At 42.3% G+C, this 121896-nt stretch overlaps 2 protein-coding genes and 1 long non-coding RNA gene across 10 annotated transcripts in view; 2 read left to right on the top strand and 1 right to left on the bottom strand.

The window, feature by feature from the left end:
- The first annotated feature begins 529 nt into the window (after positions 1-529).
- On the top strand, positions 530-29069 carry LANCL2 (LanC like glutathione S-transferase 2). 2 transcript variants are annotated; one of them, XM_052699010.1, is made up of 9 exons: positions 530-781; positions 10564-10681; positions 15398-15605; positions 18544-18691; positions 19529-19675; positions 23151-23333; positions 25292-25468; positions 27207-27279; positions 28273-29069. In XM_052699010.1, exons 1-9 carry the CDS (start codon positions 581-583, stop codon positions 28386-28388), a joined length of 1371 nt encoding a protein of 456 aa, XP_052554970.1. In that variant the 5' UTR covers positions 530-580; the 3' UTR covers positions 28389-29069. The 2 variants fall into 2 exon arrangements, with proteins under 2 accessions (XP_052554970.1, XP_052554971.1); XM_052699011.1 differs by lacking the exon at positions 530-781 and adding an exon at positions 1197-1366.
- Positions 29070-37374: 8305 nt separating this feature from the next.
- VOPP1 (VOPP1 WW domain binding protein) lies at positions 37375-101217 on the bottom strand. 7 transcript variants are annotated; one of them, XM_052699022.1, is made up of 7 exons: positions 100798-101217; positions 78481-78538; positions 76091-76242; positions 61254-61312; positions 44565-44642; positions 42176-42312; positions 37375-37812 (listed from the first exon to the last, which is right to left on the bottom strand). In XM_052699022.1, exons 1-7 carry the CDS (start codon positions 100846-100848, stop codon positions 37631-37633), a joined length of 717 nt encoding a protein of 238 aa, XP_052554982.1. In that variant the 5' UTR covers positions 100849-101217; the 3' UTR covers positions 37375-37630. The 7 variants fall into 7 exon arrangements, with proteins under 7 accessions (XP_052554982.1, XP_052554985.1, XP_052554983.1 ...); XM_052699025.1 differs by lacking the exon at positions 76091-76242 and having other exon boundaries at positions 44603-44642; positions 100798-101195; XM_052699023.1 differs by lacking the exons at positions 76091-76242; positions 78481-78538.
- Positions 101218-120712: 19495 nt separating this feature from the next.
- The window catches only part of LOC128088464 (uncharacterized), a 1594-nt gene continuing 410 nt past the window's right edge, over positions 120713-121896 (top strand). The window contains exons 1-2 of the long non-coding RNA XR_008210262.1: positions 120713-120846; positions 121595-121896. The exon at positions 121595-121896 is cut by the window's right edge and continues 410 nt beyond it. This is a non-coding gene — a long non-coding RNA (uncharacterized LOC128088464). The remainder of the gene's footprint in view (positions 120847-121594) is intronic.

Below are 121896 nucleotides of genomic sequence, written 5' to 3'. Positions count from 1 at the left end.
GTACTGCTTGTTCCTGGGGCTGTCCTTACCCCTCGCGCTGCTGCTGCTGCTTTGACGCGCGGAGCCGGCGGGAGCCCCGCTTCGCGGCCCGGCGGCAGCGAGCCGAGGGCCGGACGCCTCGGCAGAGGAGGATGAGGAGCTCGGGCGGGCTCCGCGGAGCAGCACCGCGGGCCGGCGGGCCGCTTCTCCCCGCGGGGGGGCACGGCCGCGACCCCGGCCGCGTTCTGCCCCCGCAGCCGTGATGCTGCCGCGCTCGCCGCCCCCTCGCCCCGACTGACGGGGAGGCGAGGCGGCGCCCGCGGTAACGGCGGCCCCCGCTCGCCGCGCCGAGTCGCCGCTGCTCGGGGGCGGCGGCTCTTCCGCCCTGAGGCGGCTCGATGTATTGGTGGCCGCTCCTCGCGCCCCCGCCAGTGCCTCGGGGCCGCCGCGGCCCGTCCGACCCCGCGCCTGTCGGGCGGCGGCCGTAGCCGGGAGCCGGCGCCGGCCGCGGAGCCGGCACCGCCGCGATTCGCCGCTCCGCCAGGCGGAGCGCGTCCCCGCCGGCTTGCCGCGCGGGGAGGCGGGCCGGGGGCCGGCCGAGATGGGAGAGAGCGTGTCCAAGAGGCTGAAGCTGCAACTGGGCGGCGAGGCGGAGATGGAGGAGCGGGCTTTCGCCAACCCCTACCCCGACTACCAGCCCCAGGGAGCCGCGGCAGCCCACGGAGCGGCGGAGGCCCAGCGGGATCGCGCGCTGCTGCCGCCGGCGTCGGAGGACGCTCTCCCCTTTGGCGCGGACGGGAAGGTGAGGGCCGGCAGGGAGCTGCTCTGCGCGCCTCCGGGCCTGCTGCCCGTCCGGGCCGCCCGCGGCCTGCGTGCAGGGCGGGCCGGGCTCCGTGCCCGGACTCGGGGCTGCTTGCCCCGAAATGGGTGCCGCTCTCCTGCGGTACCGCCTGCGGCCCTCCCAAGTTCGGCTCAGGGAGTGTGTGGACGGGAGAGGAGATGCGGAGCGGCTCCCCGCCGGCCTCTCGCGGCCCGGCGGCGTCGCAGCCGCCCTGCGTTGAGCAAGGAGGGGCTGCGCACAGGTGGGCGGCAGCGGTGCTCGCTGGGCCCTTCCCTTCAGTGGTGACTCTTAAGGCATGTGGTTACGTTCCCGAAAACGCTTTATTTTGGGTGGCCTGCAGGAGGCCTGTGCGGTAACGCTGAGGGCAGTTCTACTCTGCTTGTTTTCTTGACACCGTGTGCTGCTGGTGAGCTGCTCTCCCACATGCATCTCAGGCAAAAAATGCTTGGGCTGTTTGCACACGAGTTGGTGTAAGCTACGGAAGGAATGTCATCTTTCCAATGAAGATACTGCGTGGTGACGCTGCTGGAAGTACAAATGCGTAAGGTGCAGAAGTAACTTTTCTCACTCACCTGTGCTTGGGTGAAGTGCAGTGCATGTGAGCGTGATAAAACTTAGCAAGGCACATGCTAGCTCTTGGTCAGGGTGAGTTAGAGCTTTTACTAATTGTTGGGAGTGGAGTGAATGAAGCTGTGTGGGTGCACAGAAAGGAGTGCTCTTGGGGTTTGGTTTCTTACTGTTTGAGCTCGTTGCAGCTGTCAAAAGCAGATCATGGAGCTTGAAAAAGTTTAAAAAGCAAAGGTAGATTTGTGAGTAAAATCTTGTTTTTGCAGAAATCCTAGACAGTAATACCCAGCATTAATTTTTTTTTTTTTCTTTTCCTTTTTTCCTTTTTTCTTTTTTTCTTTTTCCTGGAAAGAACTGTGATTTCTTTTGTATTTGGCTTAAAGTATGAAAAAACCTATCCGCATGTTTTGAGTTGGAGTATGAAGACAAAGAGGGGGCTTTGCAGTGTTCAAAAGCATGGAACTCCTCTGGAAAAAAAACAAGTCATCTTCTGTGTTGCATTGAAGCAGTGTAGTTACAGCAACTTTCAGCAGGCCTACTAGGAGTTTTTTCAGCTCTGTGTTTTGCTGGAGAGAGTAGATCTGTGCCTACATTTTGTTTCTGCGTCTGCAATTTCTGAGTAATGATTCTGTGTATTTCTGGGTTAGAGCATGGCTTGGACTCCAAGTTTGTGTGTATTTATACTGTTGGCAACATTTGCCTCTAATCAGTCCTTATTCCATACTGCCTTTTTGAGACTTCCTGGTGGGTATTTTAGGGTAGTCATTTTGATTTGCTTTGATTTTTTGTGTGTGTGTGCTTATTTTTGTTTGTTTGCTTGTTTGCTGCATTGAACAGACTCTAGTCCTGTCAGAGGAACATCTAAGGCGTCTGTGAGGGTGAAAGGACTTTACGCAGGTTGAGAGACTTACTGTTCTGTAAACTGTTTTGTGCACTAGCACAAATTTCCGAAAAATGAAATTAGCCTTCAGAAGCTCTATGTGCATTGTGTCTTTTTTTTTTTTCCTGCCATCTGCTGATGTGTGCAATGGTGAGAATTGACTGACTCACATAATGACAGCGAGAACTGTATGGGGTTCTGTTGTTGTCACAGAAGGCACTGCATTATTATGCCCTCCGTTTGATTTCATAAGCTGCCATATTTGCTATGTAAAGTTAATCCAGTTGATAAAAGGACAAGGAGCTCTTCAAGTCATTGTCCAGAATGTGAGACAACTGGGGCAAAGTGCTGCATGTGGATGTGTGTGCTTATATGCATAGGGTATATGTAAAGAAGTTAGAGTGTGGGAGGAAGAGAGGAGCAAACAGGATTTTGGCCTGCTGATTTACTTTTTTAAAAATAGTAGCACTAAAAAAATGACTATTTTGATTAAATATGTATATATTCCATAGCCTTTTTCATTTCTATTTGAACTCTATAGTGATACTTTTCCCTGGAAATGTACCGATAGATGTCATCTTAGGGTGGTCCAAATGCTTTCAAACTGGAAATGTAAATAGCTAGGGGCAAAGAAATAAATAGATAGCTATAAATTGAAAGCAAAGCATACTTTGTAGTTCATGGGGGTAAAAACAGTTTATCTGTTTAGTTTAATTTAATTTTTAATTTGGTTTAGTTGCTTTTTTGGGGAAAGTATTAGTAGTTGAAAAGCAGACATTTTGGTATTTTCCTTTGCATCGTAGAGAGTTCTATTATGAGTTCTTCTGTTTTTAATGGTGGCTGTAGAAGTGTATGGGCCCCTGCGGTTGGGAGCCAAAACATAACTGTCTCGAGCAGTACAGTGCTTTGCTTTCTCCTTCCACTTGAACTGGAGCAGAAGCAGCCTTTAGCTGGGAGAAGTTATCACTTTGCAGGGATAAAGAATATTTACTTAACTTTTGGGTGGTTAATTTAGTATCCCATTCTGAGAATTTAATGGCTTTTCAGTCTTCTTCCTCTTGTGCAATAAAGAGGGGGAATAAGGCCTAAATTTTTTTCCATTGCCTCACTCTTGGTCCCCCTCCTTGCAGTTCTTCCTGTGTTGGTTGAGTTGTCTCACTGAGAATTTCATTTGTTGTGCTGGGAACAGCAAGGTCCACCTGTTGTGGGACTGACTCTGCAACCACTTGCACTAATGTGGATCACACCACTTGTGCAGTGAAGGCCAAACTGAACCTCTAGTGCCAAAAAATGTTTTTTTTTTTCCCATCTTTTTGTCTGAGTTGTGGGATATTCCCAAGTTGTGGCATCTGCATTTCTTTCAGACTGCTGCTTTGTTTGGCCATTTTCTGGTGCTCCAGAAAATGCCAGGTGTGTGATATTGTAATATTTTAATAGGCTTCTGAATATGACAAGTCGTTTTCTTGTTGAAGGAAAGTTTATTTTAATTCTTGTGAATCTTGGTCAAAATTCAGGCTGAGAATCATTTTTATTGCCCCTCACTGTGCATTACTCAGGACAGTGTCAGTAGTCTGAGAAGAGAAGCTGCTACTTCTTTCTCACACTGCATATTGGCATCAAATACCATTTAGCACTTCTATGATGCTTTTTGAAGATCTTTCCCAATTTTCAGGACTGGCTTTCATACTTTAATTGGCTTTTAAAACCTGTTTGGCTTTAGCCAGCCAATTCTGAATAAGTACACACTTTCTTAGACTAAAACCAAAGTTCTGATCAAACTTTCTTGTATCTGTCTTGTCTTTGCCATTTTCTAGTTTCATTTTGCAGACATGTTTGGTGGTATTATTCTCTGACTAGTCACATGAGCAAGTGCAATAGGAGGTAGTAGTGTTTTTTGAAAATGAAAATAAAAATGAAATAAATGGTGAAAATAAAAGAAATTGTAATATATATGGTAATTGAGTCTGACTACAGGACATTTATGTACTGTCGAATTCACTATGTGGATGTTCCTGTGCTCTGTGCACCAAAATAATTTAGACAGTACTGGGAGAAATTTTAGCTTTTTTTACAGCTTGTGGAACACTGGAAAATGTTCGAGCTGAGGTGGAGACTTCTGTGTAGTGAGTAAATTTAAATCCCACTCACAGTAGTTTTTTTTATCTTCCTGCCTGTCAAGAAGTAGCACACTGGTATTAGGCTACCTGGAGTACCAGTGGTGTTAGTAGCACTCCTTTGCTTTATCATCCTCCGTTTCCCAGAACATGGGATAGTGTTCTTCAGCATCTGTCAATCATGTTAAATTGCATTTGTTTTTGCTATCAGTAAATAGAAGCTTTTTTATGATGATCTAAAATCTTACTCTTTTTTTCCTCGCTCAGTCACCAGTGAGACATATTTTGCTTATTTTACATGTAAATGCATTAGATACAGCCTCATTTCTGTCTTGCTTTAAATAATTTGTTGTGTAACAGAAGTGGACTGCTGGCTTTCCCTCTGTTCTCTGAGGTAGGGTGTTATGTGCATTTAAGGTTTATTCTGAAGTTGACATTTGTAATAGTTTGCCTATAGCTAATGATTCTCTCTTCCTCCTCCTAGCCCGCCACCCTCTTTTTTTTCTCACTGTCACTTACATGAAACTAGAGATGGCACTGAAAAATAGGGCAATATGTTCTAAGACAGCAGTGTTTCAAGTAATTTGGTTTTGCAGAAATGGAAGAACGTAATTGAGCAGTAGCAGAGACCCATGTTTAACTGTTTAATGGGCTGAGTTATGAGAAATTGTTACCTGATATTTTCAGAGGTGAAAAAATGTTACTGTTGGAGATGTAAAGGTGTTTTGACTTAGGTAGAAACAAAGTAAATCTCGTTTTTATCTACAAAAAGTGGGTTGCTTCCCAGCTCAACCCTTTGGATTCTGCTCTTGGGCTCCTTGTTTCCGCCCTTGTTTCTGCTCTGCTGTTGCAGGAGCTCTGTGGAGTGAGCACAGGATCTCATTCCACTGCAGTAAGCGTATGCTGCAGCGCATGGATTGTAAGACCTGGCTACCTTAGGCTACCTTGCCTGGCTACTGGCAGAGTTCCCAATGACTTCACAAGTGCCAGGGTTTCATCTTTCAGTGGAATGCTGCCTTTTGGTTTTTTTTCTCCTGCTCTTCTTTACCAGTGTCATGTCTTTTATTATGAAACCTAGGAAATGTGGGATAGATGAGTGGATGGTGAGGTAGATTGACAATAGGCTGATTGGCAAAGCTCAAAGGGTTGTCATCAGCGGATGACCTGGATGAAAGGATTGAGTCCACCCTCAGCAAGTTAACTGATGATACAAAGCTAGGAGGAGTGGGTGACACAGCCCTGTCCGCTCAACAGCACCTGGACAGACTGGAAAGTTGGACAGGGAGGAACCTGATGAGGTTTAACAAGAGCAAGTGTGGAGTCTTGCACTTGTGTGGAGTTTCCTTCTATGGAGATATTCAAGACCCATCTGGAGAACTATCTGTGTGACCTATCTAGGGTACTTTATTGGGGGAGTTAGACTCAATGTCTTGAGGTCCCTTCCAACCCCTGTGATTCTGTGATTCTCAGCAGGCTGATTTTTGAATGAATCCCTGCTATGGTGCCAGCTTGAGGTTTATTTTCTTCTTTGTGAAATACTCTTTGCCCTCCCTCCCAAAAAAACCCCCAGCACTGTAGTCTCCTTCAGTGACTTCAGCACTTCAGTCTCCTTCACTTCTCCTTCTCCTTCACCAATATTGAAGTCACTTCTCTCTGAAATGCCTCTGTTCCTTAATCTGATTTGAGCTGAGATGAAATAGAGGAGTTTTGCTTGTTTGATGGATAGTATTCTGCATGTAGGCCATCTCTTTGCTACTTCTGCATAATCATTTGCTTCCTTTTTCAGTCCTCCAAAAGAACTCACCATGATAGAGAAGAATTAACAGAAAGACAGTTGTTTTGGGAACAGATGGTGACAAGAAAGACTGGGATGTTGGCAGCTATTCAGGAAGCTGAGCTCAGTTCTCTGTTGTCTTGCCATCAGGCTATACAGGTTACTTAGATGCATCGTGATGCAATTAGATGATGAGAGGTGTTCTTGAAAAGCACCCTGATATCTAAATATCTTTGAAAAAATTAAATGAAATAACTCATCCTGTGGCTTTCAAATCAGACTATTACTATCCACAGAAGGAGTGCCATGGGCTGCCAATTGCTCTGTCAGGTTTACATAAGCAGTGTGGTATGCTTATGTGAATCGTTTGAAGCACAAGGTGTGCAAATATGTGTACCTTATTTTAAAGCTTGGAAGACTTCTAAGCTATGTGCTTCACTTCATTTCCTGAAATCGTAATATAAAGCACGTATATTGCAACTGCATGTTCCTTCATCAGTGATTGGTGCTGCTTTGTTGTAAAGCCACAGCTGTACAGCTGAATGTAGTGAAGAAGTTATTCATTAAGAATTGGTGTGTCAGTGCAAGTGATAATTTTTTAGGAGATTATTATTTGCATCGAGATGTATTTGTGCAACTAAAGTGCCAGGTTTACCAAAAAAAATCACTGAAGTTCTTTTTAAGAGTTTTGCAAAATAAAAGAATGCAAATAGAGGAAGGAAGTAATGCGGAGAACAGCGTAATTTGTTCAACATGTCATTAGTGCCAAAGCTGAATGGTGGTATGCTTACATTCCTTAAGTTCGTAGTAGCTTTCAGAAGACTTTTTATTGGAGTGTAGCTTTGCATTCTGGATCCTGACTCAGTGCAGGAGGAAAGGTACTGTGGTTCAAATAAGTCAAAAAACAGTTAATTTGCAAAACAAACATAGCTGTATTTTTCTGCACTAGTTTTGTTTCATGAGCCTTTCTTGTTAGACAGTATAGTTCTGGGTTCTTATGGGTGTTTCTGGCGACTAGCACTCATCATTTGCATTTTGCTGGTCTAAACGTTGAGCAGTGGTTGGTGATATGTTATTCCTTCAGCAGCAGGGGGAGTAATTCAGCAGTTGCATTCCTGGAGTGAAGCATTTCTTGTGAGAGATACTCTTCAGCCTGTGTTATCACTGTGTCTTGTGAACGTGGAGTAAATGTGATATTGGTTAGCGAAGAGCAGGTATCCTGATTTTTGTTTTTTTCCCAACAGGAATGAGAATAGTGAGTTGCTGGCAGAACAGGCAGAATGCCAGCTGGAATCATCCTCACAAAATGAATGTGCTTCTCCTGAAATGAGCTCAGTGCCAATTAGTGTGCCTTATGTGTGACTGTAATGCTTCCATAAGATTCCTTGAAGGAGGTTTATAAACCTTAAAAACCCACCTTTCAACATTAATTTCTTTATGTAATTAATCTCTTGTATGTAGTCATTTCTTATGAGCTTATAGTGGAATCCTATCAAATGAACAGTAACAGTGCTCTGTTGTTAGAGCAGCAGCAAGAAAGAAAGTGGTGGAGGAGTAGTTATCTGGGGAAAACTGCTGTCCTTAACCTGTCCACACTGGCATAAACTTGTTATTAGCTTTGTTTATGTTGATAAATGATTATAACCATAATTTAAAAAATCCTTTCATTTTTGCTTTTCCTAGCACTGAATCAAGATAAATGAGTTACAGTTCACATTCTGGAGAGAGGGAAATGCCAGCCTTAGCTAAACTACTTCTGTGGAACTGGTGTTTCAAAAGAGAACCTAGCTGTCCTGATGTCCTAATTCTTTCCTCCTGCCTCTTAAGTAATTTGATCTGGTGTTTGATTAATAAATAACTCATTTTGGTAACAGCAGGCGTATTGTCAGAACAAGAAGGTAACCAGCCTACTTGTGATGGTGCAGTAGGTAAATAAACTTTGTAAAACCTTTGTTCACTCTTGTGAGATAAACGGAACTGTGCCTGCATGCATCAGCTCCTGCTGCTATGCCATATGCCTAAGCTTTGGCACAGCTAGCTTTGGAAGGAGAGAAGCCCTGCCTTTGTGTTTTGTTCGCTGGGCTGGCTGAAAGGGCTAGGGGTGGGGTTTTTTTGTATGGACAGTATAGTTTCCTAACAGAAAGATGTTTAATGCCATATCAAAGCTGAAAAGCAGATGCCAGCTTCTTACTGTATTTGGTTCTACTTCTCAAGTTATTGGAGAATGCTAAAGAGCTCTTGCTGTTTCCTAGGATAGTCTGGAGTGATATTTGTGCAACATGCTGTGTATAATGGCACAGTTTCCCTCCCCTGTCTCATCACTGTAAAATGGATTTGAACTGTTGACCCTAGACATTTCTGAGTGTGTCAGAGGACTTGAGTGATTCCTGCTATCTTTCTGATTTCTTTATCAAGTGAATGTCAAGAGGACAGGCTGAGAGAACTGGGGCTGTTCAGCTTGGAGAGGAGAAGGCTCCAGGGGGACCAGATAGGAAACCTTTCAGTATCTAAAGGGGCACTATAAGAAGGAGGGGGACAGACTCTTTAACAGGGTCTGTTGTGATAGGACAGGGGGAAGTGGTTTCAAACTAAGGGGAGATTTAGTTTGAGTAGAAGGAAGGAGGTGTTTTGTTTTGTTTTTTAACAGTAAGGCTGGTGAGGCTCTGGAACAGGTTGCCTGGAGAGGTGGTGGATGCCCCATCCTTGGAAATATTCAAGATCAGGCTGGACTGGGCTCTGAGTGGGCTGATCTAGCTGCAGATGGCTGTTCATTGCAGGGGGGTTGGACTAAATGACTTTTAAACTTCAGAGATTCTGTGATTCTGTGTTTGCATTCATTGCTTGAAGCTTCACTCTGAACAGGATGCAAAATGCGTATTCTGAGTGATCAGTTGCACAGCAGCACTTGGGATTTGCCTTTTAACTGAACTCCTCTCCTTTTGGAATGTGTTGTAATGGAACAAGAGCTTGCCTTCCTAAATGAGCTAAACTTCACTTTCTATAGTGAGAAATCATAGATGTAGACATGTTTAAATCAAGCAAACCTTCACCAATCTGACTTGTTCTAGCTGTTACTAGGGAGTGTGCTGGGAAGCAAGTGTAGAAGCATGATTCAAGTGTATCAAGCACAATTCAGAATGGAGTGGCTAATTCTGTCTGTGACAAGTAGCAAAACTGTATAATGCTCTTTTTCTGGATGCTGATGACCACTTTGTTGTAGCACCTGGGTTTGGGGGATGAGAGAGCGCTGCTGGCTTTCTTATTCCTAGAGAGGTTCTATTCTTATTGTTCCTGCCTGGGTAACTAAGACAGGGAAGACAAGTGACACATGATTGGATGTTTCTATAGATGGTGAAAAATTAACATTCACGAAATATTTTTTTGCCCTGTGAAATTAGCATAGATCACTATCTTGTCAGAGTGGTGTAGCTATGTGATACTGATAAAGCTTTTCTTACAGCCCAATTAGCAAGGAAATTTTTTATTTCTTCTTCTCAGGTTCTACTTAAATATAATAAATAGTTTTAATAAATGTATTAATAGCAAAAGTTAATTAGCAAGTCATATTGTGTATAATAAAACATTTTTGAGTATTCTTCCTGATGTCTTCACTGCACATGTAAATCTATCCTGTGATGGGACTTCATGAATGCACTTTTTCATGGAGGTTAGTAGGGAGAACAATTATTTGTTAACTATTTCCATGCTCCATAGTCTTAAGGGAATAATCAGTAATGCATTGAACCCACACATTATGTTTAACAAGAGGTGGCAAGATAAAGTGTTCTGTGTAGTATTTAGTATATAATTATCTGTAAACTTTTCTTGCCTGAAAGTAAAAGCAAGGAACGGATAAAATCAAGGGTTTGTTTCTTCAACTTTGTGCCAAAGGGTAAAAAGTATGAGCTAGAGCTGCCAAGCTGCTTTTACATATCTTCGTGCCTAGCTTATTTTTTCAAGTGGTTATTCTTTTATAGTTTGCTGCATTTAACAACCTTCTCTCATGATAGAATGTGCCAATCCTAATGGTATTTGGTGGAGGAGAGGAGAGCAGGAAGTAAGAGGGAGGGCATTTTATGGCTAGATCACTTGCCTTTTGTATGGTGATCACAGATTGAGCAATCAGTTAGATTTAAAAATAAGATATGAATAAATTATGAATTATATCATTTAAAGTAATGGCTTTGATTTTGACTTGGTCTTAAACACAAATATTTATTTTCCTTTAGCTATTTCTTTGACATTGCTGATTGCTGTATATAATATTTATTCTGCAGTATTTTTTTTTTGTTGTTGTTGTTTAGTGGTTGGGGTTTTTTTTGTTTGTTTGTTTTTCCAAACAGAGAAGTGGAACACCTGGCTTCTTTCCTTTTTGCCTCACTCCTTTTCTCCTTTTTCCTTTTCACAGGTCAGTGCTCAGTTCACAAAACGGATCCAGACAAAAATCAAGGACCTTCTGCAGCAAATGGAGGAAGGGCTGAAGACAGCAGATCCCCACGACTGCTCTGCCTATACCGGCTGGACTGGTGAGAGAGCTAGACAGTGAATGAAGAATGTTTGTTGAATGGTGTGAGTGAGTCTTTTCGCAAAAGGACCTTTAGGAATCCTCATAGGAGCAGTAGCAGAACTCTGATACAGTATGAGTTGCTTTCTTTTAACTCTATAACGTTGGTCATTGTTGTCTGCAGTGACTTCCATTGACTTCAGTGGACCAACAGTCTCATTATAGAGAGTTCATAGGCTTTTGTATATTGAGATATTCATTTTGCAAAATGAATGGATTTTTTAAGGCTACTTCTTTTAAATTACCTGTCATTTTTTTAAGGTTTTATTAAAATTAGTCATTTTCACTTTTTTTGCTCAACTGACTTAGAGCTAGTTAAAACTAAACCTCCCCTGTCTCACTTTAAAACCATTCCCCTTGTCCCATCACCATCCACCCTCACAAACAGCCGTTCCCCCTCCTATTTATCTGCTCCCTCCAAGCACTGAAGGCCGCCATGAGGTCTCCCCTCAACTCTTCTCCAAGCTGAACAAGCCCAGTTCCCTCAACCTTTCCTCACAGCAGAGCTGCTCCAGCCCTCTGCTCATCTCAGTGCCTCCTCTGGACCCGCTCCCGGAGCTCCACGTCCTTCCTGTGCTGGGGGCCCCAGGCCTGGACGCAGTGCTGCAGATGGGGCCTCACAAGAGCCGAGCAGAGGGGGACGATCACCTCCCTCTCCTGCTGGCCGCCCCTTTTTCATGCAGCCCAGAACACAGCTGGCCTTGCGGGCTGCAGGCGCACACTGCTGCCTCATGGCCAGCTTCTCGTCCACCAGGACCCCAAGTCCTTCTGCGCAGGGCTGCTCTCAAGGACATCTTCCCCCAGTCGGTATCAATACCTGGGATTGCCCTGACCCAAGTGCAGCACCTTGCTTGTTCTTATTGAACCTCAAGCACACTTGTTCTTATTGAACCTCACTGGGTTCACACAGGCCCACTTCTCCAGCCTGTCCAGGTCCCTCTGGATGCTTCCCTTCCTTCCAATGTATCGAGTGCACCACTCAGCTTGGTGTCATCTGCAAACTTGCTGAGGCTGCACCGGAGGGTAGTTTGGCTCTGCTGTTTTGTCTGTACAAAAATGTTAAAATGAGCATGTGGGAAGGAGCGGAATGGAGTAAGATTGCAAAATTGTGAATTATATGAAGAGAAATATGTGTGTGCAAGTGCTGTTTATCCCTAAACACCACTGTTCTTTTACTTTGCAGTACTAATGCTGTCAAAATATGAGTGAACCCTACTGATCCTTTAGGCAGAGCCTGCAGATGTCAAGCCTGACACAGCCACTGCTCTTCAAGCTGCCAAAACACTTTTCCATCTTGGCCTCTAAAGTGCTGCTTTGCAATTACAATGGCAAATTGTATTCCTGCTCTATCTTATGCTTTAGACATTCTTCTGATTTTAGCATAGCATGTTTGATGTGTGCCATGAGGAGATCTGTTCTGTTGTCTCTGTCAGAGAGGGGGAAGCAGCCTGAAAAAGCTTTCCAGGCTTTGCCCATGCTTAGTCTTAATTTTGGCAGTGGAAATGCAAAATTTCTTCACTTTCTTCTTGATATTTCAGCACAGACAGTACTGTGGGTGGATGAGTGGGGATGTTTTAGACAATTTATGTGTAAACGATAGATATGTTTCAAGGTCTAAGACTGGCTGGTAAGTGAGTGCAGCAGATGTCAAGTAGCCAAGAAGGCCCATGATATCTTGGGTACATGAAAAAGATCATGGCCAGCAGGTTGAGGGAGCTTATCATCCCCTTCTACTCCAGGTTAGTGAAGCCTCATATAGGATACTTAGTCCACAACTGGGCTCCTCAGTTCAAGCGAGACAGGGAACTACTGAAGGGTCACCTGCAGAGGGCCGCAAAGATGGGGCCTGGAACATCTCCCTTTTGAGGAAAGGCTGAGAGATCTGAGGCTTGTTCAGCCTGGAGGAGGGAAGACTGAGAAAGGATCTGACAAATGCTTATAAGTATCTAATGGGGGGAATCAAGATGATTTAGACAGACTCTTTCCAGTGGTGCCTAGCAGCAGGACAAAGAGCAGTATGCACAAGCTGGGACATAGGAAGTTCCACCTGAACGTGAGGAAAAATTTTTTTTACTGTGAGGGCAACAGAGCATTGGAACTGCTCAGAGAGGTTGTGGAGTTTCCTTGTCTGGAGATATTCAAAACCTGCTGTCTCGCTCCAATTTATAGGAGGAAAAGGAGGTTCTTTTAATGTATGTATAGCTGACAGTGAGATTAAGACACAGCAGGTCAAATGTTAGCCCAACCAGTTTATTACAAATCCTAGTCATTTAGAGAGATGGGGAAGGGAAGATGGGCAATAGAAAAGATAGGAAATAAAAGCAAGGAGTCTTTGTAGGAAGCAAGAGGAAGATAGTCACCACCATGGATTCCAGCTTTGCTTGTAGGTTGATCTTCAGTAGAGGTGGGTCATTGGGCATTGTTGTTCAGTTGACGACGATGATGGCGATGACAGAGACAATGGAGAAACTTTCCAATTGCTGTACAAGCTTATAAATAAGTCCAAAGTGGTTGAATCAGCTCCTTTTGGAGAGACAGCTTCTGGCTTTTGGATCTCTGCAGGAACTCCTTTTGTTCCCATCTTCTGGGCCTTGCCAGCAGATAAGAGGGAGTATGGAGGTGCCCACTTGTATCTTGCCTTCACAGCATACAATGGTATTATCCCCCAGTCTCCCATAGCAAGCTGGAGTTATTTGGTCACAGGCCAGGTCTTCCACCTGTAAATAGTCCTGAGCACTCTCTTCTGAAGGCAAACAGCTCCGAAGAAATGCTTTTAAATGTAAAATTGTCCACACAGTGATGCTGACTGCCACACAGCAACATCCACCTCTCATCTCCTAGATAAGTCAGTCTTACTGCAAGAAATGCCTTAGAAAGCATACTTTGAGCCAAAAACAAAGAAGGGTTCAAACACTTGCCTGAACACTTTCCTGTGTTCCTACAGTATGGAGCCTGCTTTAGCCAGGCGGCTTGGATGAGAGATAGCTTTGAACCCCAGCAATTGTGTGATTCTAACACCATGACTGACAGCAGACATTACTGAGCATGTTGAAAGTTAGTTATAAGCTAAAACTAACACAACCATCGTTAGCTGAACAAGTAATGCACTCTAATGAGAATTTTTTTTTCTGTTATATAGAAGGATTGCTAATTACATTTGCTTCAAGCTGTAAAATTCTTGCAAGGTTTCTGTGGAATTGCCTCAATAAAAATACTAAAATGGTCTGGATTTTGAAAAACTTAATGAAAATACTTTCTCCCCAAGCTTGCTTCTTGCAACATTTTCTTGAATGTGAAAATCAGAAAGTAAAAGAAAAGAAAAGAACTGCCCTGCTTGCTATGTACCAAGTCTTGGCAAATCTTAGTGGAGGTGAGCAGTACTGAATATTGGCTGAACATGTACTTTGGAAGCATCCTCAAAATCTTGGAGTGCTTATTGTCACATACCAATATTAAAACCCATGGTAGAGTCCATTGTGCTTATATCCTAAAACAAATACTGTTTGTATGTGGCAAATGTCTTGGAGCATTTTGCACAAGAAAGGGTTGAATAATCTTGACCTCATGGCTAATTTCCGAACACAGCCTTGATCTGCATATTTGGTGCAATCTGTGAAAGAATTGTAGAAATGCCAGTCAGGCCAACAGCCTCAGAGGCAGTGTTTTCCTGCCATTGCTTTGATGAAGGTGATAGTAAATAGGCCACAATCTCCTGTGCCACTGAGTTGGCCTAACCAAGCTCTGTAGCAGCCTTCTCAGAGTCATCTGTAAATGCCTTTTCAAGGCTGACCCAGAGAACATCTGAGCATGTACCACTGCTCTTATGATTCCATTCTTGTACTCCTCAAAAAGCCTCTCTATGGAATTAAGTGTGTCTAGTTTGTGCTCCACTTTATTCATGGCACAGAAGAATCTCCTCCCTGCTCAAAAAAGAGGAGTTTGAGTTGCAGCATGGTCGGAAGATACATTTATTGCTTCTATGCATGTATACTTCTAGTTCGCCAAGAAACATCTGCTTAGAGTTGTTTCACTTCGTTAAAAGCTGCAATGATATAGATTTAAGGTTGGGTTTTGTTTTGTTTTAAATGAAAACTATATAATCATTGTAATGGAGTAAAGCTTGATTTAACCTTCCAGCATTCTCTTAGGACTTGTTTGCTTTCTGGCTTTTACAAGCTAGCTTAAATCTTAAGGTGTTATCATGCCATTGTGAAATTCATTCAGGCGTTATAAACAACTTGGCAACTTGAATCCAAGAACTGCTTAAAATATCCTTTTAAAAATCAAATGGGAAATAGGTCATTTTTTGCCTATAGCAGATGAGTATTGTAAAGTGAGTGTGCTTGGTTGTAGGTATACTTGTTACCCTAAGATTTTGAGTTTTAAGTGATTTCTTCTCCAAGCTTTAGTACCTGAGTCATGAATTGTCTTAATTCTGTGCTAATAGTGGATGTTCTGTTGGGCTTCAGTCTAACAAATTTAGATGTTTGTCATGATCCAAATAGAAATGTAATAAAGACAGACTGATGTGTTCCTATTGCAAAGCTAGGACCCTTAGCTGAAGTGCTTTAACTGACCAAATATCTCTTCGATTTACTGTTCAGTGGCTCTAAAGATGGTAACATGATGTATTCAGAAGGGAAAATTAATTAATCTCTTTCTCATGTGTTTTTTTCAGGCATTGCCCTCTTGTATCTCCAACTGTACCGTGTCACAAAGAACCAAAGCCATTTGCAGCGATCTCTAGATTACGTGAAGAGAATCCTTCGCAATCTGAATGGCAGACGAGTTACTTTTCTCTGTGGTGATGCTGGGCCGCTGGCAGTGGGTGCAGTAGTTTATCACATGCTGAAAAATGAAAGTGAATCTAAGGAATGTGTTGCTAGGTAAGTGGTAGAAGGTGGGAAAGGCTATGACGCTCTTTTGTGGAGTTCAGTAAAATTAGCAATTTCAGTCATGGAGGACAAGATTAAAACCTGGAGGTACTTTCTGTACTTTCTGTACTGATGTATTTTCAGTAGAATACAGGATTGACTTTTAGCATTATTAAATCTTGCTTACACTTGTATTTATTTTGTATTTTATTTTCACTGAGTCTTCTAAGTTGCTCTAAGAACAAGATGTCCTGGACATATCTGTAGTGCATGCACATCTTCATTTTTGTTACAGTAATAGAAGTTGCACACCTTTCATTGACAGAATGTAGTGCTTGTGCAGTATGTGATGCTTTCTGTAAAGCACGTGTTAGCAGTTTTGCAGCATGCCTTGCCCCATCAGAATTTGCATACTAGCTTCATGTCATCATCTCTGGTTTATGTTTGAGCATATAATCCATTTTTTTGTAATCTTTTTGTAATCTAGAATCCTAGTTTGAATAGTATCAGTTACTGTTCCTGAATGAATATTTAAGTTTTGAAGTGAATGAAAGGTTTGTTCCTTGCTTTTAGCATTGATAGTTAGCTTAGACATGTCATTTTAGATGCAGCTAGGAAGGCAGTGTTTCTGTAAGGCATGAAGTATGACTAGAGCAAAATGAGATCAGCAGTGAATCTTTTAATCTTACCTGCGCTTGGGAACTCCTTTTCAGAGGACTGAGAAGGAGGTTAGTTAGAGAATTTGCTCCTTTACATCCTTCCGTTTCCCCCCCCCCCCCCAACTCCCCTTTGTTTGTTTGTTTTGTTTAGAAATGCCAGGGATGCTCTGAAAGCAATAGCTTCTATTTTATTATGTTGGCTCACAACATAAGAGGCAGATGTTGGTGGCATGGCAATAGAAGATGAACCTTCCTGCCAGTATTCCATTACATTTTGTTGCCACATGACATGCTCACACGGGAACAGAAAGAAAAGCCTGTGCAAGTTTGTCATGATCCACTCAACCACTACTAGCTTGAAAGTGGCAGTTTCTTGAATTGCATCATGACAAGACATAGCTACAGTTACATAGTTATGTAGACACCATTACAGGCTGGAATCAAAGTGTCACTCCATGGGGTGATGACATATGAATTCCCCATAGAGTAAAAAGTTGAAGATGCAGTCCTTAGTGGCTAAAGTGATGCATCTTGTCTTTTAGGATAGAAAAGGGGCGATCCTTTTGGACTCCCTGGAACCTGGACAGACCATCAACTCTTGACTGCTACATTTTAATGCTGACTAAGCTAAAGGCTGGACTTTTACAGTCAGGCCAGAGAAGATAGCTTTTGTCTTGCAGCATTATAATACCAGCCCCCATACCAATTTGAAGACAATGGAGTGTATTGCCAGTCTTGACTGGACTGTCCAACCCACCCACTGCATAGTCTGAATGTGGCACCTTCTGACTTCCATTTGTTTGGGTCAATGAACGATGAACTATGAGGGCAGTGTTTTCCTAGAACAAAACAGTTGTGAAACAGTGGATTTCTCTGCTGGTGAGGATTTTTACAAGCATGGCATGCAGGCTCTTGTTCATCACTGGCAAAAATGTATAGCTAGTGGTGGTGACAATGTTGAAAAATAGTGTTTTGTAGTTGAGAACTTACTCTATCAGTTTTTTTGTGCTTTTGGTATGTGTTGTAGTTACATGGAAATCAATAGGAGGTGTTACTTTTGGAGTGACCTACATCTATTCAGGATATCAGCAGTGAGAGTTGCATTGTAGATGTCAAAGTGTATATATGATTGCACTTACAGCTTTTTACCTTGAAGCTGTCTAGCTACAGTATGACTTGAAAAATAAAACCTAACAGTGGGCATTTAAAAGAAAGTAATTTAATTGCAAGTCCAAAGAGTAGTTCCATGAAAGGAATAATAACAGAAAGCTCTTTTTTTGTGGGTAGCTTTTCACAGATATTAAGCAGTGACAGTGTGAAGAAACCACTGAGGTCTGTGTTTTTGCTCCAGCATGATGCTAACATTTCTGCCAAGTAATTGCTATTAAGGATATCTGGGAATAGATCTTCTTCTTAATCCAGATTATTTTTTCCCCTCCCCAAATTTAAAATGTGATTATCTCCATGGTTTAATCTAATAGCTAGTTTTAGTTAGTGAAAAATAAGAACAGAGAGAGAAAGAATGGGAAGGATAACAATTTCTCTGCTTCTCAGTTTGAAAGCAGACTGGTAGAGTAATAGCAGGAATGCTCAGTGGAGCATGTGAGAGTTGCAGTGCCCAGCCCAAGGTGTTTTTCTGCTACTATAGGCAACCAAACACTTCTGCATAATAGCAACACTCTTTCTAAACTGTATTATTAATCATTTGAAAAATTGCATATCTAGGGAAGGGGAGTGCAGAGTGTTTTTTTTCTCCCCTCTGAAGCATCTATAATTAAGAGTCCTTGCTCAGGTGAAATTACTAGAGGTTCCAGGAGTTTTCATCATTCTTCCCATTCATTTATAGCTACTTTTACAATTTAACTGACATTTCTTTTGATTGATCTCTGAGATCAGAAGTGATGTAACTGGCATCTGTGAATCTTTTTGCTTCAGTGCAAATTAGTTGTCAGATAGCATCTCCAGGTTGGTGTTCCTGGTCTCTCTTGGAATCAGTGTTAGCTCTAGATTGGAGTAGGTTTCCAGCCCATTACCTGTATATGTGTTTCTCTCTGCCTGGAAGCCACTTATTTCACTATACTCACTGGCTCCAAGTTGCCTGTCTGTCAGGGACAGCACATATGTATTACTCTGGTGTGTAGAGCTGGCGGCCAGCTGAGGAGATGATGAAAGGAAGTTATGGGACTTAAGTACTGTAGCTGCTTCTGTTTTGATGGTTTGTGCAATGTATAGGCCAGTATAGTGTCTAGAGAAGATGCTTTATCTCACCCTACTGTTCTTGTCTGATGCAGGCTGTTGCAGCTGCAAAGGACAGTCATAAGCATGGATGCTGAACTTCCAGATGAGCTGCTTTATGGCAGAGCTGGTTACCTGTATGCCTTGCTCTACCTGAATACAGAAATTGCTTCAGACACTGTTCCGCAGTCCATTATCAAAGAGGTAGGACTTTTTTTCTCTCCTCAATGCCACAGTGTATGGCAGAAGAAGGTGATGACAGTTACTTCAAGTGGGATACAGGTACTACAGAGCATTAATGGGTAATAAAGAAGGAATATTGGCTCACCCCTTCCAACAACCTGTGACTGCTCAAGAGAAGTATGGTCTCTATCTGAAAGATGCTACTTCTTCAGCTGTTAACCCATAAATGAGGGTGAGGAGGAGTGGATCCAGGCTCCACCCCTTTAGCCCTGCCTTCTCACCTGATGCTCAGCCATTGCTTCAGGCTGTGACCTGGCAGTTCCACTGCACAGAATACTTGTGCAATTGGACTGGAATCATTCCTCATGTAATTCAAGGGATTAGGAGCATGAGGCTGGAGGCAACTACAAACTCAGTCTCTTTCCCTGCTGCCTGGCTGGGATTGAAACGGAAGCTAACGTGGCAGGTCTGCAGGTAGCTATGGAAATGGATCTGCTGTGAAACTGGGCTTGGAGCAGTTGAGGGTGAGAAATCGTTATGGAAAACCTGGAAAACCTTAGGAAAGAAGTGTGATGATGGAGAATTCAGTGGGGAACGTGCATGTCTTCTTCAGATACCAGAACCAGAGAAGGCAGGCCTGGAAAAAACTGACGAGAAGTTTTTAAGATTCAGTTTCTCTTATAAATCTAAGTGATTCTGTCACTGAGGCAGAAACTTCCTTCTTACCTCAATAGTCAGGTCCAAAGGAATATCATGGTCATTCTGTTTATTGTGGCATATATTCAGTGTGATTCTAGTCACGACAAAACTCTCTGAATCAAAGCAAATGAGATGGAAGAGATGTGTTTTCTTTCTTAGGTAACAGATGCCATTATTGAATCAGGGAAAAACTTCTCGAAGGAGGAACGTAAAACAGAGCGTTGTCCTCTGTTATATCAGTGGCACAGGAAGCAGTACGTTGGAGCGGCCCACGGCGTGGCTGGGATCTATTACATGCTAATGCAGGTAAGAGTGTCTTCCGTGGGCTGGGATGAAACGCCAGTGATGTCTTGTTTTGCATCAGAAGATCTCCATTTCAGGTTTCAAGCATGCACAGTGCAGTGTTGTGGTAGGTCAGGGATTCAGAATTAGGAGTTAGACCCTGCAGCAAAGAACAGCACTAAAAAAGGCCCCAGTGGCAGAAGAAAACTGTGGCTCGTCTATCCTTGCATTGGTGTGAATTAAGCCTTGCCTCTCAGCATCAAGGCTTCTCTAATGCTCCTGTTAGACCTCCGTCTGGGGGACTCATTTATTCTGCAGTTTACTCCAGGATGTCAACATTGTGTTGTGCTTGCATGGCAAGACCTATGTCCTTGCCCCGGAGTACACGAGGTATTTGTGAGTGTGTGTGGGTTGCAGTTGAGAGCATCAACATTCTGAAATTTTCTATCCTCAAGAAAGAGAGTCAGGTACTCATCCTCATGTTTACTTTTTCTGATACTTGCAGTTAGGCAAGCTAAATATTCATTTAGCTCAGCATCCATCACTCTTCAGTTTTTGCTATTTTTCAGTGAGTGATCACTGTCTCCTGTCCTTCATGTCCTTTTTTTCTTCTGTGACTTATTTTTTTCCTACTGTATTGAAGTTTAAGGAAAATTGTCCTTAATCACATATTCAGTATGTTTTTATTAATTTATGCTCTTCCTTTTCTGCCTCTCTTCTCTCTCTGCCCCCCAAAAATCTGATGTTCCTGATTGTGTTTCTGACCCCTGCTCTTCTCTTCATGTTTTACTGAGATACCTCTCTTTTGTATACCTGTATATCGTACTTAAATCCCTTCTTCCCCCTGCTTTTATATCCTCAAATAGTATTATGTTTTTCAAGACAGACCTGTATGTCTGTTCTTTTGTTGTACAGTCTGGAAGTAGATCCTGTATGTTTCATTACAGAAGTTGGCCATAAAGCTGCAGAATCTGTATCATACAATTTTCTGGTTTTGAAAGATGCTGCCTGTCTATGCATCATCGTAAATGGTAATTTTCTGATCGGCTTATGGAAAATGACTGTCCTTCAGGCAAGTGGAAGGAATGTACATCCTCACCTCTCAGCCTAAAGATCTGTACAGATGCTCTTCGCAAAAGTGACTGAGGTAGCATTAACTGTTGCTACTGCTCAGCCATTCCTCTTTTGCAAAAGATGCTGTGACTTTTCTGCGCCTGCTTCAGATCAGCTCACGCCACTTCTACCAGTAGTTCATGCTAAAGCAGCAGACTTTGATGTGGAAGTGGCTGATGCTCTGCTGCCTGGGGTCTTTTGTACAGTGGACATCTGCTGATGCCTCGGGATGCTCTAATTTACTGTGTCCTTATCTTCACTTCCTGCTGTCCTTGATGGTTTCTTGGTGGTTCACCCTTTCCAGCTATCTCATCTTACCTGACTTCCCTTTTTTTTCACTAGGTTTTCTGAGAAACATCCATTTCTTTAAAGAAGTCTTTTTAAAGACTCCGTCCTTTATTTGCTATTCAAAGTCTGATACCACAAATGCAGTGTGTTCTTGTTTAAGTTCTACTCTATCTACATGGTAAAATCATAAATGTCTTTTCCTTTACATCTAATTGCTGTTTTTAAGAATTACCACAAAGCCATTGTTTATGCAGCATTAGATTACTGCCTTTTCACTGTACATTAAACATTGTGAGTCATACAGAGTTGAGTCATCTGCTGCAGATGAAGATGACGTGTCAAAGTCCGTCCTTCCCCCCATCCCTCCTACTCCATGTGAGGAAAATTTGTCTGTATATTCAGCAAAAAAGTCATTATATGATTTGCTGGGTGGTTGTTTGGTAACAGAGAAAGCATCCAAATTAGCACCTGAGATACAAAGACTACCAATTACTGCTTCTGTGTAATATCTTTGTGAGGGAATGTGTCTAGGATCTTCTTATAGACAACTACAGTGAGCGTAAGGGCTCAGCAGTGGTAAGTAATCCAGGAGGCAGAGGAGGTGATTCTATAGCTGGGAAATCTCCAGCTCCTTCACTGATGCTGAGACAAAAATATCTATTTGAGTATCTGTCCTCTTGGCTAGATAATGAGGACACATATCAGTAGGTTACTTTTTTGCTATTGGCAGTTAGGTGCCAGGAACCTCAGCAGTTCAGGAGAAAGGGACTTGCTTGTGCATAGATCTTCGTAGAAGCATAAGGTGAGAAGGTATGTAAAGAATTCTGTTCTTGTGACAGTCATAAGCTCACTTAAACCCTGCTCTGTGCTTGCCTTGAACAGCTCAAAACTGAATAGCACTTATTGCTGGTGCCTGTCTTACCTTTTGCTGCAGGATTCCAATATGAAATCAGAATCCTGAAACAAAGATTTTATGAGACCTTCCATACTCTGGGCTTATTAACTCCACGGTGTTCTTAATGAGTAGCTGATCTATATTCAGGTGTCCTTGCACTCAGAAAAGGACAGAAGAGGAATTTGCTCTAGTGATATGGTGGGCAGGAGTCCAGCATAGCTTTCCTAACTGAGGTTAAGTAGAGATTATTTCAGGTTACTAAGAATATAGATACTTAAAGTCATGTAGCTGTAGGACTGTGAATGATAGCAGCATTCTTAGCCCTTGAATGCGAATGTGCTGGTAGGAAACAGTAAAATTATATGACATAATCAGCAAAGACAAGTCATTTATAACCAAAATAGACCAGTTATTAGCTTCTGTAGACTCCCACAGTTGTTCCACCAGTTGCTAGAACTCATTAAATTATCCAGGCTGTGTAAAAATAGAGAGCTTTGTTATGAAAATACTGTGAAGTGGGCCGGTAGAGGAAGGAATATCAACTAAGAACAGCTACAGACCAACAGACACTGAGGAAGTGCAGTTTGATGGATACATTTGCCTTTTGGGAAGGATGTAAACTAAATGAAAGAAATAGATTATTCTGAATCCTTCTTTCCTAAGGATGAATGCGTAGAAAAAAGATACTTAATTGCTTTGAGAAGTAGCTGTTGCTTCTGACATTAGAGATGCAGTTTTATAATCCATAGCTTCATGGAGTTCTGTTTGCAATGGAAAACTTCAACCTTAATAAATGTTTGTCAGGTTTGTCCACGTTAGTTATTTTTAAAATGGATAACCCACTGTGTTTTAAGTAAGCATTATAAGCAACTAATCTATAAAACTGTCTTCTTCCTGTGAGCACTCTTTCAGTAATAAGATATAAATAGAAGCATCTTGCGTTCTGTTCTCAGTTCTTCTGTAGTCTTTCTGTGTCACCTCAAGTAAGACAGGTAACAACTTGGTGTCCCAGTTTCTTTATGTTTGTTGTAACACTCTCTTTGTAAGGATATTGTGAACAGACACTAATTAAATCTGCCTGAAGTGACAAAAGATTTTGGATCAAGGGCGTATATGTAGAGTAATGGAAAATAGGGCACATAATTGTTGATACCCAATTTATTACTACTTTGATTTTGGTTTTTTTTTCTGTGTTGTCTTTAGCCAATTGCAAATGTGGATCAGGAGACCTTGACAGAGTTGGTGAAGCCAAGCATTGACTATGTGCGCCATAAAAAATTCAGATCTGGGAATTACCCATCGTCATTGAGCAATGAGACTGACAGATTGGTTCACTGGTGCCATGGTGCCCCTGGAGTCATCCACATGCTCATGCAAGCTTATAAGGTGAATCATTCTGTGTTTGTATAAACCCTTTTTTTTCCTTTTTTTTTTTTTTTTTTCAGAAGGACCTGTACGTAGGCCTGTTGGATTCTAAGCCTTGTGTTTTAAGTCTTTCTGGATCTAGGCTTTCAAATGAGAACCCTGGGCTAGGCACCTAAATATCTCAAAATTCTATGTACGAATGTTTGTAAAGAAGTAATAAATAAAATTGCTTCTTGGGATGTGAGTTGTTAATAGACTTGAGGCTTTCTTGAAAAAGTGCCAACGTAGTTCAGCAGCTTGATATCAGAATCCTGGTTCTGAGCAGTTCTGGCCTAAGTTATTTTAATCTTCATCCCAAGCATTTTAAGAATTATGTTGGTTTTTAAAAATGTAGGTTCATGTGTTTTGCTAAAGAATGTCTTTCTGAATTACTCCATTATTTTGTGACGGTACTTCAGAACTTAATGTCAGAACAAAGATGCCAGGCCCATTCTAGGGCATAAATATAACTCCCTAGGTATCATGAGTCTCCTACTTGCTCCTTTCCATCCTTAACTAGATTGGCTATCTTGCTTGTGTTGTGCGCTTCTGATCTGCATGACTTTTGAAAGTGTGCCATTCAATTAAATTTATGCAAATTTATTTCTGCATTTGACAGCCCTCTTTGGCAGATTCCTTGGTTGGCTTTTGGGTAAGCTGATAAAAAGCAGGTTTTGTTTATGGAATAATTACTTCCGCTGCTACCTGTGAAATGTGAACTCTTACAGCACTGCTAAATGCAGCAGCAGTCACATTTGCTTTTGCTCTGGACTGTAGTAGGAGGCTGGCTTATCACTGCAGACCTTTCCAAGATGAGAGAGGAATAGGACCAAGTTCTGCTTAGCAGTTTTCCTTTGTCCTCTTTTTCTGTGACAAAGTGATGCTTTTTCTCTTTTATCTGCTCTTTGAAAGATTAAGAAAAATTGGAGTATGTTGTGCTGGCTGTGCTTTCACATCAAGCACTGGGACTTCTGATAACAGACAGCAGCATTAATCCTGGAAATCAAATGCTTTTGCCAGACCTTCATTTGAAATGTTACTACTGAGTAGCTGACAGACCTGATCAGAAAGGGAGATCTTCTTTATCAAGGTTATGGATTTACTAGAAACACTTAACATTCAAGATCTTACATTAATAAATAGCATCTTTGCAGAGGATGCCATCTGCAAAAAAACATCTGCAGCAGTGTATAAATTATTCTTCTTTCTTTGTCTTGTTAATCTATTGTGTGACTCAGGCACAGGAGAAGAGAGTGTTATGTAGATGGAAGTCTGTGGTGCTGTTCAGCTAAGCTGCTGAACAAAGAAATGCACTTCAGTATATTTTGTAAATCTGATCCTTTGCCCAAATTGGCTTTACCTCTTGATTCATGCAGGTACTAACCAAGGTAATGGAGTGCTTCTACTTCTGCTTGAGATAGAGAAGAGAGCCCTGTTCTTTGCAAAGTGATACTCTTGCATTTTTTGGTATGGAGTTGAAAGCAGGCAGTGAATAACCAGTGAGAATTACTCAGAAGCATGAGAACCTAGCTATTCAGGACCAAATTTGATGCCCAGTGTAGTTGCATTTCTTGGAGACAAGAATTATGTTTCTCTACTTCAAATCAGATAATGTAGTGATTTGGGACTGGGGGAGGGGAGTATAAGAGGATCATGTACCCTTCAAATTGATTTCAGCCTGTGGAACCAATGGCCATGAACTTGTGAGTTTTTTCTTTGGGATCCTCATTTCAGATACGAAAGCATTAACACTTTCCTTTTTCCATGCAGGAAAAAAGAAGCGACTTAGAAGAAAGGCAAGTCTGTGATGGATGGAGTCTTAAAATTCAAAAATAAACTGTATATGAAAAACTCCACCCCTACAGCAAAGCATTTTCCAGGTGCATCATCCTTTTGTTTTTGTTAATAGTGCTATTTATATGTTTGTTTTTGTTCCACAGACTTTTAAAGAGGACAAGTACTTGAAAGATGCTATGGAGTGTAGTGATGTCATCTGGCAAAGAGGTTTATTGAGAAAAGGCTACGGGATCTGCCATGGTACTGCTGGCAATGGCTACTCCTTCTTGTCTCTCTATAACCTAACTCAGGACAAAAAGTACCTCTACCGAGCTTGCAAGGTGAGCTTTCTACATCCCAACAAAATTACTGTTCCTTTTCCTGCATTTCATTTCATGTAATTTTCCTTTCATTTCTATGTGGTAAATAGAGTGATCAAACTAAGTTACTGACTGTTGCCTTTGAAGCTAACTCAGTGGGACAAGAGCATAGCATCACGTATTCCTCTTAACTAATGCCTTGACTAGACAATTTCAACTCTGCTTATGTGGACACTTATGTCTTAATATGTAGACTGAAAAAAATACCCTAAATTTTTTACACCACTTTGCTGTGGTGTAAATGTCTGAAAATTAGCTTGCCTGAACAATAAGAGATGAATGTTATGTGGCGCTAATTATTCCCTTGAGAGCTCTACTGTCATCCTCAGCTCCTCAAGCGATGCTGTTTGTAGTCTTTTGTAATTATTTGTTTTCAGACTAGTGTCTGGGGCTTTCAGAGCTCTGAATTGCAGTTATTTAACTGCTCATTTAGATTTTTTTCATTAATACAAATTGTAGAGAAAGACATGCTCAGAATTTTTCTGCCAATCTAGTTTCTGCTGTCAACTGCTATGAGCTCTGATTATGCTAGCAATTCTCAAAGAAGAAAGCTTTTTTTGCCCCTATTTCTTGATCTCAGAAGAGCTTTTTGTTTCGTTTTCTACTTAATTTACTGATACTGAATTTCATATTGCATATATAGCTATTTAATAGAGGTTTATTTAAAGGTAGTACAATGGGGAGATTTGATGAGTTGCATCTTGGGCTCTTATAGGTGAGCCACATTGAAAGCTACTGCTTTCATTTCTACTGTCAGCCTGTCCTCCACCAGCAGAGCTTTAATAAGTTGATATTTGTGTCATCTTATATTCACCTATGTACCAGCCATGAGGTCACCTGTACACATCCTAGAAAACACAATAAACCCCTAACACTGCCATGGTAAATATGTGACAGTATTTGTGGACTCATCCACTGCTGAAGTGTGAGCTACACTACTGAGCATGCATGGCTCTCAGCACAGTTTCTGTGTCTTCCTGTCATTCACTGCTGTATATTTTCAGGGAGCTCTGTGCAGTGCTGCCAGTATCTGTTGCTCTGCATTTCTTGACCAGGGGAGCCCTGTAGTTCTATGATGCTTTGTTTTGTTGGGGTTCTGGGTTTTTGTTTTGTTTGTTGGGTTTTTTTAGATTCAGGACAGAGCTTCCAAGGTCTGAATAGCTCTTTCTTGATGACTGTATTTATGATGATTTTTTTCCTAAGACTTGGGAGAAAATAAATAAAGCTATTAATGGCAGTTGGAGATTTAGTATTCTAAGTCAGTGTATGGAAGTGGAAGAAAACAAAAATGCAGTTAACAGCTCTTTAAGTCCTTAGGAACTGGATGAGCACTGAGACAGATAAGAACTGGTGTTATATTAGAAAATTTCTGACTTAGAAACTGTTTGTATCTGTTCTTGCAGTATTTCTTCACTGGTTTGTTGCACAGTTTATTTAAAAACTGGGAATTAAGTACAGCCCATCTAATTATGTTGTTGCAAAGTTGAAACTCCCACTGTGGAAATACATGTCTTAAAGAATAATTGCATCCTTGTCACGAATGAAGTGGGATTAATTAGTCTTGTACCGTGTTGTGTCTCTGCTTACACTATTTTACATTTAGTACCTGTGAAAATGTCTTCCCATGCAGGTTTCAAACTTGCATTTAACGATCTTAAATTCAAAATTAATCAATAAATACATTTTATGTTTCCCACAGTTTGCTGAATGGTGTTTGGAATATGGTGCACATGGATGTCGTATTCCTGACCGTCCTTATTCTCTTTTTGAAGGTAAAGTGGTTGTATTGCAAATAGTATTGTATTGTACAGGATAGAAGGGCTACCTTGCAGTTTTGGGACATGCTTGGGAGTTCGGAAATATTTTCCTAGAGCTTTATATGTTTTCTTTATTTGTAACTTTTTTTCTACACTGTATCTCATCGCTAAGTTTTAAAACACAGTAGCAAGAAATCACAGATAAAGTAGGATATAAAACAGTGCTGCTGTTCTGAGAGCAGTGAGCCTAATGTGCCACCTATCACAAGTAAGTGAAATTACAGCACACAAAGCAGGTTTATTTTACAAGTAAACCAACCCCAGGCATAAACACAAGAGAGCAGTAGTTGTATGCATCTCTTACAAATACAGAGTTATTGTGTCGATGTTTATGGGGAAGAAAGGACAGCGTTCTTATCCCTGGGGGATCCCTTGTAGGCATTTGTAGAAGGAAGAGGCAGACAGACAGTATGTAGTAAAAGAGCTTTGATACTTGATGTGGAGCAATGCCAACAGTAGTCAGGATGATTTCTGCTTCAGTGTTGATGCACATTTTATTGCATTTTTTTAATGTGATTTTTTTTTAAAGACCTCCTTGTGTCAAATTTTAGGAAAAAAAAATACTAATTTTCCTGCTGCCACCTTCATGAACAAAGAATGAAGGGGTGTATCACGGGAGCAATAAAATTGCACCTTTGCTTTTGGACTCAGGAAGTGATCAATGAGAGTTGCTCAAAATGTGAGAGATGGTCCAAACTGGGATTTACTTTTTCTTAACTGAAGTAGCACTGAGATTGTGCTGCTAAGAACAGTAGCAGAGATAAGTCTGTTTCTGCCTTTGAGCTTTTCAAGCGGAAGTTAGTTTCCTAGGCAGATACAATAAACTTGCCTTTCTAGAAGTTGTATGTTTACTCAAAAAAGATTTAGCGAGGTGCTAGATTGCTTTTGCTGTCAACAGTGATATTTCGATGTCCCAAGATGCAAAAAATCTGTCTCCTTGCTTTGTAGGTATGGCTGGAGCTATTCACTTCCTCTCAGATATTTCAGTACCAGAAACTTCCCGGTTTCCAGCGTTTGAACTTGGACCTCAGAGGAGAGAAGACAAAATGGAACAGGACAGCTAAAGGGTTCTTTGGAAAGTAAACACATGCCAAAAGAGATGAGACTGTTTAGTGCCTCTGATATAGAGCCAACATAACCCTAAGCTGATTGATGGATAAACCGTTTCTCACTTCTCCTGCCCCAAGGGACATGAAGTCCTTAGAGCATGAATTGAGAGAAGCTACATTTAAGTTCTGTTAAAGTGACACCTTCACATGCAGAACGAGAGAAGTCAAATTTGAACTTTCTCTCTTTCATTGTATTTGTCTTCTTCAGGTCTTTGACATGACCTGCATGTTTATTGGTGTTGTCTGTTGATTCGAGTCTGTTGTTGTTAGCAAAGAGCTGTTCTCTGTGTGAAGCTCTGTCCTGTACCTTCATGCATGACCTGTAACAACAGTGTTGCTTTCTGCAGTGTGGTTAGCCTGAGAGCTCCACTTTATGCCAGAGAGTTCACTGTAAGCGAGTACTCAGCTTCACTAGTGAGCTGACAACTTCAAAAAGAGATGGAAAACATGCTTTTCTTCATTGCTTTCTACATTTTTCTCCTCTACAGTCCCTAGGTCATGGAGATCAGCCTTGCCTGATGAATTGGTATGAGGCCTTCTCAGTTTTCAGGAGTGTATCAGGTTAGATGTGGCCTGTGGCCTGACTTTTCTTTTGCTGTTTTAGGAGCTTTTTTTTTTTTGAGAGAGAAAGAAAGAGAGAGAGAGAGAGAGAGAGAGAGAAGCCTCCTGTTTCCAACAAGAGGGACAGTGTAACTACGCTTTTCCACTGTGGTTCATGGATTTGTAGTAAATCTCTCTTCAACAGCACATAGCATACAGTTGAAGTCAGCACTGTATCTCATGCTGGAAAATCAGGATGACTATTACTACTGACTCAAGAAGGTGGATTGTTCCAGGCCCTTCCCTCCCTCTCCTTACCCCATTGCATTTATCCCATGCTGTGTGACAGAAGTGATAAATACCAGCTGCTTGTGGAGGCTGCAGAAGATCAGTAAGCAATATATATGCCATTGCTAAGAGCTGTAATATTTTGTCTTAAAATCAAGACAGAAAAAGCATTTTCTCCTTAGTTTTTGACTGAGTTGTTAGTGCTTTGCTTCCCCCTGCTGTGCGGTGGAGTTGTGGAGTATTGAGTCTTCTCTCAGCTGTCAAAGTGTAAGTTCTGCCTCTGTGTGCTCATACAGGGTTGTTTGTCTGGGAGAAGTGGAACATACTCTTAAGTAGGTACATCTACAACGTATTCCTGTTTTCCAGATAAAGAAGTATGCATGCTATTTGAGAAGGGTAAGAGTGGCATTCTCTCATTTGCTCAAATTCTGTTGTCATCCTCACCTTCCTCACAGGCCTTGTTGTGTTCTGCCATCTCAGGTGCTTATTTTAACCAGTACCTTACATCAGGTGAAAGTGTGACAGGTGGCTGGGACTCTGACCTTTCAGGTGCCCATTGGGATATCTGCAACCATGGGCAACTGCTGAATCCTCAGCGTTTGTGGTCAGACTTGGAAATGCATGCCTGTACCTGCGTAAAACAGGCAGCAAGAGGCTTCCCTGAACATTGACCTGTCTGTTGCCAAATCCATTGGGGTGCTAATGTTTTCTGGATTCAGTTCTGCTAGGCAATAGCAGCAGTGCCAGTGCTGAGAGAGCTTAATGTCTGCTGATTTGTCAGTTAAGACTGGGAGCAGTGAGAGAGACTTTTACGCTTCTCTGAGAGTAGATCTGCTCGGGGCACTGGGCCCAGATGCAACTGTGCAGCCAGGCAAGAGGGAAGATTCTGAAAAGCAGCAGGGAGGAGGGTACTGCGTGGCAAACAGCTGTGGTGAAGTGACCCTGGTCAAAGAGGCGGAAAGCAGTGGGGTCAGTGAGGGATGGGGAGCTGCTCGCAGGAGGCAGTGTGCAGAATGTACCAGCTCAAGTGAAATGCTTTGCTGCAGCGTTCATGCTGAAGTAGAACTCTGTATTTTTTCTGTCATTGTATGGTTTACTGCCTGTAATCCAGGGAGAAAACTAGCTCACAGTGAAGCCTGACAGAAAGCCTAGCAAAAGAAGACGTGGAGGTTAAAAAAAAAAAAAAAAAAGAAGAAAAACACTACCTGATCCTCTGTTTCACATCCATTCCCACCCCTTCCTTCTCCTTCGTGTCCTCTACGCCTGTAAAGTGCATGAGGTGGGCTAATGGGTGGGATGCATTCCTCTGCCAGGTCTGCAGGAGCTCCTGCAAACGCAGCACAGAAGCCACCCACCTTCCTGGCAGATCCAGGCCTGTCTTTCATGACCAACAAGCTGGGGGCGACAGGGAAAGGCTTTTTCATTCATTTGTTGGGAGCCTTCTTGGCTGCTCTGCTTGGGATGGCACCTGTGGAATATGGTGATTTTGGCTGGCTGGTATTCAGGGAGAATTGAAATTACTGGCTTGTTTAAAAAATGTGGGTGCACACGCATGAACTGCTTAACAGTGAGTAGAGACCAGAGGTGCATGATTGCCACAGTCAATGGAGTGAGCACGTCCTCTGTGTGCTCCTGCACTGCAGCTCTGCTGTGGGGTTAGGCCCAGCACCAGGTTCTCTGCAGAATGATCTTGGAATTGAGCAAGGCTGGAAATGTGGTATATCACAGAAGGTCTGCGAGTGTCTGTGCTTTGTCTTCCTCACATGGCTCTCACTGCAGCTCCTCCTTTTGTATGTTACACTGTGTGATATCCAGGCAGCTGTTACAAAGTGTATTGTGGGAAGGGGTGGAAAAAATACATTTTAACAAGACACCATTTTCAGAAATCTCATTGAACTACAATGTGGGAAATCGCTAAATATTCCCTGTTTTGCTTTGTCCATGTGTAGTCGTCCATCTGTTGCAAAAAGCCGTAGTGTTAAAAATGGAGATGTTCTTTGGGCAGAAAAAAGAGGAAAAAATGCTGATGTGTTGTTCTTTGGCTTTATTAGTAAAGATCAAGTTATGTGGTGGTAATCTGTGTGCAGTTCTTTTGTGTGTTGTATGATTTCCTTCCCTTCCACAGTGGTCACTGGGAGCGGTTCTCTGCTCAGATTGCTGAGCTGCTTCCAATTTCAGAGTCCTGCAGGATGAAACAGTGGCCGAAGTATGGGCAGATCTCTTCTTAACCTTCACTTTTTTCTTCTTCTTTACTCAGTTTTACTGAGCTTTTCCCTTTGGTCAGGTCCTCTTGGTCAGTTTGCAGCTCGAACTGTATTTAGGACTGGGTGGTTTTTAAGAACAAATATATGAAATATCTGTCTTGCTGACAGCTTTAAGAAAGCTTGACATTTTCCCTTAGCAAGGACTTAACAGAATTAAACTAAGTATTCTGCAAGTATTTCTACTTTCACAAAGCCAATTCACGACCCTCTGCTACCGAGAGCAGCTACTGCTGCTTCCTCCCCCTCCTTATTTAATAGGCTCTAGGTACAAACCTGAAGACAATCTAAAAACACTTTCATCCATCTTATGGCAGCTGTTGCCAGGTAAATGTGGTGGGACTTCCTAATGCAGCGAGTCATGGGTTCAAAGTGCTGTTTTCAGGCAGGAAGAACTGAGGTGTGTGAGGGCAGAAGCAGGAGGGCTGCCTGCTGCAGCACAGGCTATGGCTGAGCAGCACTGCCTGAGCCCTGTGCTGGTGCGGTGCTCAACAAAGCAGCCACTTTCTCCTAGTGGCATTGCATTGGCATTTTCCTATTTGTTTCACGTTATTTACAGGGGCAGGAGTTCTGTCTGCACCCAGTAGAGCAGCTGCAGTTTGCCAGGAGCATCAGTGACCTGTGTTCAACCACTGCTGCTCCTCCACAGATGTAAATGTGAAAGTAAAAAGAAGTACTTAGCGCTGCTCACCAGTTCTATAAACCATATGTAACATTTCAGTTCGGAAGTCCCTGTGATGCTCTTTCCTCAAGCTTTTATTATCACCTAATCGTAAGAGAGACGTGTCAGGAAAATGAATACCACATTCCAGGTTCTAAGAATTTTTTTGTTTGACTTCCAAAAATTCCGTTATTCCAAAGAGATGTAAAAATGTCCCCTATCTTTTTTCAGAGGTTCTGCTCCACTAAATTGTTTAGTATTTTAAAGAGATTATTTATAATTTCTTCATTTATCATTGGTGCTGTTAGAAAAATAAATTCAAAGCTATTTAAAGAGGAAGAAGTTAAGATTTCTACTCTGTTTTCATAGAATTACAGAACGTTTTAGGTTGAAAGCATCCATACAGTTCCAACCCCTGTGCTCCGGACGGGGTGCCAACCACCAAATCAGACACTAGAACCAACTGGGCCTTCAACGCCTCCAGGGAGGGGACATCCACAATTCCTTTGGGCAGCCTATTCCTGCACATCACCACCCTCTTAGTGAACCATTTCCCCTGACATCTAACATAAATCTCCCTTCTTTTAGTGTAAAACCATTTCCTCTGGCCTCATCACTTCTACTAGTGTGGAAGGTTTATTTCTCCTCCTGTTTATAAGCTTTTAAATATTGAAAGGCCACAGTGAGGTCTCCCTGCAGGCTTCTTCAGGATTTTCCTTCTCTTCCTCTCCTCCTCCCTTTTTCCTTTTAACTTCAGCAACATATGTTTCTTTCCCATTTAAAATGTATTTTTTCTTATACGAGTGTTTTGGCTTGATTTATAACCAAAGTAGTTAAAGGAAACAGGTTACCAGTTTCATTAAAGAAGAACTGTTAGGAACACTTCTTCCAAGATATATATACTATTGCATCTGTAAAACCTTGATCCTTATACAGCCGTTAGCTGATTTTTCTCAGTAAAAGTCCTTTGATCCTGCTCTTTTTCTATTAAGTAATAATGCTACCTGCTACTGGAAGTTTAGTTTCGGACATGCAGAATGTAATTAAGAAACTTCACATAATCTCTTTGGAAAAAAAAAAAAGGTAGATTAGCATTTCACATATTTTCCTTTTAAGAATATATTTTAACAGACAGTAGCAGGATTCCGAAAGAATGTCTTTCTACATTTTGAAGACTTGTGAATGTCAGCAGGAAATTAAGCTGGATTCTGAGTAACACTAGCAAGCTGCTAATGTGCAGGATGTGTGTCTGGAACTACCTGGGCATACTGTAAGGAAAAAGATGGGAATAAAGGAAAGGTTCATCTGGAATCTGTGGGATTCCAGCCTTTACACTTTTTCTTTCATAGAACTTACTGCAAAAAAAAAAAAAAAAAGAGCTGCAGGATCAGGCTCCCATGGCCTCTTCTTCCCTCAGAATGTTCGTGTTCTGGGAGAGGATGAAGTAGTTTTAGAACACTAGTATAATGTACGTAAGTATGGTGTGTATCTGATGTGTTCATAACATCCTCTTGTTGCACTAACTCTTTGTAGAGAACTAGGTACAATCTGATGTTAGGCAATTCACTGTTTCTTTTTCCCACTTGGGCTCTTGCAGGGCCCAACTGACAACACCTGGGTTGGAGAGGGATAAAAAAATAGAATACCACTCATGGTTACAGGGGGTACAGGCAGAGGTCTGACGAGTAAAAAATCTACTGAAAACCCAGGCGTTACAGTGGATGCCATACTAAATGAGAGCCAGCACCATGCTCACCTCATGAATAAGGCAGACCATACCATTGGTGCTGGTGAGTCTGCCCCTGGATTTCTGTGTCCAAATTTGGGGCCTCTCATTTCAGAATGGTTGCTGATAAACTAGTGTGGATCCAAAGAGCTGCCAGGATAACAGCGTGTAAGGGAGAAGGAAGGAGCTGGGCTGGTTCAGTCCAGCAGAGGCGGCTGAGGGGAAGTTTCACAGCATCACACCTGCTGGTGGGAAGCTCATCAGCAGCAATGCACGGTCGTGTAAGATGGTCTAGCCCAAGGCTATACCAAGCAAATACCAAGCAAGCTTTTTGTTTGTTTGCTAAAACATTAAAAAGAGAGAGCAACAAAGCCATAAAACCAGCAGGACGTCCGACCTTGTTGTGAAACTAATGCACTGTCTGGTTCAGTGGCAGTGGCTGCCACTCTTAGTGAGTTCTCAAGGTGTTCATCAGAGATTTTTGATGAAATTTTACTTTCCCCGTGCTTCATTCTTAGGAAAAATTGCTAAGAAATGTATGTACTGCCAAAAGCAATTATATTAATAAAACATGACTTGAAGCAGAGGTTGTTTCTTTCTTGTCCGAGAGGGTTTATGAAGGTCTGGAAAAGAGACACAATCAGATCAGTGAGTGGAGTATCTGATTGTAACTCTATACATTCCATTTGAAAACTTGCAGGTGTATTTATGTCAGCAGAAAGCGGAGGTCACAACTGCAGCAAAATGGCACGGTGCAGGGTGAGCACAGGCTGAGCTAGGGGCCTCGTGTGTTCCTGTCCAAAGTCAGCTCTTAGTGCCATGAGGTGGTGCATTTAGCAACCCAAAACAGAGCTCAAGCTGCCTGCACACCTATCTTTGGATAAAGATTGGACCAAGAAATGACTGGGATGATACTCAAGAAATGTGCTAACTCCCATCCTGGGAGCAGCACCTACATGCAACACAACCCACTTCTCCAGTCAAGCAGCACTGATGAGCAAGATGAGCAAGTTTGTGGCATTGCTCCCTCCATACTCCAAGTAACAGAGCTTCACAGCTCAACACTGATGTGCTGTGGTTCTACAGGAAGCACTTCTGCTATGTGATGTGGAGGCTCCTACCAGTTAACTCATGGAAGTTAAAAATAACACCAACAAGCAGGGATTGTCCAGGTGATGCAGAGCACGAGCCAGCAACCTGGAAACTCAAATGAAAACAGTACCAAAAATGAGACCAGGCCTGTGGCCATGTCTAAGAAATTGTGTTTGCTCATCCTTCAGGAGGAAATGTGGTGACTGCGTACCTGGAGGCACGAGCTCTTGCCACTGCTTATGCCCTGGTGCAGTCCCACAGGAGGAAGGCTAGCAGAGCCCAGCCACCATTCAAATCCTTTGCAGTACTTCACTGAGGCAGACTGCTACAGCAGTCCAGACTTCACCAACAAGCCTCAGGATGGGCATACTCCCTGCTCAGCCTTCAGCACACCCAGGGCTCTCCTCACTTGAAGCGCTTCCCACACCAGCACAACATGCCAGGTGTAATGAGTTAACTACCAGCGACACCTATTCTCTGGGAGATGTTTCACTGGAGGTTTTCCTGCCAACAGGGACTAGGACCCTCCCACAAGGGCCAAAGCAACACACCTGCCACCCAGCCTCTGTTGGCAGAGGGAGAAGAAACCAGAGAATGCCACAGAAAAACGAGTGTATAAAGCTGCCTGCCACAAAGAATTTCACAGCTGTGAAGAATGAACATTGGCTCTGTCCTCCTTTGTGCACAGGAGATCACAATTTTAACTCCACTCATTAACAAAAAGAACTTCAAACAAACGCCTCAGTAAAGAGCGAAGAAGATGATCAGAGGTACAGCACCATCCAAACTTACTTTAATAAAATCACAGAATCATAGAATCACAAGGTTGGAAAGGACCTACAAGATCATCTAGTCCAAGCGTCCTTCCATCACCATTATTACCACAAGCTACTAAACCATATCTGCATCTTCTACAAAGAATCCTCTCCTACGAAGAAAGGCTGAGGGAGCTCAGTTTGTTCAGTCTGGAGAAGGCTCTGAGGAGATCTCACTGCAGCCTTCCAGTAACGAAAGGGAGCTTATATGCAGGAGGGAGAGAGATTGACTTTTTACATGAGCCATTGTGACTGGACAAGTGGTTTTGAACTAAAAGGGGGGAAATTTCGGTTTGATGTTAGGAAGAAGTTTTTTACTCGGAGAGTGGTGAGGCACTAGAACCGGTTGCCTGGAGATGTTGTGAGTACACCATCCCTGGAGGTTCAAGGCCAGGTTGGATGAGATCTTGGGCAACCTAATCTAGTGGCTGGCAACCCTGCCCACAGCAGAGAGGATGGAAGTGGGTTGTCTTTAAGCTCCCTTCCAATTCAAACCATTTTGTGATTCTATGAAAAAAAAAAAAAAAAAAAAAAAAAAAAGAAAACCTGTCCAAGTTTTACAAGCAATAAAAGCCTGAGACTGTAGAAATACCAAGAAAGCCCATCCTCTAGTCCACCAACCCAGCTTTGAAAAACGTGAATACTTGAATACTTTCATACTGGTGATAAGACCTCGACCAAATTTAGAGGACATCTCTTTTCTTTTTTCCTCACACTTTTTTTTTTTTGCACATCAGATTAAGGAATTTCTTAAGCACAAGTTCCAAAGAGTTATCTATTTGTCCTAGAGAGGAGAGCATTTCACAGATGTGTCACCCAGAGGCGACAGCTCTACTTTGTACTCTTTGTGGCAGCAGCAAGACCGTAATCAAAAGTATTATTTATCAGTGACAAAATTACCATCAATTTCAAAGGGAGCAAACTTGGAAATGTGCTCCCACTCCCTCTTAGTGTAGCTGCTCTCTAATTTAATGAAGAAAACTCTATGTATTTCAGTATTTCTAACCATTTAGTCTAGAGGCACGAGCACAAGTCATTCTGAGATTATAGCACTTGCCTCTCACCACTGATATTTAGGTCATCATCCGTTTCATTCAATCTCACTGCTGGCAAAGCAAGCGTAGCCAGGATGAAGCTCACATAGGCAGAGTCCAGCTTCTGGCCAAGAAACACTCAGCTCACGGTCCTCCACTTTCAAGTGCACCATTTAAAGCACTGAATCCCCATTCCTAGGGGCACTTGGCAAAGCTTCTTCCATGATCCAGTGAACATCGGTGTCCCAGCCACTCAGCGACTTCTATCACAGAGCCTCTGTGGTGTGCATCAGAACTGAGTTTTACAAGAAAACCGTAAGCAAAAAAGATAGGGCTACCATTTCTGGTAAAAGACCTTTTCTATTTTTACCCTCTTTCTCTGTAATTTTCCCTAAGTGAAGACATTTCCTCCATTTTAGGAGAATGCACATCAATCTGGGGTGGCACAAGGAACTGCTACCGGTTGTCTGCCACAATGTAATTACAACTGTGCGTCAAACAAACAATAAATAAAGAGAAAGACATACAGGTTTTAAATATAGATTTCCATTAAAAGCATTACAAAGACAACTTATTTCATTTTAAAGACAAAGAAAAAATCCACTTCTACTGCAAAAAAATCACCCCTTTGCAAGGAAATTTAATGAGGAAAGGTGCAAGATAGGAAGGGAGAGAGGACATGGAAAGCTAGCAAATGTTCAAAGGGGCAGATGCCCACCATCCTGGTTGTTTTGCAATGGCACCTTCTTCTCCCAGAGTCAGGTCAGAGCCACAAAGTCCTCATGTGGAGGATTTCACCACCTGCTCATATGGAGGAGGTGGTGTGTTGCAGTAGGAAGGTGGAGGAGGGTAAACCGGGTTTCCTTGGGGGGAATTGGGCTGGACATGGAAAGCCATCGCCATGGGATTCATCACAGGTCCGCCTGGGTCTGTGTAATATGGCACTCCAGGTTGCTGTGACCCTGAAATAACAAGAGAGAAAAGGCATCAACAACAGCAGCAGGTAGAAGCCACATTCCTAGAGGGCTGAAGAAAGTGTGCCTGTGCTCTGCACACTCAGAGAACTCTTCTCCACATGTTCATAGGAGTAAGGACAGGTAACTAAATTCCTCCCATCCCAGTGCAGGACCACCTTCACTTACTGAGATTTCACCAAAACGTTTCAGTTTTGCATGCTGTAGAAATAACTTAGCGAAACAACAACCAAATACCAGTTGAAAAAAACCAAATACCCTGCTCTGCTCTCCAGACAGAAGAACTGCTGCAATACAGAAAGGAGAGGCTTGAGATCCCAGATGGACTGCAGCTCCTGACTGAGGTGGAAAGTCTTCTCAGACAAAAAGGACATCACAAAGTGTTCTGTAGCATACTGTTCCTGTACATCAGAATACATCTCAAACAGAACATTTCCCTTTAAGGAGGAATATGGCCACAGAGTAAACTGTACTGAATGAGTTCTTTGCTTCAGTCTTCACTGGTGGCCAGGATTACAGTATTTCTCATGTCCCTGAGCCCTGCATCCCTAAATCTCCAGGTGGGGACCAGGGTGGTAAATCCCTCCCTACTGTGAGGGCAGAGGAAGTCCAAGACCCCCTGATGAGACTGAATGTGTACAAGTCTATGGGCTGAATGGCTGCATCCCAGGGCTCTGAAGGAGCTGGCTGAGGTGTTTCCTGAGCCGCTCTCCATCATATCTGAAAAGTCGCGGTTGTCAGGTGAGGACCTGGATGACTGCAGGAAGGGTCACGTCACTCCCATTTACAAGAAATGGAGCAAGGAGGACCCGGGGAACTACAGGCCAGTGAGTCTCACCTCTGTGCCTAGGAAGATCATGGAACAGATCCTCCTGGATGACATGCTCGATCACATGAGGAATGAGCGTGTGATCCAAGATAGCCAGCACGGCTTCACCAGGGGAAGATCATGCTTGACCAATCTGGTGGCCTTCTGTGATGGAGTGACAGCAGTGGTGGACAAGGGAAAGGCAACCGATGTCATTTAGCTGGACTTGAGCAAGGCCTTTGACATGGTCCCTCACCACATCCTTATCTCCAAATTGGAGGGGTGTGGATTTGATGGCTGGACCACCTGATGGATAAGGAATTGGATAAAAGGCCGCAGACAGAGAGTGGTCATCAACGGCTCTGTGTCCAGGTGCAGGCCGGTAACGAGCGGCGTCCCCCAGGGCTCTGTGTTGGGACCGGTGCTCTTCAGCATCTTCATCAGTGACAGCAATGGTGGAATTGGGTGCACCCTCAGCAATTTGCTGACAACACCAAGCTGAGTGGAAGGAAGGGATGCCATGCAGAGGGACCTCCACAAGCTATAAAGGTGGGCAGGGTGAACCTGATGAGGTTCAGCACAGCAAAGTACAGAGTTTTGCATTTGGGCTGGAGGAATCTCAGGCATCCATACAGACTGGAAGGAGCGGTCCTTGAGAGCAGCCCTGCAGAGAAGGACCTGGGGGTCCTGATGGATGAAAAGCTTAACATAAGCCAGCAGTGTGCATTGCAGCTCAGAAAGCAAATGGGATCCTGGGGCTCCATCAGAAGAGGAGTGGCAGCAGGGACAGGGAGGTGATCGTCCCCCTCTGCTCTGCCTTGTGAGGCCCCATCTGCAGCGCTGTGTCCAGGCCTGGAGCCCCCAGAACAAGAAAGACAGGGAGCTGTTGGAGAGGGTCCAGAGGAGAGCCACAGAGATGATCAGGGTGCTGGAGCACCTCCTCTACGAGGACAGGCTGAGGGAGCTGGGCTTGTTCAGCCTGGAGAAGAGAAGGCTGAGGGGTGACCTCATGGCAGCCTTCAGTCCCTAAAGGGAGCCTACAAACAGGAGGGGAGTCAATTCTTGGAAAGAGCAGGACAAGGGAAAATGGTTTTAAGTTGAGGGAGGGAAGATTTAGGTTGGATATCAGGGAGAAGTTCTTCACAGAGAGAGTGGTGAGGTGCTGGAACAGCTGCCCAGAGAGGCTGTGGATGCCCTGTCCATCCCTGGAGGTGTTCAAGGCCAGGTTGGATGGGGCCCTGGGGGCTGCTGTGAAATGTGGAGGTTGGTGGCCCTGCCTATGGCAGAGGGTTGGAGATTCGTGATCCTTGAGGCCCCTTCCAACCTGGGCCATTCTGTGATTCTGTAAACAAAGCAAAAATCTAAGTTGAAATCAATTATTGCTGGCTAACAAAGTGGGACAAGATTGCTCAGCACAGATTAAATGTTTTTAAGTTAAAAGAAGGGAAATTTAAGTTTGATGTCAGAAAGAAGTGGTAAGGCAGAGGGTGGTAAGGCACTGGGACAGATTGCCCAGAGAAGCTCTGGATGCCCCATCCTTGAAGGTGTTCAAAGCCAGGTTGGATCAGATCTTGGGCAACTTAAACTAGTGGCTGACAGCCCTGCCCACGGCAAAGGGGCTGGAAGTGGGTGTGAGGTCCCTTCCAAATCAAACCATTCTGTGATTCCACGAATGTGGAAAACATCCAGGATTGCTGTGAGACTGATAAAATTTCAGCTAAACAAAGTAGAAGAAAAATTGGTAGGCTCAGCTCAGGTGCCAGTAATAACAGTTCAGCAGTAATAACAGCTTGGAAATAGGTGGAGCATGCAGTTTACCTAAGTGTTATATTGTGCTTATTTTATACTTGTCCACAAATTATATTCTGCGAGGTGTTATGAAAAACTAAAATGATGTCCTGAAATTAAATCTGCTTCACCAATTCACCAAACCAGCCAATGACACTCCTTGTTTACTTAATCTTGGAGCTATTTTTCAGGCTTAGGAATATCCTCCAGTTAGTTCAGCTCTCTCCCATCCCTCCACTGCTGAAAACTCTCACTCTATGGAGAAATGTGTGAAATGAGAAAAAAAAAGCTGAATGGATGCTGCAGGATCCTTAGGAAAAAAAAAAACAACAAAAAACAACTTGGGATTTTTTTTTTATATAAAAGAGTGAGTGGAGTCTTAGTTTGTAACATTTTTATTCACTTAGAGCTGTGACAGAGAGGGAGAAATGCATGTCTATGAGCACATGCTTAAGAATGTGCTCTTAAGAAAAGAGCATGTTATAAACAGCATTCCAAAGTCTGCACTCTGCATGCAGGTGTCCAACTGCAGGCATGATGGAGGAAAGAGCCTGAATGCTCCAGTCTCTGTACCATGCTTGTCACAGCTCACCGGAATGGCTTTTACGATAGTTTTCTGTGCAGGTTGTCTAGTATGGCATGGAGATATAATGGTTTAGAAAACAATTCTTTCAAGAGAAGTCTGAAGCACCACATTTTCAGCGGGATCTCCTCTTCAAAGAAAAATATTGCCTTTTACTTACACTTCCAAAGCAGTGTAAAACTAGAACAAATCACCAGTTCATAAAAACTTGTCAGAAAAGGTAGTTACCCTCTGGCTTCAGCACTCTTTAATCCGTCTTGTGACGAAAGGACAGCCCAGGGGGAGAAATGTCAGTATACCAACTTTGCCTGCCTATGTGTGTTTTCATGGATGAGCACTAGCAGAGGCGTGTGCCATCAGCAGCGTGGTGATAAGCATCTCATTTTGGCCTTCCTGGGATGGGGAAGAGACAAATACCCAATTGCCCACTCAGATATGATCCCAATGCCTCACGTATTTCAACTAGAGACAGATGGATTTTAAGTGCTCCCCCAAGGTGCCAACATCTCCTTACAGGTGAGTCTTATTTTGCAGGATTCTCCCAAGTGGGACTCTAACACCTAAGTCTAAGAAATAAGAAACTTAAAACAGTATTGCCAGAGGAATCATCACTATGTGGATCCTCCTGATGCTCGCAGCCATGATGGACCAGCAATCAGACTAACAAAGGGTGAAGGGCAACTATATCTCAGAAAAAACAGCACAGAATATGAAAGACAAATGGAAGAACAGTGTTTGGCTTTCCTTCCCCTCTGTCAAATTTCACCAACTATATTTAATGATACTTAGAGCTCTCTTTTCCAAATTCCTCACATGGAGGAGATATCACTGTTGATTTTGGGTATTCATCATTTCATCTGCACTGCAAAGTGAGCGTTCACTATCCTCCTTCCATTTACGGGGACACTATTGTGAAGATACTAGGAACCACAACAGAAGTCCTGCTATTCTGGGTCTCATACATACTGTTGTGCACTGCTGCTGTACGGTACCATTTGGAAGGCAGAACTTCACTCATCACAGGAGGTGACTGAGTGGGTCAGTGCAGGGCAATTCCTATTCAAAATCCCCCAGTTCTCAAATACAAACACTCTCCCCCCAAAAACATGCTTTTTCAATACCTTGGCAAATGTAAGAAATTGGTGAAATTTGTTTGATGAACATTTTCTGACCTGATGCAGTGTTGACTGGTTGTCTGGTGTAAGACACATTAAAAGTAGGTTCTTCTACAAGTGGAGGAGGGTACATCCGTCTTCGGATAAAGAAACCAGCTCCACAACAGAACAAAACTCCCATCATCAAAAGGAACCTAGGCAAGGAGAAGAAGGAGATCAAAACCCACCTGCATTCAGGGAGCTCTCAAACTGAGACTGTTCAACAACAGAGTACCATCTATCAGCCAACAATCTATAACTCTTATCAGGGTTTCTTAAATCACAGAATCACAGAATCATTAAGGTTGGATGGGTTGTCTATGTCATTTGAGATAGCTATAACTTGAGTTGCTTATGTACATACTGTGGACATTTCTTGTGATTTGTATTATTGTTGAATATTTTCTGGCATATAAAACACAAATCCGAAATGAAGTGCCTTGAACTTTTGGAAAGTTCAGATTCTTATCTGACTTATGACACTGGATTGTGAAACTGAAATGCTAGGCCCATACAGTTTCAAGCTGCATACCCTAGACCCAAGTCTAGCTCTTAGAGCATCTAAGCTAGTCAGTAGATTTTAGGGGGACTGGCTGTACAAAGAGGAATGCTAATTCTGCTCTTCAAAGAAGAGTGCGTTAGACTTAGGTGTAAGTGTGGCACTGAAACAGGCTGCCCAGAGATGTGGTGGATGCCTCATCCCTGGAGACATCCAAGGCCCGGCTGGAAGATGCTCTGAGCGGCCTGATCCAGTTGTAGATGTCCCTGTTCGCTGCAGGGGAGCAGGATTAGATTACCTTTAAGAGTCCCTTCCAACTCTAAGGATTCTATGATTCTATGCTCTTAAATGAGTAAAACTGTAATTTTGACTCCCATGGAAAATATGGCAGCTAACACTCAAGCTCAAGCAGAAGCATTCAACAGTGAAAATGACAGAATCACAGCCATGTCATATTTTGCTTTGTACTTCCTAGCCAAGATATATATTTTTAAGGAAAAGGCCATCATTTTGCTTCTGTTCTTGTCTGCTTCTTTTCCAACCTGACTAACCCCTCCTGATGATTGCCCAGCTCAGATGCCCTGCCTCAGGAGATCTTCATCTTTGAATAGAGACTTTTTCTGAATCTGAGTACTTATCAGACATCATAGTGACTGTGGCCTTGAAGCTAGGGAGGCTATGATAACTGTGCACTTTTGGAAGGGTTGGATGCAAGAAATGGATTTTATTATTCTTTTTTCCTCCTTAAGTTGGCCAGAGGCAAGCCTACACACCATGCTTATCTCCTCCAGAGCACTCCCAGGTGCCTGAGAGGAGCCATGGCGCTGAACAACACTAAGATACATTTTATAACAGGATCAAATTTTGTTCTTCTTTCTGCAGTGGACACAAGAGCAGAATGAGGAACTATTTCCCTGAGCCAAAATTAATACATTTCTTTTTGGCAGTGTTCCTGCAAAGGATTTGTTCTGAATAGGAAAGCGAATTCACAATTTTACTCTACGGATGCAGATGCAGAACTCCTCAGTTACATCCATAAGGATTGTACTCTGAAATCCCACTGCCAGCTTTCGGAGATCTCTACATTATATAAGGCTCCTATTTTTCAGTAGTTACTCACTTCAATTTTTAAGGATTTTTTTAAAGCAGTCTTCAAATTCTACATAAAAAAATGCCTAAAATCAGGTTTTCAAGGAGAGCTTTTGCTTCCTCTCTACTGTAATGAGAAGGTTTTATTCAAGCGCTTTAAAAAGTTCCTCTCTAAAAGAATTTACCTTATTTTTTTGTTATGCATATAGAAGTTATTAGTTTAAGGTTTATCCACATTACTGAGCTGCTGGTTTCACAAGCTTAAACTTTTCTGCCTTCTTCTCCCTTGTCACCTCCAGTGACATTCTCATTTTAACTGAAGCCTCAATACAGAGAACTGTCATGACATGTTCAAGACATGAAGCACGGAGACTGTCTTAAACCCTGTATGAATGCACAACTCTCCTTATGCAATCTTCTTAAAAAATTTTTAAATTTAGTGCCCAACAAAAATGGACAAATGCTGCCATCTGGAAGTAGCTGGGATGGGTGTAAGGATAAATGTGAGACCACTGGCTGTGTAGACCAACGGGATGCAGAAATGAGAACAGCCAACCTGAAACAAGTATCCTCCTTTTCCAGTGTTTCCTCTACTCATCAGAAAATTTTTTTTTACTGCTTAAGGTATTACAAAATCATGATATAACTGATTATAACTGAAAAAAAGGAGCCCTTTCATTTATGCGTGCACATTACTGCACACTTGTACCTTTTTTACTTTACATCACTAGGGCTGGCGATACCCTGATTCTGAGCCTACAAGCAAGACAAGAACAGGACACTGGAAACATTACAATCCGGAATTTAGTTGCGGCCTACCAAAAATACCATAGTCGCTGGATAGAGAGGGCTCTTACACAGCATCTCGAACCACAGCAGTCCTCATAGGAGCGACATCTGCACAGGAATAGAAAGAAGGTGGTTGTTGTTCACAGTAGAATAAACAGCATCAGAGTAGGGAAGGGAATATAAACTCAACATTTCCAGCAAATTCAGTTGTTTTAAATTGACGCTACAGAGCCTGAACTTGCACAGCAGTCAACAACACAGATGCTGCTAGCCCAGCCCCAGAGGCTTTATTTACAACCCTACCCTGAGCCTAGGAGGCAAAATCTGCAGCTTCTGCCTGCTGGCACAGAGCACAGCTGCACTCTTCCTATGTCAGGCACCGCTGTCTATTTCGGGCTGTGAAGGAGCCAGCCCCAGCCTGATCTACTCTGACACACACAAACTGCACCCTGACAATGTCCCCAGAGCTGCTGCTGGTCTAGGAAGTTGCAGAACAAGAAAGAATCAGACTCAGCTATCACTTTGCACTTAAACCTGTACCGTGCTCCTCACATCTCTATTCTCACACACTCACTTGCTGAGTCTGTCAACCTGTGTCAGATCTCGGAGCTACCACTAGGAACAAGGTCAAACTGAACTGAGTAGCAGCAAACTATGTTTGGCCAGCTGGATGAAGGTTGGGATTCACATGTGGACAACTATGGCCACAATTCAGAAGCTTCGTACCTTACTGAAACTGCCTGTTATTGAAACTGCCTTTCCACACACTTCTTTTAAAGCCAACTCAAAACAATTGAATTTAGTATTTAATGACACGTAACAGGACAAACTACAAGGATAAGTGCTGCAGACATCAAGCATGAACAATTTTGGGTTTTGTTCACTGCAAAAGACAAGAGTTGCAAGGTAAAAACTGCCAGATCCTTCATTCTCCACAAAGTGGCAGCTTCCCAGCACAGAAAACTCCAAATGCAGTAACACTTCAAGTGCACCATTACAGACAATTTTAAAGGCCATTGTTACTTTCCAGAAGTTGCAGCACACAGCAACTGTCAGCAACCCCATTACTTCAGTAGGCTTTCCTACAAGGCTAGTAGGCATTCCCCATTTCATGGGAATGAAACAGCTTTAAAAACATTGTAGCACTGATCTGATAGCAAGCACAAGGTACAGCTTCTTCCCGACCAAAGCCAACACATGGGTTAATTGCAACCTCTGAACAATTTCTACAGAAAGTGCCATTTCTACAAGGAAACATGCCACATGTGCAGCAGTATAAAGGACAGAGGTGAGGCAGAAACCACGTGACAGCCTTAGGTGAAAATATTCAGATTTAGCAAATCACACACCAAAAGGAAAGAGGTGGGTACCACAAGTAGATCTATCTTTTTAACAACGTTTACTTCTGTATGTTTTGTATGTTAATTAAGTTTCTGGCTTCAGATAAGTTGCTCAACTAAATAACTGTGCTCCCATATTTGTAAGCAAAGCTGAAAAAAGAAGAAATCAATTGGCTAATTGTATGGATAATTACATGTTTGTGTGCTCAATTAATGTGCCTCCACTCACAATATTCATCAAGTTACAAAGGCTTCAGCCTGCAGTGGGGGCAGGAGAAGATGCACTATGAACACACAATCACCATTTTGCAAGGGAAAGAAGTGTGCGCTCTTCCAGTGACAAGCAGACAGGATTTCTTGTAATAAGCCTAAGGATCTGATACTCTGATCGGCCCACCAAGGTCTGCTTGCGTACTCAGACACACTGTTTGGGAACTGAGCACAACTAGCTGCCAAAGCCAGAAGAGAAAATACCCACTTTCCTGAATCTGAACTCTCCAGTCTCCAACATCTCTTCTTTAAAGCTTGCCTTGATCCTAACGGCGGCTGAAATATCACAGAACTACCAGTAAGACTTAGCAAGTCAGCATTAACCTTGGGTCTTATCAGAGCCAAGAAATTAAGCATTGCTCTACACTTCCCCCTAAGGGGATCAACCCAAGAGGAGCTTTCAAGACCAGTCTTAAATACATTAACGAAACCAGGCTGCCCACCAAATTGCCATGCTGATGCAGCATGCGTCAGAAAAGCAGAAAGGAAATAGGAGGCTGTAAATCTGGCAGGAAGGAGCTGGAGGTCTATTCTGTGGGCCAAGTGTGCTAGTAAATAAAAACACTTCTCACCAATTCTTGTTGCTATGCATTTTAAAAGAGCAATTTGTGCTCAGATTTGTGAGAGACAGGGAGTGAGTTTCCCTGCATCACCAGGGGAGAACCTTCTTGCAACCTTTCTTGAGGCAACTGAGGCCAGAAAACAGAAGGATCTGAAGATTCTGTAGCTGTGCCTCCATGTGCAGGGTGCACGCAACTGGAACTGGGAGCAAGTGGATGCTGCACTGTGTAACTTGAAAGCCCCAGCATAATTTCCCAGACTAAGCCTCAAGACCCTGGCTTTATTAGTCTCCAACCAGAGTCTCTCAAGACTGACTACACACATTCCTCCCTGATCCTTACCTTGCTTACTTTGCATCTGTTTTCTCTAGAGCAAGAAGGGATGGGAAAAGGCTATTTTAAAATCTGTAACTATGGTCATTCCAATAACCAAAATTAAAGAAAAAAAAATAATAATAATTTTTTTTTTTCTCTGTACAATTCAGCAGAGCACCTGAATTCACTGTTTACTTTTTTTTTTTTTTTTTTAACTCTAAGGTATCTAGGTTACAAGTCAGCATCATTTTTAAAGTCTCAATAAGTCTCATAAAGTCACATAAAGTCTCCACTGCTGAATGTTCATGAAGCTCCTAAGACCACTGAATGGCAAACAAGCAGACCGTCAAGAAGTTCTGTCTCCTACAAAGATGACAGCACTTTCAAATGGCTGAAAATGAGATAAGAAAATTGAACAGTCTCTCCCTGCAGCTATGTTTAGAGAAACTCCATCTTACTGTAGCCAATAAGCTTTGCACGGTGACTGAGCCAAGTCTGAAAACTGCACCTCCTGGGTCGATCTCTGAAGTTAAACCATCATCATGACTCGAGGGAAATCCCTTTGAAATCTGACACAAGTAAAACTAACACTTTTTACCCATAAAATGAAACAAACGCTTCATTTTTTTCCGCCTTGGGTAAGAAAACATGTATGTAGGAGTCTGGAATCAAGTGTGATATCACGATCCCAGGGTGATGGCTGCCCAAGCAGACTGAAGAACAAATGGCCATTTGCTGGTAACTGCTGTTCTGGTACTGCTTGAGTGCTCTGCTTTTCTTCTGTTCTTGATTCAGTGTGCCACGAAAAAAACAACACAGACTCTACCAACACTGATCCTAAATTACAACAAAATTAACTTACCTATAAAGGACATTATTATTTGCAGGCAAAAGAAGATAATAAAATCAGCTTATTAATAGAGCAACATACATACTTAAGCATGATCAATCTCTTGATGTTCTATCTTTTGCTACCGGACAGCAAATCCCAGAGGAATTAAGACACTAGCCCAGAAGAACGAAGCAGACACATCTATATTTAGTGAACTGATAGGCATATTTTTAAAATTATTATCTTTGAGCATTGGCTCTTCCTAACGGAGAAGAGCTGGTGTTGCACAGTGCTGGTATGTCTTCCACCCAGCAATCTCAACAGCCCCCTACTCAGCCCCCTGGAACATCTGTCTGCCTCACATATGGGATTAAAACTTTCAGGCAGTTTTACCTAAAAAAAAAAAAAAGAAAAAGAAAAAAGAAAAAAGAAAAAAGAGCTGCTTGTCAGCTGTGTATTTTGGGTTTTGTCTTCCCTAAATTTAACGTGCAAGTTACAACAGAACTGTGTTCCTGAAGAACGAGCTTTAGAATCAATCTGGTCTGGCCTGTGCGCATCTCCTACAGAAGACTATGCTAAAGCCAGTTTCCTTCTTTCACATATAAATGATGACATCTATGACATCTTCCTTTCCCAAGGGCAATGCTTGTCTCATTGATCAACATTTAATCCATTATGTAGGATGAGGCACTCATTGCTGTGCTAACCTGAAACTTGGAAAGCATACATTCTCTCTTTTTGAAATGGCCCTGCCAGTGATTGATGAGCTAGAAGGTACATTTCTTCATTCATAATTCAGAAGAGTGAAATTAATGCATTTCCATCTCTAATTACTGGTATTGCCAGCACATCAAAGATCTGCTGTGTCAGGAATCAAAGTTTCACTCCAATAGATCACAGCAACAATCTTTTTGTATGGATTTGCACTTAAACCACAAAGCCAAATGCTTTTCTTTTCTAAGCATGAATTTTTATGTGAAGGTACGGCCTAAGCCCCTAAAACAAGCCCTGTGCTTACATGTGTTCTTCAGATGACAACCACTCAGTGAAACGGTCCAGAATTTCTTTTCAATTTATACCCGCTCCTACACAGATGAACAAGTTCCTTCCCAGCAGAGTTGCTGCGGGAAAGAACTGCATCTAAAAACAATTCCCTGATTGGCACTTGCTGAAAACCAGAGAAGTTAAAAAGGTAAGAAAGGATTACAGTCTGCAGTGCACTGTATGGTCACAGTGGTTCCGACAGCATGCTCCCCATAAAAACAATTCCTTTGAAATGCATGCTGCACTATTCTTGGTTTTTCTCTCTAGACTGTTGGTGTCATACGTGCCAAAACCTAATTTAACACTGAAATGTCTGACCAGCAATGTCTTTTGGAAAAGTAAAACAAAACACAAATTATTAATCTACATGTAGGGGCAGAAAGCTGGCTCAGAATGCAGGGACAGAGGAAGTGAGCAGGAAAGAAAATCACAAAACCTCCACAACAACCAAAAGTCCTTTAGATGCAGTACATTGCGTGGGTTCTAACTAGCGTCCTATACATGAGCCTGACTGTAATTCCAAAGAAGACTGTATGCCAGCGATAAGTTAAATGATTGCTGCTTCATTTATGACCCCTTGCTGGTAGCAAGAATTAAGTTCACACAATGGATTGTGTGGCAACAGACTGAAACTAAGAAATGAAAGATTTGAGGGAAATGGCTAATAGCATCAGAAGAAGCTAAGAAAGCCTCATAACACTGGTAATGAAAGCCGCTCAGTCTGCTACTGTTAACAGATCGAGGTGGACAGCTGAAATCTGCATACATTTGCTTGTTCAAGGAACAAATACATTTTGTTTTGTCAAAAACAGTTGTTTTTGTCTGCTTGAAACTCAGCTGCCTGTCTTGAAACTCAGCCGGGATACAGTAATGCTGAACTGAGAAAAATCAAGCACGGAAACCAGACAGGAAAACAAAGGAAGCTAACACCACCAGGTGACAATCAAACACAATTTTGATGAAGCCTGGAGGCCTGGTTACGCTAAGATTAAGGAGTGACACTGCTGAGCTCAATAGGGCCATGCTGACATAAACCTTAGAATTGGACCTGACGGAAAAGGAATGAGGATCAACAGAAGGTGTACAGAAAAACTGAAAGAGGGGAAGTTGTTTTTCTATCAAGTTTATTTCACCATCATTAACTCATTTAGGGCTGGGAGGCTGGCTCCACCATTTTGCTGGGGGGAGGAGGGCTGTGTTGCTGCTTTTCAGCATCAGCACGTTAAAGGCCTCCTCGGTAGGAATAAGTTTTCTGCTATAGTAAAAGGCTCTGTGGGCACTCAAAGGGGAATGGGATAACTATTATGTCTCGTAGAGTGGGGCAGAAAATGAGGCAGGTCTGAGCCCTGAGGTGGTTATACTAGGGGAGAGAATGCCATTCTGGATGTAATACAAAGTCTTACACCTGAATAAGTTGGTTTTTTTTGTCTTTTTTTTTCCCCTGCTCTGTGTTCTCAGCAAGCATCATTGGGTCTCATTGTAACAACAGAACAAGAGGCAACAGGCAGAAAAAGTAACACAACCAGTTCCATACAAACTCTGTCAGAGTGACAGAGCACTGAACAGGTTGCCTAGAGAGGTGGGGGGGCTCCTTCTATGAAGATACCTAAAACCCACCTGCATGCCACCCTGTCAACCTGCTGCAGGGAATCTACTTTGGGAGGAGAGGGAAGACTCGATGACCTCTTGAGGTCCCTTCTAACCCCTGCAATTCTGTGATGCAATTCTGTGCATGCATTCCCATCTTTCAGTAAAAAAGGAGTTTTCAAAACAAAGCCACTGCTTCTACTTCTACACAAGGAAAGACCTATGTGGTTGACTGAAGATATGGGAAAGACCACCAGATGAGGAGCAATTGAGCATTAAGGAAGGAGCTTAGCATCACAAGTAGGGTGCAGAAGTTATCTCAAGGAATCAATTTTTTCTATAGCAGCCCACTCCATGTGAAAGTTCATGAGTACATTCCTGAAAACACTGAGTCCAATCCAAGTGTCTCAGCTATCCAATCAACTATTCAGCAGCAAGTGGTTTAATCTCTCAACCGAAAGATGTTACAACACAAATGCCACATCCCTCCATTGATATTCATTCAAATGCTTAAGGAACTACAGCACATGCAATGTCTCTGGCTGGTGGAGCGAAGTGATGGGCAACATCTGCTTTCCAGCCTCAGTCTTAGAGGTGGTCATGTCTCTGTAGTGTCTGCTTATGTGGCCTCATTACCAGGAAGGACACAACCCTATCATGGCTACCCGCACTTTCAGGTGCTCAGCACCCTAAGGCATCCATGTCGAGCATGCTTACGCACATATACACCACAGACAAGATACCTTGGACTAGGAGAGATCTTTTAAATGGTCATCTTAATGTGGGTGGGTAATTTTTAGAGAATCAATTTCAAGGAGACCGCAGAAAATCACAGAAGAAAACCTACTGCAACTACTTACGTTTGCTATGCAAAGGTATGCACCTCTCCTGATGAAATTTTGGGCCCCAGAAATTGAAGTAGATTGAAAATCACTGGCTCACTACCTAAGCGCAACAGTCTGTTTATCCCTCTGACAGCCATTGGTTTTGCTTGGGTGAGTTGCTCCTGTTTCTCTTCTTTTCTTATACATAGCAGAGCTAACTTCTGAGTGCATGCAAGAACAGTCCCTTGTAAAATATGGGTCTGATTTTGGCTTATAATTACATAAATATATAAATTACATAAATATATACTGCTTCGTAGATTAATGCAGTTGTGACCTTGGTAGAACACCTGGTACTTGAGAGTAAAATGCTGCTCCTGGTAGCCAGCAGAGGCACAGTTAGTCAGGTACATCATAAATCACCCAGCTTTTAACTACTTCAGGCAATGTAAGGCTAGAAGGCCAAAAGGAGGAAAGGGGCTTTTCGGTATTTTTTTTTTTTTTTCTCCACAGAGTGGAAACAGAGACAGAACTGGTTATTTGCTCAGAGTTGATTTTGACACAAAATTTTCACAAGACAAGATACTTGACCCCTGCCTTTCATACAAATACAAAAAATACGAGCAGGCAACAGCTGTATAATGGATTATTTCTCATTCTTTAGGTGAAGGGCTTATAAACACTGTATTTATGCAGGAACTCAGAAGAGTATGGTAAAACCTTGTCTGATCGAATGAGCAGCATTTCTCGGCTGTTCCTATCACACCAGCCATCCCACAAACCTTCTACCCTATGGCTTACTGTATCCTCAGCTCACTCTTCTCAGACCCAAAGTGGAAAGCCACTCTGCAAAGGTAGCAAGTCTCCTGTTGTTCCAGCCTGAATTTTTCTCTGTTCCTCCTGTGATTTTGGGCTTTATCTACTGATATACAACTCCTCAAATGGCCTTTTTTTCTTTTTATAACATGGGCTGCAGGCCTCTCTTTAGCAGAAGAAAGCAGAGAAACAGCCTGATTTAAGGCTCTAGAAAAAGGAAGACATAGATAAACTGTATCATGACTGTATCAGTTCTTACTATTCTGGAGAAGACAGTGTAAATTTCTCATACCAGGAGGAATATGGACTTCTGATTAATCTAGCCCCCTATTAAACACAACATTAGTTCTTTGTATCTCAAAGTGCTCCCAATGGTCAAGCATCCCTACTGCATCTAACTCTGTATCTGCTTTTGGAAACTGTAAGCAGCCTGCTGGTAGCAGGCAGGGGGCGTGCAAGAATTTGCTATCTGCCTAACTTTAATATGCTTATGTATAGAAAATCTTTTTCTCCATGAGGCCACCACAGGACCAAATACAGAAAAGTACATGGGTACTAATGACAAGTAGTAGGGCACTCAACTGTTCTAGTTAGGTACATCAAGTCTTTCACACTTTTCATTCAAGGTCTCCCTGTGCAGAAAGGCTTAGAAGCATCAAGGTGACTTCAGGGTTGAGTGATCCTTGATGCAGTTCACTGGAGCTCAAATCACCTATAAGCCTTCCCATCCCACTAATAGGAAGACAGAAGAAATTACCTTGCACCAGGATTCTTAACTGGAGCATGGAAAAGTTCATGCTCTGATGAATATTTCAAGGCAAATGGCTATGTCTGGAAAAGCTGAGGCTCACTCATGGTAAGTCACAACTGTGGAGGTAAGGTGGAGTAGGACTGCATTTCCTGCTCCACCGTGAGCAGAGGAGAGCTGGGTTTCAGTGTTCTCATCTCCTAGATAAGCATATCAAAAAGAGACCTTTCCCTTTCCCTCCTTCACACTAAACTGCCAACATCTGCTCAGCCCCCACTTCTGAGAGATCAGAGCTTCAGATCTTAAGCAGGGCAAGTCACCTGCCTGACAGCCTGTGAAAGCTGAGATACAAAACTCCTTTCCCTTTGTCAAGAGCCATTCTTATTAAGGCGAGTTGGTTCCCAGTTTGGTAGTGTCCCCGGGCTGCACAGACTACTACAGACATCAGAGAAAATTCAGCTGTGTGGCAAGGCATCCAGAAGCTGGGTGATTATGATGTTCATGACTGCAACATCAACAGATCCATCAACATTGAGGGATCCTAGCCCTTTATTTCAAGTGAGGAACACACTCCTGCAAGGCACAGATCTAATGAAGCTAGCTGTGATGTTTTGTACCTGTTTAAAAATACACAGGAATGAATAAAGGTGGTGGGGCTTTATTGCCTTTATATACAGATGGCCTGATAATTACTGTCTTCTCTCAGTACATAAGCCACGTACTTTCATTCTGGAGTTGAATGTACACAAGCAAACAAGTCCTTTCTCTAAATGTTCACTCCTACATGATAACCCTGGCCCAAATCCAGGTCTCTGTTTCCATACTCTGCCAGCCATTCAAGGTGTCTGGAATCATACAAAACTGCAGAGGTGGTCCCTTCTTCCTTCCGATGCTGGTTTGAAGTCAAACAGAAGAACAAATCAACAACTGGCTTGCTACCCTAACAGCGCACCTGCTGACATTTTATTGCAACTGTAATTGCAATTGGAAAGCAGAGTGTATCATCAGAAAAGCTTACTTAATTAAAAGCAGTAAACATAGCAGGATGTGGAGCACAGAAATTAACTCCCACAATGCAACATCCCCATATCTAAACTGTGGTGTTTTCTCTGTTCTCCTGTATACTTTTGACAAAAGAGCTGTTTCCTGAGCACCTGGAGCAACAATGAGGGAGGACATCTATTCTACTGTTATCTGGAACATTTTTCAGATTCTTGGTAACATAAAAATATTGTTATACACTGGCAAGCAACCAAAGAGGACTTCTAAACCCAAATGAATATGACCGTGTAACAAATGCAACAAAAATTAATCAGCAAAGGAAATCAGTGGAAATGCACAATAGATTTATTTCAAAAGCCACAGCAAAAAATCTGCATTCTCCAAAATAACAAAAAGAATTGGCTGCTCCTGAACATTGCAGATGCTTGCTAATATTTGTAGAATCAAACAATCATAGAATCATAGAATGGCCTGGATTGCAAAGGAGCACAGTGCTCATCCAGTTCAACCCCCTGCTGTGTGCAGGTCACCAACCAGCAGCCCAGGCTGCCCAGAGCCACATCCAGCCTGGCCTTGAATGCCTGCAGGGATGGGGCATCCACAGCCTCCTTGGGCAACCTGTGCCAGTGCCTCACCACCCTCTGATGAAAAACTTCCTCCTCATATCCAACCTAAACCTCCCCTGTCTCAGTTTAAAACCATTCCCCTTGTCCCATCACCACCCACTCTCACAAACAGCCGTTCTATTTATTAACACCCTCCTGTTTATCCGCTCCCTCCAAGCACTGAAGGCCACCATGAGGTCTCCCTGCAGCCTTCTCTTCTCCAAGCTGAACAAGCCCAGTTCCCTCAACCTTTCCTCACAGCAGAGCTGCTCCAGCCCTCTGCTCATCTCAGTGCCTCCTCTGGACCCGCTCCCAGAGCTCCACGTCCTTCCTGTGCTGGGGGCCCCAGGCCTGGACGCAGCGCTGCAGATGGGGCCTCACAAGAGCCGAGCAGAGGGGGACGATCACCTCCCTGTTCTTCATGTTCAAAACACTTTTTGTTTAAGATTTATATTAAAGTTCTCCTACTACTTCCAAAAGGAAAATTAAACAGTATTTAACATAAGTGTGTACATTTCCAGTTGTCTGCTGTATGCAGTAAGCTATTTTCTATTGCAGAATCATTTAAGCCCAAAAATACTGCACCTCCGTCTTCCCATGTTTTTAGCATTAATTCAGTTTCCCGTGTCAGATAAGAACTAGAAGAGGTTACAAGATGACACACCTCTATGCTGCATCTGTCCTTCCCATCAATTATAGCATTTTTTTCCAAATAAAGGTCCCTTGTTTCTTTTTGAAGATCTTTCATGTTGAAGCCCACCAGTAACCCTCCAAAACATACTCACACAGGCTTGGTTAGCTCCAGTGTAAAGACTCAGTGCTCAGGAGGTGGAACAAGGGCTACAAAGGAAACAGGCTACAAAGGAGTTTAGAAAACATCACATGCACAAATAGTGATAGCTTTAAGAAAGCCAAATGTCCCCTACGACTGATAACTGCAAGGGACACCAAAGTGCAGCAAGAAGAGCTTCCACACCTACCCGAGCAGCGGAAGAAAAAGCTGAAAGGAAACACAGACCCTCTGTTGTTGCTGAGTGATTTAGTGACAGCAGAAGCAGATAAGGCTGAAGTATTTAATGCCTTTTTCAACTCACTAGCAACATCTCCTAAGTCTCTGTGGTTATAGGTAGTGTTGGAGATGATGAATTGCCAGCTTGGGCAACCTGTTCCACCTGGGCAATGATGGGGATCACGTCACAGGTTACTTACATAAACATACAAGACCGTTGGACTAGAGAAGCTTCACCCAAAGACACAGAGAGAGTTGGCAAACGTCCTAACACTTTTTAGCATCTCCAAAAAGTCAGAGACTTCTTGGGGTGAGATCCCGAGACACTGGAAAACGCAAATTTTTTCCCATCTTTAACCTGGGCCAAAAGGACAATCTAGAGATCCATAAGCCAATCATACTTACATCAGCTGCTGGCAAAATAATAATAATTTTAAAAAATCAAAGACCAAGTTCTCCTGAGACACTTTTATGGGCATATGAAGGAGAAGAAAGGTACTACGAACAGATGGCATGAATTTACTAAGGGTAAATCGCTCCTATTCAGACTGAGGGACTCTGGACAAGCCAGAGAGCTGGACGGGTTTAAAAAAACCCTAAACAACTAGTAGGACAGCAGGACTCAAAGGACAGTGGCCTATAGGTCACACTCTCCCCAGAGAGAATGAAAAGCCACTGGTAGTGCTGCAGAGATCTGAAGTCATCCTGTTGACAAACGTGTCAATGGAATTAAGATACACTCACCAAGTGCATGAGATAAAAGTAAACTTCGGGATGATCAGCTAGTGAGCTCAACAGCCTGAGAGAACCTCATAAAAGAGAACAAAGACAAATGCAAAAGCTTTGCCTGTGGGAAGGACAAACATCTTGCACAGAGCAGCTCTGCTGGAAAGGCCCTTGGGGTTACATTAAAAAGCCAGCTAAACACAAGCCAGGAGTGTGCCATGGCAGCAATAAAGGCCAACCGAAGCCTAGTGAGTTAATCAAGCAAAGTAATTATCATCTTTCACCAAGCACTTGCTGGACCGTATCTAAAATAATATATTTGACTTTGCGGCCCTGGTAAAAAGAATGATATTGATCAACTGCAGTAAGCCTAGCAGAGGGCCACAAAGAGGCTCAGAGGCCTCATCTGTTCTGTGAGGAGGCTGAGGAACGTGAGCTTGTTCAATCTAGGAAAAAATGGCTTCAAAGAGACCCAAGAGCAACCTGTGAGGCGCCAGGAGGTTACTGAGAAGATGGAGTCAGGCTCTTCCTGGTGGTGCAGTGCGGGACACAGATAATGGATGCAAACTGAAGCAAAGGAGGTTCTGACTTGATACGCAGCAAAAAAATGTATCTACCATGAGGACAGAGCATACTTTCCAGAGAGGCTGTGTCATTTCTTTCCTTGCAAGTTTTCCAAGACCCAACTGGATAAAACCCTGAGAAACCCTGACCTGTTCTGAGCAGGAGGTTGGACTGGAGATATCCTGAGAACCTTTACCTCTTTTCCTGACTATTCTCTTAGCATATCACATCATTAAGAACTTCAACACACCATTATTCAACAGGATGATTTGAAATAATAAAACTATGCTGGATAATGCCAAAATTCTTTTCTCCATCGAAGTAACCCAAACCCCTTACTGCATGCGACTACCTCACTGACCCAGAAACATTACCCATGGTATTTCCATATCTCCGGACACGTACTTACACTCAGAAACATTTGTGTTGCTTTATTAAAATGCCACCAAGTCTGGAAAGGAAAGGTTTAGAGGAATGCAGGGCCTAGCATCTGGAATTTATCACGTTGTTAAATGCAAAGGTAGCTAACAACAGGAGGAAAAATAAACCGTGAAGATCTATGGGAACAGTCAGTCCTATCTGGAACATACTTCACCCTGCAATACACAGGGTACACTGTGTACATCCACAAGCTGAAAGTTGTAGGCCTTACAATAGCGCTGAGGCGATGTGTGCTGTCAGGCTGAGCAGCAGGGAAGAGACACAAAAAAAAGAAAGGGAAGGTCTCGTGACTTTGCCAGGGGTTATATCTTGTTTCTGAACACAGAGTGTTCTGGGGAATGTAGTTCTTCTCTTCCAGACCAGTGCATGGAACTGGAACATTAACTCTTTTTACTCCCAGTGCACTACATGTTACGGTGTGGAATACCGATAATCAAAATCCTAAAACCATGACACAGCTTCAATTCTGAATTGCCTTCGGTGCATCTAAACAAGTATGTTCTAATTTTTTTTCAGCACAGGAGTGGATTTTTGACTAATATTTTTCTGAGTTTATTTTATATTCACTTCTTTTTCCTGGTCTTAGAAATAAATATTTTGCTAAAGTAAAACAAAAGTAACCAAGTGACAGTATCTCATGACTCAGACAACCAGTTGGTTTGGTTAGAGAAGTAAACTAAGAATTCTCTTGGAAATTCACTTCATCAATAGCCAGACAGCAATGTGTCTCTAAAAATCCTTGCAAGTTTTCATGGTGGTTTCCACTCTGAAATAAGCTGTCTTAAGCTTAAACAGATTCACACAGAAAACGTAGAAAAGTTTAGAAAATGAGAGAAACATCACAGAATCACTGGGGTAAGAAAGCACCTCTGGAGATCATCCTGTTCAACCCCCCTGCTCAAGTAGGCTCCCTATAGTAGGTTACACAAGTAAGTGTCCAGGTGTGTTATGAATCTCCAGAGAAGGAAACTGCACAGCCTGTCTGCGCAGCTTGCTCCAGTGCTGTGTCACACTCAAAGTAAGCAAGTTCCTTCTCATGCTCACGTGGAACGTTTGTGTGTTCATTTGTGCTGCCCTTGTACTGTCACTGTGCTCCACTTTTCAGAGTTTGGTCCCACCAGCACTTCAGATGTTTATGAACATTGATAAAATTCCAGTTTCTGTGGCATGAGTGAGTTGACTTAACTCAGTCATGGGTAAAACAAATGCCAAAGCAACGGGGCACTGTCCTAGGACACTAAGGTTGGTGTTGTGTATCTCCTTCACAATGCAGACATGAAAAGATAGCACAGGTAGGAAGTAGCAAGGGATCCTATCTAGCAAGAAATGAAATTGCAGAAGCAACAAATCAGGAAACTCCAGGCATTGATTCCCTATAGTTTCGGTGCAAGCTCCCCCTTTAATCTTACAGGGTTTATTCACACTCAAATAGCCTCTCCCTGCTTCTTTCCAAATTTACCCTCATCTACCCTCTGAGCTTTATCATCCCCAAATTCTTACCGCCTTTCTTTAGAGTTTCTTCTTCCTCACTTAAACTCATAATCACAGTAAAAATAATGGTGTCAATAAGATGCTCATCATCATCACAATAACCACTGAGCACATACATCCCACCACTTTCCCCTTCCTTTTTCCATTTACTTAAACTGTCCAGCACTGGACAGTGTCACACCTTTATGCAATACCTTGGAAAACGGGATGCTAAGTGAGATAGTAGAGGCTTGCAAATTTGTCCATGCAGACAAATTAGGCACAGGCTTGCAAACTCCTCTCTGTTTGATGTCTGTAGACTCTCACCAAATAAGGCCTCAGTTACAAAGGTCAATCAATAACCTGAACTTAGGAATTTGAAATTTACTACACAGGCTTAATAGGCCAATTAACTTCTCTGCCCTGGGTGGCATAAAGTTAACTGCACATGCAACATATGATACACATACAAGGGGGAACATGTATTAGGCAGATCAGGAAGCTGTAATCTCCAAGTACTTCAGCCAATGAAGAATGGAGAAGGAACAATGTAGTCAGGAAGAGGGGATAAAAAAGAAGCTGCAACCTCTGGTGGGTTGAGAGACATGCCTACAGAGAAATGCCCCCAGTAGTCTCTCTCTTTATTTGAATAAAGAAAGCTAAAGACTCTCCTCTGGCTCTTTTTGGGATTAAGATAATTGAGCAAGCCTATCAGAGCAAAAGAAAAAATTCCCAACGTGTAGTAACTATCACAACAAACATAACTACAGTTTGCATTCTTCTGACTTGCCTGACAGCCAATATACAACAGATTTCTTTCCATGCTAAAAAACAAAATAAAATCTCTCAAATCTTTGTAACAACAACATATATATATAAATATATATATAAAATCCCTTTCTCAGTTCTCTGTTTAATTCACAACTGTCTTCCTTCCCATCTTCAAAGCTGTGTGCAGTTTCAGTTAGCCTCTTTGATGGACTAGAAAATAAACACTGTTTTTCAGCAAAGTAATCCATTTCAGTGCACAAAAAAAAACCACAGTAAACTGGTAATCAGATGGAAACCAATTAAGAAGCAACCTTGCGTGCATCAGATCTATTGCAGAGACTGAGCCTCCCCTTTACACTTCCTCTTCCACAAGACTCAGTATCTGTTTACTTGTGGCACAAAGAGTTTGAGCTAACAACCAAAATCCAAGCAGCTTCCCCTTTATATTTACAAGGAAAACAAACACTACAAAAATACATGGGCAGCAATGTAAGCAGAACACCAAGGGGAAGATGAATAATGCACTCCTGAACGTCAAGTTACAGGGGGATATTCATAACATCCCAGCTTCTTTCCCACATTGCAACAAAATAAAATGTAGGTGGAACCAAAGTCCTGCTGTCATTAGAATGCAAAGAAAATCATTTCATTTAAATTCACTCATATGTTCTAGCCAACCATTTATGCAGAAACATTTTATGTCTTGTACATACAGTTCAGGCCATTCTCAACATTTCAGTCAGATGAAAAATAGACAGTAAATTGCAGGCAAAAACACTTCCTCAGCAGTTAATATTCAGGATCACAGATAATTAAACCACAGAGTGGTTCTGTCTTTCAGGGAGCTTTATTTCTTGCCTGGCTTCCTGGCTGTTTTTTGTCTCTAGCGCTTCTCTCCTGCTTCTGGCAGATGAAGTGGAGGTGGAGAAGAAAAAGGAGGAAGGGTCCTGGGGAGATCAGGAAATTACAGTAATTTCCTACCTGTGAGCGGGGAACAGTTTGCTCAGGTAACACTGACCTGTTGCTGCTACATACTCCTCACCCCATTTATTTTTTTTTAAACTTAGGTTTAAAAGATGTTTGCAATTATAAAGTTACATAACCCCAAGTCTAGCGCATTTATCTCCTTTCTGCCCCCAAACACACACGAACAATAGCTGCCCACTCATACATTTCATCCACCTCTTTATTGTTGCTGTGAGCAATTTAAAACAAAAAACTGCAATTTAGAAAGATCCTCAATCATGCACCTACAGTTCATTGGCATTTAGTTAACACCCAAACCTGATATGAATATAGATACCACCCATCAAAATGACAGTTAATGCCACAGACAATAAATCATCTCAAATCCCTAAATTAAGCAGCAGTATTACCATAGGGACAAAGATACTCTTGGTATGCTCCTTGATTACCTTCCCTTGTTCAAAACAAAGAGAGAACTGTCCTCACACAGCTCCACTTATGTTTCCTTTCATCATTCTGAAAAGAGAGCTGTTTAATATCCAACACTTTGTTTTCAACTGGAAAGATCATCTGAATGCATGGGGAAATGAGTCTGTATACTTTTTTTTTTCTTTTTTTTAATAATTAGAGGGGAAATAGATCAGAATAGATGGGGAAAGTGAGGAAATAAAATTTCTTGCACATTCATTTTTAAATTAGACGGGGAAAAGATCTCAAAAAAATGATGGAAAAAGTATAATCCATGAAAGAATAACATTCTAAGAGCTGAAAGAATCTAGTTATCTCTTGTTCACTAGAAATCGCAAAAAGGAAAGTGATGACTACTTACATATAATAGGTAGGATATAACCCTTCAAAGTACCAGCAATGCTTTTTGGCCTCTGTACACTACAAAGAAAGAAAAATACCTTATTAATATTTACACAGAACAAGGTGCAATTATAAACACAAGCACTGAGTGTTTATAAATACTGTTATTTTGAGCAATTTGAAAAGGTGTCTTTTCCCAAAGACTTTGCAATCTTAAAACATACATCTGGGAATTCAGTGAATCTGAACTGTGACGTGCCCTGTTCAGGTTCAGATCCTTCACGGTGGGCTTTGTCTATGGGGCCTCAAAGGTTAACATGATTCATGACCATAGTTAACAGACTGTGCACTGCATGCATTGCCTGATGTGGTCTCTTAAAAGAATATGGAGAATTTAAGAGCTCACTGTGGCTGTAGTCACTTAAGAGATCTCCATCATATGCTGAGTTTAAAATGCAAGGCATAAGATTGCACAGTGAAATGCAGGAAATTATCCATCTTCACGGAATTCTCTACATGCAGAGCCAAGCTTGGAAAGGAACAAAACAGAGATCCCACTTCACCTTCCTACATCTTGGAAATGTTTCAAGTGTTCATTTAATGACCTGGGAAAGGAAACTGCTTTCTGCAGCGAAGGCCCATTGTTGTCTTTTGCAAACTGTCAGCATATCTTTGCTAAGGGATGGTGACAGGCATTTTCTCGGGGGGAGGGTATGGTGATGCAGGCGGTGTGAGAAATGCGTATCACCACAGGCACCGCTGGAGTGCAGACAGCAGCTCAGAACAATAGCAACGCTTAAAAAAGAAAAACAAATGTCAAGCTCAAACTATATATACAAGGCAGAAAATACTTCTGCATATCCTGCTGACAGTGCTAGCATAAAGTGGTGCCTCCCTTGCACATATAGTTTCAGAAGCTCCACCACAAACTGCATTATCTGATCACATACAGACTGGGGATTCTGGGATACCTCCACAGAGCAGCAAGAAATCTCTCCTGGGATTTTAACAATAATTCTCCACGCTGCTCACACCTGACACCGAAGGTCAGAGAGCACTTGCACATCAGCAGCACTTGGATCATTCTTCATGTTCACTTGGCAGCTCACCTTTAGATCATAACTCATGTAAGCTTACTAGCCTCCCAGAATCCCAGAATACTAAGTGAATCCAGTTAAGTGGTTTTAGATCACTGATTCTTACTCCTCACGAATAAGAAAGACTACAAGCTATTTAATGAGCATTTGATGAGCTAAATCACAGATGGATCAATTGTAGCCCCTAAAGACAAACTGCTATGGATTAAATTGTTAAGACAAGTATAGAGAGGGGAGTAGGAGAAGAGAATGCTGGTGCGTATGATCAGGTCTGACTACCAATCCTATGACAGGCTCCCACCAGCTCCAAGAAGCACACCTTTTGGTTCTGACGGAAGAACTAGAACTTTTTCCTTCAGGGAAATCTTTGTTCCCTTCTCAAATCTATGCTGCAATGAATGCAGGGATTTGAAGGAGGGCTCTGTGGTTTCTGTTGGAGATGCTGGTGTTCAGAGAGCTGTCTTCAAATTTTATAGAATCACAGAATTACCAAGTTTGGAAAAGACTTCTAAAATCATCCAATCCAACTGTTCACGTAACACCAATAATTCCCACTAAATAACGTCCTTCAGTACGGTATCTAAACATTTTTTCCACATCTTCAGGTATGGTGACTCCACCACCTCCCTGGGCAGCTCATTCCAGCACCTGACCATTCTTTTGGAGAAATTTCCTAACTTCCAACCTGAATCTCCCCTGGCACAACTTGAGGCCATTCCCTCTAGTCCTATCTCTAGTTATGAGTGAACAGGCCCACCACCACTTCACCACAACCTCCTTTCAGGAAGTTATAGAGTGCAATGAGGTCTCCCCTGAGCCTCCTCTTCTCCAGACTGAACAATCCCAGCTCCCTCAGCTGCTCCTCATAAGACTTGTGCTCCAGACCTCTCACCAGCTTTGCTGACCTTCTCTGAACAGGCTTCAGAGCCTCAATCTCTTTCTTATACTGAGGGCCCCAAAACTAAACACAGTACCCAAGGGGCAGCCTCACCAATGCCGAGTGCAGACAGATGATGACTTCATTGCTTCTGCTGGCAACACTATTTCTGATAATGCATCAGGATGCCATTGGCCTTCTTGGCCACCTGGGCACACTGCTGGCTCACGTTCAGCCAAACGTGAGCCAACATCCCAGGTCCATTTCTTCCACATAGTCTTCCAGCTATGCTGCCCCAAGCCTGAAATGTTGCCTGGGGGTACTGGGAACAAAATGCAGGACCCAGCAATTGGTCTTGTTGAATTTCATCTCATTGGCTTCACCCCAGCTATCCAGCCTGTCCCGATCCCTCTGTAGGAACCTCCTACTCCCAGGAAGATCAACAGTTCCTCTCAGATTGGTGTCATCTGCAAACATACTGAGTGTGCACTTAATCCCCTCATTCAGGTCATCAGTCAGGATACTGAAGAGGACAGGCACCAATACTGACCCCTGGGGAGCACCACTCATGGCTGGTCAACAGCTGGATTTAATTCCATTCACCACCACTCTCTGGCTATGGCCATCCGGCCATTTATATATCCAGCAAAGAGTGTAGCTGTCTAAGCCATGAGTTGCCAGCTTTTCCAGGAGAATTCCGTGGGAGACAGTGTCAAAGGCTTTGCTGAAGTCTAGGTAGACTACCCAACAGCCTTTCCCTTTTATGACCACAAGTTGCTCTTGGGGAGATTTAAATGAGATATAAGGTATTTGTCTCTCAAAGAGTGGTCAGGCACTGAAATGGCCTGACCACAGGGTGACAGGTGGAGTCACTGTCCCTGGCAGTGTTCAAGAGGCATCTGGATGATGTGCTCAGAGATGGTTTACTAGCTTAGTGGTAGCAATGGTGATACGAGGACAGTTGGACTAGATGATCTTGTAGGTCTTTTCCAACCTTGTGATTCTATGATTCCTTCATCTACGAGGCAGGTCTCTTGATCACATAAGGAAATCAGCTTGGTCAAGCAGGACCTGCCTTTCATGAATCCGTGTTGGCTGAGCCTGATCCTCCAGTTGTCCAGCACATGTACTGTGATCTCTCTCAAGACAATCTGCTCCATAACCTCTCCTGGCACCAAAGTCAGGCTGACAGGTTCCCTGGATCCTCCTTACAGCCCTTGTAGATGGGAGTCACACTGGCAAGCCTCCAGTCCTCTGGGACCTCTCTGGTTATCAGGAACACTGATCGATGGTGGAAGGTAGCTTGGCAATAACCTCTGTCAGCTCCCTCAGCACCCTTGGCTGAATCCCATCTGGCCCCATGGACTTGTGGCAGTCCAGAGCAGTAGGTCTCTAACTGTTTCCACCCGAATAGCACGGGGTTTATTCTGCTCCCCATCTGAGATGTCCGGGTCAGGGGGCAGAGTATCTCGAGGATGACTGGTCTGACTTTTACAGATAGATGTAAAGAAGGCATTGAGAATGACAGCCTTTTCCTTATCCTCAGTGGTCATGTTCCCCAACAAATCTAGTTAAGGACAGAGATTCTTCTTAGGCTTCCTCATACTGTTAATATATTTGTAAAAAAGTTTCTTGTTCTCTTTTACCCCAGATGCCAAGTTGAGTTCAACCTGGGCTTTTGCCTTTCTTTTGCCCTGCAGTCTGTAACAGACTACCATCAGGATGTCAGCCTTGTTGGCCCTCCCCTGATCTTTACCTGTAGAGATTCAACCTTATCATCCCCAGCACTGAGCTCAACAACACTGAAGTACTCTATAACACGGAGAGTCACATCACTACCCCTCCTTCTTTGCCTGTCCCTTCTGAAGAGCATACAGTCATCCATTGCACCACACCAGCTGTGGCAGTGATCCCACCATGTTTCCGTGATGGCAACTAAGTCATAATTTATCTGCCACACAGTGGCTTCCAGTTTCTCCTGTTTCTTGCCTACGCAGCATGTATTGGTATAGTTGCACTTCAGCTGAGCCCCTTGCATCGCTCCCCAGTCTGTCATCATTCCTCTAGGCTTATTTCTAGCAGGTCTGGTTTTATCCCTTGCCCCCTTCATATCTACTTTAAAGCCCCTCAATGAGCCCTGACAGCTCCTGGGCTAAGATCCATTGCCCCCTTTGAGAAAGGTGAGAACCATCAGTAGCCATCAGGTTGAGCTCAAACCAACCCATGGTTGAAAACACCTGAATTCTTGCAATTGCACCAGCTTCTCAGCTCAGTATGCCCCCCTACCACTGAACAGATAGAGGAAAATATGACCCGCTCCATCCACTAACCACCCCAGTCCCCTGAAGTCCTTTTTGATAGTCCTCACGATTTTATTAGTGACCTCATTGCTGCCGGCCTGAATTACCAATAAATGATAATAATCAGAGGGGAGAGTCGGACTATGAAGCTTCCTAGAAATATCCCAGACCTGGGCCCCAGGGAGGCAGCACACTTCCATATGGGTAGGCCCTGGCTGACATGCAGGGCCCTCTGTTCCTCTCAGAAAGGAGTTGCCTATGACAATCACCCTTCTTTCCCTCTAGGCAGAGGCAGCCCTTGACAACCTTGTGGGTGAACCTCCTGCTGCATCCTCACTCACCTCTCCCTCAAGTTCCAGAGCCTCAAACCTATTACAAAGGAGAACCTGGGGAACCGAGGTAGGTTGGGATGGGGATTGCCTGTGATGCTGAGCTGGAACCTGTTTCTACACCTCCTCTTTTCTTAAATTACCTCCCTCTGCTTAACAATGATAGGGCATGGGGCCCATCAATGGAAAATTTGTTTTATTCCCCTCTATTATCCCACCCCTTCTAAGCTTCCAACTTCTGAAAGCTTTCTTCTGAATCTAATTATCAGCATGCTGTTTCCTATTACTCTGAATTTAGAAGTACAAGTTTCTCTTGGCATCACTCTGCAAACACATATCCATTGCAAATTCAGCAGGCCTGCTGCTGATACAGGGCAAAACACTTTGGCTCTTCTCCTTTGAAAGTGGCAAAGCAGCAAGCCCTGGCTGAAATCCCAGTCATGCCCTTGGGAAGCCTCATTTCAGTCCAGTGCCTGGTCTGGAGCACACATTGCAAAATGTTTTTCTTCCTGCTAATGAACGAACATGATTCACTGTTTACCTCAACATCCTCAAAGCCTTTGTCAGTCTAAAGCATTTTAATTGACATTTTCTCAGCAATGTGTCTGAGCACATGGAGCCTGCATACCCTTTACAAAGGTAAAGAAGGCGTTTGCATTCAGTATTCATTCTGCTGCCCTCCTACCCACATTTCAATTTCTAAAACAAACTGGGAAGATTCCACATTTTCCATGCTGTAAGAAATCTGTTAGTGCCTCTTATTTTATTTTGACTTACCTGTTTCAGACAGAGAATATGCTTACTGCTATCACAGAAATGGACGTTTTGTAAATATTTCCTTCTAGTTTACAGGGCTTAGATATGCACGCTAAAAAATCTGGTGCACAGACCTTGTTTCTATATGGGACCTAGAACTGCAGGCACCAATCCTGATTCTGCATTTTTTAATACCATAACAATATGAATAACTCACGGAAGCTCTCAGCTCTCCTACAGAAGAATGAGGAAAACAAACAAGCAGACCTCAAATGTAAGCAGCAAGGCAGAATCTGGTGTATGTTACATTTATGTACATAAGACCAAGTGCTGCAGCTCCTGCATTTAGAGCTCCTCCTGATCTCCATGGCAACATCGATAAGCAAATCCCAACATAAAGCAGTAGGCTACTAACCACAGTCTCTATTGCTAGTTAGCAGATCTCACGGGAATTCACTGATAATAAAACAATAACTCTGGTGGTGCCTCTAAAGATCTCAATACATCCTCGGAAGCAGACTGTGATCACCAGTCTCATGCTAAGTACAAACATTCTGGCAAGCTGTACAAGCTCATGGGAGACATCTGCCCGCAGCACTGGGCTCTGATCCTCACTCAGTCTTTACAGTCTTGTGCCTGTGCAGTTGTCAGAGAGAAGGCAGTTAGGAAACATCAGCTGGCAGCAATCAATTCCAGTCCACACACACATAAAGGAAAGATCAGTCTTATTACTGCAATTGGAATGGATCTCAGACAGCAGGCTTGGTGCCCACTCTGCAACCTCCTGCCACCTCCTGCCACCTCAGAGTTTTATGACATTCTCTCTGAAAAGACCATTTACCCATTCACTAATAGCACAACAAGTGTGTGCATGGTTTTTAAACTGGACGTAGGTAGAGCTCTGTGGAAGCTATCCACTTTTGCAGAAGAACTTAGCACATTTTGCTCATAAAATTCCTCCTCCTATGCTGTTTAACAATTTGGCACTGCTATAAAATATAAAAACAAGACAGTGTGTCAATTTTTAAATGAATGAGACAGGTCTAGTTGGGTGTGCATATGTAATTTTTAAAGAATTAAAGGCATGTGAATTAGCCAGATGCTTGAAAACCTGCCTTAAGATTGTGTATTTGAAGAGGAAAAAACATAAGACTTATTTATTCATTTATTTTAATAAATCAGCATCTCTTGTAGCCTGTTTTTTTCTGATAGATTGCAGCAACAGGAGCTGCAAGCCATGCTTTTCTGTGGCTTCTAAATTCATTCACATTTCCTCTAAGAAAGGAAATGTGCTTTCTGCCACAGATTGAAATTGCAAATGCTGCTGCTGCTAGTAAGAACAATGAAAAAGAGATGTTACTAAAACATGAAGCAAAAATTGGCCTTGATCACACCATAAAATACAGAGTGTGAGCACATAGGCATGCACACGATGTGGAGGAAGACAAACCAGGTAGACTGCTCGCTAAATGTCGGAAAGTGTTCCACAGATCATTAGTTATGCTTTGTAGGGCTTGCAGAAATTTCTGTCTAGCAGAAATATCCTCTAAATTGTAGATAATTATCTCTCTGTTCACAGGACAATAAAAGAGAATGGGTCAATTAATTAGTCTTTGCAGTCAAGGGAGCCACGGATTTATGCACTTTGCTTTTACTGGAGATTTAAATTATGACAAGGCAACAACAATTACAGCCTTATCTGTAAATAGTAAATACTCTGCAATACAAGTAGAATCATTTTTTGTTACAGGTAGCAATGAAAAAAAGCAGCTTGCTATTGACAGACATGTTTGTGAAAGGCAGGGTGGGATGATGATCGTCTGTATTCTGAAAGAATGCTGAGGCTGGGCTGCTAACATCTGTTCAAAGCCAGATTCTGCAAAAGGCACAGGTCTGCTATTGATCTCAGTCAATGAAATATATCAGCTCCGAGTCGCTGAGGGCGCCATTCCTTCTTTTTATCCAGAGAAAGATGCTACACACCATTTCCCTTAAGGGTTGAAATAAACAAAGTAGACAAATTCTGGAAAAAAAGTAGAAATTTAAGTGAGTGACCTGCCATCCTGATAGGACAGGAATGGCTCCCAGTGTTCTAGCATGGCACATCAGTGAGCTGCTGCCTCACATTCAGCTGGGTACACGCTGTGAACTAATAGGGGCCAGGTGATCCAAACTTCATTCTCATGGCTACAGTCTCTGCAGTTTTGCTAGGATTAATTCATTTGTATATGAACAGGAAGAAAGAAATAAAAGCATCTAAGAAATGGAAGAAGACCTCTTTGATTCTGAGCATCACATGACATGTTGTTAGAAAAGGATTTCCTATTGTAGCATACAGTGAGACCTCCATCTTTCACATAGCCAGACCAAAACCAGTCACTGAGGAAGTGGGAAGGACAAGACATTCATGAACACATATCCCCATTGCATCTGACACACAACCAGCTTTGCCTGAGTACAGAATCACAGAATGGCCAGAGTTGGAAGTGACCTCATGGATCATCAAGCTCCACCCTCCACTCTCCTCTACAGGGACCAACATCCACATTTAATACCAGACCAGGCTGCCCAGGGCCCCATCCAACCTAGCCTTGAACACCTCCAGGGAGCAACCTCTCTGGGCAGCCTGTTGCCTGCCGCCTATCTTGCACAAGATTTGTCACAGGAGCCACTTTTTTTTTGTCATAAATGCCTGCAGGTTTACTGGTCACATCATTTGGCAGCTGTTCAGTGGAGCCCAAAGTACAGGGCTGTCTACAGTGTGGCTCCAGACTAAATAATTGGTTCTAGAAGGTCCATTATTGGATAGGAATCACAATGCTTTATAAGATTTGACCTTTAGAATTTTATCAGTTTTCAGAGTGCTATCCATTTCAGTGCCTAGAAAAGAGCTGAAAGAAGAGATACAAGCTGCTCATTAGATACAGTGCACTAAAATCAGAGAGCCTTCTCCATGCTGAGTTTGAAAGATTGGATTTACAGAGACAAGATGACCATACCACACTTCCACAGCCAATAAAAGAGCAAAATGTCATCCATTAAGAGTACATACAGAAAAGTGAAGACTAAGGGTGAAAACAATTTACTACAGAAAATACATTCTGATTTAGCCTTGTCTGAATACATCAAAATTCATCCCCACTTTTCCCCTGGTAGCACTAACAGATGAGAGTAAAAGTAGCCCATCTCCAATCTAAGATAAACTGAGCTTGCAAGCCAGGTCACTTGCGATTGCAAGAAACCCACTTGTGACTCAAGACAAAGCAACTCATTCCAAAAATCAGGATTAAAATAAGTTATTTTTATCTCCTAAGCTAATGAGAAAACAGGAGGAAAAGCTGCGTATAATACGATGCTGACTCTTCTGTCCTTCACTTTCTACTGTATGTAGCAGTGAACAGAACAGATACTACACCAGATATACAGTTGTTCATTCAAAACCCAACTTTATGTAACTCACTGCATAAAGAATAAATTTTCCTATTTTTCAGGAGTTGTTTCTGTCCTCTGAGAAAAAAAAGGAATATTTTCCAAAAAAAAAAATTCTTAATAGAAGCAACTTGTCTGTCCTTCGCAACAGGAAAATTTCAGCACAATAAGCTAATTTGTTAGTTCTTCTAGTGCTAAGAACACATGCATTAATCATTGTATTTTTTGCACAGAATCAAAAAACTCCACTTTACATTTAGATTGATGAACATTTCCCACAAAAGAAATATAAATATCCCTCATATTAAATTTCATTTCAACTTTTTTTGTTGTTGTTCATTATGCAGCATAGTGCAAATGCACTTCAGTCCTAGAATTATGCAGTCTCACCTGAATGCAATCATTTCATAAGTGAGCGAGGGAGAAAAAACAGTAATGAGGAAGAAAGGGCAAGAATCTTCAGCACCGCGGACAGCGCCCCGCAAAAGGCCGCACGAAATAATTGAACGGAGTAACCGTGCCGAGTCTTCTTCAGACTGCCTGCGAAACCAGCTATGATACTGCAGCAACGTGAAGTATCCAACTTGGCCGGAAGGATGTCAAGACAAAAACTGCCAAGAGATCCTCTATACCAGGACTTGCTTTGTTTTCCTATTTCTGCATCCACTGACTCTGCAGCTCTTAGACATGCATAAGAGCTCAGTGGGGCTAAACCCTCCTGATGGAACTGACCTTACAAAGGAAGTTCTAATGGCAGATCTGTAAAAAAGCATGAGATATACCACATATTGAAAGCATTTTCACTTAAGAAAAGCAAAAAAGATTCAACATCACACTGGAACCTCACAACGTCAAAGGGGGAAGTGGTAGCCTTTTCTGTTCCAACTAGAAGAAAACGTAATATCTATTCTGCCCTCATGAGGCCCCAACTGGAGTACTGCTTCAAAGTCTGGGGTCCCCAGCACAGAAAACATGTTGAGTTTTTGGAAAAGGGTCTTGAGGAGGGCCACAGAGACGATCAGAGGGATGGAGCACCTCTCCTATGAAAACAAGCTAATGGAGATGGACTTGTCAAGTCCGGAGAAGAGGGGCTGCAAGGAGACATAACAACAGCCTTCTGATATTTAAAGGGAGATTATAAACAGGAGGGAAATCAACTTTTTGCATGGTTAGATAACAAAGGGGAATGGTTCAAAACTAAAGGAAGAAAGATTGACATCAGATGTGAGGGGTGTTTTTCACTGAGAGTGATGAGATGCTGGAACAGGTTGCCAAGAGAGGTTGTGGATGCCCCATCCCTGGGCTTGTTCAAGGCCAGGTTGGATGGGGCCCTGGGCAACTTGGTCTAGTAGTTGATCTAGTGATTGGTAACCCTGCCTGCAGCAGGGGGGGTGGAGTTTGATGATCCTTGAGGTTTCTTCCAACCCAAGCTATTCTAGGATTCTATGATTTCCCCAACTCCCCTCGCAGTTGTTGATCTATTGCAAATGGCAGTGGGCAGCTTCCACAGCTCCAGAATTGAATTAATCTCTATGTTACTATGTTATTATTATTATGCTTCCTTTTATACATGCATGAGAAATAAAAGCAAGGTTATTATTTGCATTCTTTAGCAAAAGAACAAGTCATAAGTCATCTTACAAAACAGCCCACAAAGGAGGATTTTGGGAAGAGGAAAGGAATCTATTTGTCAGGAACTGAAAGTAAGACATGCCAAGAATGAGGATATCTAGCCTCAGTCTCTTTAAAACCAAAACAAACCAGATTTTAGGGTTTTTATTTATTTGTTTGGTTTTTTCATCATACAGTGATTTTATCTTTAAGACTAATGAATGTAGGTAATGCATTCAGTTTTACCATCAGATACGCCCATCTAACACGTTTTCCTTCAGCATGGGACTGGATGCTTGTTTCATTTCCAGTCCTAACCCTAGAAACACACTTCTCTCTGGAACTTGTACTGCTTAGAATTTTATTCAGAGGAAAGTTTAGATTTAGCTTCCACCATCTATTTTATTTTTAAATCTAAATCCATGCTACAATTCAAATCCCTTCAGTTCATGCTGAATTGGCACATTTGCTTGTTTCCTATGTACATTTTATTCTTACAATTTACCATCCCCAAAATGAAAACAACTTTTAAATTGCCTTGTACTGAAATTCTTAGGGGGGCACCTTTCATCTTCCATAATAATAAAAGTAAAGCACGGAAAGACTGAGTATAAAAAGATGGATTCAGAGCTCAATTTTCTCAGTCATTTGCTTGAGATTGAGGCAGTAACGGAAGCGTGCTACGGATGCTGGTTAGTTAAACGATGACAGGCCATCAGAGACCGCAGGAGAGCACATCCCTTTGATGGCTATGACAACCCAGCGAAGATGCCCTGGGAGTTGGTGGGCTTTGCTCTGATTGTATTACGCATCCCCTGCACGTTCGCTTCTTTTCCACAGCAAGAGCTGACAGGACCCAGCTCCTCTTCCCACCACTCTTTCATTCTTGATATTTAATACATTGATGGATACATTCCTCTTCTTATGCAAAGTTTTTGGAAAACCAACAATTAACATTGGTTAATAAACATTCAGCGTGGACTTTTCCCTTCAAGACTTTGAGATATTTATTTCAAAACTGCAAATACTGATCAAAATCATTTCTACTTTGAAGTCCAAAAACACCTGAATCACTGAAAGTAACAACTCCTCAGTCTCAAGAAACAAGAGTTCATGGCCAACATAAGTGCAGGGAACAAAAGAAACTGGTAATAATGAGATACCACTTAAGTGCTATTTCCCTGTAGGGTTTGCAAGGCCGAAACTTGGTAATACTGAAATATCAGGTAAGTGCTGTTCTCCTGTAAAATATGCAAGGCCAAGGCAAGTTCTCTTCAAGTGCTTATTCCAGAAACCCATCATGCTTAATGATATATTATTGGTATAAGCACCTGTTCATTTTAAAGTAAATTACATACGTCATGCATGTATTAAGCAAGTGAGCATCTGAATACAGTTAAGATTGAAGAGGTTACCTTGCAAGCATTTTTATATTAGAAAAGCAGTTTTTGAAGAAACTTGAGTAGAAAAATCTACTTCAATATTCTGCTGGGGAGGCTTTGCTCTTGGTCAGCGTCCACCTGCATAGCAGTGAATTGTAAGCCCTGCCATCAGATGCTTACCTACAGCTGCTTCATTAACAGTCATTGTTATTGTGGCATTCGTATGCTCACAAGCTGTCTCAGTCTCCCCAGAGAAAAACATTGATGTCTGATTTGTGATGCATGTGCCTTAATGACAGAAAGAGTTTTAAAGGAAACTTAAGTTTTCTTGGACCATCTACTAACTACTTTGCATAAACACACACATGCATCCTCAAACAGTAACAACCTTGAATACCTGACCAACTTCACATTTGATATCTCAGAAAACAAGGCTGTGTTAGCTGAAGGCTAAAATACAGTTATCTCCACGTTGCAATCCAGTAAGCATTTTTGTTTCAGGATTTAGTTCCTAGAAGACTGGAGGAAATTTGTGGGTTTGAGTTAATCAATGTTAATAATCAAGCCTCTCTTCTTGCACACATTCTGTTAAGGTTTCTAATAATTGTCAGCAAACATCCCTTTTTCAGGGCAAACTCTCCTCAAAGAAAACCAGCAAAAGAGTTTGATCTAGTATAATTTGTTTAAAAAGTAAATTCAAGCTTTCAGAGAGATGCTTTATTGTGCCTTTTGCATAGACACCAAGGAGACCAAAATATCGGTGCCTTTTAAATTAAACTAAGAACATAAATTAACTCCTGCTTTGACTGTCACTACCATAGTGACAGTATACTATTATCAAATTCCAGTACAAACACAATCCAACAGCTGTACCTCACTTCTTATTCTAACAGAAGAAATACTATGCATCTGTCCTTGGAGTACTTCCCATGAAAAGTCTGCTTAACTCCTGGCAGGTAACAGAGCCTACCTACTAATGGCAAGGCAATTTTCAAAATGAACTAACTTCCTACATAAAACGCATTGGTTTTCCTTCTACTAGAAGCCTGAACATACTTAAACAATAACTTCTAGTGTCCCAATTTGTCAAATTTCAATATAATCAAGTAGAAGTATTGACAAATCTCTTCAATTAAATCAAAAGCTCAATAGCATTCAGCACTTTTTAACAGCATTATTTCCTCAGAGTGAGTGATCATCTGAGTTTTTCTGCTTTAAAATGTCTCACTGGAAGAAAGTGGGGGGTGGAGGGGAGCAACAATGGAGGGAAACAAGCAAGTAAACAAACCCCACCTGGAACTTGCAGTATATTCTCCATCTTCTTGTGGGTACTGGATACTGAAAACCAGACAAATTCAAAAAATCTCTTGATATAGCAATCACCTCTCGGCTCATCCTGCAGTTTAACTCCCTCCACACAATTCACAGCTTGAGGAAGGCTAGGCTGGATGGTGAGAACTTTTTACATGACTTCTCACCTGTTCAACTAGTGCACGCTCCTTGCCCTAGAATCTCTCCCCCATACATACCTTGAGTTTTCTTGGACCTAATCAAGCTTTTGGTTTTCTCTAGTAACAGTTACGATGCAATTCTAGCAATCGCTATTGGACCACTGGTAATCACTCTGGTGGTTTGCTTGATGTTAAACTCTTCAGCTTGCATTTAATGAAATACATTCATGAAAGGGGAAAGGTTTCTTGATGAGACTCAAAAAAAGTGAGGATGTTGCAATGAATTTCCCTCTCTTTCATACACACTACACAGATATCACAAATCTCTTCACTAAGTTTATTTTCCTCACAAAGAGTATCTGAATGTTCCTTAGAGACACTCTGCAACTGATAACTGCAAGAGTGAGATGAGGTATAAATGAAACATCGGCCCTCCATTAACATGTCATCTACATTCCAAAAAAAGTTCAAGATTTCAGCCTGAAGGTACTGCTATGGATGGATAATAGCATGAGATATGGTCATACATGTTTAATTCATAAACCTAGTAGCTAAAAATTATTCAACTGAACTGAAAGTGTGAAGAACTTCAATAGCGCTCAGAACAAAGTACAGATGCACTTGCAAAGCTGGTCAACGTTGTCACCGTAAATCTAAGTTCTGGAGAAAATTAAATCCATGTGAAAGCAGTGGGAAGCTCCCAAGGCATCAAGGGTAGTGCTTCTGTTTGCATGGGTCGCACTTTGGTTCTCTGCATCTCTTCACTCCTCCCTGCACTACAGGGTGCTCTTCAGACAGAAAAAGCACTACAAAATGAGGCCACTACGGCAACATCATGATAAACAGTACTGTGCAAGAAAATAAGCACTTATTCTGTAGCCAAAAATGTAAACTCATAGATGAGAGAAAGAAGTAAAGCAGAGCAGAGAAGCAAATGAGGAATTGAAGCGCCAAAGTCAGCAGGCAAGATGAGAAGTGAAGACAAGGCCTGTGAGAAAGGAGAAGAAAAAGCAGAAAGGAAGGAAAGGGAGATGGCAATCAGAGATCAGAATGTCATTTGAGAAAGGAATAAGTTCTTATTTCTGATATGTATTATCTACTATGGCAGTCTCTCACTGCAACATACCATCTTTCACTTCTTTCCTCATTTAAGTCAGGAAATGGGAAAAGAAGAACCTATAAAATTTGGGGCTTATTCTTCTTTCACCTGAGTATGTGCCAGCTGGAGTTAGCAGGTAACAAGCGAAGAATCAAATCAGAATCATGCTTAACAATCTCCAGTGACCCCACAAGTAACACCTGCAGGATGTGGATTGTACAGAACAATTTCAGATCTCAGTCAGTCTACTTCCCCTCCTCCTTTCTGCTCCTCAGAAACAAAACTGACAGGCAGTGGAAAAAGAGGCTAATTGGAACAAATGGCACAAGTTCCAAGCCGCAGTCAAGGTTTCTTCACTTTTCCAAACAGGCTGTTCACATCAGAGGTCAGAAACCAAAAGGATGGCAGGCAAAGAAATTGCAAAGGCAGACATGTAGTAGTAGGACCACTATATTGGATTGAAAGCATTTTGTGAAGGCTTTTGATGAAAAGCAGCAGATTCCAGTGTCATAGTCAGTTTTATACCATAACAGATGTGTGGTGCTGCCAACTAGCTGCATTTCTCCTCTGTGAGGCACCAGTTCCCATCTTCAGATTAAAAGGTTTCAGACTAGGAGCCCAGCTGACAGAGACAAGCGTGACACCATGAATCAGCTGTGGGTCCTCATTCCAGCCATCTGAAGGAATATGGAAATCCTGGTATCATCTTCATGCATTGCAAGGCAAACAAACAAACGAACAAATAAAAACCACATCTACATTTTTTATTGTGCTTAGCCTTTAATTTATGAGTGAAAGAGCCTGCCACTTCACCATGGACAGGCTGCTCAGCCTCAGCTCATGATGCTGTTCATTTTCAATTAAAAGATGAACACTTCTAGAATCATAAAACTAAGTTAAAAGGGACCTTAAAGACCATCTAGTCCCAGCCTCCTGCCATGGGCAGAGATACTTTCCACTAGATCAGGTTGCTCCAAGCCTCATCCAACCTAGCCTTGAACAGCTCCAGGGATGGGTCACCCAGCTTCTCTGGGCAAACCTGTGCCAGAGCCTCATCACCCTCTGAGTAAAGAATTTCTTGCTGATACTTAACTTCAACCTTCCCTCTTTCAGCTTAGAGCCATTATCCATCATCCATGATAGGGCATACACTCCTTGACAAAGAGTCCCTCTCCATCTGTCCTGTAGGCCCCTTTAGACACTGGAAAGACGCAATGAGGTCTCCCCAGAGCCTTCTCTTTTCCAGACTAGATAAGCCTATCTCCTTCAGCCTTTCCTCACAGGAGAGGTGCTTCAGCCTTCTTTTGGGACTCCTCCAGACCCACTCCAACAGCTTCACATCTTTCTTGTGCTGGGAGCTCCAGACCTGGATACGGAATTACAGGTGAGGCCTCATAAGGGCAGAGTAGAGAGGGACAATCTTCTCCCTTGCCCTGTTGATCACCCTTCTTTTGATGCTGTCCAGAATGCAGATGGCTGCAGGTACACACTGATTGGTCATACCTGTTCCTGGGACTGACCCGAACTAGGTACCTAATAGGCACCAAATACAAAACCTAGGACTTTGTATTTGGCCCTGCTGAACTCCATGAGATTCACACAGAGCTACTCTCTATCCTCTCCAGGTCCCTCAGGATGATATCCAGTCCCTCTTGTGTGCTGATTGCAGTTTGGTGTCTGATGATTTAAATGCTGGTCTGTCACCTCACGTCAATAAAGCCACATCTCAAAGAAGTCTACCTCAGTTTATTGATTCTTAAGTCATAAGACACCAAACAATGCTTCAACTTATGAGAGGGCTTATAGATGGGAAGGAGACTGACTTGTTACACAGAAGTCTTAGTGACAGGATGAGAGGGAATGATTTTAAACTAAAAGAGGGGAAGATTTAGATTAGATATTAGGGGAAGTTTTTTTACATGGAGAGGTGGTGAGGCACTGGCACAAGTTGTTCAGAGGAATTGTGGATGCCCCGTCCCTGGAGGTATTCAAGGCCAGGTTGGATGGGGCCCAAGGCAACCTGGACTGGTGGGTGGCAACTTTGTCCATTGCAAGAGGGGCTGCGACCAGATGGTCTTCAAGGTGTCTTTCCAAACCAAACCCTTCCGTGATTCTATGATCCAATCTTTGAAACATGTGAGGAGCACTGCGTGTACAAACAACACAAACAAATGTGTTACTAACTCATGGCAGTGAAGCACATGCACAAGTATTAATGGGAACAGGTTTGAGTTTGTCCTTAAAGTTTTAGGAAACTGAGAATAACAGGAAACTGCCTCCCTTATCATTTCCACACAAATGCAGAAATATAACAGTGTATTTTCAACATGTAAAATAATGACTACAAATTCTCACAGAAGTGTGTCTTTTTCAAAATTGATGTCCAGTTTAAGCAATGGATGTTTTGACATGAGTCGTGTCACACAAAGGCTGAAGAATTGGACCTCCCACTTCCTCAGCTAAAGGAGATTATTCACTGCTAAGCTGCTTTGCAAATAAACCACCAGTGCACCTGCTGCCGGTTCCTGTTCAACGGCAATACTTCTGAGTAGCATCTTTTTATACTGGTGGAAAAGATAAAGCTTCAGCATAGGCTTCCTCCTATTCATTCTGCATTCACTGAGTCTTCAGTTGCAATACTGAAAAGGCCACAGACTAAATTAAAACCTTGTTCTTCTTCCCAGCTGTTTTCTTGCTATGGTCCAGATTTCAAGACAATATCCTAGCTCCCTGGAAAGAACACTGACCTCAAGTGCTTCAGAAAGCACAAAGAGTGAACTTTGATACTAGATTCTCCCCCACATCGCCTCCCCAGCACCGCTCTGTGAGCTGCTTGATACTAGAGCAAGGAGCAGATGGGGAACCTGAACCCTTTAGGACCAGAACAAGCAGCTAACTCACAGATTCATGCTGACCTTTCCTTTGGAAGCACTGGCTCTGCCTCATCATTCCTGACATATGAGGACACAATTCCTGGGAAAAAAAAATTCTGAAGTTAACTGGACTATTTATTCAAGGATATTTGAGAAATCCTGTTTTACCATCATAGTCATAAGATTTCATGGCTTGATTTTAGGGCTTCATCCAAAGACTGTTGAAGGGAGCAGCTGCCGTGGGTTTTGACTTGTATCTAGGCTAGGACTACAAAACATAAAACAGAATTCCTTTGCTGTTGTTAATCTTTATGAAGACTAAGACAGATGATCTGTCTATAGGGCTTTTAATGGTGCAGACTGCCTGAAGAAGTTGCCAATTACCAAACCATGTGCCCAAGTAACTACAAAGTCGTTTATACCAAAAACAGACTAAAAGACTCATGTAATTATGATTAAATTTCTGTGCTGCCTTCTGTGCTATTATGGATGCTTTTGTTAGGCACGATCCTTTTTATTTTTAATTAAAAACAAAAAGTCTGTCTCTTGGGGGTCCTATTTATATTTTCACTTCTAACTTAAGTACAAACACACCAGAAAAATTATAGCCACAGTCAAATAAAAATAGCTGAAGAACTTGCAGCTGTTGATAATTTCCCAAGTATTCAACATTGCTCATTTAATGATGGAACAGCACGCTCCAGTCTCAGACCTTGCGCAATGCTACACAAACAGGAGGCAGTTATTTGAGTTGGTGTGATTGCCAAAGGCGAGTAAACTGTTAAAGCAGCCAGAGAAGGGGCAAGAGAACAACACAATGTAGACCACTGGGTATCCACACAAAACATTTCTCCCTGCTTATTCTTTCTCATTTGAAACCATTAGTCAGTTCAGTTGGTCAGATCAAGCTCAGAGTACAGCTGGAAAAAAAAAAAAAGTACTCAATACAAATTCACAATTTGGAAAAAAACAAAAACTATCCGCAGTTGCTAAGTATTTTCTCAAACTTATCTGCTTGCAATTGAGACCAAGCAAATTAGCAGACAGTTGATGCTTATAAATTCACAACACTCAAGGGTACCAATGAAATACAAAAGAAAATCTAAGACTTGGGTACAAAACTAAAATTCAAAGGCTCAGAAACAACAAAAAAATCAGGAAACTTCCTTATAATTGGAAATTCGGACCTTCTTCTGTTAGGCTCCATTTGCCTCATTCATATGCGTAAGGGCACAGTTAGAGGTCATAAAGTCAGAGCATTCAGCGGGTTATATTTAAGGGAAAAAAAACTTATCTTGTTAAGGGCCCATTGCAACAGCAAAATCTGAAGCATGACAACCAAGGAACAGTTTCAAAGAGAGGGGAAAGTTAAAAGAGTTGAAAGTCAAAGTTGACGGTAGTTTCCCTAAAGAGAAGGAAACAAAATCACCAAATGGATTTTGTTCAGCTTTTGTATTTCATATTAGAGATACTAATAAAGTAACCTGTGCCACAAAGCACCTGTAGAAATAGCTATAACAAAAAACAAGGAAAACAGAAAATATCCTCACAAACAGACAATCCCAAATCACAGCAACACTCCTGCATGTCCTCCCTGTAGGAAGAGGCTTACCCAGTAGCAACCTGAGCCTCTTCCTGGGCACTGATTTAAAGCTCTTGGTTACTTCCAAAAGGAGTTCAAATTTTGGATAGCAGGTGCGGGCTCCTCCAGGGTAAATACCCAAGAACTATGTCTATTTTCGAAATAAATTTTTGCCCGGTGGCAGTCTTTGTTTCCCCGCGGGCATTCCAGCAAAGCCTTTAGTCTCCTCACTTGAGAGGTCATATTTAGGAAACTCGCCCCCAGAAAAGCACAGGAAATGTCTGAGTGCATTTTTCTCTCTTGTGGAAAGACACTGACAGGAAAAGACTGATGACTGGTCTGTTTCAAAGGTGTGTTCTGAGGAGTTGCAGCGTCGGCCAAGAGTGCTGGAGAAGCGGTGGCGGGGGGATCACACTAATCTGACAGTCGTGTTCTCAATCCAGCAAACGGCAACGATGACAACCAAGAAAACAAAGGAGGAAGAAGACAACTCCCTGGATTCCATCTCAGGTATCCTTTTGTGCCTGCTGGGCTTGCAGGTGCACTGTCCCAAGGTCATAAACAAGCAAGGTCTCAATAACAAGTTTGTGGAAAATAAGTTTCTATCAAAACTTTCTTGCAGGAAAGGTAATGTCAGGTTGTCAGCAAAGCAAGACTATCCCGTGAGAGAACAGGATCCAATACCTCCCTAATAACCTCCTCTGACTGGTTGTCATGGTGATGGCCTGGTTCTGCAAATGTTTGAGACAGACCAAGCACACCCCAGAAAGTCAGAAAGTAATTTTTATTGGACCTTCATAGGCACTGAGGACATGGTTTAGTGAGCATGGTGGTGATGGGTAGACAATTGGACTAAACGACCTTATTAATCTTTTCCAACCCTAATTATTCTATGATTATATGAAGGTAACGCATGGAAGGGATCAAAGAAGCCCCTGGTCATCAGAGAGCTCTAACAGCCCACTAAGTGCAGAGATTTTAGGATGAGGCCTTACCCAGTATGATACTGACATGCGCAGATCCTTCACATGCACACCGACAGCTTCTGCATCCATCTGAACTAGCCCATATGCCATCAGGGCACCCACAGCACACCTTGCAAATCTTTCTGCTGGAGTAAGCTCTTCACACTTCAATCCCAGTCCAGCCAATTGTGTTCAGAGAAGCTTCAAGGCTTGCAACTATGGTGTCACCCAGCTAAGCTAAGGGCCTACTATGTTCTCCTTCCACTAGGAGGAGAGAGAAAGAAAACTCTACACCATACAGCTGTTTTATCATGGCAAAGTGCAATTCTGCATGTTCATTCAAATTAAAAGAAAGGAAAGGAAGCATCATCAGGAAAAACTCTTAAAATCAGAAGTGGAATACGTTTGTGGGGCTAATGACTGACAACTGAAAGGCAAAGATCACTGAAATTAACAATTCTACAATGCACCAAGAGTCTAAGGAGGATTGACTGGAAATTCTTGTCCTATTTCAGAACAGCACTACAAAAAAAGAAGAAAATCTTGCCTCTTCAAAAAAAATAAAAATCAAGTAAAACAAAATAAAAAGCAAACTAGCATAGTAATAGCATTCTTCATAGGCTAGAAATACCTCCTTTAAACCACTGAACACATCAGGAGATAGGAAAGAAAAGGATGAGCATTCTTCAAAAGACCACAACTACAAAGGTGAGTAAAAAGAAACAAAGAGAGAAAACACAAGGAATCAGGATGCCAGACTGTGAACTCTAAGATTGTTGCAAAGAAGAGACCGCTGAACACAAGTGACACACAGAATAATATAAATTAAGGATATAAGCAATAGATGACTGGCAGATGTTGTATAAGGACAGCAAAACACAACGTTGCAAACAAACGAGACCTGGATGAGAGGGAAAGATGATGATGTGCTGTTCACTCAGCTCTGTAAGAACGAGGAGACAAAAGGGAAGACTACACTAATGCACTGACTGCTTTTCAAGGCTGTAGGAGAACAGGTAGAAGTCTCAATTGCATTCTTTGTGCCTAATGCACAACCAACTAAACTGGAACATACTGAATGATTAAAAAACAATTTTTTCTTCAATAAATTATCATTATTATTTTTTTTTTTTTTTTTGGGGGGGGGGGATAGTTTTACCCTTTACTACCTCCTCACCCTCCCCAATATCATCTGCATCTCTCCTCCAGCACCTGTCTTGTGCTAGCTGATACTCCACTTCTAAATTGCTCCAACTGAAGAGCTGTTTTGGGGAATGCTTGTACTCAGTGGACATCTTCAGACAGTCTGAAATGTAAAAGCTTTTCCTGGAAAGAAAAATCATGACATCTTTTAACTTTGCTTGCTGAATTTAAATTTTCAGCATGGAAGGAGAATGAAGGGAAGTGGGCATTAAACCTCTCAAAACCATAACCTGCCTTTGCAGCAGGCTTAGGCAAGGCCTAATCACAAGCCATGTAAAAAGAGTTTCAGCAAAGCTGAAGCCTCTAGACCTCCCTGATAAGAATTTTAACATTTGTAGGAAAGCACCCAGATACTACTACTACTACTCTGCTACTGCTACTCCATGCAGGCAGCATGTCTGAATTTGGAATCTGTGAGTACCAGCACATGAGCAGTGCTTTTGCTTCTTAAAGCAGATGGCATTGGTTTACATTAAATGAGGGTTAATTGGTAGTTTTACAGTTTCTGTGTACTTGAAATACACAATACATCAATTGTATAGGCACACTTAGCAAACATTAGGTAAATGGTGCATACCCAGGACTATTTTTGCTGTTGCCCTGGACTAAGGGCTGGGTGCCATGAGATAGGCACATTTCTTTTCCTCCTTCCATTTTATCAGCAAGGTAACTGGATGCCTGATGGGGATATGCATAACCTTCAAAGACAAGGCACTGTACCTGGCATGTGGGTATAACTGCACAAGGGCAGAGGAAAAGCAGAGGCCAGACCAGCTGCTCTCATGTATAAAATGCAAAATCTGCCAGGTCTCTGTGCATACAAGTTAACTGGAAAAGCTCCACAGGCTCCTGGGAAGTTGCCAGCTTTGCTGGAAACGTTGCAAAGGATACTTACAGAAGACAAAGAAAAAAAGAGAATATAAAACAAATTATTAGAAGGCACTGACTTCTCAGCCTCAAACAAAGAGCTCGCAGCAGCCAGCACGCATAAGAGCAGGTCTCTGCATTCACTGGCACTTATTCTTGGAGCCAATTCTCATTTTCATCACCTCTGTTTTTCTTTGTGTAGAGCCAGTAATGTTGTTTTGCTAATGGCTTATGCAGAAGTACTGGAGCCAGCAGCACACACACTGGTTGCTTTTATTAGTCTATTAAGATGAAATGAAGCTGGTGTTAAAGTTTTTATAAGCATTTAGGATATATCATTATTTGCTCAGGGCACAAAAGCAAGCAACAGCCTGTTATACAACTGTGCAGGCACTGAGCATCTCTCCCCAGGTCTAAGGAGGAATCCGGATGGACTGAAGGGAAAAAGAACAGAGGAAAAGTCAGTCCTCCTGAGTTTCTGCTGGGAGAAGCAGCTGTTTGATGTGCTTACATTGCAAAAAGAAATAAAGCAGAAATAAATTCACCAGAAGTATAGTTTGGCAGAAAGTATGATAGGATAATTGTTATTTAATACTTACTGTGTAATCTACAAGTTATAATCAGGAACCAGGACAGTACTGCACAATCGCTACACAACATGGGAGCAGGGAGTATCAAAGTACAAAAAAAACAACCAAAAGGACCAGAAAGTTGGATGCAAACAGAGAGTAAAAACCATGGAAGAGAGACTTAATGAGAAAGGAAAAAGGCAATTTGAATGTGCCTTACTGAGCCACATTTATGTTGCCTCATTGGTTTATTTGAAGATTAGAGTGGGCTCGGAAAAAGAGAACAAGGACCAGAACAACAGGACAAGTCCTATGTAAAGAGTCTTATTCTGACTACTTCGTTTACGCAAGTAGCAGTTGAACAGGAATATCTTGTAACATGAACAACCTCAAGGAACGACCCACCATACTTCTTTCTGTTCACATCCCAAGTCTTTCTCAAAGCATAGCAGCAGCAAATACCAATCACTCACAGGGAGTATACAAGCCTAGCAAGCTTACAAATATTTTCACTTTGATTTAGATCTCAACATGTCACCACCATCAGTGTTATTACAGAAACAGCAATTTTGCAATCCTGCCCATGCTGACGAGTTTACTACCTGACTTTCTGGCCAAACACAATCAAACAAAACTTTTCTGGTATTAGACTGTCACTTTTATTACTCTAACAGCTCTAATAAGATGGTCACAGTGACGAGCAGCCTTCTCTCAGATGTTCAAAACACAAGAGAACTGAGAGCTTGCTGGAGAAGCACTATGTGCTTTCCAAGTGTCTGTTCTCAGCAGAGCGTATCCACAGTCCTTTAGGCTAAAACGTGTCTCTTCCTACAGGCACACTCAAGCACATTTCTGAGCACTGAATTTGGAAAATCATGCTAGCCTACATCCCCTGCTTTTCAGTATCTGCACAGGAGACAAACACATACTGTGCAGACCTATCTCCTGTCCAGACCTATCAAAAGCAACGAAGTTTCATGAGGCACAACTCAATAAATGCATTTCAAGGCCTTTAGGATCTTCAGCTCTGTGCCGAAGAGTTCTTTATCCACCAATAACCACTTGCAGAGAAAATTAAAATCTGAAGTCTGCAGTCCAGCTCAATTTCTTGCAAGGAACTGTAACAAAATAATGATTACCCTTACGAGCTTAGAAGTTTAGGTTAGCTTTATTTAAGTCACTTTGAGCAGCGGAGCAATCCCAACTTTTCAGCAGACACCAGTAACATATTTCTCCCTAGTAGCTCTTCCTGAAACTCTTAACACTTCAGGAATGCAACGTGCACCTTCAAACCCCTACTTCTGCTTTCCACTTACACGTAGGAATTTAGAGTGCAGAGAAGGGCAGCTGTAAGGAATAGTGAGAGTGTAAAGAAAAAGCCCAAAAGGTTTGAGAGACATCAATTTAGAGATGCCTGGGTGATGGGCAAGAGCAAGGCTGGACGAACAGCAGAATGAAACTGGATGCAGAAACTGTTACTTCTCAAAGCCCCTAACACTAGTTTCAATGAAAACCTCTTGTCCCAGCTGGAAATTAGCTGTAAAAGTACTTATTGACACGGTAGCTTGATAAAATCTAGATTTGACAAAGTTCTTTAAAATGAAATCAATACAGCAGTAACATATTTCCTATTTCAAAGAATATAAATGAAATAGTAATCATTCAGCATAATCACCACTTGATTTTTAATCACTACTACATATCTCAGGGACAAGCATAAAATATTAATTACCTAAGACCTATACAACACACAACATATTTCAGATACATGATCTCTAGCCCTATCGAGAACTTGAGAAATAAACACAGTAACCCACTAGAAGACCTTCTCCAAGTTCATATATGGCTCTGCTGAACGTTAAGATTTTCCCGTAGCTGCATGAAAGAATATATAACCCACAATCCTGCAGATTTAAAATCCATAAACAGACAAAGGTGAGCTTGTGCTTGCAAGATACAGGCCATACACTTTAACACAAAGCTTTTCTAACAGGAAGAACAGCTCCTGCACAAGCCCTCTTGTGCAAGTGTTGAGGTTGAACATGGCAGGTAACCACACAGTCGAGAGCCAATCCTATATGCTGGCACAAGGAACTGTGCAAGGAACAAGGAATTTTATCATTTTTTTATATTAGTTTCACTGCAAAGAGTCCTTTAATACCCTCTGCTGACAAAACATTATCAGTGCTAAATCAATTCTGATTTAACAGCACCATCACGAGAAAACAGAAACATAATGATGGAAGTCTGGGCTAGCCCAGAAAAAGGTAAGCTGCTGTCACTGGATTATTTCTAATCATTTCAGGGGAAAAACAAAAACAACAACAAAAGAACAACAACAATTACAGCATTATAGTGGTCTAAGGTGGGATGCTGCCTTCTTTCAACCCACCTACACCACGTTTCCCAACCTCCAGTAACTGCAGAGGAAGAGTGAATATCTGAAACATCTCTCCAGTACTGCCAACACTCATTGTCTGAATGTGCAAGAGCATTCATAATGGCAATATAAGACACTCTTTGTTTAAAAGGAGGAGACAGATTTTTGATTTTTTTATTAGATATAAATATTTCATATCAGCACATGAATTATGAATTAATTACATAGTGACACATAAACTCCAGATGGTGCCACCTTGAAACCCTAACAGAAATCTTAGGGACTTAGGCACATATCTGTTTTTTTTTGGATCTGAAATGATTTGTTTCTTGCACTCCTAAAATAAACTTACAGAATCTTTGTTTTCTTAGCATCTGTTAAGTATCTCAAAGGACAGATCTGCAGCGCCTGGAGGTAAGGGAAAAGAGGAGGTGATGATGTCCGATTTCAGTCAAGATCCATCTAAACTGTGAGCAGCTTCTGTTGAGACGTGTCAAATTGTGTTCAAGTCTCCTGCACTTCAGAGAACCTGAGCCTCCTTCCTATCACAGCCAGGTAGAATCCCCCATACATACGATTTCCCACATCAAGGCCATGCCGTTAAATAGCAGCCAAAAGACCTAGCCATCATGAACATTATTTTTTTTAGTCTTTAATTTGTATGTTCTTCCACTTGAAGCAAGTACTACAAACACAGGTACCACCCCCTCTTCAAGAGGCCATCTAAACCACTGACCTTTCCATCTGGCTTAAGGCACATTACCTTTGCATTTCATATCATGCAGAGAGGAATAGCAACAACAATTACTGCAGATTAACTCCAGTATACTCCACCTCCTAAGGAACTCCTCCAGGAGATGCGTGATAAACATTCACAAAATCCTGAGACATATAGAAAATAGAACTGGCCTCCAGTCCTGTGGTGAGCACTGAGTTCTTCCGAAAAAAAAGCTCCGCTCTTCTCTGGCCACATTCTGTAAACCTGTGCTTTCAATTCCTTAGCTTTTGGACACATACAAACAAATTCAGCTTTTTTAAGTGCTAGAAAAGTTTGAACATGCTTTTATTTTCACTTTGACTAAAACTGCTCTGCTGCATTGACACAATTTTGCAAAACTTTAATCTCTGAAAAATGCAGTCCTGGGACATTTTGATTAAAAACAAACCCATGAACAAACAAAAATAAGAACAGAAATCCTCATTTGGTCAGTGATTCTGAGGGGTGTGATGCAGGTGAAGACTTTTACCAGTTCTAGTCATCACTATAGTCTGACACTAGATACATCAACAGAAAGTCATGAAAACAAGCACAAATACAATCCCAATGCAAGTACAGTTTGGTGTTAGGTGTCCAATACATAATCAAAAGACTGGGTTAAAAATGCACAGAATAAGAATCAGGATGCATTTACTGATGTCAGATTCAGTACCAGCAAGATTCACTGGACAAGCATTAGGGTCACAATTTGGTAATCACACGAGCAAGAGAGGTCAACTACAAGAAATTTTCTTCCACACCGTTCAAGAGGAATGATTCACCCCATCTACAAAGATGCCTAGCCTAGGGTATCAAAAAATGTTCACATTTAGATGCCCCTGAAAAGGAAGCACTCAGTTGTCATTTTGCATTGCAAAGCATGTGCTTATCTCACCCAATCAAGCATTTACTCTGAGGTTGCAGCAGAATTGTCGGGTCACAGCCTGAACCAAGTGAGAAGTCATGGGTAACCCAGGGAGCTCAGGTTCAAGCAGTGCATCTGAGCGACTGGAAGGAGTGAAGGCTGAATTCACCCCTCCTCAACCTCATTTAAGGGTTAGCAGCTAAGAGAGAAGCATCTCTCTGGATACGGACTGTATGTCTCTTGAGCCATCCCAGGTCATTTGAAGGGGTGAACTAGTTTTTCTTCTTTATTACTTGCTATTGCTCCGCAGTGCTTGTATTGTACTAAAAGGCACTGTCATCACCTTCTGTAGCTATACATAGGTCAAAGAAGTTTTTGTGTGATGCACTGGATTGAGAAACCTGTAGTCAAAAACAGGAAGAACCTAACTCTGATGCTAATGCTGCACATGGCACCTTCACTCCTTTCCGCCCACTCACCCATCTGTACAATGGGTACGCATCTGGTCTGCTTGTGACAGGAACAAGACACAGTGTATTTCTAAAGTGCTATGAAATCCCTTCTGAGAGGTGCCTGAGAAGTAAGCTTAAAGTCACTACAATGGTTGCAAAATTCTGGTTTCCCATGGTCACAGTCATCTCTAGATCTGCGACCATGACAGGGGACAGCAGGTCCACAGGTCCAGAAAAAAAAAGGAAAAAAAAAAATATGTCAAGGGTTTACAGGCCAATCCAACCCAGCCCTGCAACTCATGAGGCAGGGGACTCACAGGCCCGAGCCTAGGAGAGGGAAAAAGGGAAATGGGTAGGGAGACAGTAGATGGGTCAAAGAAAACACAAAAAAAACAGAGCAACGGCAACGATCTGAGGAAAAACATTCCTTTACTAAATATGATCTCAGAATGCAAGATAATATAATACAACACAATACAACTGGAATTGAGGCCAACAAATCAAACAAAAATGAGAGAGAGAGAGTGTCCAAAACCGATGCCTTACTCTATAGACTGCAGGGGGACCATGTGCTGCTGTGATGTGAACAAAAAGAGAGAGACTGCTGACCTGCCAGCACTTCCACCTTTCTTCCTCTGGACTCCAACTTCTCTGGGAAAACACCGCTCCTCCCCTCCCCTCTGAGAACCAAACACCCAAAAAAAAGGCAATCCAATGAACCAGAACATTAACTCTTTAACTCCCACTGCTTTACATGATGTTATCATGTGGAATAACAACAACAACAACAAAATCACAAAACCATGACACCCATGCAAATCTAAGTGCTAACTGCCAGGGACACATGAAGCGTAACAGGGCAAATTACTCTTTATTTCATTACTGCTATTCGAATACAGCATGAAGGAATATCCAGAACATACAAATAGGTTCAATTTGATTTGGAAGATGGGTATTTGGAGGAGTTACCAAGACCCATGCATTCACAGTGCTTACAGTCACCTTTGAGGAGATGTCCAGGGAATCATTACTGGTGCTAGAATAACACTTGCACATGTGATAGTGGAATTGCAAGTGCCCTTCCTACTGCTGTAAATAAGGCTTGCGGAGCTTTCCCTAAGAGGCATCAGAAAGTCTGGCAACAATTGTTCCTTTATAACCTTCCTTCTTCATGCTTAAGTGTTCTTGCTTGGAAGAAGAAAGCCTTTTTATGACAGATCCCTGTTTCCAAGCTTCTCTAGACTTATTTAAAAGCTTGCTACAGAAACATTTCAAAAGGAAGCTTTTACACATTATTAATTTGGTTCCATCAGGCATTTCCAAACAGCAGGGTATTTGCAGGCACCACTAATTTTCATCTTCAGAGGACTTGCATTTGGAACTCTATTTAACTGAATTTTCTTAAGAAGCCTATTTTCCTAGAAGTTACCATATCACCAACTAAGACCGGAGCTAAAACTCCAAAACATGTAACCAACTGTCCAGCCCCCACCACAGCCACCAAATTCAACACGATGAGCCCTGTTGCAGGTTTCCTGCTGGGGACCAGCAATCTGTGCTATCAAAGCTGCATCTGGAATCCCAGACTGCAAAGGAACACAACACACCTTCTATAGTTAATAACATTATACACTCTATATGTGACACTGGCAATGTAGACAATTTACCAAGAAAAGACTGAACACGGCCTTTGCTACAGATGAAAAAATTGCACTGGTACCTGTTTGCACTGCATTTCTATACTTAAGTCCTTGCATCCATCTCTAACAAGAACATCATGCTACTCTTTGATCCTAGGTAGGAGTTTACAGACATGTATCACAAATGCTATGGAATTTGCATCAACCCCAGGTTCACAGGGCAGGTCAATACAGTGGGTGAATTCGTCCCTCTTTTCACTACTGGCCATTTGCATATCAGTTCCATTGGGATTATTCTTACTGTGTCAGCATAGATGCATATTAAACAGTTTTCATGTTACACAGTCTCTTACAACAGCTTTTCCACACCTTTTCATGCTCTTGCACTAAAACTTCCACCTCAACTCACACCTCTGCCTCAGATGAGATGTTTGAGGCTGAGAAGATAAATCCATTAAAATTCTGTGAATTGACATACTATAGTATTTTCATAACACCCATGACTCATTCCCAGACCAAAGCAAAATATCTGCAGGTCTGTTGTGCTCTTTGCAGTGGGTCGCAGGAAGCTTATTAGCTGTACACACAGTCTCCTCTTCCTAGCTCCCATCCACATTGTGTCTATTAAAAACATTCCCCTAATACTCTTTTGCCTTGACAGCAGAAGTTGTATGCTTCAGCAGCAGTATCCTATTAAAAAGAGGAGGAACAAATATGAAGGAAAAGGGATCTGTACATGGGGTAGTCCTCTGTACCAAGGGGTCACATGTGCTATTAAGAAAACTCTAGGGGTAAACATCAAATGGAACCCTCAAGTCTCTAACAGCAAAATAAGCTGGGGAAAAAGAAATATTTGGTAAAATGTGAAAGCAAAAAGGACTATTATTCTCTACCTGTATCAAACAGATAATTGCAATACAGTAAAAATGTATTTACATATTTATAGATATATTAAAAATTGATTTACGGCGCACTCATAAGTGCAGATGGTACGAATTCAGGAACAGACCTCTGCACACAAAGGAAAGAAATAATGGAAGAAGCACAATCCATGCAGGATGTGAATATGCCAGGGCTGAATTGCAGGGACAAAAGAAATCCTAGAAAAAAGAGAGGTGGGGAGAGCAGATAAAATGTTAAAGGGAAGAATTTTAAAAGGAGACGAGGGTTCAGCAGCCAGGGAAGTAGAAACATCTGCAAACAGCATTGGTGGCAGTCATTAAATCAATAATGCACAAAGGGAGAAGGAAACCAATGCCAAGAGAAGCAGAACAAATGTCCAGAACAATCCTGGGAGGAGAAGGGGGAAATGGAATCAGAGCTTACGTGGCAGCTTGAAGATAAACATCTTGAGCTTCAGGCAGCAAGAGATTCAGCACCTATAAGGTAATTGGAGGTAGAGAGGACGTCCTACTGGCTGGAGCAATGAGAAAGGGTGACAACAATGCGGTCAGGACAGTGTATAAGAGGCAAACGAAAAAAAAATGCATACAAAAAGAGGAGTAGGGGAAGCCAGAAATAAAACAGGCAGCTGCCCAGACTCCAGCAGTTAAACTAGGATCCATGGCAGCAGTTCAGGGGCTGGGATTCATGCACCGAGATGAATCACTGATGCTAAGAAAACTCCTTTTGCTTGTTTCCTTTCCTTGCCAGCCTCTCGCCTCCTCCTGAGCTATCCTTGGCTTGTCCCCACACAGCTACCTCAGGGCTGAGAGAATTTAAGAACAGCATGTAGTTCCTCCCCAGATTTTTTTTTTTTCCCCCAAAGATCGCACTTAGCACTACATGAGCTCTCCCCAGCCCTGGCTGCATCTGCTTTTGGTGAATCACATCCTGCTCTGCTCAGCCAGGGCAGTGGACAGGGACAGATCGGGCAGTGAGAGGTAGGCAGCAGCTGAGCTGGAGCACACACGATTTCCTCCGCTGTCTCAGAGCAGCCTGGCAGGCTTCTTGCTGCTGCCAGCACCTTGAGCATGGTCCAGCCTAGATATCTCATGTGGGGTATGTGAGACACCCTGGGAAGAAGGAAAGAGTAAAAAGTTTCACTGAGAAACAACACATGTTCCCTGTACCACCAGCTGCTCTGCCTGCCATCTTAACCATGTACCTGACAGCTAGCAGCACTGTATGGGTTTACTGAAGAGCTAAGAGCAACTCGCTATTCAAGCAGCTTTGAAACTTTTCTGTACCTCAAGAGCAGGAGGCACAGAGCTTAAGGGAAAAGAGAAAAGTTGTGGAGGGGCCTTGCTGGAGCAGCACGCATGTCACTAAGCCTGCACGCTGCCCAGCACGCGGCTTAGTGCACTTCGTTACTGTGGCCAGCCATCAAGGAGATATACACATTCTGAGGCTCACCAGAGAAGGGATTACAGAATTAGTGGGTTACATAATCTTTTATATAATCACTATGAGGCGCTTCACTTACGCAACACAAGTCAGCCAAAATAACCCCTTTCCCGAATGCAAGCAGCACCAGCAGCACATCAGACTTATGGCCGCCTAAGGTGCATGAGGGGCAAAGGCAAGATCCAACTTGAGGCAACCAGGCTTCCTGGAGACAGCACTGTACAGACACGTGCTTTTGGCCTGGGGAAGACAGAAGCATCCAGAAAGCAGAGGGAGCAGGGACAACCTGCATCTCAGTGTGTTGAGGTGCCAGAGTCAGTGGGATTTTACAAGGTTCAGAGCAGCCTCCAAGCAGCTGGACCAGCACTTGCTGAGATCAAGTGGGGCGTCCCCGCTGACTTTAAATGGGCTTTAGATAGGGCCCGGGATTAGGGCTTCAATGAAAACAGGAGGTCAAGATTACTGCAGAATTAGAATAAACTTAATCCAAATGCCCTTGGATTTACACCACAGCCGTGCCTGCAGTTCCTGTGTGCAGCAAAAAAAAACAGGCAAAGCCACAGCAGAGACCGGCTCCTGCTTATTCTTGAAGACCCAACGTGAGTCAATGTAGGCACTTAGGGAAATTTACCTCTTCAAAGGTCTGAGGTACACTCCAGTGAATCCACCAATTTGTTTTCAAGATCTCACTTGATGCCTTCTAGTTAACAGCAGACATCTACATAGACTGTTGTCATGTATAGGATATAAAACCTAATCTTATCATTTTTGCCCAGTGTTTTAAGAAACCAGCATGAAGTGCTATCCTCAGGAAAAGAAAAGGACAGTGTAAATCCTGGATGATGAAAGTGCAGGATGTTTCTTAAAATGCAAGAACTGAGATCCTCAGATTTCACCACCAAGTCCTAGAATATTTACCATTACCATAATCGGTGCTGGGCATTAAACTGAAGTTCAATTATAGCTGTGGATTGCTGCAGTTGAAGAAAAAAAACCAACAGATTTGATCTCAGCCTCCCTCCTTCGAATGACACTCAGATCCAAAGCTCTCTCCCTACAGCTCTTTCTCAAGTTATGCAACTAGTAGTATTTGACTACTAGGCTCCTCACAGCTACCTCTGCTTGCTGGTTTCCCTAGTGGAATTGCAGATCATCCCCTGCAACACAAAGTAAAACCCTGGTCTCAGTGCAGCACGAGGTGCTACCAGTTCCTGCAGGGACACAGATACCAGTTTGGGAATGGAGAGAACCATCATTCCAGCCACACCGATAAACAAAGCATATGATTGTCATCTTATGCCATCTTAACGCAAAGGATGACTCAGTTCTGAGGAGGTTTAAGCCAATCCTATACATGCAATTCCTTCTGCATAAATGGGAGAAACGAGCTGCCTTACTCAATTAGCAGGTCAAAGGTCATGCATAATAGACCCTGCTGATACAGGTTTGCGTCTGACAAGACAGCACTGCTGAAAGCACAGCATGGATAGGTGCCCTCAGCACTGCTACACCCCTAACCATGGGAAATCCCTGTTCTTTCAAGGGATATTTATTTGGAATCAATAAGGCAGCGCTCAGGATAGAAACAGCTTATGTCAGCCTTGAAAAGAAAAGCCAGCCATGTAAAAGTGGATATAAGACTTTGCACATCTCTCTCCCTCCTGAAAGCAGGATTTTCAGAGCAAAGTATTCTCCTCTGTTCTGAACTGAAATTCTGACAAGCTTTATAGCACTGAACAGATGCAGGAGGAATTTTAAATCTTCCCTGTACTGGTTTGAACTTCAGGCTCCAAATGTAGCGGGGAAGTGCAGCTCTGAGTTGGGAATTCAAATTGTAGGAGAGCCAACAGTGAATTTCTGGATCTCACTTACACTAGTATTGAGATAATTATCTGCAGCGATGAGCAATACATCTTTCCCCCAAGGAGTGCAAATGAAAGAAAACACTTGCTTGACTCATCCCTACCCGGTTTTTCTATCAACAGATAAAAGCATGCTTTATGCTACCCACAGCACCAAGAGGCACCTTGCTGACTTTCCATGCATAGAAATATCACAGAAAAGCCAGCAGGAATTTGCAGGCCACATTAATATTTTTTTCTATCCACTAATAAATCTAATAACATATTAAAAAGCAAAACGAGTCACACCTGGACAATTACTCTGTGGAGATGGTTATGCTGCCTGCTTTATTGTGCTGTCATTCTCGCACTGTAGTCACTGTGCAGTACAAGCACTAAATGGATTGTACTAAAACCACTGTGGCATAAACAACTAAACATTTCTGCTTAGGTAAGGATGCTCTCCTATCACAAAAGTAGAAACAGGTGCAGGTCAGCATACGCAAGAGAATTTTGTTGGCCTACCTACACTCATCATTTAAGTAAAATGACAACCATGGCAGCAAAACAAGTTCGAAACAAGACAAGCATGCTTTTGCTACTACAGCTCTTTGTATTTTTTTAATTTTTTTTTTTTTCCTTTTGCTAGCAAACATATTCTGACGAAGCTCCTGTATCAGAGGTACCCTAAGAGCTCTCAGCTGCATGATAGCAAAAGCCTATCATTCCATCCACATTGCTGGCAACCCCAAGCTCAGCAGAGCAGGCCTGCAAAAGCAGCAACCATCTTTGGGTCATGCTGCAGTGAAATGCCAAGAAGACAATGAAGATCCAACAAAATACAAAGACTGCTCTGAAAGTAAAGCCTCCTATTTTATTATGTTGGCCCATGACATCAGATGCAGATGGTGGTGGTACAGCAGTAGAGGTTGAATCTTCCCACCAATATTCCATTGAACTTTCTTACCATGTGACAGACTGCTGAAAAGGGGCATCTGAACCAAAGGTGTGTCACTGAATTTCTCCTTGAGGAAAATACGGCACCCACTGATATTCATGGATCCCCTCCTGGATGTTTACGGAGACAAAACAGTGGATGTGAGCCCAACGAGGCGGTGGGTGGTGCATTTCAGCAGTAGAGAATCACAGAATCATAGATGACAGTGGGTCATCACAGCTGTGCAGATTTTTACAAGCATGGCATGAAGACTCTTGCTCATTGCTGGTAAAAAAAGGCATTGCTAAGAGTCAGCACTATGCTGAAAAAATAGTGTTTTGTAGCTGAGTTTTATAGTGGTCTTTATATCTGTTGTAGTTTCCACGCAAATAAATATATGGCGTTACTTCTGGAGCAACCTACATACTTCTCTTACATCGGGGTGGAAGGCCTTCGGTAGGGCAGAGTGTTGAAATGCACATTGCCCATAATCTTTGGTCTGCCCTTTCACGCAGTAATTTCATTTCAGAGTTCTCTGGTTCTTCCTTATGTGAATAATAATGCAGACAGGAAATATACTTCAGTAGAGAGTCGCAAAAGTGTGATAGATGTGCTTGCTTTAACCTAGTGTACTTGAACATAAGACTTGCGCAGATATGATCTGCATGCTTGGTGATCATAATCTCTAACTCCACTCTAACTGAGAAGGAAGGATTCACCCTCAGAACAAATGCCAGCTAAGGCAAAAGAGGAACATTGAAGGAAGGCTGGGCAGGCCATCACCCGCCAGCTGGACTCAAGATGTACGGCCCTGGCTGTGCTGATGCTCTGGGAAAATGCTCCCCAGCCACAACCCCTTGCCTGCCCCTCAGAAAAAGAAAGGTCAGGAAGATCATCAGCTCCGCGTTGAGTGTTTCTGCTCCAACAGACACTTGGCAAGTAGCGTGGGAAAACAAAAGAATAGCTTCTAGAAAAGCTTGTCTCAACTAATAGCATCTTTCAATGGAAAATAAAAAAGACTCCGCTAGTTCTCCCTTTAAGCTGTGCACATAGAAGATCCACTGTTTTCTGCTCCTTACAGATCATTATGAATGCAGGTAACTCTGACCAAAGGTGACATCTAACATACAGAAATAAGCATACTACCAAAATGGGCAGCCTTGCTCCCAGCCATGTATTCCCTCTCTCCTCTTGCAGCAAGTTTGGCGATGATGCTGCTGTACCAACCTCTCTAGAAGCAAAGGAAACTCCTTCCTTTGCTTTTTTTCCCCTCAGCTTTTTCTTGGTGGCTGTTTCCCACTGCTGATGAGGGCCAATCCAGTTCACCTGCAGTTGCACAGTAAAGAGACCTGAAGAAGCTGGCAGCTAGCACAGGAGCTAGAAGCACACAGCATTAGATCCGATATAGAAGAAAAAAAAAGCACTTTTTCCTCATTTCTCTTGCTTCCCCAAATCTGCCAGACTGACAGTTGAGTCACAGGGAAAGAGGAAAAGATTTTTCATCAAGTTATTTAAAACTTGGGTTTAGTTAACACTCATTCAGCACAGAGCTGAAGACACACTTGAGAAAGAAATACATTTTTAACTTCAGAGTGCAAACTTTTCCACTTAATATGCAAGAAAGCTGTCAAGACACATCGTTCTCAAAAAATAAAAATAAAAAACTTTTTTTTTTTTTTGTAGTACTTTGCAAATGTCAAGAAAGCAATAAAATCCACTGCTTGAGACTTCGTCTTGTCCCTCGCTTTGCAGGGCTCTTTTAACATCCCCCAATTCTGGATCATGCCCTCACCTTTTGATAAAGCTAGTACTGTTGCCCAAAAGGCACTACTCAAGCAAAGAAAAAAAACATGGTTTTAGAACGGTTTCACCTCTTTCTACTCAGAATAAAGTTTTTATTTACCACAATAAACTATAAAGAGATTACAACAACAAAGATTTCAGCAAAACACAAAAACTGGAAAGAGGTACACTTAAGGACACAAAACGATGACACATTTTCACAAACAAGGATGGCAACTGCATGGAGGTTTTCTGTATGTTTTATTTAAATGGATGTTACTTTAAATCACAACAGATTAGAAGTGCATCTCGTTTTAGCAAGAAATCAGAATTTTTTTTTAATGCAATAGTATAAGCTCAAGCATTACTGTGTTCCTGTTCATAGACTCAACCTACACAACTGAGCAGGGCAAACTTGTATGAGGGCATATTTTTTCCAGCTTTTCCTAAGCCTCTTCCATTTGGAGTAAGCCAAAATAATTCTGCAATAAACCAAAGTTCCTTGGGGCCTTCCCCTCCCCCCGCCAGTTCACTCTAGCTAAATTCCAAAAGAGCAGCTTAATTCTAAAGGCATACTTTGATCAAGTTGAATGCATCCTTACAGACACCTGAGCTAGCTGAGTGGGAGTACTCAGATCAAAAGGGTCAAAGGGTTTTTCTTTTATAGAAAGAGCATGACAGAAGGTGCTGAACATTTTTGACTGTTGGAAAAAATAAAGTCAACAGGTCTTACAGATGCTTTTCCTGATGAGGGGGAAAAGATGAAAAACATCAAAGAACCCACTGCACAATTATTCATGAATTCCCCTAAGGAATGCAAACAGCACTCAGCCACCTCTCCCTTCCTGCAGTGAACATGAATCCTCATCAGCAGGAGCGAAGTGAGAAAACTATGCAGGCTCAGTCCTCCTGCCTGGCAGTCACAGCCCAGCTCACTGCTGACAAGAGACAGGGAAGGCTTGCCAGCACCGCCTGAATCAGGGAATGACAAATCCTATGTAAATTATTTCCTGCCTCCACTCAGCAAAGCAATAGGTCCTTTCCAATGGGCTGCAAGACAATCAGAAAAATGAAAAAGTTCCCTCAGCTTGATAAGCCCCTTTGTAACTAAAACTACTAAGGAGCAGAGAGTAAGTGGACATAAAGGAAAATGCCAACAGTCAGCTGCTAAAACAGCATCAGAACCTGGAGTGCTGTTGTGAAAGGATGCTCACAACTCCTTGAGCCCTACCTATGCCTGCTACCATCAGAAGTTGGTGCACTTTTGCTCTTTTTCTTTAAGATTTGCATTCTTAGTCATTTACTGTGCTTGTTCCCTTACTGGTGGGCAGAGATTCTAGCTTAACTTTATAAGCTAGAATCTGCCCCGTTGAACTCCATTTACAAAGATAATAAAGAGACAGTGCTTACCCAGTTGGGAAGAAACTAACCAACTTTGCTTTTATTTAAATAAATCTTGCATGACAGACTGTCAGAAGTGTTTATATTTTAATTAAGGCATTTTGCTGTTCACATTACATCCATTCCTCATTCAAAAAATAAAAACAAAAAACAACCTTGACTCTTTTGCAGCATCTTCCATCTGGTAAACTAACAAGAAGACAACTACACTGATCATACTTTTTCCCAGCCAACCAATTATCAATACTTCTATCAGCATACATGTAGTAATTGCTAATAAGGAGAAACTGTGTGCCAAAATCCCACTTCCAGTATTTCCAGAAGAGGTCATCTAAATGTTATATTGCCACATTCAAATTTCTCCAGCAGACATTATATACCATTTACAACAGCTTCCATGGGTATTTCTTCAAGTAGAGCACTAAAAAGCTTGACTAAAAATAAAAACTGACTTAATAAAAAAAGTTCAGGCTTTTACCAGTTCCTAGGCCACTTTGGATGCAACAGCCAACCAGAAGCTTATGCACTTAAAGTTACATGACAGCTTTGTGAAGCAAGGCTACCCAGCAAGCCACCATCAGGGCTGTTCTTGGCACAACTACCTCCCCATCCTTGATTACCACCATGCTGTGTGCAGTGTCCTGGTGAAGGCTGCGACTTGTGCAGCTCAGTTCTGCACTTCCATCCATGAGTTCAGCATCAGACACCCACTCGCAGCCCAGCACACCCGCAGCTGCAGGAGAGAAGAAGGCACCATCCTGAAGAACAACTCAGCAGGAGATACTGCTGTGCACACATGGAGGCTGATAACAACCTCATTGAATCATACAGGCAGAGGCTATTTTTTCCTATCCAAAAGGCAGTGCTACCCATTAAAGCCAAATGTGTACAAGCCTTGAGATGTCTGAAGAAATAAAAGCAGAAAATCTTGTTATACAGCCCAGACTGCCAAACTGACATACTTTAAGGCATTCCTCAAATTATTCCAAAGAACTGAGAGCCCTGGACTCATACAGAACTGAGACAAACGCAGTCCTGCCAGGGCAACCATGAGCTGCACCAGAGAGCAGGACTACCAGCTGAATACATATCCTGGTAAACACTGAATGCAGAACAGTCCACCGGAACCCCAGGCTCCTGATGAAAAAGGGCGTTCCAGGCAACTCTACTTAATAACACACTGCTACCTCCAGGTAGCTGAAACAGTTTGCGAAAGAAAGATGGATGAATACTTAGCAGCATTCATTCTCTCCAGCAAGAGCCAAAATTACCTATCAAGTAATCCATCTTTAAAAGTTCCTTGATTCAGCTCACATGTTCAGTAAGTCAGCGACTAAACTGTGAGCAAAGCTTATGGCATCTACAGCTTCTCTCTCCTAACAGCATGCCTTCTCATCTTCTCAGCATCAATACTCAGGTTAGAAAAGCAAGGGTTTTCTTTATTGTGGGGTTGGGAAAGAAAAAAAAGTGCTGTAAAAGACAAAGGTAGAAAATTCTTGTTAAAACTCTGAATTAATCACTCTTTACTACCAATACAGCCCTCCAAGTGGTCCTGTAATCAGTATATTCCAAGCTCTCAAAGGATCAGGAACCAGGAATTCCTTATTCCTGCTCCAGTAACAACTGTCTCAGTGCAATAACTCAGCAGCTGATGCAAGCTCCCCAGCCCATCTTTCCCATTTTCTCTTCTTTCACAGACTTCACAGCATACAAGACATGATTCCCCAGAGCAGTGCCGCACAGCTACTTAATGACCGAGCTCAGCCTGGAAGTCACAGGGAAGCACTCCACATTCCTGAGCCTGCATGTGTCTTCATCAGTGAACACGCATCCAACTGGAGCTCACTCTCTTTACTGGTGTAAGGAGAACTCCTGGTTCAGAAAACGCATTGACAGAAAGAGCATCTTCACCTTACAACAAGCATTTTAAGTCCCTTAATGAGGAGAACTTCAACTGCCAGTAAACTACTGCATCCGAATGGCTACGCATCTTCCTCCCCAACTAACTGTACGATAATCAAAGCCTTCTGCAAAACGTTCAGTTAAAAGCATACATCTCAGCTCATGCTGCCTTAAATATTAACTAAGACCATGTGGAAGCCGCAAATGGATTTGAACAAAAAAACAACAAACAGCAATGCAATTTCAGTTAACAGCCAGTGTGGAAATGAGCACAGAGTGCAGCAGAAGTTTCAAATGCCAGACACCCTTGAGAACAGCCAAATGTCTCTGATCAATTATCTGAACTCGCAGTGCTCAGTTTCTGGGTGTTCTTGTCCTGTAGAACACAACTTCAACCGTTTTAAGTCGTAATTTCTTATTTACATCTTATCTAAAAGCCTACCTTAAGCTCCCGAAAATAGACACATAACACTAATCCACAGACACATACGGCAAAACAAACATTCTAGATTAAAAGAAAAGAAGAAAAAAAACCCAAAACACACCACCACAAAAGACTCCATTAAAATCAGAATTAAAAACTCGGGTAACCAGGCTACGCGCAAAGAGGACCGCAAAGCTCAATGCTAGCACTGACTACCACAGAGCAGCTCGGTAGCCGGCCGCGCACTTCCCTTTTGGGCGCCCGCAGCTCCTCTCCACGGCTCCAGAGCCCTCAGGTCACGGCCCGACCCCCGGCCCCGCGGGCTCCTCGAGGGCTACCGGCGCCTCCCGCCTCGGCCTCCAGCCCCGCGCCGCGAACAGGCGCGCGATGCCTCCTTCGTGCCAGCCGCACCGCGCCCCGGCGGCCGCGGGGTCTCGGAGCCTCACCTCCCATAGCAGCGACAGCAGCAACGCGGCTCCGGGCTGCAGGCGCCTCATCTCGCCTCGTCCTCGCCACCCCCGCCGCCTCAGACGCGTACGGGCGCGGTCAACGGCGCCATGCCCGCCGCCGGGGAGGACGCAGCCGGCGGCTCGGGAACGCGAGCACCGCGCGGAAGGACAGCTAGCCGAACGGGCGGCACAGGGGCAGGGCCAGCAAGCCCTGGGACCGGCGGGGCAGGAAACGGGGAAGCCCCGCAGCAGAACACGGGCAGGGGAGGGCCGACCCGCGCCTCCACCCAGAGGCGGCTCCCGGCCGCGGTCGAAGCCGGGCGGGCAGCGCAGCGGAGAAGCGAGGCGGCAAACGGCGTGCTGACCGGCCAGCGGTACAAAGAGGGCCGGCGTCGCCGCGGCGGCTGAGGGCGGGGAGAGGCGGTGCCCGTCACGGCGCCGCCCCGCTGTCCGGCTGCTCGACCCTATCTCTGCCGTGGGCGGATGGGCCGTGGGGTTACGGCGATGGAGTCTGTGAAGCACATAAAGCGACGCGCTTCTCGAAGGAGATCAGCCCCTGCACAGGTGGAGGCTGTGTCCTGCGTGTTAGCGAGAGCGGCTGGGGGCTGCGGTCACTGAACAACAGAATCACAGAATGCCAGGGTTGGAAGGGACCTCAAGGATCATGAATCTCCAACCCCCTGCCACATGCAGGGCCATCAACCTCCACATTTAATACCAGCCCAGGCTACCCAGCTCCCCATCCAACCTGGCCTTGAACACCTCCAGGGATGGACAGGGCATCCACAGCCTCTCTGGGCAGCTGTTCCAGCACCTCACCACTCTCTCTGTGAAGAATTTCCCCCTGACATCCAACCTAAACAGACCAGGCATCCAACCAGGCAGAGTAGAGAGGGACGATCACCTCCTTGTTCCCTGCTGCCACTCCTCTTCCAATAGTTGCTGCCATGATGTGAGTGGTGTGGTGGGGACTGGGCAGAACAGGGGAAGGCAGCTCCTGGAATTCAAGTATTGGGAGGCCAGAAATGCACAGCCGCACACAGGGGCCCTGAGGAAGAGGAGGAGGAAGGGGGCTATGCCAACTTATGGATAGGGAACAGGATCTATGTGAATGGGCTTTGCACCCACACGATTATGGAATGTGCCTTTGGCTCATCGGAGAGGCTATGTCCCCATCGTCATCTTTCATGCACTCAATTAGTTACCAACAGCCCTGGCCACCTTCTCAAGAAAATCTCAGGAACTGCCTTGAGCACTGTCAGGTGCACTGAGCCCCGTAATACACGGCCAGTGTAGTTATGTCATGGATGTTTATTTCACTGACAACTTGTTGAGGTGCTTGGAAGCTCCTTTCCCAAGCCCATTCCCACCCTTACCACAGCTAGTCCTGGCACTGCCTCAGGGGATGAACATCTGTTCTTCACATTCAAGTATCTTAGTGTTGCAGAAGAACTAGCATATCCCTTGGGAGGATATGAAAGGGTATGAAGAGGGACCTCCTGTTGCCATCTGAATAACAGACCTTTACCAACAGCTTTTCTGAAGGGAGGTCTTTTTGTGGGCTGGCTATACAGAGATGATTAGCATGTCCTTGCAAGGCACAGCTCCTTCATTCAGCACTTCCTCATCACAGACTTGAAGGAACTTGCCACCTCCTGATGCCAGGTGGCTCAACAAAATATTATCAGGTGAGTATTTTTTTCTGTTTAGTCAACTTTCAGGCAGTTTGCAGAGGCTTCCAGCTGGCCCATGTTAATCATACATGGGTCACACCTATTTATTTCCATGGAAGTACAACAGATAAAGAGTACAATACCACTATTTGACAGAGCAAATAGTTTTTTCTAGCAGAATCACCACCATTAGCTATGCATTTTCAGCAGTGATGAACAAGAGCCTGCATGTTGTGCTCATAAAAATCCACATGGCCATGCACAACATGGCTTGTCTTCCATGCCGCTGTTGCTACTGCTGAAATACACTGCCCATCACCTTGTTGTGTTCAAATCCACTGTTTGGTCTCCATAAAGTTCAGTAAGTGTCAACGAATGTCATTTTTTCCACATGAAGGAATTAAATTCCACACTTTTGTTTCAAAATGCAGCTCACAGAATCACAGAATCACAGAATTGTAGTTCCATGTCAGATGCTATATAGTCAGTCTGCCTCTCTGCTGCCATCTGTGACATGGCAACAAAATGCAACAGAATGTTGGTGGAAAGGTTCAACCTCAACTGCCCTACCACCATCTGCCTCTGATGTCGAGGGCCACCATAATAAAATAGTACACATAACTTTCCAGGCAGCCATCATACATCCTCTATACGCTGTATATAACAAGTGCCTGTAGACTAAGGACCTCCCACACACTGCATGACATTGTGCACTCACAGGCAGCCTGTGCACATTTTACCTAAATGACCACTGATTCTGATATTTCCATTGAGACATTTATCTCTACTTGATGCCATTCAGTCCAAAGCTGTGAGGTGCATTTTTCGGATGAATACATACATCTCAAACTGAATTTGCTAGAAGATATTTAAGAAGATATGACAGCCATCACTTTGCCCAACGATAAAGGCTTGGTGAAGTAACTTTTGAGTGGTACACACAAATCTCTATAACGTCTTATGAGTTGGAAAGTTCCACTTCATTTAACCTGTGCTATAGAGAAAGACACATTGTGTATCAGCTATCATCTAAGATAAGTCAGCTCACGTTGTCATGACCAACAAACACAAAGTTGGGAATCACTTCAAAAATGTTACCCTGTGTGGAAGTTTGATAAGGACATAAGCATTATTTATTTTCAGGTCTCTACCCTGACATACAGCTTTAACACTAACTCCCTAGGTGGACCCTATTTTCTGTGTTTCGTGATCTAAGTAGCAGTCTTGTGGGGTCACACAGTACTTGATGATACCTGATGCAGAAACCAGCCTGATCCATCTAGAGGCACCAAATGAATCTGAACAGCTGTGCTGAATGTGAGTGCCCTGTGCTGATGCTGCTGGCACAAATTCTTGCAGGACTTTGGAAACATGAAGGCGGGAAGTAAAGTTAGGAGAGGAATCTGGGATCTTGTCACTGTAGGCACTGTGGTCCCTAAAGGCCAACTCTGCCTGTATTTTCAGCTGATGGCCCCAAGTATGCTTAGGCAAGAGCCAGGTATCAGATACATATCAGTTAATTATGAACACGTATAACCCTTCTGAGACCCAATAAAGCATTAATTAATTAATTATTTTTTTCATAGGAAAAGGATGGTTTCAGTTGAGGCAAAAAAGAAAGAAATGAAGACTGTTGGGTTTCTTTGTTTGTTTTTGTTTTTTGTTTTTTTCTTTTTCCTCAATGGGGAGATTAGTTACAGTGAGATATAGGTAACAGAAAGGAGAAAGAGAAAGCCACACAGGCTGGAAGCATGTTTTCCTGTGCATATATTATCCAGTCTAGATAAGGGCATGGATATCCTAACTACAGAATTCTTTCTAGGCCAAGAGATAAACTGAAACAAGAAAAGCACCTCATGGTTTCAGATTTCATTTTGGCCACATCTCTGCTCCCTTAAGTGATGTCTCTCATTTGTGCCTAAATTCGGGGAACCATCTTCATCTCTGAGGAAAGACCATTAGCTTTAGTGGAGTTAGAGTACAATAGTACTTAGCCCAGCGTGTGACATTCCTCAGCTCAAGTGCAAGTTGTAGCAGAACCCCTTGGAGTTCATGTAGGTTCCAATGAACGCTTTCCATCTGCCATGGACAGCTAGTCAGCAAAGAAGAGAGGGTCCACACTGCGTTGTTTTGATGGAACAGGAAAATGAGATAAGGTTTTTATTGGAGACCAGGTTTCTGGGTGAAAAAAAGCTCCTCATTCCCAGTCTGATTTTAGCCTTTCTTCTGGTACGCTGTTCAGATAGTAATACACCTAAGTGCACAGGAGTGAATGCATGGAAATAAGTAATCTAAATCCATGATCAGCAACATTAATGAAGCTTTATTCTATCTCATCAAGGCTTACACTCCTTTTCTTCATGGATTCTTACGCATTCCTTAAAAGTACTGCAATCCTTTGTTCAGTGGATGTACCAATAGTAACGTATTTCTTTTATTCAGCCATTTCTATTCCTGAAACTTGAAAGAATATGTTATTTTTGAGACTGCCACTTCTCTACCAATTCTTTTTCTAGTGGAATAACAGATGCTGATGAACTTAGAACACGTAAGCATGAAGATATTTTCTAGGTCTTATTTATTCTGAAACCAGACAGGTGAATATTTTTGCAGTGTACCATGCTTCTAAACTGCTTTTTATTGAGTGTCTTCTTGTTCATGTTAAGACAGTTGTTCCTAATACTGCTGAGAAGCATTTGATTCCACAAGAGCTGTGAGTGAAGCAGGTAACAACTTTATATAAACAAATAAAATTTCTTGTTTACTTCTTCACATGAATCGTAAACAACTATGATTTTGAATTTATTTTATTATTTACTGCTATTACTTCCTTCACATGTGCTATTAGAATTTGTCAAATTATGTTTGTTCTCCAAACTGTGATTTAAATGTAAGAGAACATGCAATATATTTTGAGATTCCCCTTTGTAATTACTTAAATGGAAATAGCCTTTATCAGTAGCACTTTTCAGCCAAAGAAAGACCCTTTGAATTGTACAAAATATGTATAAGTATCTTCTTAAATTCTCACTGTTTTCTTTTGAGAAATCACATTAGCATTATTCATTTAAAAAGATAGAAAAATATTGTATTCACAAATACAGTAGGCCACCAATGCAAACACGCTTGTTTTTGCTGCTTCTGTATCTTGTTCAAAGCACATTTTTTTTTAATATCCTATGCATCTCGTAAGATGTGAGCCATTTCCTGAAAAAAATGTGCCTTTTCTTTCTTCTAACTGTCTGGCAGAGGGAGAAGTTTACATAAAGATGTGGTCTCTTGGTAGAATAATAGTTAAATTTAAATTAGAATCCAACTTCCCAGAATAAAGGCTTCTTTTTCTGTCACTACTTTCACCAATATCTATCCATCAAAAATTACTTCAAATAGAACATTAGAGGAAGTCTGACTGAGAGACTTGTTTAAGCGTTAGCAATCTGCTCCAAAGTCATGAATATATTAACCCAGTGCCCCTATCTTCAGTGCTTACATCTTGAGGAAAAGTCTACGGAATTTCAGTGAGATGATATGGATATATTTGCCTTTCTTGAAATGGAAATGCAAATTTCCATGTATACATCCTACAACTCAGTTTTAATATGGAAAGATATTATTGATCTGATCAGCACGAGTAAAAAAACTACTAATCAGTATTGCAATACATGCATATACTATTTTTTTTAGTGCAATGCCAGCAACATCATTAACATTTGCATGGGCGGGTCAGAATTCCTGCTGTTTTCCATAACTACTGAAATTAAATAAAAATCATTAAACTGGAAGAAGATTACTTCTGACTAGACTGCATTCTGAGATTTTCAAATGAGAGCCCACAGTAGTCATAGTTACTAAATACTACCACAGTTGGCACTTCTTGCACCCATAAAGCATACCATGTTTAGCTGATTTGCTAGGAAACAAAGGCTGGAAGAATTGCACACAAACTGCCATGCCTAGGCTCCAGGACACTGCTATTCACATTCTGTGCCTTTGAGACTCCTCGCACAGTCAGGTATTTGTCCATCATATTAAATAAGTAGCTCTATAATGAACAGTATCTTGAGGAGCACCAAGCATGAGATAGGCATTAGTGATCAGGAGGATGAAGTTTACTGATTGGACATACTATAAAATGCTACCAGAATAGCTATATCAATCAAATCAAATGGGTTTTTTTTGTTCTGTTTTCTTGATAGAGAATGAAGTTTATTCTCTCAGCAGAGATATTAATGCTTTGTGTTAAAGAATTCAGGATCTAAAAGTGGTTATTTTTTTCCTGAGAGATGGATCATTTGTAAATTCAAACTCTTTGTTGACAGTCTATGGTGAAAGGAAGGATTAAAGAAGGATATGTTCGTGGTACTGTTATAGGGACATAATCTTGAATCAATGAAACATCTAGTCTGCAAAGAATTACTGTTGAGGTCAGTGGATAATTAGAGGACTAAACATGTTCTTTTGGATCCAGATGTATTCTGGACTACCTCAGACCCAAACAAGGTAAGTACAAAACCTTGTCAAGTTACAGTGGGAACTTTTCATGCTGCCTTCCTATCAATCAATCCCAAGCAGAAGGTGACATAGTGGAAATGCAAAGCTATGCCTTGTGGCTCATGAGAACACCCATCTGGAATGAAACAGTCTGGAGCACTTCATTTTTGCTTTATCTTGTCTTCCTGTCTGCACCACAAACAGTCTTTTAAACCATTACAGCGTCTTCATATCCAAATAATAAAAAGCTCTACGAGGGTTTTGGTTATAGATGGGAATAATGAGCCCTGGTGATCCCATTCTTCTCAGACCAATGTAAATTAGGATTAATTCCACTGCAGCCAATAGGAAAAAATCTAAAGCCCGTGCAAGTGGGGAATAAAATTTGAGATTTCAGATCTAAGTTAAACAAAATGTTCAAGTGCTTAATAGGGATTTTTCCTTATCCATTTAAAGTAGTAATCATTTCCTGTTTATCTTAATTTTTTTTTGTTTTGTTTTTTTTCCCCTTACTGTGAATCTATCTGATTTGCAGCATACTGTGAATACAAACAGCATACTGAGAATTTCTCTACCATTATAGTCTTGCTATTTCAATGTGAGAAATAATGTCTCATTAAATATAGATGGGAAAAAACACATCGGTTGTCTGGGAACTACAGAGAATGGGTTCATTAGCTAATATTCCCCCACTAGTCTCAATTTTCTCACATAGTTATGAGATAGAAAGAGAACTAAGTTGTCGCTGGATTGAAAAATTTAAAAAAAATCAGCACTACATTTATTCTAGAAATCACAAGGGATAGAATTCAACTACTGTCAGAATAACTAGAAAACGTAACAGGGATAATGGGGCATCTGGTCTGTAAAACAAAACATTTTTAATAAAGGGAAGTATGCAGGACTACAGAAAGAACCATACGGTGATGCTACTCACTTGTTCTGTTGTAGCAGCCTTCAAGAGCCTCGTGGAAGAATGAAGATTACTTAAGCTTTAGTCAATCTTATTTGGGATGCAGTGTCTCTGCATACATTTACGTGCACACAACACTGTTAGGCAGGGAATATTTGCCTCAGTGGTAACCCCACTGGCAACTCCATCCACCTATTCTCCAAAGTTTTCCTGCTACAACTGCTACCACCTCTGTGCACTGAAGATATTAGATAGTGGGTTTATTCCCCTTGAAAACAACTATTTCCAGCCATCAGGTAGACCTTCCTCAAGAGACCTGAGAACAAAGAATTTCTCCCTGGCACTAGCACAAAAATGAGCATGAGCATAGGCACTGAAGCATGTAAGACCCTACATGAGGAAACCACCTTGATTTTCTTGGTGCATTTATGCTGCTTGTCATGAAAATCAAGATAAGTCCTTCAACTGAGGAGTATCAGTTCTCTATACTAACTAAAAATGCATTCTATCAGCCTAGCTTATTGTGTAAATCTCAATGTAGGGACTTGGTAAGCAGTGAAGTCAGATGAAGTCTGTGATTTACTGTTTATTTGGCCTTAAGAAGCTGATAATGCTATTCAGCATGGCCAACATTTCGCACCTACCTAAGCTGCACTACAGATTTTTTTTTTATGTAAGACACTTATCACTGGTGTTTCTAACCTGCTGCAGTGTGCTGTGCACTGTTAAATGACTTCTAGGCAGCTCCGTTTTGACTATGCTAGATTTTATCACCACCGTGTCTTAGTTTAGCACATATTTGCCTGCTCATCAGTCATTTTCAAGTCCTATCATTAAAATCATTCATACACATTCATGTAGTCCCATGCCCATTTCTTTGTTCCACCTGGCCCAGAAAACATATGAACAAGATCCAGGATCTCCTTACTTTTTGGGAAAGAGGGTATGGATTTTCTAGGCTTACTGATGCAGAAGAGAGGATATGTGCCCAACTGTAGATATAAGGCTGATTTGGGCAAAGGAGACAGGATGTAGCAGAGGATAAAAGTTACTGGGACAGCAAACACTGATAAAATGAATCCAGAAAAGTCAGTTTGGGCTGCTTGAGAAGACAGGGTTGTGCTCTGATACACAATTGTGGAGAACTGCTTCCACAATATGGGAGTGCTGGTATCCTGTAGTTCAGTCTGCAGGGTTAAATAGCAGAGTGAGGGACAGCCAGGCATCAACAAAACAATGCAGCTTTTACCAGTGAAGATAAACATTCAGCTCACTATGTACACAGCAGTTAGATACAGCAGCAAGTGGCAATGTCAACATCAATTGACATTGATTATTATTCACTAATTATTATCTATTTATTAGCATTAATAAAGTTCCCTTTGATGTTTACATGGATTCTGCCTGTGAAGAATGATGCATTTCCCAAGGTAAAGTGCTTCTGGACTCCATTCAGTATAAATACCCATTATCCTCTTGTCCCTTTTTAGTGGTAGGAAGGGGTGTTTACATGAAAAACAGGACTGATGGGAGAATAGCCTTCATAAATAAGATAATTGTCTGGCTTCTTTACTTAAACAAACAAACAAATAAATAAAATGAAAAAAATAAAAATAAAAAAAAATTTAAAAGCCTGAGCCAGAGGCTTTTGCAGCTCAGCCTCCAAGTATTTATACTGTGGCTACAGAGAGTAAAGCTTTAGATACATATTAGTGGATGAAGCTGATAAGAGGCATAATCCATTTTACGTCTGTTCATGAAAGGAGCCTGTGCTGGGGTATGAAGTGTTAGGAGAGATGCTTTCTGCAATCTCCAAAGCTTAGAATATGGTGCTCTTTTTATCTCAGGCTTGAGGGCTTACAATGTAGATAGTCTTAATGTAGACATACCCTTGCTGTCAGTAAACTGAATTCCTTTATTACTAACTAGATTCACACACGTTTCAAATGGAAGGTGAAACTTTACAGCTGAAAGTAAAGCAGTGAAATTATTATGTGTCCAAATGAAATGACTGATCACTTTGTTCTGTTGCATGCTAACAGAGGACTATCAGACTTGTAACAGAGTACACGAAGTAGCTCTAATAGCTGCCCTTTCATCCAGACACTCTTGCTTATAGAAATAAAGACAAACACAGCATGTTACAGCTCTTTTTCAGATCACTAGGCCAACCTAATCTAATTTATGCTGGCAGCCTTTAATTTTAACTAGGTCAATTTACTCTATGAAACCACAGAGAAAACTATCCTGACAATGTAAAATTACAAAGTATTGGGAACAATACAAGAGTGAAATTGAACATACAAGAACAGCAGTATTCAAAACAGAAAATATTGTCTGAAGCTGCTGCAGGAAAAAAAGAAATGTACTTTAGAGCAATGTCATTTACTCACACTGGGTGAGATCCAGCAAGCTGAAGTCAGCAGGGGATCTCCTTAATTTCAGTGGGCTTTGGCTCACAGCCATTGTTTCTTATAGTTCAGAGAACCGATTTGCTTCTTTGTCAAGGCTGAACTGAACAAACAATACTAATTTTGATAATGTGAAGGCCAGCTTGACTAATTCAAGAGTGTTTTGAATGGCTGTGTGCACACAGGCTCTATTGCCAGTGTGCTGAGCGTTACTGAGCCAGGACCCCAGGAACACCTCATGCCCCTGTTGCTTTCAGCTGTCTGAGCAGCTGGGTGCACTGAGGAGTAGGATACCTGGAATGCAGCTTTTGGAGATATTCAAGAGTTGATATACGTTTTAATATTCCTAACTTAGAGATTTTAATTAAATCAAATGTCAGTGGAATCATATTATTTTCTACTGGTTACATTTTAATGAAGTTTTAAACTGATCCTTCACTGTAATAAAATAATTATATAATGCAGGGATGTGTTCTGCTGGTCTGAATTAATATCATGATTGCTTTGTATGCTGTCATTTAATTCCAAGGAATTCTTATTCTAAGTCTGCAGCTAAATGAAACAGAATTCTCCCCGTTTGTGTTTACTGATACAAGATATGAGCTCTCCCCTGTAGCCCATTTCTTACTTACACTTCCTCCTTCACCTTCTCCTACTCCCAAAACTCATTGAATTTATTTTGCCCCTAGCTCAAGAAGCCAAGCTAACTCTCTGAGGCCTGATAACCTTTGCGTGGTTGCTTGAAGCAATGTAAGCAGAGTACACAGAGCTTGCTCAGTTACAAAAAATGAAGAATTAAAGCCTTCTGACACAGGCAGGCAACAAAAATAAGTCCAAGCAGCTTTGAGAATTAGGAGGGTGGGTTAGGATAAAAAGCTATTTAAAGGAAGTGGGTAGTTAATGCTGAGTTAAAACGACAGGTCATTAGGAATAAAGGAGGAGATGGCAGCAGTGCTTGACCTGGTGCCTCTGTACTTCATCCTTTCATCCTTCTATAATTATTCTGTATGCAGTGGAGGAATTAAAAAGTTGCTTGGTGCTCTGGTGAGCCTCTGTAACTCATTCATTTTCTGCAATAGTTCCACCTTCACAAGAGACACAAATTCTTCAGGAAAAAGTTGTAGAAGTGCATGAGTGCACCCCAGTGAAAGTCCCTCTTTGTCTCAGCATCCACATTCACTGCACTTTTTAAATTTTCACCTCTAACAAGTGAACAAAGTCCTCAAAAAGATGCAGCTTTATTTTCTAGATATACAGAAAAAAACACTGATGCCTCTTTTCACCCGAACATGGTTAGTTTAAAAGATCTTACATGTATCTTCCCTGAAGGAAGAAATTTCTGTGCAAAACCAAGCAGGTGAAGCCTTAGTATAGTCTTGTCTCATTATACTGCTGTACACAAAAACTGCTCCTGAGCATATGAGGAAATTGCTGCCTGCAGAGTGCTTTGATTCACAACTGATTAGCTCTCCAGCAGTACCACATCCAAGACACTGTTCACACCTTCTCAAGGCCATGCCTTCCTCATATTTCATGCTCAAACACACTCATCCTCAATCTCAAGCAGCTTCAGGTTACTCTAGGTTTAGCCCCAAATCTGTTTTCCCAGCCTCTCATGCTTTACTGCATAAAATGGCTTGAATTGTAATTTTGTTTGACCTGGAGGAGAAGAATTACCAAGGACTGTGACTATCTCTGGACCTAAATTTCACCAAAAGTTTATAAAAAAATGGATCTTGCCACTAATCCATTTCTGTTGAAAACTGAAGAACAATCAGCAATTAAAAAAAACCCAAACCTGTGTGAACTCATTACTCCATGTTTGCATGTTGGGAAAGTAATCCAAGAATAGAATCATAGAATAGAATATCCCCAATTGAAAGAGACCCACAAGGATCATCAAATCCAACTCTTCGTGCCACGTGGGATGACTCAAAAATCAAACCTTATGTCTGAGAGAGTTGTCCAAACGCTTTCTGAGCTCCTTGGTGCCCTGGGGAGACCAAACTCAAATCTAAATTAACTTCCAAAATAAATATACTTTTATCTTCTTTACAGTTTGCCCGCTTATCATTCAACCAAGGTGAAGACTAACTGGCCACAGTTCAGAGACCAACATGCTCTGCTATTAGCATCACCTGATATGTTGCAGTAACACCACAGCTGCATTTAACCTTGTTCTCATAGCTTTCTAGGGTTCCTTATACCCTGTCCACTGCCTTTGTGTGGACATATTTGTTATTATGCTGACCGCAGATCTGATCTGCCATCTCTGCATTATCAATTACAGTAGCAGGATGTGAAAATGTTTTTCTTTCCCAGATAATATTTGTGTCAAGACTTTCTGAACTCTGCTAACCCCTTTTCTCTTTTCTCTGCTAACCTCTTTTTTCTTTTCTCTTTTTATCCTCTCTCAGGAGGTTGAAATGTGAGTAGGTTAAAATGAGAACAGTCTCAAGAGGTTTTTTTTGCAGTCTGGTAAATTCTGGGTTCCCCTTTTTCATAAACTGTCACAATCTTTTTGCCATATTGGTAAAGCTCCCCTGATAACATCAGAGGTCTGTATATATCTATCTTCTGTGAGCACTTGGGGAGTTTGCCCAATTTGAACAGTTTTGCATTCATTTCTGATGGCGGAAATTCCCTTTTTACTGATTGTGTGATAAGCAGCTTTTAAAATAACAACTCTCATTTCTCCAATTTCTTTTTCATAAGAGTACCATTACTTTTTTTTTCCTCTACAATTTGTAAATATTTCTGTTTCTATTCCCAGCTCTAGCATGTGCTAGTATAGGTAGAAAGATTTTCAGCGCTGCTGTGGAGCTGTTGCTAATATCCCCTTAGGGACCAGGCTTGGTCCACTGTCAGGGGTTGAGCTTGAATCTTACAGGCAGAACCGAAATCCTTTCTGACTGCTGGAAGTGAGAACCGTGGGAAGTGCCAAAGAACGAGAAGGGGAAAGCAGGGAGAAGCAGGAGAACTTGCAGAAGCTTTCTCTTGATAGGCAGAGAAAGGTGGAGGAGTAACAGAGCAGGAGGAGGCTGTTTTCCAGGAAACCGAGCACAGCCCCTTGTAAGTGCATTTTAAATGTGTATGCATGGTCCCAGATACAAGCATCATAAAGGTATATCCTTCAAACCACTATAGTAGAGAATAAGTGCTAAGAGTGCTCATTACTTCTCTTTTCTGCTTCCTGTGTGACAGCCATTTACTGTCTGATTCTCATCTGTCATTTATTCTCTTTCTCACATTTGTCCAGCAGTGCTGCAAAAGGAGGAGCACAACTAGCATAAGACATTTTTAAAGCTGACTTTTCCAATCATTTCACTTTAGCTAGCAAACAAGAAATAGGCATAAGTATACAACATTACCTAGTGACCCAAGCTGAACTCCATGACAGATGATGAAAAGTTCAGAGGCTCGATAAATCATTTTGCATTTCTGAACATTTCAAAAGTGGTGACATCAGCCAAAGAAGTCCCTAAATTAAACTCTTTTTTTTTTTCTTTTTCTGGTCCTGGTAACCAGAAATGGTTATTTTCTACAGAAATGATCCAGGCATCTGTCTGCCGCTTGTCTGACTGAGCAGCATTTTAGCACTTATAGTCTGTCTTAAGCTATGTTGGCTGGTTAAACTACACTGCAAGGCCTTGAACACTCCTTGGTCCAAGGCACATGGGATTAGGCTGGCCTGATCCTGAACCTTCACCCCACTTCTGAAAAGAGCCAGCTGTGTTGCACCATGAGGTTTGATTCAGAAGTAATAGACAAACAGCTAAGCAAGTCTCATAAGAGGGCAGTTTCCCCATCTGGATCCTCTTGGCTATGGGCTCGGCAATATCAGGGATAAGCACTGCTGCCCAAACAAGCCCCACAGGAAAGTACTCCCTAAACCTGGGCTGGCTCTTCACACATCAAGGAAGAATGTGTTGCTAATGCTTAAATTCTTATATACATGGGTACATGATGAGCTCCAGGCTGCGCATGTTCTCTATCATTCTCTGTGAGTCTCCATTCTCTCCCAGCAAATAGCTGAAGTTGGTCAGGATAGCAGGATGTTACTAATCTATCTTATCCATCTTCAGCACTCAGCCTGTGATGATGCAGATAAGCAAACATTTTCAAAGAATGGAAAGAAAGTGACATTGATTTTCTAATCAAGTATTGATTGCCCAATGCCACTAACACTGACTATAAGGTATTTTTTTAACTATCAAGTTCTTTCTTTCTTGAGCAGACAGTTCTAGTCAACAGATGAAAAACAAGGAATGGCAAGTTTATACCAGGAAAAAAAAAAAGAGAAGAACAAAACTACGTGTCTTCCATGTTCTACAAATATATATATTTTTAATTAGGTGCAAACTTTACTTGACAGAGGATTTTAGATTTTGTCCTTGTATGAGTTAGGATTGATTTTCTTGTCCTAGGAATCCTTTCCATGTGGGGTTAAACAACTAACTACACAATTTGTCTTCTCTTTGATCAAAGTTTAATCAAACAGTAACCATGGAGATACAAAGATGTAAAGGCAGAAAAAATCAAATACCATGCATAATACCTCTTAATAGACGTTCAGCAACCGTTAAAATAAATAGACTATCACTGTTTCTATGTTCCTCAATCCGAACAGATGAACGCATGAGATTTTATCTTCATTGCTAAAGTCACAAGACTAGACAAATAGCTGGGTGTGTGTTGTTCTATCGAGACAATTGCCTTTGACTCGTTGCAGTGTTTCCTGAAGGAAGGAAAGGCACTCCTCATTTTTAAATTCATCTCCCAGGTCCATCAAAAATAAATGTAACTGTGAACTAAAGGACCGAGGTTTGAATTACAAACTCATATTGGCTCAAACTGTGGAGTTTTGAGGGACAAATCCTGCAGACCTTATTCAAAGAAAGTACATTCTTACCACTTTAAGAGCTGAGACAAAGTAGCTTCACTTTCAACTCACAAACATATGTAGAAATACAGAAACTTGCAAGCTTCATTTTGACAAGATAACCACAGACTCAGCAAATAAACAGCGCATAATTATTCTCTCAGTTATTCCTGGAGCATGATATTCATTTCTGCTAGAGTTTGGAGTTGAGGTATGGTGCTCAACAAAGAATTTTCTGATATTTTTCATAGAACCATTTGAGTTGGGAGAGACCCTTAAAGGTCATCTAATCCAACTCCCCTGCAGTGAACAGGGATATCTACAGATAGGTCAGGTTGCTCCAAGCCTTGTTTTGCCTGGGGGTTGGACTCGATGATCTCTGGAGGTCCCTTCCAACCCCTACAATTCTGTGATTCCTACAATTCTGTGATCTTGAATGCCTCCAGGGATGAGCCATCCACCACATCTCCAGGTAACCTGCTCCAGTACTTCACTACTCTTATCATTTTTTTTTTTTTTCTAATATTGAATCTAAATCTCCCCTGTTTTAATTTGAAACAATTTCTCCTTGACCTATCACAAAAGGGTCTGCTAAAGAGTCTGTCCCCTTCTTTCTTATAGCCCCTTTTGAGATACTGAAAGGCCACTATCAGGTCTCCCCAAAGCCTTCTGTTTCTCAGGCTGAACAGCCCCAGCTCACTCAGCCTGTCCTCATAGGGGAGGCTTTCCACCCCTTAGATCATTTTTATGTCCTTCTAGATACAATCCAGCATCTCCATGTCTCTCCTGTACCAAGGGCTCCTGTACTGAGGACTTTTTCTGTATGTTTATACTATTGCCAAATCTTGGTGGATCATGATGGGGGCAGCAAGTGCTATGTTGTCACTTTAAACTACTAGAAATATGTTAGAACTTTACCATGGACAAAATGCATATTCTTTAAGTAATGCCTCAAAAAAAGCCTTCGAACCAGAATGTGTGAAAATTTTCCAAAACTAGTTATGTTGAGCCAGGTGTCTGGTGTGGAAAATTACAGCCCAAACGTTTATGAATTCTTACAAGCAGTTGAAAACAGCTTTTCTCAAACGGAAGTGTTGGACAATGCTACGGATAGCAGTGCAACAAGTTCTGTGTGAAACAGTGATGAGATGAGAGCTGGGACTGCTCAGCTTGTTCTAGGTGCCCCTGCTTGAGCAGGGGTTGGACCAGATGGACTGAAAGGTCCCTGCCAGCCTCAGCCATTCTGAAATTCTGTGACAAAAAGAACAGAAAATGAATAACACTCTCACCTGCATTGTTCCAACATCCGGCCATGCTGATCAGTAGTAACTGCATAGCCACTCACCACAGCTACTACTTAATGGCTTTCTCTTACAGAAGGTTGTGGGATTTTTATATAGCCCACCATCTATAATTCCACTCTCCTGCACACAGCAGAGGGTAAACTAGCCATGCCACTGCATAGCTGTTTCATTACCAGCTGTAGCCTGACAGCAGATTAGATACTTGCTTTCCAACAGGGCAGTAGATAACAGAGCCAGGCAATTTGGTTTAATTGCATCAGGTGCAGGTCTGAGCTGTCAAAACTGGTGTGGGTGTACCCTCCTGCCCCAACACTCCTCTTCCCCTGTCAGCACAGAAGCAGCCTGCTCTTTTCTGCAGATCTGATGACAAGGACCTCTACAGATTGCACTTAGCCAGCTCTTCTCCCTTTATTCTGTGGTTTATTAGCTGACGCCTGAAGATATTTCCAATGTACTCTGGCCTCATTATGAAAAGACAAGCACTCAGTTCAGTAATCTCCCAAGATAAAAGACAACAAGAAAAGAAGAGGATAAAGTATTTTATGTACTTCAGGCCCTGCTCTGAAGCCTGTTCCCCAGCCTTGACCATGCTGCACCTCAGCATGTCTTAGGTACTGCCTCAGTGGTAGCATACACATTGTTTTCTCTTCCCTGCAGAGATGGGCACTTTTACCCACTTAAGAATCTTAAAAGTAAAAAATAGAATAGGGATACTCTTCCTGGAAAAGCAGCAGCCTTTAACAGTTAATCTTCAACTGTTCATATCCAGACTGATAACTTCCAACACATGCAAAAATAAAGCCCCCTCCCCCAAAAAAAGAGCAGAGTGAGACCTGCCACATTCCCAGTAGCTGAGCTCACAGCAGGGGCTAAAACCCAGTCCCACAGCCCTGACTTGAGGTAGTTGAAACCGTGCCCTGCCCAGCAACATGCAGCCCTCCCACTGATGCCTTGCTGGCTCTATCAGGTTGTCCTGCTAAGCATGAATAATGAACTGCTCTGGGTTAAAAATAACCACCCTCTCAGTTATTTATTTTTTTTTTTTTAACCCAGATCATCCTCACAAATCCAGACCACAATGTATCTGCAAGTCATTCATCTGGCAGAAGGGCTGCTACTGAAGCGCAAAGGCAGAATGGGTAATCCTGGGCTTAATGCAGCATTTGCTGATGGTCCTCTCTCAAAACAAACCATTCCAAAACCAAACCTCACAGCCTTGCCTTAAAGAACTGTGTGGTACCTGGTTCAGATGATAATCTGTTCTCTGTCACTTGCTGCTGCTTCTTTATTGAGTTTGATGCCCCCAGAAACCATCACCTTCATCCAATTCTGCATTGAAGTAAAAGATAGCCTCCACCCCTTACTTTTCAATATCACCAGCTGGTTCCCTCTTGCAGCTTATGTAGCCTTATAACTATTTTTCATTCATGTCAGAGCATGCATTCTGTGACTGAACTTTGACTTTATTTGCATGCAGTTATTAAACTACCTTTCTTATCTCTCCTTTCCTCCACTATCAAATATGTCACCCAACTCACTATCTGCACTGCCATTCCTGCCTACTGCCTCTCTCCTCCTTTTCTGTCATGTATCTACTCTGTGTAGAAAAACTAAGGGAGTTACAGACTGTGGGGCTCTTTTTTCTTTTATTTGCCATTTTCACTTTGAGCCCTTTGCTGAGACAACCTTCAGTAAATCAAATCTTCCAGCACTGTACATGCAACCCTTTGTTGGAGTAGTCTGGAACTAATGGATTCCCTATCACTTTTGCACAATGCCCATCTCAGAGCCTGTACAAAGAGTTTTGCCATCTTACATGAGGCCAGTTTAAATACCTCCTGTCATACAAGCATTAGTTGCACTTCAAAGCTGTACTGCAGACCTTCACCCAAATGCAGCTGCTCCAGCAACTCCTAACGGACACCACTTCAGCTAATTTTACAGGACAGATTGGTTTGTAATACACATCCATTTCGGACAGAAATCATTCCCAATAACCACCACTCAGTACAATTGCTTTTTCTTCCCTTCAGTAACATCATGCTTCAGAAATCTCATTTTCCTTTTTTATCCACACTCATTTTATATTTTTCTGAAGTGGGAGAGAACACAGAGCTTCTTCTCAGTTTCCCAAACATCCAACTATCTTTTTTCTTTTTCTTTACTCCAATGCCATTAAACACCAGGCAGCAAATTTCTGTCCTGGAAGTTATCAACCCATTCTTCTTAGATATACAGCAAACACACTCACTGTGCTTTACCCTAATTTCTCACACTGAAACACTGCTTCTTGTGCATTCATTCTTAGAAATGTGTTCAGCTCCAACACTCACTACCAAGAGAACATAGTTTCTTAAGATCTCCACAGACTAAAATTTTTGCAAATAAATAAATTTAGGATTTATACTGACTTTACTAGACCTGCAGCTCCCTATACTACCATGAGTCTTTGGAGTACCTGCAGTCAGTGCAGTCCTTCTGCAGTGAAATATTGCTCTGTTTTTATAATTTAACCAGGTATGTGCTTCTTGCCAGGCTTTTGCAATGCACAGACCTAGATCTGAAGAGTTCAGAAATGAGTTTGTCAGTATGTGTATGGGGCTGCTGAATCACGGCCTGAACCTCTGATTGATCACCTGAGGCGAGCACTGAGTCAGCCATGAGAACACAGGTGAAGGCAATTCAGCTGTGCTGCTGGAAGTGTGGAGCCTGGCTGCACCTCTCCTAGAACCATTTAAGAGCTGACTGAGAGTGGGGAAGGATCTCTTTTGGAGATCTGCTCCACTGGAGTTTCCTATGTGAGCCCAGGATAGGGTGAGTGCCCTTTTCTGCTCTAGTGTTGTAATTACTGAAGCTAAGCTCTCAAATATACTATATCATCTGTAGATTTATTAATTGTACAGTATATGATTATACTAAATACAGCTCAGCATTTTTTTCTGAATGTTCCTTGTGCCCAGCATATTCAGATCCAATTTTTGTGTAATTACCATTAGCTCTATTTTAAGTGTGTCACCATAACAAGAAGACTGTTTCAATTTAGCTTTTTGGTTTGCTGATGTAAGAGTGTGCAGATCTACCTTAAGCTTGGCCCAGGGCATCTTTGTTGTTTGCTGCCTCCTTGACTCTGAAAAGTCAAGAGCTATGCTACTTCCTACATCTGCCTCCACTTTCAGTGATATGCAGTGAATCCTCACGCTCATGACATGCATGCCTACCATCTCTCTTTGATAAAGGAACAGTCCTGGGGAGCAGTGTAATATCTCCTCAGCTGTGAGACACTTCTCTGCCCAGCTTGCCTTTCCCACAAGCCTCTCTATTTTTCCTTCTTAGCTTGGGGTCCATCAGGGAACACCATTGGTCTGTGGTGGTGATAGCTGTTGCTGCTGCAACCCTGTCCGTAGAGGAAGTGATGCCCAAGGGTGGTGGGAGCAAGGCCAAGGAGGATGAATTGGAGGATGACAATGACATAACATTTACAATGAATTTATGTGCTGAATCTGTATGGAGCTTGTTCAAATGCCCTGAAGCAAGAAATGCCATTTATATTCATATCCCAGAAAGGAGGGAAAAATTACTCCAGAAGAACTGCAGGCTGCCAAGCATGATGGAATGTCAGGCTTTCAGACAAAATCTGTGTTGTGTTATATAGGCATAAGGTGTTGTTCTCCTTTGGAAAGCCACTTATTTACGGATGATGTTTGTCATCAATACTTTTAGGTTTCAGGATCCTGCACAATCACAGTATAATTGTGCTTTAACATAGGTCAAATAACTTCTAATGAAATACTGCATGGCATGGGAGGAGTAGGAAGGGTTAGTGCACTGTTGGCTTTTTCTCACTGCATCCCTTAGCCATGGCATTTGTCTTTGTGGCCTGCTCTGGACTAGCTGGTGGTTCTCTGGATGGTGGACCAGCTTGTGCCTGGAGCGTGGTGCCACCAAGAGGGACCATGCTTGCTGCAGAGCCAGGTCCCAACAAGGCCACTGTCCTTTCAACTCTCTCTCCTCTCAGCAGAAATCTCTTTACATATTTTTCAGAGATGATCACACCAGAGTTTTCTTTTAGCCTGCATCATTCATTATTTGCCTCATACATCTTTCCATTCTTTGAGTTACACCACTCACTAGCAGATATCTGAATAACTGAGAGTTATAAGATCTGAGAGCATGAAATTGTGTAAATAATTCCTTACTAAACTGATAGATTAAGTTTTGGTCTTTGACTCACAGAACAATGCAGGGTGAAGCCCTCTGAGATCAGCCCTACTCTGCTTGGCACCTCCTGAGAGGACTGTGGACCATGTATGTGATTTCCTAACATCCAGGCTGCTGTTCTGAAACAGTGGGACACAGAGGAACAGGCCTACATGTGTGTGCAAGTCTTGAACAAATAAGGACTCGCTTTGTGTTGTGATCAATGGTCCTATGTCTGGAATAGGTTGCTGAGGAGGCTGCAGGTGCCCCATCCCTGCAGGCATTCAAGGCCAGGCTGGATGTGGCTCTGGGCAGCCTGGTCTGGTGCTTGGTGGCCCTGCACATAGCAGGGAGTTGAAACTAGATGAGCATTGTGCCCCTTTTCCACCCAGGCCATTCTATAATTCTATGAGTCTATGATTGTTAGGCTGAATTTTACCATCCTACGTTACATCCATTTCTAGATCCTGCAAAGCCACTATCACTGCTTTGTGACCTCCAACTTCCCTTCCACAGTTTTGGAGAAGCATACATATGCTTCAACCCATATGCTAGAAGCAAGCTACGCAAGTGTGACTCTCCCTGGACTGTGCTGGCTACCCTCAGAGCCAAGAAGCTGTAATTGGTGGGATTTAGAAGTCTTGCTCATTTCAGTGATTCTACACAAGTGCATAGCAAAGCCCATTCAGCAGTCCTCAAAAACAACTCCTAGAAAACAAGTGACCAGTAATATGAAAATTCAACTGGTCTGTTCTACAGTCAATGGTTTGCCATAGACTGTACACACAGAGCTAGTAAAAAGAGTTGGTATTCTTTGCTTAGACATTTCCCACACTGCCAAATGCCAAAAAGCTTAGAGATTGATTTTTGCTGTCTGCTGGGAAGTCTCAATAATATATCCTTTCTGTTTTCCTTCCTTCCAGAGACCAGACACTGACCTGCATGTGTGACAAGCCAAGCTGAGAGAGCAAAGGGATCTTCTTCCAAACATGTTTCTTCTCCTCTATAGCATGATCATGAAGTGGCAACACACAGCAGAGAAAAGGAGACAAGAGAGACAAAGGAAGAGACATAGGTGAGACCATTGCTGATTTCAAAGCAGTTTGCCATACTTTTGAAATACACCATTGATATAGATGACAGTGAGGAAACACTTAAGCACTTTGCACACTAGTCATTTTTCAAAAAAGTTTTCTCCCTAATTCTTATACTCAACTAATGAGCA

Source organism: Tympanuchus pallidicinctus, unplaced genomic scaffold, assembly GCF_026119805.1.
Source record: "Tympanuchus pallidicinctus isolate F22 unplaced genomic scaffold, pur_lepc_1.0 scaffold34, whole genome shotgun sequence".
Classification (NCBI taxonomy): Eukaryota; Metazoa; Chordata; class Aves; order Galliformes; family Phasianidae; genus Tympanuchus; species Tympanuchus pallidicinctus.
The sequence above is the reverse complement of the archived record's forward strand: the minus strand, read 5'-3'. Positions and strand labels throughout refer to the sequence as shown.

Bases quoted from the DNA above. Each gene is read 5' to 3' on its own strand.
- LANCL2 (XM_052699010.1), top strand. From the start codon at position 581: ATGGGAGAGAGCGTGTCCAAGAGGCTGAAGCTGCAACTGGGCGGCGAG. The intron at 10,682-15,397 runs GTGAGAGAGCTA...TGTTTTTTTCAG, and splicing joins TGCCTATACCGGCTGGACTG to GCATTGCCCTCTTGTATCTC. The intron at 23,334-25,291 runs GTGAATCATTCT...TTTGTTCCACAG, and splicing joins TGCTCATGCAAGCTTATAAG to ACTTTTAAAGAGGACAAGTA.
- VOPP1 (XM_052699022.1), bottom strand. From the start codon at position 100,848: ATGAGGCGCCTGCAGCCCGGAGCCGCGTTGCTGCTGTCGCTGCTATGG. The intron at 78,539-100,797 runs GTGAGGCTCCGA...TTTTTTTCCCAG, and splicing joins TGCTGTCGCTGCTATGGGAG to GAATTGTGTCCTCATATGTC. The intron at 44,643-61,253 runs GTAAGTAGTCAT...ATTCCTGTGCAG, and splicing joins TTATATCCTACCTATTATAT to ATGTCGCTCCTATGAGGACT.